This window comes from Nuphar pumila, chromosome 5, assembly GCF_984573655.1.
Source record: "Nuphar pumila chromosome 5, dmNupPumi1.hap1.1, whole genome shotgun sequence".
NCBI lineage: Eukaryota > Viridiplantae > Streptophyta > Magnoliopsida > Nymphaeales > Nymphaeaceae > Nuphar > Nuphar pumila.
The window spans coordinates 106283533-106427711 of record NC_143253.1 but is presented as its reverse complement, the minus strand read 5'-3'; the positions used below and the strand labels follow the sequence as shown (position 1 = coordinate 106427711).

At 37.0% G+C, this 144179-nt stretch overlaps 3 protein-coding genes, 1 long non-coding RNA gene and 1 pseudogene across 6 annotated transcripts; 2 read left to right on the top strand and 3 right to left on the bottom strand.

The window, feature by feature from the left end:
* Positions 1 to 16835: 16835 nt before the first annotated feature.
* On the top strand, positions 16836 to 18228 carry LOC149838020 (uncharacterized). Its single transcript, XR_016432155.1, has 2 exons — positions 16836 to 17108; positions 17895 to 18228. It is a non-coding gene; the product is annotated as an uncharacterized LOC149838020 (long non-coding RNA).
* Positions 18229 to 51947: 33719 nt separating this feature from the next.
* Positions 51948 to 106058, bottom strand: LOC149838019 (transcription factor TGA6-like). The gene is made up of 12 exons (XM_090008168.1): positions 105922 to 106058; positions 71550 to 71650; positions 71147 to 71220; positions 70805 to 71029; positions 70006 to 70062; positions 69784 to 69843; positions 68622 to 68699; positions 68484 to 68526; positions 66380 to 66651; positions 64423 to 64662; positions 55093 to 55235; positions 51948 to 52312 (listed from the first exon to the last, which is right to left on the bottom strand). Exons 1-12 carry the CDS (start codon positions 106056 to 106058, stop codon positions 52225 to 52227), a joined length of 1518 nt encoding a protein of 505 aa, XP_089864294.1. The 3' UTR covers positions 51948 to 52224.
* Positions 91518 to 110711, bottom strand: LOC149838018 (iron-sulfur assembly protein IscA-like 1, mitochondrial). 3 transcript variants are annotated; one of them, XR_016431930.1, is made up of 4 exons: positions 110461 to 110711; positions 107802 to 107919; positions 107435 to 107650; positions 91518 to 91921 (listed from the first exon to the last, which is right to left on the bottom strand). XR_016431930.1 is itself a non-coding variant. In XM_090006321.1 (3 exons), exons 1-3 carry the CDS (start codon positions 110648 to 110650, stop codon positions 107545 to 107547), a joined length of 414 nt encoding a protein of 137 aa, XP_089862447.1. In that variant the 5' UTR covers positions 110651 to 110703; the 3' UTR covers positions 107207 to 107544. The 3 variants fall into 3 exon arrangements, 1 of the variants encoding a protein (XP_089862447.1); XR_016431929.1 differs by lacking the exon at positions 91518 to 91921 and adding an exon at positions 92271 to 92420 and having other exon boundaries at positions 110461 to 110709; XM_090006321.1 differs by lacking the exon at positions 91518 to 91921 and having other exon boundaries at positions 107207 to 107650; positions 110461 to 110703.
* An 8443-nt stretch (positions 110712 to 119154) lies between these two features.
* On the top strand, positions 119155 to 139116 carry LOC149838017 (cell division protein FtsZ homolog 2-1, chloroplastic-like). Its single transcript, XM_090007562.1, has 8 exons — positions 119155 to 119284; positions 119611 to 120474; positions 121600 to 121899; positions 122902 to 122992; positions 123961 to 124085; positions 137421 to 137513; positions 138714 to 138779; positions 138870 to 139116. Exons 2-8 carry the CDS (start codon positions 119734 to 119736, stop codon positions 138999 to 139001), a joined length of 1548 nt encoding a protein of 515 aa, XP_089863688.1. The 5' UTR covers positions 119155 to 119284; positions 119611 to 119733; the 3' UTR covers positions 139002 to 139116.
* Positions 139117 to 140224: 1108 nt separating this feature from the next.
* LOC149838016 (putative pentatricopeptide repeat-containing protein At5g52630 pseudogene) lies at positions 140225 to 142323 on the bottom strand (annotated as a pseudogene).
* Between the last annotated feature and the right edge of the window lie 1856 nt (positions 142324 to 144179).

The window sequence follows — 144179 nt, the reverse complement described above, 5'->3', positions numbered from 1 at the left end:
TTAAGTACTTTGTTGATTGGACGAGAGATCCGAGACGACCTCGTATCATGAAATATGCAAAATATTGTTGAAATGAATTCAAGACTTATCTTGCCAAATTGTGTTGTGTTACTTCTTATGCAGATAATATCTGTTGGGGTTTCTTTGGTGAAACCATATCCCTTTTATCGTAGTCGTACTTTTGACAAGTACGTCCGTACTTTTTGACAAGTACGTCCTCTTACTTGCGATGATTGGATGAGTAGGTTGTGGCAACCTTGATGAGTGAAAATAACAAAATGCTGAGATCACCTAAATAAGTGATGATTTCCGCCTTCACCGGCAAGATACTCGAGTTGGGTCGAAAGACCAGAGTATGTAGAATGGGTCTTCAGTTAACTACCCCTGATGTACTCGTTCGAACCACTGACTCCTATCAGGAGAGATGACGGGAAGGTACAAAAACTTCGATGGACAAGCCATTAATGACAGTTACGAGCAAAAGACTCGGCTTCCCCAGTCATCGGAGTTAGGGGAAAGAGACTACCATAATTATCCTAGGTGGTAGCTCTCCATGTTCGGGATGCATCCATTGTTTATGCTGCTTTGGGGATTTCTCTCTTGGTCACTGACCGTCCCCTTAGGTGCAGACTCAGTCAACTATCCAGGTTATCTTAAAATACATAGCATAATAAACCCCTGGATCAGTCTAGGCTGTTTCTAGAGTCGTGCCTTGTGCGTACCCACTTGGCCAGTTAATATCGAAACATAATTTAAATCCAATCACACAATTTGTTGAGTTATGCACGTATGAAAGCTATAGCATGCAATGAGTTTCAATACTTATGGAATTGTGTGTGTGGTTGATGTAGCATCGTATTTTGCTAGTTAAATTGCTTATGCAGTGCTTTGCTTATAATAATTAGCCTACTTGTGCCAGTGAAATGCTTGTATTAGTTTTAGCATTTTGCTCATGATAGTTGCTCCATGAATCTGTTGAAATTAAATTGCTATATAATTGCCTGTCTACTTGACATATTAAATTATTTTGCTTAACTATGTTCTATATCGTCCTGTATGTGCACCTACCAGTTTTTAGTGAAACTGACCCATTTTATGGGCAGGTGATGTATAGGTGATACACTCTGTGATAGCACGATGGCGCGATGAGATCAAGATAGAGCTCTTTCCCTGACGTTTCGCTCCTGAGGACATGTTGGTAAATTTGATATAAAGTGTATTTCAAAATTTCTCTTTTTATTAAACCTTGAGTTACTAAAACTGTTTTAGTAAACTTCTTCTTGGTTTCAACAAACAAATTCTAAATCATTGAAATTGCATTTTAAAACCATTTGATTTCAATATTTGTGCGGAATTCGGCAAAGGAAAGTTTACGCTGTAATGCACTCAAGGTCCATTGACTTGTGGTTTTAAAAATATCATTTTTCCGCTGAAGTACTATTTAGACTCTGATAATTGTATGATTTCAAAGCTTTCTAAACTATTCTAAAAGTTACAAGTCCTGGATTTTTGGGGCGTTACATTAAATATTGTTTGCAGCATTAAAATGATGTAATTTTTCTGTAAACGAGTTAGCTTGAATTTGGCTCAATAGGTCCAGAGTTCAAATGCTATTACTTTCGGTTTTAAAACAAAAATAGTGGTCTCTCTTCATTTTTGGAAAAGAAAAACAGGTCGTAATGAAGCTCATATATATATATATATAAATAATTTTTTTATATTTTTGCCCTCCCGCACCCGCGCCCGCACCCATGTGACATAGGTTTGAGAGGGAGTGTTAAAATGTAAAATATAATGTGTAACATATATATAATAATAATATTACATTATATTATTATTATATATATATATTTTTTATTTTCTTTATTTTCTTTTTTGCTTTTTATATATATCTAGTTCCATTTGAACTAGATATATAATCTAGTTAAGTTCTTGTTAGAACTTGACTGGGTTATAGCCATTGGACTCTAGTCCAACGGCTACAATAAGAGCCGTTGGACTAGAGTCCAACGACTCTTTGGGAGAGCTCAAAATAAGCTTTCCCCTCTTCATTCCTCTTGTATAAATACGGGTGAACCCCTCCATTAATTGTATTCAATGCTTTTTAAGCATTTTGGTTATTAATAAAGATTTTTCATTTATTGTTGTGTTCTTCCTTTTATGCCCTTTTATGGGTTGTGCTTGTAGTGTCTTTTAGACACTCTTTTTGGTGGATTCAAGTGCTTTCGTAGAAGACCATCATTTCATTACACTTGTTACCAGGCTTTGCTAGCATTTTTGGTTCATCTTTTGAGTTGACTACCCATACTGTAGCTTTTCCCTTTTCTGCCGAGTCCCATGCAAGTTGTACATTCGTTTCTCTTAATAATGTTAAGTTATTTTTTCTTTTCTGTTAATTTCTTTTCATTATATCTTACCCATGCAAAACAGTTCTTTTGTGTAAATTGAAGTGACATATGTCACATGGATACAGCTGTGGACATGGGGATAAGGTGGTTTTTATGAAGTTTCCAATATGACTCGTGTATAAGTTGATGTGGAACGTGAGGCAAAATTGGAGTATCCATGTGACAGAATGTGTCCGAATGTGTGTGTGTTTAGGAAAAAAACTGCCTAAAAGTGTGTGTTTCCACTCACTGCTTCTGGATGTTATTTGCATTGCTGAATCTGAAAACTCACTTCTTATTCACGCTGAACTAGAACTACAATTCTGCAAAAAGTAATATGCTTGTTGACACACAAAGATATAATTTACTGCTCTTGTATCGAGATTTCTTGTAGTCTTAAGTGGAGGTATCATCATTTCATTTTTTGCTACCTAAGGAGGTAGGTGTTCCTAAATGCTCTTTTAGTTTTTAATGTTTTCAATTGTTTTATTAGATATTTGATAGTTCCCCAGGTCTGACTAACACCAACTTTTCTGTGGTAAGAGGAAGCTAAGGGTGTGTTTGGATACATGTGAATTCTCAGGAATGAGAATTCACATTTCTTAAAACTTAGGATTCTTTTGTTTGGGTGCCTCATCTTTTTTAAGAAACAATTTTAAAACATTAGAATTCCCTGATTCCCACCTCCTCAGGTGGGAACCCTAATTCTCCACGCATTAAGATATCTGGAGTTCCCTCCAGATACCGCTCCCTCCTTCTGTTAGTATATATATATATAAACTGAAATACCCATCAGGGGTATTTCAGTCATTTCAACTGTAATAGGCATCAGCCCATTAGGGCTGACCACCTTTTGATATTTTTTATTCTTTTGTGCTTTTCTTTTTTTGTGAAATGATGGGGCAGCTGTTGGAGCTGCTCCCACCGGTCACCCATTGGGAGCAGCCCAACAACTAGTTTGGGCTGCTCCCTTGTGGCCTCTTACATTATAAATAGGCCTCTAAAGCCTTTGTATTTTCAACTCTCTAGAAGAGTATTTTCTATGCAATAATAAGAATATTTTTGACCCTTGTGAGGGTGGTGTGGCTTAATCAATCATTTCTCTTGATTATGTTTGCAAGTCCATAAGTGACGTCTCTTTAGATTTGATCCATTTTATTACATGGTATCAGAGCTTTGGTGCTCTTAAAGTATTATTCATTCGGATAATAACAAGAGGAGGATCGTGAGCTTGGTGGAGCATTGTATTGTGGATCGTTGCATCAAGAAGCGCACTATCAAAGAGCTTCTCAACAAATCTTGTATTATCTTTCATTCTTTCTCTCTCTCTCCCTATTGTAAAACATGGAGAATGAAAGAAAAGTAATCGTCTCCATTCCCGTCCCACTCAATGATACAAACTATGTGATGTGGACATCGATAAAAAAAGGTCTGGGGTTTGGTTGATGGTACCAAAAGAGAGCCTAAACTCATTCTTACCAAAATTGAGAATGAAAAGGAAGCTGCTCTTCAAGGATATGAGATGTCTAAAGCCGTCTCCGATTATGAAAAGAAATGAAAAGAGTGGAGGATGAGCCATTCTAAGATAATTGGATGACTCATCAATAGTGTGGACTACAAGTGCTCTAGCTTAGTGAAATTTGATTTCGCTTGTGATGCAAGATATGTATAGCTTCAAGGACATTGCTTTCACATATGTAATGTGCAAAACAAGGTAAGGACTATGATCCAAGAAGAGATGACCATTAGGGAATATTACAATGCACTCTCTCTTTTGGGATGAATTGGTTCTTCTAGAGCCAAAATGACATTGTCCTCAAGATGTAGAACTCTGTGAAAAACAAATTAGAACAAAGCATTTCTACCAATTCGTTAATGGGCTTAGACCCGAATTTGAAGGGACCAAGTCGGCTCTCCTTCGTAGAGGAGGTGTACCATTCATAGTTGAAACTCTTGAAGAGTTAACTATGAAAGAAAATAGGTTGAAGAAACCATCCGCCTCAAACGATGAAGAATCCATGCTTGCTATGTCAAAGCTCGGTAGCCACACTAGGCGTTATAAACCTCCTCACTCTGTGAAAAATGAGAACGGAAGAAACTCCAATGACTATGAAAGAAGTCAAAGTGATAAAAGAAGTGATCATGAATACAAAAATGGTGGCAAAATCATATGCTACCATTATAATGAACTAGGACACATCAAGTCATTTTGTCCCAAAAGAAGGAAAGAAGTTCATAGAGATGATAAAAGGGTTGCCTCGGTGCAAATATCCTTTGAAAAAAATGATGTAGACGACTCCAAATGCATTGACTCATTATCTTTGGCGCAACTAATGGAGACTCTATAACCAATGTTTAAAACTCAAGCTTCTTTATTCTCGGGAGCGGTTGTATCCACAAGTGGTGACCCTGGTAAGACTTTTTGGATACTTGACTCCAGTGCCTCTTTCTGTATGACTCCAAATGAGTCTATATTATCCGAATGTCATAATAATCCAAATAACTCTTATGTTTCAACCGTCGACAAAACTTCATTAAAAATCAAAGGTTTTGAGTTTTTTCAAAAAGAACAAACCTTTAACATACCAAATATTAGAGTAGTACCAAAATTGAATTTAAATCTTTTATCTATTTCTCAAATTACGAATCATGGATGTAAAGTCTTGTTTTCATCTAATGATTGTTTAATACAAGATCTCCAGTCCGGGAAACCGATTGGGTGAGGCCATAAAAGAGGAGATCTCTATGTTATGGACAATCTTGGGTTATCAAAACATATTTTTTGTAATTTTGTGGAAAAGAAAGATATAAAAAATTGGCACAAAAGACTAAGACATCCTATTGTATCCAAATTACACTTGTTTTCGTTTCTTACAGGTTATAAAAAAAGATATTTTGTTGATGAAGATTGCATTCTTGGTAAAATGAAGTCTTTACCCTTTGGGCCAAGATATTTTATATCTAAAAATCTATTTAAGTACATTCGAATGTGTGTGGACCGACTCCAATTGTATCCAAAGGAGGTGTATCTTATTATATTGTGTTTGTGGATGACTATAGTAGATATTTTTGGATATTTTTTCTTAAACAAAAATCCAAAGTATTTGATTGTTTTAAAAAATTTCATTGCTATACAAAGACTCAATTTAAAATCAATATTCAAATCTTTAGAACCGATTCCGGGCGAGAATTTGTGTCAAAAGAGTTCAAAAATTACCTTGACTTACATGAAATCATTAATCAAAAATCTTGTTCGTACACTCCTCAACAAAATGGACTAGCCGAAAGGAAGCATAGACATATTGTTGAGACCACTAGAACACTTTTTATATCAAGAAATGTTTCAAAAATGTTTTGAGCCAAAGCCGCTCTTATGGCAGTTTATTTGATAAATAGAATGCCTTAAAAAAACATTGAAAATATCTCTCGTATTGAAAATTTATTTAAAACATCTCCCAATTATAAAAGGTTAAGAGTCTTTGGGTATAAATGTTTTGTCCTTACCAATAAGAATGACAAGTTTTCACCAAAAACAATTCCTTATGTTTTTTTAGGCTATGCCGAAAATCAAAAGGGATATAGATGTTATGACATTGAAAGAACCAAATTATATGTTTCAAAAAATGTTACTTTTCTTGAAAACGAAAATGAGTTTAGCAAAGAAAAAAATTAAGAGAGTTATGATTATTCATTTCTTTTTTAACTTGTCAATGAACATGAAAGATGTGAAAACATTCATGATGTGCAATAGAGTGACAATGAAGACACTCATGATGCAAATGGGAATGTGAATGGGGGTCTTGATAATGTAGACCTATCTCATAGTGACGTACAAACCTATACTCGACGTACTGAAGACCATTCACCATGTGCTTTAAAAAGATATTCCCAAAATTAAGATGTAGATTCTTCTAGTATTAGAAAATCTATGAGAATTTCAAAAGCTCCTAGATTTGTATCCTATAATTATTTTAAACCGAGGTATAGATCGTGTCTAATGGCCATACATTCATATATAGAACCAACATCTTACCATGAGGCTAAAAATGATCAAGAATGGATTAAGGCGATGAATGGTGAATTAGAAGCCTTAGAAAAGGCAAAAACTTGAGAAATCTAGACCTTACATAAAGGAAGGAAAATTATAGGATGAAGATGGGTCTACAAGATAAAAACTAAATGGGATGTGACATTAGAAAGATATAAAGCTAGGCTAGTAGCCAAGGGATACAGTCAAGAGTATGAGATAGACTATGACAAGACATTTGCTCCAGTCGCTCGAATGACCATTGTTAGAACCCTTATTTCTATAACATCAATTAAAAAATGATCAATCTTTCAAATGGATATAAAAAATGCCTTTTTGAATGGTAATTTCAATGAGAAAGTTTACATGGATTCTTCACTAGGTTTAAGTTTAGCACATGAAAAAATCCTTTGGTTACGAAAAGCTTTGTATAGTTTAAAACAAGCTCCCAAAGTTTGGTATGATAGGTTCGATAGTGTGATGACACAACTTTATTTTAAATCTTGCTATACTAACACTGCGTTGTTTGTTAAGTCTTCTAATGTAGGAATTATAATATTACTGTTTTACGTAGTTGATATGATTATTACAGGAGGTGACAAGCAGATAATTAATCATATCAAAGATGTGCTTAAAGACAACTTTGATACGACAGATCTTGGTTTTTTTACGATATTTTCTTGGAATAGAAGTAACTTACCTCGTGGTTATTTTTTATCTCAAACTAAGCATGCAGCAGAGATCATAGAATGATCAAGATTGTCAAATGAAAAACGAGTTGATACTCCATAAGTCATAAATGCGAAAATGAAGAAAGATGATGGGGAACCTCTGAAGGATCAAACTCCATATAGACAAATGATTGGAGTTTTGTCTTGTCTCTCTATTACTCATCTAGATATTTCTCATGCTATTAATTCTGTTAGTCAATTTCAGCATGCTCTCACTATAGTACATATGAGTGCTGTAATGAGAATTATTAGATATATTAAGAATTCTATCAGTTATGGATTATTTCTATCATCCTCTTTATCGTTAGAAGTTATTACATATTCTGTTTCTGATTGAGAGGGAGATGTGAATGATAGATGCTCAACCACTGGTTTCTGTGTTTTTGTAGGTAATTCTCTAATTTTATGGCGATATAAGAAGTAACAGAAGATGTCCTTCTCTTTCATTGAAGCAGAGTATCGTGCCATGACAACAATTATGTTTGAGTTAGTATGGTTGAGACAATTACTAGAGGATTTGGGAGTTCACATTGCAGAACCCTCAATATTATGTTGTGATAACAAGAGCGCTGTATACATTGCAAGCAATCATACCTTCCATGAGAGGACAAAATATATTAAAATGGATTGCCGCTACGTTCGTGAAGAATTCCTGAGGAAGACCATCACATTGCCTTACGTTCCATCTGAGTATCAACTGACAGACTTCTTCACTAAAGCGCTTTCGTTACCTAGATTTCACTTTCTACTTGGCAAACTCTTGGTTGTTACACCATGAATTTGAGGGGGTGTGTTAAGATATATATATATATATATATATATATATATATATATATATATATATATATATATATATATATAAACTGAAATACCCCTAATGGGTATTTCGGTTATTTCAACTGTAATAGGTGTCAGCCATTAAGGGCTGACCACCTTTTGATATTTTTTATTCTTTTGTACTTTTCTTTATTTGTGAAATGGTGGGGCAGCTCCAACTAGCTGTTGGAGACCATTGGGAGTAGCCCAACAACTAGTTTGGGCTGCTCTCTTGTGGCCTCTTACATTATAAATAGGCCTCTAAGGCCTTTGTATTTTCAACTCTCTAGAAGAGTATTTCCTATGCAATAACAAGAATATTTTTGACCCTTGTGAAGGTGGTGTGGCTTAATCAATCAAGTCTTTCTCTTGATTGACTATGTTCTTGCAAGTCCATAAGTGATGTCTCTTTGGATTTGATCCATTTCATTACACCTCTCTCTCTCTCTCTGAGGAGGAGGAAGAGGACTGCAATATGTGAGGAAAATGATTCTCAGGTGAGTGAAAACCAGAGTTACCGGAAGCGCCTAGGCATATGGGGAAGCGTGCTTCCCCGATACGCGCTTCAGAAGCGCGGAACGTCGTGCTTCTAAAATGCGTGGGGAAGCGTCCCCTTTTTTGGGAAGCGCGCTTCCCTTTTATGGGAAACACACTTCCCATTTATGGGAAGCACGCTTCCCCCACGCTTCCCCATTTTTTTTCATTTTTTTCGCTTCCCCCTCACTTCCGGTTCGCTTCCGAGACGGTTCATAATTTTCTTCTAAGTGGTCGCACGCTTCCCCGCTTCCTAAAATTTTGAAAGTGCCTCGCTTCCCGCTCCCGCTTCCAGTATCTCTTCTCGCTCCCGCTTCCTCGACTGGTAACTCTGGTGAAAACCCTAGAAACTAGTATAAGAATGGAAATTAATGCTTGGTTAACTCTGTTTCATCTATGATTTTTCCTTATTTGTTGGATTTTGTTTGAACCCTAATATCTAGAATGTGAAATACCTTCTCTCTGAACCCTAAAATCAACGTATGCATGGGGTCATGTGGTGCTATTAGAAACCCTAAGGTTCATTGTTAATATGGATGCAATTTCTTGTGTTTTTTTTTTGGCTCATTCTCTAGGGTTTGTGCTGTTCTATTGAATTTTCTGCTGAATTGATGCATTTGGTGCCATTAGAAACCCTAAGGTTTGTTGTTAATGTGGATGTGATTTGAGTAGGCTAGGATTTTGAGTGTTTTAGCTACTGATAAAATGGAGATATTATTGCCATGTTAATTGCTTGATATGTGTTTCAATGTAAAAGCATATCGTGATTATTCTATCATTCATTTTATTATGGTGGGTTCAACCAATTCTTAATTATTCAAGTTAAACCGGCTTGACTTTTCTGTTGTTAATATCGTTCATATTAAGCTGTTTGTATTACTTGTGTTCCTGTATGAAAGAGGAAGCACTGGGGTATGAATTTTAGGGATTCAACAACTCGGATTCAGGTTTGATTAGGCAGATTTGGTAAAGAAAACATCATAATCGATTTGGATTCAGTTTATGATTTCTTAACCAAATCTGACTGATCTGATTTCAATTGATAGCTGAATTTAATTACATGCATTTAAATGGATTCTTGCCTTTCCTCCATCTAAATCTGAATGTGACAACGATTGGTCAAATATCCAATTAGTTACATTTGGTATTTACCACATTCGACCTGAATCCAAACCTTTTACTTTTGCTAGTTATGATGGGTGTTTGTGCAGCATGATCTCATCATTTGAAGCTGTTGACAATTTGTCTGGTCTGCCTCTACATGTATGTTGAAACTATGTTTGTGGGGGGCGCCTGATAAAGGGATTTTGGAACTGTAAATAATACAAGATTGGGCTCTGGTAGGATCCATCTAGATATGGTGTTCAAGGCTTGTCCATAGGTGCAGTTTATACACTTCTATTGAAAACTTGCACTTGTTAGGTACTTTAGATCCAAAAAGCATATCGAGAACCACTGCTATTTGGATTGAAACTTTCATATTGTTTTGATCTATGTCACAGAGGTGCGGGTGCGGATATGGGTGTGGATGTGGCGATGCGGCACTTTAAAAAAACTTGGGTGCAGAGTGTTAAGATATGTGTATTAACATATATATAAACCTATGTAAACCAAAATACCCATAAGGGTATTTCGGTCTTTTTACTAGATAGGCATCAGCCCATTAGGGGCTGATACTTTTAGTTTTTGTCCCTTTTACCTTTTTTATTTTTTGTCCTTTTGTGATAGGGACAGCTCCATATGGTTGTTGGAGCTGCACCCAACCATTGGGTGCGACCCCAACAGCCATATGGGGCTGCCCCCATGTGACTCCTCATGTATTATAAATAGTCCTCTTTAGGTCTTGTATTCTTAACTCATTTTTGAGTGACTATGCAATAACAAATTTGTTAGACCCTTGTGCGGGTGCTTTGATGATTTAATAAAGTATTCTACTTGATTGAATGTGTGTTCAGACATATTTATTGAATTCAATCAATTTCATTACATGGTATCAAAGCTTTGGTGGTCCAAAAGCAATTTTTAGAGGAAAGTTTGTGACAATATCAAGTGGAGGATCGTGAGCTTAGCGGATACAACAAATCACAGATTGTTGCATTAGGAAGCGTGCAATCTCTCACGAAAGTTTTGTATTATATTTTATTTCTCTTTTTCTCCCCACTCTCTCTTTCTCTACTCTTTCTTTTCGCATTGTAAAGAAATGGAGAATGAGAGGGAAGTAATAGTCTCTATTCCTATACGCCTAAACGATACAAACTATGTGATGTGGGCATCCATAGTAAAACACAAAATATGGGAAAAAAGACTATGAGGTTTGGTGGATGGTACCGAAAAAACGACTAAGCTCATTCTTACGAAAATTGAGAATAAGAAAGATGTTGCTTTTCAAGGAGAGGAAATGGATAAAGCCGTTTCCGACTATGAAAAAAAATGGAAAGAGTGGAGGATGGGTCATTCTAAAATAATTGGATGACTCATAAATAGTATAGACATCCACAAGTGTTCTAGCTTGGCAAAATTTGATTTCGCTAGTGATGCATGAAAATATCTTAAAAGCATGTATAGTCTTAAAGATATTGCACACATATGCAACCTTCAAAACAAGGTGAGAACCATGACTCAAGGAGAGATGAGCATTAAGGAATACTACAATGCACTCTCTCTTCTTTGTGATGAATTGACTTTTCTTGAGCCAAAGTGACATTACCTACAAGACGTAGAACTCCGTGAAAATCAAATTAAAATGGAGCATTTCTACAAATTTATTAATAGGCTTAGACCTGAATTTGAAGGAACCAAGTCGGCTCTCCTTATTCCTTTCATAGTGGAAACTCTTAAAGAATTGACTATGGAAGAAAATAAATTAAAGAAGCCTTCTGTTTTAACAGATGAAGAATCCGTGCTTGCCATGTCAAAGCTCGGTAATCATACTAGAAGCTACAAACCTCCTCATTTTATAAAAAAATGAGAATGGAAGAAACTTCAACAACTATAAAAGGAATGAAAAGAGGGGTGATCATGAATAAAAAAAAGGTGGAAAGATAATTTGTTATCATTGTTACTAATCAGGACATATCAAGCCTTTTTGTACCAAAAGAAAGAAGAATGATCATAAAAAAAGAGTTGCTTTAGTTGAAAGGAGTGAGATAGACGACTCCAAGTGCATTGGCTCGCTCTCTTTGGCTCAACTAATAGAGGCGCTACAACCTATGCTTAAAGCTCAAGCTCTGCCTTTTTTGGAAGCGACCATATCTACAAGTGGTGACCATGGTAAGACCTCTTGGATCCTTTACTCCGGTGCTTTCTTTCATATGACACCAAATGAGTCCATATTGTCCGAATATAAATTTAATCCAAATGACTCTTATGTTTCAACTGTCGATGGAACATCCTTGAAAATCAAAAGTTTTTGGATTTTTCAAAAACATCCACATACCAAATATTAGAGTAGTTATCAGTTTCTCAGATTACAGACCATGGTTGCAAAGTACTATTTTTATCTAATGATATACAGGATCTTCAGTCCGGAAAGTTGATTGGGCGAGGTCATTGAAGAGATCTCTATGTCGTGGACAATCTTGAGTTACCAAAACAACCATTTTGTAATTTTTTGGAAAAAAAATATATAGAAATTTGACACAAAAGACTAGGACATCCTAGCGTGACCAAATTACACTTATTTCCATTTCTTTTAAATTATAAAGAAAGAGATTTTGTGTGTGAAGATTGTATTATTGGAAAAATGAAGTCTTTGCCCTTTGGATCAAGACATTTTATAACTAAGAACCCATTTGAGTTAATACATTCGGATGTACGGGGACCGACTTCGGTCGTATCCAAAGGAGGGGTATCTTATTATGTTGTGTTTGTAGATGACTAAAAGACATTCTTGAATATTTTTTCTAAAACAAAAATTGGAAGTATTTGAGTGTTTTAAAAAATTTTATTGTTATATTAAGAATTAATTTAAAACTAATATTCAAATCTTTAGAACCGATAACAGGTTAGAATTTGTGTCAAAAGAATTCGAAAATTATCTTGACCTAAATGAGATTATTTACCAAAAATCGTGTCCATACACTCAACAAAATGGATTAGCCGAGAGGAGACATTGACACATTATTAAAATCACTAGAACACTTCTTGTGTCTAGAAATGTTTTAAAAGTTTTTTGGGCCAAAGCCACCCTTACGACAGTCTATTTGATAAATAGAATGCCTTCCAAAAACATTGAAAATATCTCTCCTATTGAAAAACTTTTTAAAATATCTCTCGATTATAAAAGGCTAAGGGTCTTTGAATGCAAATGCTTTGTCCTTACCAATAAGAGTGACAAATTTTCTTAAAAAGCAATCTTTTGTGTTTTTTTAGGCTATGGTGAAAGTATGTTATGACATTGAAAGAAACAAATTGTATGTTTCTTGAAATATCACTTTTCTTGAAAATGAAATTGGTTTTTTCAAGAAAAAAATTCAAGAAAGTTGTGACTACTAGTTTCTTTTTGACCTTGTCAATGAACATGAACGACGTGAAAATATTCACGACACACATGAGAGTAGAAATGAAGGCATGCAGATTCTTCTAGTCTTAGAAAATTCATAAGAATTTCAAAAACCTCTAGTAGATTTGTATCCTATGATTCCTTTGAACCAAACTATAGATCATGTCTAATGGTCATACACTCATATTCTGAACCAAGATCTTATCATGAGGCTAAACATCATCTAGAATGGTTTAAGGCCACGAATGATGAATTAGAAGCCTTGGAAAAAGCAAAAACTTGGGAAATCCAAATATTTCCTAAAGGAAGGAAAACTATCAGATGTAGATTAGTGTACATGATAAAAACCAAATGCGATGGAACATTAAAACGATACAAAGCTAGGTTATTAGCCAAGGAATATAGTCAAGAATATAGAATTAACTACGATAAGACATTTCCCCCAGTTGCTTGAATGACAACTGTTAGGACTCTCATTGCTATAGCCTCGATTAAAAAATGACCTACATTTCAAATGGATGTAAAGAATGTGTTTTTAATGGTAATCTGGACGAGAAGGTTTACATGGATCCCTCACCAGGCTTTAACTTAGCACTTGAGAAAACTCTTCGGTTACGCAAAGCCTCGTGTGGCTTAAAACAAGCTTTTAAAGCTTGATATGATAGGTTCGGTAATGTAATGACACGACTTCATTTTAAAACTTGTTTTATTAACACTGCATTGTTTGTTAAGTCTTCCAATGTAGGGACAATGATCTTACTACTTTACGTAAATGACATAATAATCACAGGAGGTGATACACAGAGAGTTAATCATATCAAAGATGTGCTTAAAACCAATTTTGATATGTCAGATCTTGGCTTTATGCGATATTTTCTTGGAATAGAAGTTGCCTACTCACCTCGTGGTTATTTTTTGTCGCAGACTAAGTATGCGTCCGAGACCATTGAATGATCAGGACTCTCAGATGAAAAACGGGTTGATACTCCGGAGGTCATAAATGCCAAAATGAAGAAAGATGATGACGAACCTCTACAAGATCCAACTCCCTAAAGACAAATGGTTGGAGCTTTGTCTTATCTTTTCATTACTCGTCTTGATATCTCTCATGCTATTCATTTAGTTATCCAATTTCAACATGCTCCCACTACAATACATATGTAATGAGAATTGTTAGATATATTAAGAATTCCATTAATCATGGATTGTTTTTATCATCCTCTTCCTTGTTAGAAATCATTGCATATTCTGATTCTGACTAGGGAGGAGATGTAAATGATAGATGCTCAACCACTGGTTTATGTGTGCTTGTAGGTGATTCCTTAATTTCATGGCGATGTAAGAAACAACAGAAAGTGTCTCTTTCCTTCATTGAAACTGAGTACCGTGCCATGACAATGACCACATCTGAGTTAGTATGGGTGCGGTAACTTCTAGAGGACCTGGGAATTCACATTACAGAACCCTCCAGACTATGCTGTGACAACAAGAATGCGCTCTACACTGCAATCATACATTTCATGAGAGGACAAAGCATATTGAAATGGATTGTCATTATGTTCATGAAGAATTTCTTTAGAAGACTATCACATTGCCTTACGTTCCTTCAGAATACCAACTAGCGGACTTACTTCACTAAAGCGTTTCTGTCACCTAGGTTTTATTTTCTACTTGGCAAACTCTCGGTTGTCCCACCATGAGTTTGAGGGCGGGTGTTAAGATATGTGTATTCACACACACACACACACACACACATATATATATATATATATAAACCGAAATGCCCATCAAGGGTATTTCAGTTTTTTCACTAGATAGGCATCAGCCCATTAGGGGATGATACTTTTAGTTTTTTGTATTTTTATTTTTTGTCCTTTTGTGATAGGGACAGCTCCATATAGCTGTTGGAACTGCCCCAACGGTCACAAATGTGACTGTTGGGTGCAGCCCCAACAGCCATATGCAGCTGCCCCCATGTGACTCTGTATTATAAATAGACCTCTTTAGGTCTTGTATTCTTAACTCATTTTTGAGCGACTATGCAATAACAAATTTGTTAGACCCTTGTGTGGGTGGTTTGATGATTCAATCAAGTATTCTACTTGATTGAAAGTGTGTTCTTGCATGTTTATTGGATTCAATCCATTTCATTACATAGAGGTGCGAGAAGGGTGTATATATATATATATATATATATATATATATATATATATATATATATATATATAAAACTGGACTTAGTTAGGATTAACTGAATCTACTTTTGAACAGAAATGGACCTTAGTATTGTTGACTTCACCTGACACAAAGGAAGCCGTGTTCAGGTGCCGCTGGTGCGGTGCCCTCTTAGAAGAGTCCGTCTTATATAGGTTTTGATAAACGCAATCTACCTAGGTACTGTGTAGAGTTCAACCTGTTTCTAATAAGACTTCCTAGTTCTAAAATACACAAACACATAGACACACACAGGCACAATGTATATCGTAATCGGGAAATATTCTCTCAAATAAAATGGCGTGTGTTTATATATATATATATATATATATATATATATATAGATAGAGAGAGAGAGAGAGAGAGAGAGAGAGAGAGAGAGAGAGAGAGAGAGAGAGAGAGAGAGTATTGCTATTTATAATGTTAAAAGCATCCTTCTTGCTGTACAATACTTAAGCAAGGAATGACAACAAAATCAAATGCTCTTCTACAAGCAATGATGTGCAATATATGGATTCGGATGTAGAGGCAAAACCCATTTATGCTTCTTATGTTTGAGGAGCACTGCAATTTGCAATTAAACATTGTTCCTTGTTTTTATTAATGTGTGATTTACATGAAGTGCTGGACAAAACAATTCTATGATTATGCCGTCTTTATTTATTGTGGTAGTGGTGGTGGTTGTGGCAATGGTGATAGTGGTGGTGGATGGTGGTTGTGGCAATGGTGATGGTGGTAATGGTGGTGACGGCAGTGGTGAGGGCGGTGGTGTCAATGTGATGATGATAATGGTGGTATTAATGCTGATGAGGATAACGAGTGTGTTTTATGTTTCAAACTGACATTCTTGCAGTTCTCCCCATTTGTTGTTGAAGTTTTTTCATCTACCTGTATGTGCACAAATTGCATCATTTTTTCTAGTACTACTGTTGTTAATTTCCTTTTCCTAGTGGTGCATTTTGTATTGATTTGGGTGACTTGGCCATAGTAGGTCTCATATTTGTGACTTCGCTTGTGGAGACATGAAACAAGTGAAATTTTTGCAGGAATAGTGCCTCTTCTTGGGGTGATGTTTTTGAATATGCATGGACATCTTGAAAATATTAGGATGCAAGTTATTTTCAGTTGTCTTATGCTTCAGATCATGGTTGCTTCAAGCTTACCTGGGTGCCTCATTGATCGCTTTGTTAACTGCTCTTTTCTCATCTCAGGCTCTTTAGATGTTCTCATCACGTCAATAGATAAACATGAAGGGCTAGTTTCCTCTGCTGTACATTGTGTATGTGTGCACGTGCCTGCTGGTATAAATGGAGTGCGTGTTTGTGTGGGCAATGTGGGTTTGAGAGTAAGTGGACAGATGGACTCTTCGCTGCCTTTGTTTTTGTATCTTCTACTGTGGTGCAGACTTCTATTTTCCTGCACTTGTATTCACACAGGTGGCCAATTAGTACAACAGGCTCAATCTTTGCCGCTAGCTCCACGGAAGCTGGAAATCTGGTACATGGAAGCTTTCAATGATCCTCATCATGCCTGGGAATATGTACATATGGGCTCTGGCCTAGCATTTTACCTGTTCTGTGGTGGTGGGAGCTCTTTTTTTCAAGCAGCTGCAGGGTGGAGTGCCAATCTTCGTCTAATGGGTTTTCATCAGAGGAGCACCAGCTGCACCAACAAATTCATTGCATTGCTGGTTCGGTTGGTTGGGTCTGTGTGATGTAGAGGCACCGGTGGAACACATTAGCTCTGTTCTGCAATTCTCGTGTTAACAATGCGAGACAGAATCAGTTTCACCAGAATCTTTGGTCTTTGACATCAAACGACATCAAACGATGAAGCATATCCATAGCTCAAAGGCGTTGACGATCATCAAGCTGTCACGACATCCATTCTATTATTTGGTCCGTTCTTCTTCTCTATATTGCCTTCGATCTTTTCTTTTTTTCCCCTGTTTCTGTTCTACTCTGTTTACTGTTTCCTATTTGTTTTGCAAGGTGACATCTCAACACCTTGCCATACTCTGTTCAATTCTTCCTATTTTTCATTTTTTTTACATGATATCCATCAATTTATGGTGCCTGTGTGGTAGCTATGCTTAGATTGCTCATTAAAATGATTCATGTCTTATACTTTGGATGGATTTGCTGAGTGAATCTCTTGATTCATGGGTTCTGTATATGAATAGTTTGTGTAGGTGTGAAGCTCAGTTCCGCTGGATAGGCCAAGCTGGCCAGCATTTTTCAAAGAAAGTTGGCCATCCTTTTGAAAATATTGCAGAAAATGCTGTGTTTGGGCCCATTAGGTTCATATTCATAATATTTTTATCCCATAAAAGATAGTGAGAATTCTCACATTGATTTCATGGTAAAAACAAACAGGGATGAGAATTCTCAATGGAATTCTTTGAGCATACTTGGGTTATTTATCCATACAAGAGAATTCTTAAAATTGAGAATCCTCTTTCTTTACAGTTCTATGGAATGAGAATTCTCTTTCCCTGAGAATTCTTCTCAAGTGTATCCAAAGATTCCAAACACACCCTAAATGGTTTTCTGTTTCCTTTTCAGTTATATATTTTCTTGTTCCTTCCCGTTGCTATTTTCTGATAGTATTCTATACATTAGTTTTATTCCATTATGTGAACCCACGAAATACTAACAATGATGAGTGATTTATTTTGCAAGAAGATACATGGCCTATGGTGAACAAAGAAGGAAATGCCGGTTCCAAGAATATTATGGACAACCCATGATGAAGTGTTCTATATGATGCACAAAACAAAAAGGTATTGAAATGCACAAATCCAGGTGGATTAGATAAGTTGGTGTTGGATGTGTATTAAAGTCTTCAGGTTGGGTATCAACTTTTAACCATTATGTTTGACTTGTCAAGTACTCCATTGCATCCACCTATTTAGCTTTTGTACAAAAATAATAACTTTTGTCATTGAGTGGTGGTGAACTGGGCTTTCTCTAACTTTTAGTGTTTCCATATATGTTCAGGCTTTTTTGGTTGTGATTCTTCTCGAAGCCTCTATCTTCTAGCTTTTTTTTTTAATTGTGCCATAGTCATGTCACAACTTGAACCCCCTGTTTGGATCACTTTATAAACTGCTCCTTGCCATTTATGCTTATTTTAAGTAGCATGTTTTGGTGTTTTGATCATTTACTTTTATTTTTTTAATGACATTGTATAAATTTCATCCTTTTTCAAAATAAGGGGAGACCTACTTATTTCTTTTGTAAGTGCTTATTTTCTTCTATTCCATCCCCATCACCATTACTACCATCATCACCACCACCACTTCTCCACCACGACCACCACCATTATTGTCATCTCCATCGCAACCACCGCCGCCACCATCATTACCATCATCACCATTGCAACCACCATTATCACCAGCACCCTCACCACTATTACCATCATAACCATTGCCATTGCTGTCATCACTATTACCACTACTACTACTACTACCACCACCACCACTGTCACCACCTTCACCACTGCCACCATCACTATGTCACCACCACAATTACCACCAGTACTATCCACCATTACCACCGCCACCACCCTCACCACTGCCACCATCACTATGTCATCACCACCATTACCATCGCTAACTGATATTTTTTTGTTCATTAAAATTAAATAGTTAGTGATCCAAACATTCACTTAATTAAAAATAAGGGCAAGTATCTTCATTATAACATGTGCTTTGATTTATTTTTGTAAGCAATAAGCAAAAACAGACCCAAACAGGGCTGAAGTGAACTTGTTATCAACTAAAAATTTGTGTGGGCTAAGAAGCATGTTGGGAATTGGCTTTTGAGATACTGAGGAGCTTCATTTTCATAGTTCTGTTGTACTTGCTCAAGATTTAGATCATCAGCATATACCAATTCACATTTGTTTGTTGCATGTCAATAATAACATGCTTTAACGGTTTAAGTGGTCTGACTGAATGTAAATGTGATGCTAAGTAATTGTTCTAACTCAAGAGAGGAAGGTATTTCAGCCATCAAATTGTGTTTCTTCTGAAATTCACATTGCTATATTTTGTTTCCAAATGTTGAGCACCATTATGATACATGGTTCCAGATGCTCTCTGAGGGTGTTCTATGTTTATGAAGTGTATATTTCATTTATTTGTTCTTTTTTCAAAACTCATCTCACATTTAGTGGGAAGTGTGACAGGATTTAATCATGATCAATTGTTAATAATGAATTGCCACTTGCTTTAAGATTTGTGAGCACTTCAGAGATGCATGGAAAATGACCTTATTTTCTATAATGCTGTAGCTGAATGTCACCGCCAGTTACTGTTAAGTGTATGATGAATTTTTACAAGGAATTTTGCTTGTCCAATCATAATAATTTATTATATCGTATTTGATTTGTTAGAGTTTATGAGAATAGAGAGGGAAAGGAGCTAAGGTTTTCAAAGAGTTCAAAATGGAGAGAAGAAATAAGGTTCCCCTTAAACATAAAAAGGGTCGACCCCTTTCGTGTACAACAAAAGGAAAAAGTAAAAAGTCTAAGACTCCCTTTAAATAGGGTATGTACAATATGACCTAATAAAGAGACATTACGCAAATGGAAAACATTATATTACATAGACTTTCAATACTCTCCTTCAAACTTGGAAGGATGTAAAGGAATAATTCCAAGTTTGGAAAGGAAAGAACTGAAATGCAAGGGAGAAAGACTTTTTGTAAACACATCTGTAATTTGATTATTTGAGCTGACATGCTCTAAAGATATAATCCTATCTTCATAAGCCCTTCTTGTGTAATGACAGTCTATTTCAATGTGCTGGGTGCACTCATGAAATTCTGGATTCTTGATAATATGAATAACTCATTGTCACAATATAACTGAGTTTTCTTTTCACATGAAATTCTTAATTCATTTAATAGCCATCGTATTCAAATAATCTCATCCACAACTTGAGCCATAGCTCTGCATTCTGCTTCTGTAGTAGACAAAGCAACCCTTTGCTGCTTTTTTGCTTTTCCATGAAATCAAAGAGCTTCCAAGAAGAACACAACCCTATAGTGGAAAGTTTATCTCTAGTGAAACCTTAAAAATCAACATCATAAAAATCTCTCAACTCAGAGTTTGATAAAGATGAGAAAAACATATCATAATGCATAGAATCTCTGACATACCTGATGATTCTGAGTACAACTGCCAAGTGAACTGATTTGAGGGTACTCATAAATTGTCTAACTACGTGAACTGCACAAGTTATATCTAGTTTGGATATAGTCAAATATATAAGACTCCCAACTAATTGCCTGTATACTACATGATCCTCTAGCTTAACACCATTAGTAGCCCTCATCTTCAAATTTGCCTCAATGGGGGAATGTACTTTTGAGTCATTAGCTAATCTTGCTTTCAGAATCAAATCTATAACATATTTATGTTGAGACAAGTATAGTCCCCTTAGAGAATAAGCTATTTGAAGCCCGAGAAAATACTTTAAATGCCCTAAATCTTTCATCTCAAACATGTTGGTCAGTTTCTTTTTGGTCTCTTCAATTTCATTTATGTCATTTGTAGTGAGAATCATATCATCTACATAAAGAAGCAATATACATTTTTCAATAGCAGGATGATATAAACAAAGCAGGATCATGGTGATTCTGCTCAAAACCAAGTGATCTCACTACTGAATTAAACTTCTCAAACCAAGCTCGAGGTGCTTGTTTGAGTCCATATAGTGCTCTGCGAAGTCTGCAAACTGTACCTTCTTGATCTGATTATCCTTGTGGTAGTTTTATATATACTTTATCTTACAACTTCCTATTTAAGAATGCATTAATGACATCTAACTAACTCCGCCTGTGTAGTTATACACTGCCGGTCCCAAGCCCGGATAAAGGAGGAGGGTTGCGGTAGGCCTGTGACAGCCAGCATAAAAACTTTGTCATATCCTATGAAAATGAACCAATATGAGAATTTCGTTGGGGCGTTCCCTACTGAGCGACGCGCTGTACTCTCTAGGCCCGGAGGCAGTGATAAATGTGCAAGGGTTGCTAGGTCGTCGCCCAGAAGCGACGCGTCACACCGGCGCCCGAGTGTGGTGTCAAATAGGCAAGGGTTCCCTCACTTTGTTGGACGGGTGGGGGTAAAGAAGTTAGTCCAAGACCATAAAATTAGGTTAGCCACTTGGAACATAGGGTCTTTAACTGGTAAGTTGGTAGAGTTAGTAGATGTTATGTGTAGGAGAAAGTTTGATATTTTATGTCTTCAAGAGACCAAATGGGTAGGTGAGAAAGCTAAAGTGATAGAACCTTGGGGATATAAGATTTGGTATACAGGAATAAATAGGAATAGGAATGGAGTAGGGATTGTTATGAGTCGTCAGTTTATAGATAATGTAGTTGAGGTCCGTAGGAAGGGTGATAGAATTTTACTTATTAAATTAGTATTAGGTACGGATATTATTAATATTATTAGTGTTTATGCACCTCAAGTAGGTTTAGATGATTCCATTAAGCATCAATTTTGGGAAGATTTAGATGGAGTAGTACAAGAGACATCTTATGGAGAAAAGCTTTTCATCGGCGGTGACCTTAATGGACATGTAGGCATTAGTAGGGATGGATTTGAGAATATCCATGGAGGCTATGGTATAGGAAAAAGAAATGAAAGTGGAGAAAGGATTTTAGATTTTTGTTTGTCCTATGATATGATCTTAGCAAACACTTGGTTTAGGAAGAGGGAGTCTCACCTAGTAACATTTAAAAGTGGGGTTAATACGAGTCAGATAGATTTTTTCCTACTTAGAAAGAGAGATAGGGGTTGTTGCATCGATTGTAAGGTTATACCAGGAGAAAGTGTAGCTACACAACATAGAGTCTTAATTTTAGATCTTAGAATTAGACAATGCCGCAAAAGGGATAGACATAGGATAGATCCTAGAATTAAGTGGTGGGCACTGAAAGGAGCTAAACAAGGAATGTTTGTAGAGCAGGTAGTTAAGGAAGTTGATTGGTGTCTCGAGGAGGATTCAGAATCAATGTGGAATAAGATAGCGGGTGGTATGAGAAAAGTAGCTAAGGAGGTATTGGGTGAGTCTAAAGGCGGTGCACCACTAGGTAAGGATACATCATGGTGGAACGAGGATGTCAAATTAGCTATTAAGGTTAAAAGAGAGTGTTATAGAAATCTAAGAGTCGTGATAATGAGAATTTGGAGAAGTATATGATAGCAAAGAAGGAAGCTAAAAAAGTTGTTCGAAACGCGAGGGCTAAGGTATATAAGGAGGTTTATGACAAGTTGGATACCAAAGAAGGCGAGAAGGATATTTATAGGCTTGCAAAGATGAGAGATAGGAAATCGAAGGATTTGGGTATGGTTAGATGTATCAAAGATGAAACGCAAAGGGTTTTAGTCAAAGATGAGGAGATTAAGGAGAGATGGAAAGATTATTTTGATAAGCTATTTAATGATAGTCATGCTCAAGATTTTGGAGACTTCTCCATTCCTTTTCATGAGATAAATCGTGACTTCATGCGCAAGATTCAAAAGAAAGAAATTGCAGAGGCTTTGAAGAAAATGAAATCAAGAAGGGCAGTTGGCCGAGATGGTATACCTATCGAGGCTTGGAAATGCTTGGGAGAGAAAGGTTTAGAATGGTTGACAAATCTTTTTAACTTGATTTGGCGAACAAATAAGATGCCTAATGAGTGGAGGAAGAGTACTTTGGTGCCTTTATATAAGAATAAGGGTGATATACAAGATTGCACAAACTATCGTGGTATAAAACTCATGAGTCATACTATGAAACTTTGGGAGAGGGTGATTGAGTCTAGGTTGAGGAAGGTTGTCATGATATCGGAGAATCAATTTGGTTTTATGCCTGGAAGATCAACTATGGAAGCTATACATCTTCTTAGACAACTTATTGAAAGATATAGAGAGAGGAACAAAGATTTGCATATGGTTTTTATTGATTTAGAGAAGGCATACGATAGAGTACCTAGGGACGTTCTCTGGTGGACAATGATGAAGAAAGGTGTTTCTCTCAAGTACATTAGTATAATTAAAGATATGTATGAAGGAGTAGTAACCAATGTCCGCACTTGTGGAGGGGTGACAACCAATTTTCCGATAACGGTTGGGTTACATCAAGGATCTGGTTTAAGCCCTTTCCTATTTGCGATAGTGATGGATGAGCTTACGAGATCAATTCAAGAAAATGTACCGTGGTGTATGTTGTTTGCTGATGATATTGTTTTGATTGATGAGTCTAGAGCTGGGGTTAATGCTAAGTTAGAATTATGGAGACAGACATTGGAAGCTAGAGGTTTTAAGTTGAGTAAGAGTAAGACTGAATATATGGAATGTCGGTTTAGTAAGCAACGAAGTAGTGATGGGAGTGTAGTGAAACTTGGTGAGCAAGATATACCGGTGAATGATTATTTCAAATATTTGGGATCCATCATTCAAAAGTATGGAGAAATTGATGGAGATGTAAATCATAGGATAAAGGTTGGGTGGATGAAATGAAAAAGTGCTACTGGAGTGCTGTGCGATCGTAGAATGCCATTGCGGTTGAAGGGAAAGTTTTATAGGACGACTATTAGACCCGCTTTACTATATGGTACGGAATGTTGGGCTGCCAAGAGACATCATATTCAAAAGATGAGTGTAGCTGAGATGCAGATGCTTAGATGGATGTGTGGAAATACAATAAAAGATAAGATTCGGAACGAAGAGATACGTAAGAAGGTAGGTGTTGCACCCATTGAAAATAAGATGCGAGCGAATCGTTTACGGTGGTTTGGACATATTCGGCGAAGGCCTAATGATGCTCCAGTTAGAAGGTTGGAGAAATGGGAAAATATATTAGTTAAAAGAGGTCGGGGTAGGCCTAGGAAGACTTGGATGGAGATGATAGGAAAGGATATGAATGCTTTGAACCTCACCGAGGACATGGCGTTGGATAGAAATGATTGGAGGAAAAGGATTCATGTGGAAGACCCAAAATGAATTTCTTTTTTGGTTCATATCGCTGACCCCAATTGTTTTGGGATGAAGGCGTAGTTGTTGTTGTTGTATTCTTGACATCTAACTACCAAAGATCCTACTGATGTATGGCAACTATTGCTAGTAGTGTACGAATTGTGGTCATATGAGCCACATGAGCAAAAGTTTCAACAAAATGAATTTCAAAACGTTGACTATATCCCTTAGCTACTAACCTGGCTTTATACCTCTCAACCGACTCATCCGTCTTTGTTTTTACCTTGAACACCCATTTGCTACTAATAATATTTTTCTTTAGAGGAGGTTTTACTAGTTTCCATGCCTGCATTCTTTCTATAATAAAATTATGATCTTTCCACACACCTCAAACAACAAGCAAATACAAACTCAGACAAAGGGGAAAAACACATGGGATTAAAGAAATGAACACACAATATAAAAAAACAGTCTTTATTAAGGATCAAATGCATAAAAAAATGCATTGCATTACAAGGGGTCTAAGCCCCATATTTATAGGCATAATGGAGAGTGAGGGGCTCCCTAATACAACTGTTGGAGCTCCCAACAACTATATAGTTATATTTGTCAAGGGCAAAAATGCCCTTGACAATATAACATATTATAGCTTAAAATAAAAAATAAAAAATAAAAAGGGCTCCTATAGGGTGACACCTATTAAAACAATTACATAAGTCAAAAAGACAAAAATACTCCTATAGGGTAATACATATTACAAACATGTCATACAACTCATATTCTAACATCTGCCATCAAACTCATGGAATGACAACTGAGAGTTTGCCAAGAAGAAAGTGGAATCTGGGAGATGGTAGTGCCTTAGTGAAGAAGTCCACCAATTGATATTCAGGTGATACATATGGTAAAGTGATGATTTTATTCAGGAATGCTTCACAGACAATCCATTTCGATATGCTTCGTTCGCTCATAAAATGTATAAATGCTTGCAATATAGACGACGCTCTTGTTATCACAACATAATTTTGAGGGTCCATATATAAAAACCCCCAAGTCTTTGAGTAACTGTCGCAACCACTAATTCAGAATTTGTAGTGGCCATTGCACGATATTCGGCTTCTGTGGAAGGCAGGGAAACCTTTTGTTGTTTTTTGCATCTTCAAGGTATTAAGGAATCACCTACAAAAATACAAAAAACAGTGGTTGAGCGACAATCATTTATATCTCCCCAATCAGAGTTAGTATATGCAATAACATTTAATGGGGATGCAGATGATAAAAAAAAACCATGATTGATAATATTTTTAACATATCTAGCCATTCTCATTACGATACTTATATGTACTGTAGTGGGAGAATGCTGAAATTGACTAGCAGTATGAATAGCGTGAGCAATATCCAGACGAGTAATAGAAAGGTAAGTTAAGGCATCAATCATTTGGTGATATGAAGTTGGTGAAATGAAATGGGGATCTTCGAAACACGAGCTTTGATTAACAAGAGCAAGTGTCAAGAATGACACTAAAGCATAACCCTTAAAAAGGGTATAACTGGAAACAAAATAAAAATAAAAATGTATTCTTTATTGATATGAAAAACCAATTGCTTAAGAAGCATTGAAGTGAAATACAAGAGGGGCTGCACCCCTTTATATACACAGCTGAAAGAGGACTCAATAGAGCTGTTGGGCACAGTCCAACAGCTCTATTTAGAGCTGTTGGAATGTGTCAGTCCAACAGCTCTATTGCTAGTCAAGTCTGGACAGGACTTGACTAGCAACAGTCATTCTAGTTCAAACTGAACTAGATGACATAAAGACAAAAAATAAAAATAAAGGAAAAAAAATACAGAAAAGAAAGAAATTAAAAATGTATTTATATATATATATAATAATATAATATTATTATATATACATATATGTACAGTTTTACATTTTAACACTCCCCCTCAAACTTACAGTACAATGAGCGAAAGTTTGTCTAAGAGAAAGTGAAATCGGGGAGCAGCGAGAGGCTTTGTAAAGAGGTCTGCTAACTGATATTCTGAAGTGACATATGGCAGATCAATTATCCCGTGTAGATATTCCTCTCTGACGTAGTGACAATCCATTTCGATGTGTTTGGTGCGTTCGTGGAATGTTCTGTTACTGGCAATGTAGATCGCACTTTTGTTGTCACAACACATTTGTGAAGCCTTTGTTGCTTCAACTCCCATGTCAGCAAGCAGTCGTCGGAGCCAAACTACTTCCATGGTCGTGGTTGCCATGGCTCTGTATTCAGCTTCGGTGGATGAGAGAGATACCTTCTGCTGCTTTTTACACCTCCACGAGATTAATGATTCCCCTAAAAAGACACAAAAGCCAGTGGTTGAGTGTCTGTTATTGGGATCACCTCCCCAATCAGCATCAGTATATGCAATTAAATCAAGAGAAGAGGAGGAAGATAAGAAAAGTCCTCGTGAAAGAGAGGACTTGATGTATCTGATAATACGCATGACTGCTCCCATATGAACAAAAGTAGGAGCATGTTGAAATTGACTTGCTGTATGAACAACATGTGCTATATCTGGTCTGGTAATGGATAGATAGGAAAGTGCCCCGACAAGCTGTCTGTAAGGAGTAGAGTCTGCAAGAAGTTCTCCATCATCAATCTTCATTTTAACATTAACAACTTCTGGAGTGTCAACTTTCTTATCATCAGTAATACCAGACCTGAAAACAATATCAAAAGCAAATTTAGTCTGAGATAATAAATATCCTCTAGGAGAATAAGCAACTTCAATGCCTAAAAAATATCTCAACAAGCCCAAATCAGTCATTTCAAAATGAGATTTAAGAAGTGTTTTGATTGTTTCAACTCCCTGTTTATCACTTCCGGTGATGATCATATCATCCACATAGAGAAGAAGCACAATGATCCCTGCATCAGAATTCTTAATAAACAAAGCAGTGTCAGTTAAACAGAATTGAAAACCAATATCAATCATAACACGACTAAACCTATCATACCAAGCTTTTGGTGCTTGTTTAAGTCCATAAAGAGCTTTTTCTAAGCGAAGGACTTTACCCTTAGGAATACTTAGACCAGGAGGGGGTTCCATATATACTTCTTCAACTAGCTTTCCATTTAAAAAAGCATTTTTGACATCCATTTGAAAAATAGACCATTTTTTGATAGAAGCTAAGGCAATTAAGGTTCGGACAGTAGTCATACGAGCCACCGGAGCAAAGGTTTCTTCATAATCAATCCCATATTCTTGGGCATAACCTTTGGCTACTAAACGGGCTTTATATCTTTCAAGAGTACCATCACTCTTGGTTTTAATTTTATAAACCCATCTACATCCTATAGTTTTCTTCCCTGGAGGAAGATCTTGAATATTCCATGTAGAAGCCTTTTCAAGTGCATCTAATTCAACTTTCATGGCTTCTATCCATTTGATATCATTTTTTGCTTGAAAATATGTGGATGGTTCTTCATATGAGTGAATTAATGCAATAACTGCCCTATATGTGGGTGAGAAAGACTCGTATGATACAAACTTTTCTGGAGGCCTCGAGATCCGGGATGATTGTCTAGTTGGAATGTTAGAATATTTCTCAAGTGCACATGGAGTATTAGACTCTTGTCGCCTGGAATATTGAATACTAGTATCTCTATGAACTTCTTCATTTTCAACATTAAGATCAATAATTCTTGGATCATCATCAAAGTTACAATCAAGGTCATATTCATCAGATGTTGATGTTAGATCTAGCAAAAAGGAGTACTCAGTGACGTCTTTTAATTTTCTAAAATCAAAGAAGCTCTCCTTTTCAAGAAAGGAAACATTTCTAGACACATATAGTTTATTATTTTTGAAGTCAAAACATCTATAACCTTTCTGGTTTTCAGCATATCCTAAAAAGGCACAGGGAATCGCACGAGGGAAAAGTTTATCATTTTTGTCAGTAAATATGAAACATTTACACCCAAATATTCTTAATCTAGAGTAGTCTGGAGAAATGTTCATAAGTTTTTCAATGGGAGTGATATTTTGTAACGAAGAAGATGGCATCCTATTAATGAGATAGGTGGCAGTTAAGGCAGCTTTTGCCCAAAAGTCTTTAGGGACTTGATTTGCTATTAATAAAGTTCTAGTGGTTTCTATAATATGGCGATGTTTTCGTTCTGCCAGTCCATTTTGTTGAGGTGTATAAGGACAAGATCTTTGATGTGTGATGCCATGCAATTTAAGATAATTTTGAAAATTTGTGGATAAAAACTCTCCCCCTGAATCTGTGCGAAAAATAGTAATATCATTTTGAAATTTGTTTTTAACCATATTATGAAAAGTTTGAAAGTATGAAAATACTTCAGACTTATGTTTGAGAAAGTACATCCACGTATGTCGGGAGAAATCATCGACAAAAATAACATAGTAAACAAATCCTCCTTTAGAAATTACTGGTGCAGGACCCCAAACATCCGAGTGTATTAATTCAAGTGGTCTTGAAGAGAAAAAGGTTCTGTTCTGAAATGGTAATCTTTTCATTTTTCCGAGAATACAATCTTTACAATCAAATGATTCAGAGTTACAAAATTTTTCTAGATTTGGAAAATGTTGGATTTTGGCTATATGTGGGTGACCAAGTCTCTTATGCCACAGTTCCAACTCTATTTTTTGAATATTATAACAAAAAGCTTTCTTCGGCATTTCCAAAAAATCCATGTAATAGAGTCCTCCTTCTCTATGGCCTTCCCCAATCAGCTTGCCTGACTGGCGATCCTGTACCCAACAACCATGAGAAGAAAAAGAAATATTACACCCATAATCAGAAATTTGAGATACAGATAAAAGATTTAAATTTAATTTGGGAACATGTCTAATTTCTGGAATAAAAAAATTTTTTGTTTTATAAATTTTTTCAAAATCTCCTATTCCTTCTATTTCAAGAGAAGTCCCATCAGCAGTAAAGACCTTTGACACACTTGTTTTATTTTTAACACATTTGGATAGACTTTGATTATTTGGGGTCATATGAAAAGATGCACCAGAGTCAAGAAGCCAAGAAATTTTACCTAAATCAGAAAAAGATGAGGCTGCTGCGCCGGTTGAAGCTTCAGATGAGGAAGAGGCACCTTTGATGAGAGGCTGAAGGATCTCCATTAGTTGGGCCAGGGAAACTGGTGCATCCTGATCTTTAGGCTCCGATCCAGCAATTGCAGCTCTTTTTTCTCTCAGCTCCTTAAGTTTGGGACATTGTGGCCTGTAGTGTCCCGGTTCATGACAGTGATGACAAATAACTTTCTTCTTATCATAGTCACCATTTTGTCGGTTAAAGTGAGGAGGCCTATATGATCGAACATGATTCCCTGGTCTAGACACGGCTAAAACGGAATCATCTTCAATTTTTAAAGAACCTTTCCGGAGACGATTTTCTTCCATTGTTAACTCTTCAATAGTTTCAACAATAGAAGGAATTTTTCCCCGGTGAAGTAGGGCCGATTTAGTGGTTTCAAATTCCGGCCTTAATCCAGTGATAAACTGGTAAAAATGTTCAACATCGAGTTGTTTCTGACGAAGCTCGATGTCTTCGGCACAATGCCACTTTGGTTCTAAAAGGGAAAGTTCTTCCCAAAGTTCGGACAACCCATTGTAATATTCACGAATAGTTTTGTCTCCTTGTGTCATCATTCGAACTTTTTCTTGGAGGTTGCACACGTGTGCAATATCTTTAAGGGAATACATATTCTTAAGGTATTCCCATGCCTTATCGGCATGATCAAATTTGGCAAGACTTGAGCATTTTTTAATGTCAACGCTATTGATAAGCCATGACATTATCTTCGCATGAGATATTCTCCATTCTTTCCATTTCTTCTCATATGAGGCAATAACCTTGATTTTCTCTTCTTCCGATAGAGGGACGTCTTTATCTCCCTCCTTTTTAGTAAGAGATAGCTTAGGTTCCGAATCGGAACCATCCACAATCCCCCATAAGCCTTTTCCCCATATATGGTGCTTCATGATTGAAGCCCATGTTACATAGTTCGTATCGCTTAGTTTCATAGGCATGATGGTGACTTTATCATTGTCATCCATCGATTACAAGGAGAGAAAGAATAGGGATAGAAGAGAAACAAGAAGGAAAATGAGAAAGAAAGAAAAAACAAACAATACAACAAGATGTGAAATCTTCTCCAATGAAGTGATAAAACACTTCTCTTCAAGTGGCGAACACTTTTGCAAACGGGCACGGAAACCGAGGCAGCTTTTCCTCAAGATTTAGTACTTCCGCGGCTCTGATACCATGAAATGAAATGGGGATCTTCGAAACACGAGCTTTGATTAACAAGAGCAAGTGTCAAGAATGACACTAAAGCATAACCCTTAAAAAGGGTATAACTGGAAACAAAATAAAAATAAAAATGTATTCTTTATTGATATGAAAAACCAATTGCTTAAGAAGCATTGAAGTGAAATACAAGAGGGGCTGCACCCCTTTATATACACAGCTGAAAGAGGACTCAATAGAGCTGTTGGGCACAGTCCAACAGCTCTATTTAGAGCTGTTGGAATGTGTCAGTCCAACAGCTCTATTGCTAGTCAAGTCTGGACAGGACTTGACTAGCAACAGTCATTCTAGTTCAAACTGAACTAGATGACATAAAGACAAAAAATAAAAATAAAGGAAAAAAAATACAGAAAAGAAAGAAATTAAAAATGTATTTATATATATATAATAATATAATATTATTATATATACATATATGTACAGTTTTACATTTTAACAGTTGGATCTTTTAGAGGTTCTCCGTCATCTTTTTTTATTTTTGCATTGATGACCTCTGGCGTGTCCACTCTCTTTTCATGTGTAAGATCTGACCTTTTGATTATCTCGGTTTCATATTTAGTCTGAGACAAAAAATACCCTCAGGGCAACTTCTATCAAAAGAAAATATCGAAAAAAGTCAAGATTTGTCATATCAAAATGTTTTTTCTAGAACATCCTTGATATGACTAACTCCATGTTTATCACCTCCTGTGATAATCATATCGTCCAAATAGAGGAGCAAAATAACTATACCTGCATCAGAGAACTTAACAAACAAGGCAGTATCAATATAACAAGATCTAAATCCTAGTTGAACCGTTGCATCACTAAAATGATCATATCAAGCATTAGGAGTTTGTTTTAGATCATAAAAAGTTTTTTGTAATCAATTTTTTTTTCATGTGCCAAACCTAATCTGGATGTCATTTTCTAATAGATGCTATGGCGATGAGAGTTTGAACTATGGTCATCCTAGCTATTGGGGCAAAGGTTTCCTCATAATCTATTCTATATTCTTGACTATACTATTTGGCAACCAACCTAGCTTTGCACCTTTCTAGTGTACCATCACCTTTGGTTTTGATTTTATAGACCCATCTACACCCTTTGATTTTCTTTCTTATAGGTAATGATTGAATCTCCCAAGTTTTGGCCTTTTTGAAGTCTTCTAATTCATTATTCATGGCCTCAATCCATTCATGATGTTTTTTGGCTTCATTATAGAAAGAAGATTCTACGTAAGAATGTATGGCCATAAGATGCGCTTTGTAGTGGGGTTCAAAGGACTCATAGAATGCAAACCTACTAGGTTCTTGAGATATCCTTGTAGATCTAATACTAGATTGATCTATGTCTTGACTTTGGATATACCTTTGTAATGTATATGGTGGTTGGCTTTGTTTAAGACAAGAATTTGTTTGAAGTTCATTGTGAGGTTCAACAATATGCATTATCTCCTTCATGATCATCATGAGTGTTACCATTGACACTCTCATGCATAGCATGAATATCATTACTTTCATTTACATCAACATCATTAGTATTACCATTATTATGCTCATTCATTAGATCAAACAAAAACGAGTACTCACATGGTTTCATAGACTCAATTTTTTCAAAACCATTTTCATTTTCAAGAAAAGTTACATTTCTTGAAATATAAAGTTTGTCTTTCTCAATATCATAACACCTAAATCTTTTTTGGTTTTCGGCACAATCTAAGAAAACACAAGGAATGACCTTAGCAAAAAGTTTATCATTTTTGTTACAAAGACAAAACATTTTCAGCCAAAGACTCTCATTCTTGAATAATCGTGACAAATTTTAAACAAATTTTCAATAGGAGAAGTGTTTTCAAGAATGTTAGAAGGCATTCTATTGATTAAATAGACTGCCGGAAGGGCAGCTTCGGCCCAAAAGATTTTTGGATATTAGAAGAGTTCTAATGGTTTCAATAATGTGCCGATGTTTTCTTTCGACCAACCCATTTTGTTGTGGGGTGTAAGGGCAAGATTTTTTATGAGTAATCCCTTATTGATCAAGAAAGCTTTTAAAATATTTTGATAAAAATCTCCTCTGAAATCAGATCTAAATATTTTAATAGAGGTTTTGAATTGATTTTTTAAAACACTCAAATACTTGGATTTGAGTGTAAGAAAATAGATCCATGTGTGCCTATTATAATCATCTACAAATATTATATAATAAGTAACTCCTCCTTTGGACATAACCAGTGTCGGTCCCTATACATCCGAATGTATTAACTAAAAAGGTTCTTTAGATACAAATTGACTATTTCCAAAAGGTAGAGATTTTTTATTTTTCCAAGTATGCAATCTTCACAAGTAAAATCCTTTTCATTACAATTTTCAAGAAAAGGGAGAAAATACATTTTTGATATACTTGAATATCCTAATCTCCTATGCCAATGTTCAAAACTTTTCTTCTCAACAAAATTACAAAACAAATTTATTTGACAATTCCAAATTGTCCGTGTAGTAGAGGTTTCGTCTTCTATGGCCTCGCCTAATCGTCTTCTTGGACTGAAGATCTTATACCAAGCAATCATTAGGTGAGAAGGTAACCTTACATCCTTAGTTGGCAATTTGAGAGACAGATAAGAGGTTTGGGTACTACTCCAATGTTTGGGACAAAAAGATGACTATTTTTAAAATAATTTTTCAAAGTACCCAAACTTTTAATTTTTAAAGATGTTTCAACAGCAGTTGAAACATAAAAATCATTTGAGTTAATTAAACATCTAGATAGTATGGACTTATTAGGAGTCATATGAAAAGAGGCACTAAAATTAAGAATCCAAGAATTCTTACTGGGGTCCACGCATGTTGATATGGCCACATCGGAGAGGGAAGAATATTGACCTTTGATTAGTGGTTGAAAATTTTCCATGAGTTGAGCAAGAGAGACGTTCTTAGAACCTTCATCTACACCACCCTTTTCGCTTGAGGATCCCATAAAGACCACTTTCTTCTCATTTCTCCTTTTTGGGCAAAATGGCTTGATGTGACCCGGTTCTTTGCAAATATGACATATTATCTTACCACCCCTCTTGTATTCATAGTTGCTTGATCTCTTCCCATAATCATTTTGAGCGCTTTCCATAGTCACTTTGGCCTCTTCCAAAGTGGAGGTTTATATGCTTTTGTATGATTTTGGTGTCTTGACATAGTAAGCACTGATTCCTCATCTTTGGTAGATGTGAGTTTTTTTTAATCTATTATCTTCCATACCTAGCTCTTCTAAAGTCTCTGCTATGGAAGGAATACCTTCTCTATGAGGGAGAGCCGATTGAGTCTCTTCAAATTTGAGTCTAAGCCTATTAATGAATTAGTTGAAATGCTCCGTTTTGATTTGATTTTCATGGAGTTCTATGTCTTGAGGACAATGTCACTTAGGCTCTAAAAGAGCCAATTGATCTCATAGTAGAGAAAGAGCAATATAGTATTCTCTAATGCTCATTTATCTTAGGGTCATAGTTCAAAATTTATTTTATACATTACGTACATGAGCTATGTCTTTTAGACAATACATATCCTTGAGATACTTTCTTGCATCACTAGCAAAATTAAATTTTGCCAAACTTGAGCATTTCTTGATATCGATACTATTGATGAACCATCTATTGATCTTGGAAGATAGAAAGAGAGAAAGAGAGAGAGGGGAAAGAATGAAGATAGAATAGAAGCAAAGGTATTCTTTGGACACCATGAGCTCACGATCACACGATCCATGCTCTCACGTTCACATGAACAAGATCTTCAACCAATGGCTCTGATACCATGTAATGAAATCACGATCTTTTCACATACCTCAAACAAGAGGCAAATACAAACCTACACCAAGGGGCAAAAGTACAAGCACACTAGCCACTTATGGGCTTAAAAGAAATGAACACACAATATAAAAAATATTGTGTTTATTGAGGATCAAATGCACACAAAAAAATGCATTACATTACAAGGGATCTAAGCCCCATATTTATAGGCACAAAGGGGAGTGAGAGGCTCCCCAATATAGTTGTTGGAGCTCCCAACGACTAAATTTCTAGCCGTTGGGGAGCCCCAACAGCTACGTAGTTGTTATATTTGTCAAAAGCAGAAATGCCCTTGACAATATAACATATTACAACTTAAAATAAAAAATAAAAATGTGCCCCTATTAGGCGACACCTATTACAAAAATTATATAGGTCAAAAAGACAAAAATACCCATATAGGGTAATATATATTACAAACATGTCATATATATATATATTATATTATATATACAACCCACATTCTAACACTTTCAAGTACCTTCGTTTCATCAATCATGGCTCTTTGCTACTCCTTTCCTAGTGCCTCTGCATAGGACTTAGGCTTAACATAGGAGTGGACTAAGGCTAAAAATGCACGATGATGAGGAGCAAAAGACTCATAAGATGCAAAACAAGATGGAAGAACAAAAGGTCTAGAACTTTTACGTACTTAAGAAGACATAGAAGAATAAGATGACAACTCTAAGTTTTCGTTGTTGTCCTAGATCAACAAGAACAAGACCGGGATTGGCCTCTTTCACTTCCTTGCTCTTCCATTTAATTTAAAAATAGAATTTCAATCACATCTTCATGTCACCTTGAGTAGGTTTGACCAAACCTATTTTCTCTAGCTAGGACTTGCTACCCTTGACTCTCCATCCTCTCTCTCTCTCACCGTTCTTTCTTTAAAGGAAACTAAAAAGGACAAGTCAGTCTCATTTTCTATCTTTTTTCTATATTGACTAAAATATAGCACACATGAAAAACATTTCTAGATATCCACACTTTCCTTTCAACATGATCATAGAACTTGTATCCTTTTTTACTATCGATGAAACCAAGAAAACAACACTTGACAGCTTTATGAGATGACTTATCTCCTGTATCTGTCAGCTAACAAGATAAAACATACATAGCCAAACACCTTTAACACATCATAGTTTGAAGTTTTTCTATACAGTTTCTGAAAGGAGGATATGCCTTTAAGTACTCTATAAGGCATATGATTATCTGATAAATGCTTAGTTAGACTGCATTTGCTAAGATCACTTTGGGTACTTCTCCAAACAAAAGAGCTCTTGTCTCCAAAACATTTATGCTTTTCCTCTCAGCTGCACCATTTTGCTCATGACTATAGAAACAAATTTTTTGATGAACCACACCTTTCTCTTGCAGGAACCTTTCAAATACATAACTAGTATATTTATCACCAGAGTCAGTTCAAAGGGTTTTAATCTTAGTTGTAAATTGATTCTCAACCATGACAAAAACTCTTAAAAATTAAAAAAAGACTTCTATTTTTTATAAAATATATCCATGTAAATTTTGTATAATCATCTATGAAAGTTACAAAATACGATGATCCTTCTTTTGACACAATAGGAGAAGGACCCCGTACATCTGAATGTACCGGATCAAAATGACTCTGATTTCCTATCACTAGACTTGAATGGCAGGGCACGACTCCTAGCCAATCTACAACTCACGCAATCTTTAGCATGATTTGACATAACTAACTTGGATTTTTCAAAACTTTTCGAAGACACTAAACTTTGCAACGTAGAGCTGGTAATATGCCTTAGACTCTGGTGCCACAAAACAGACTCATCTAAAACTGAAGCTCCATATTCAGTTCCAACTTCTTTCAGCTTCCTTATATCAATCCAGTCCAGGTAGTATGAATCTCATTTTTTATGTCCAATCCCAATCTTTTTCTCTGACAACTGATCCTGCACAACACAACACAACCAACAGAAGAGAAGATAACATTACAGTTAAGTTTGGTAATTTAACCCATAAAAATAAGATTCATAGCAAGGGATGAAACATGATAAACTTGCGAGAGATTGAATTTACTACTAGGATAAAAATAACAAGTAATTGAACTTACTTTGAAGACAGGCATAGAAGAACTATTTGCAGTACGAAAGATACCACTGCAGGGTTGATAGTTGGCTAAGACAGACTCATGAGGTGTCATATGACATAAAACCCCAGAGTCTATTTACCAACTAGAAGAATGACCTGAGATACTTGAGAAAACAATACTAGAGGAGGAGGCAGGAGTGGCAGTGGAAGGGCCAATGGCTAATTGAGCAAGAAGCTGCAATTGCTGATGAATCTCATGCTGAACCTGCTCTAATCTCTGAAGCTGCCCACTACTTATTACTTCTCTACCAACAAATGATGGTTCAACTGACTGCCCATCCTTTGGCATTACACCCTCACTCTCAGATGAAGCTATATATGCATCACCTTTCTTTTTCTTTTGAATGAGACACTAATTTTCATATGAACAAAGCTTTTGTAATAGTGACACTGAACAGAACTAAGGTCACCTTTTCCACCAAATCTCAACTCTCCTCGTCCTCCAATCCTACCACCACCTCTTCTACCAAGTCTACCACCCATCTGCTATGATACGACCATAACATTATCCCGAGATGAATATGATCAAAGACACTTTATCTTAGTCTCTTCTACAATGACTTTAGTTATAGATGGTAGGTGAGAGCAATGCAAAATGACACTCCTCGTTCTATCAAATTCTGGTTTAAGAGCCATGAAGAACTTAATAACTCTGTCAGTCTCTCTGTGCTGATCAAGAAGCCTCAAACAAGTTTGACATGATGTACAAGACCCACACTTTGTGCATTTCTCACATTTCTTCTGGCTCTTTATAAGTGTAAGGGCATCCCAGATTTTCTGCATGAATAAAATTCTTCAATGTATTTGTTTCCTTGATGCATACTTCTCAACTCTTGAGTGAGTTGATAATGCCTTACCAAATTCTCTTGTCTATAGGCTTGCTTGAAGTACACCCAATCTTATTTTGCCTCATGGAATTTTGAAATATTTATGACAATTCTAGGTTCCACAGACCCATGAATCCATTCCTTGACTTTTGCATTATTCATGACCCATTCCTCTCTAGACTTATCAAAACCCTTATCAGAAACCTTGGGTTTTGCCCTTAACCATTCAACTAACCTCCAAAACCTTTCCCAAGAAATCAGCCTAATATGCATAATTAGTCCCATTCAACTTAACTGGGATAATTTGAATTCTTTCCTTCTCCATAATACCACAAACAGTCAATGTTACCAAAAACAGAAGGAATTAAGCTCACCAAAATCCCAATAAAAATACACAAAAAATCGAATGGAAGTCACAAGGCACTCTCTACACACAACCAACACATACCCAGCCAAACTCAGCAAATAGGGGCAGTCAACACCTTGAAATCCCCAAATATAAATGCCAAGCTATAGATATCTCAAAACTTGCTCAAATCTCCTCCAAAACCCCAAAATGGTTGACCCAATCAGTTTCTCTAACCTTCTATAGCAAAAATGAACTGATATGAGCCTCCAAAAACCAAAAACTGAAACAGATTCAATGTTTTTCTCAAATCTAGACTGAACTTTTGAAGAAACTCAGAAAATCTTGAAAAAATCACAAAAAATCCAAAACAACTCCAAATCCAATGGGGTTTGAGTTGTAAATCTTTTAAAATGAAACCCTAGCTAGTTATGGAATCAAACTAACTAAAACTGGTCTGAACAGACCAGTCGTTCCTCTCTAAATGATGTCAGCTGACATCAGCCCTGTACCGCACTTCAAACTTCTCCTTCCAGAATCAGCTCCTCCTCCTCTCCTCACCCTCTAGCTCTGATACCATGTTAGAGTTTATGAGAACAGAGAGGAAAATGAGCTGGGGTTTTCAAAGATTCAAAACGGAAAGAAGAAACAAGGTTTCCTATTCAATATCGAGTGAGGGGGTCCCCTCAAACATAAAAAGGGTCGACCCAAAAGTCTAATATACCCGCTTTAAATAGGGTGTGTACAATATGACCTAATAAAGAGACATTACACATAAATGTAAAACATTATATTACGTAGACTTTCAATACGATTCAGGTATTATGACAATGGCGATGAGATTGGATTTGTCTGGCACTATCCATGATTAAACATTATATTACGTAGACTTTCAATACGATTCAGGTATTATGACAATGGCGATGAGATTGGATTTTTATGATTCGCAGGTTTTCGTTAGGAATAGCCTCCATATCCATCTGCAAATAAAGTGCTTTATGACTTTTAGTACAAATGCATTATCTTGGTCTGTTTATGTTCTTTTTATTCAATGTTGATTGTACATATGACAGTTTTAACTTGCCCTTTTTTAAACCTATTTTCTTTGAGGTTATTCTCTAGCTTGTTTACTGCATTTTATCTATAACTCTGTTAACTTGATTATTCAGACTTTAAACCAGCAGTCAGATTTGCGTTGGAGTCCATGTGTTTATAAACTTGGTGTTCACTGTTTCCACGAATACGAGCTTAGTTTCCCAACTGAATCACTTTAAAGTTGTGAGATGCCTTCTATGATTCTGGATGTTTGTCCGGTTAGTCGGACATTCCTGGGCTGCAAGCTCATGTTGTAAATTAAGTGCAAAAAGATTTTATACTGATATTGGCACATAGCCACATATAGCTGCACTTGCATGTAGTAATTTATCATATGTTCTTGGCGTGCTTTGTCACAAGAAAAGGCCATGCTGTAAAAGGAAATGTAGAAGGATTTATAGGCAGGTTCCTTGGCATTAAAAAAGTTAAAAACACACAACTGCAACAAGTGTAATTATCATGAATTCATGATAACAAAAAATGCTAATGCTTTAATATATGAGCAGGATTTTTTATTTCCTTTCTGGTTATTGACTCATCTATGTGTCTGTAATCAATTGGGAGGAGCGTGTGTTTTGCATGCTCTGTTAGTTGCTTTAGGTGTGTCTGAGGATTGGAAAGAAGCAGAGAAGAGAAAGCAAAGGTGTTCAATTATGATTAATGCTCTTCTCTGCAGGAGTTTTGGAGGAACGGCCAAAATGTGTTATTTCTTCTGAAAAGAAGGATGACTAGCTTCCTGCTTATATCAGAGGAATCCAAGAACTGTTAATTCTTGGATGAAATCTGGTAAAAGTTTCTAGTTTCATTACTTGACACTTGCATCATCAGCTATATCTCAGTTACTATTCCTATTCTTTAAGTTGCCTGTTGCCCTGTTGGTAAATCCTTTTCATCCTGTGGCTGATAACATCTTGCTCTTGTAACTTATGTGGATGTACTTGTACTGAATTGAAAAAGAATGGATGGTAACCCTTTTCTCTGTATGTTTAGCTTGGTGGAAAGGAAAAAAGGCTTTTCGGCCACCACTTGAACTTAGGTTTCCCCTTATTAAATATCAACCAAAAAATGAAAATCCATTTTAACAGGTCGCTATGGGTGATGGCTGAGATTAGAACTAGCCAAAGAAGTTATATGAACTAAAATCTTCCGATACAAAAGTACCATGTCAGACATTCCAAGCTCGTAATTCAAGTTATATATAACCCAAAATCTGGGGTTTGGATCTTAAGAGTTTGATGGTCTTAAATAAGAGCCGATTTGTTGGTCAAGATTTCCACAAAACATGTTATTTTTCACATTTAAAAAATAAATGCATTGTGCGCTATTTATTTTTCACATTTTGAAAAAACATATTTAGATGTAAAATCTTTATGTAAAACATATTTCTTATTAAATAAATTATATGAAAAAGGGCTTCAAGCGTAAGCGGATTATCTTTCCAAGTTCTCAACAACTCCTAGCTGCTAAATAATTAATTGAAGCTTCCTTCAACCTTTGAAATGCTTCCGTCCCTTATTTAAGAACTTACAAGTGTTATGATGAGGATGAGGGTGTTTTGAAGGCCTTTCAATAAGATGACACTTCTGTCACTATTCAGACTAGTTGTTAATGTGTATAAGATATTTATTAAAATAAAATGTGTATAAGATATAACTCTTTGTTTCCCTCTCCCACTTGTCATATAGCTGTTCAAATCTCTCAAAACCTACGTTGGAGAGACACCCGAACATTGGAGAAAGAAAGAATAGTTCGATCATCATTGGTTGTAAATTGTGGACGTTTGGTCCCTTCTCCTATATATATACACACACACCATGATTTATGGTGGTACACTGTTGATGTTCCGGACTGCCATGGTTTTCACCTCTTTGGCACTCTAGAGTGCCCCACAAGGCCTTACAGCCTAAGAACCTCGTGTATTCGGACCCTCTCTTCTCCTCTTGATGTACTTTGCTTTCAAGTATCTATAAAGAAGCTTTTTGCATGTGTACTCTTGCTTCCGCTCGTGCGCGTGTGTTGTGTGCTTAAAAGGCCTGCCTTCGGTGTGTGTGATTGCCCGAAGCTACGTCACGGGGGCCTTCGCTTCCCAGCCCGTGACAAGTTGGTACCAGAGCCTTGTCGACATTGGGAGTGACAATGGCGTCGAAGAAGATTGCCATGACTCCTTCAAGCAGTGTGGTTCCTGCTGAAGAGGACTTCATGGCCGATGATTGGGTGTCAGCCATCTCGCGTGATGTGGCGGAGCTGACTGGATTAGTGACCAACATGGAGAAGTTGGTTAATGGAACTTGTATCGCTTTTAGAGATCTCAATGCAGAGATCAAGACAGCAGTAAAGGGAGTGAAAGACTCGGTGGAAAGTCTTGCCATTAAACTTAACTACTCGGTGGAGGATTTTTTCACCAGATTTGATGATTTGTTGGGTCGGTTCAACATCATGGTTGCTGAATTGGATGTTGTTCGACGAAAGAATGAACAATTAGAGCGGCAGTTGAGAATTGCCCCGGCTGGTGGTGTTGCGACATACGTGGATAGACCACGTTACAGGCTACCTGAGTCCGCAAAGTATAAAGGCACGTGGGACTCAAAGGATCTCGAGAATTTTATCTACGAGATGAACCAATTTCTAGAAGCTGCGAGGATAGAGGAGGACGCAGATAGGCTGCGCACCGCAACAATGTACTTTGCAGATGAAGCGACCCTTTGGTGGAGACGTCGCTTAGGTGATGTTCGATGGGGATTGGTTGCTATAGTCTCATGGGAAGACCTCTAGAAGGAAATGCGAGACTACTTTCTAACTAAAAATCAAGAGAAAATGGCCCGCAAAAGGTTATTGGCATTGAAACAGACAGGGTCAGTACATGACTATGTCAAGGCATTCTCTTCGATAATGTTGGAAGTGGAGAGAATGGATGATGATGATCGGTTGTTTTACTTTGGCAACGGGTTGCAAGGATGGGCAAACCAAGAACTCATTCGGCATGACCCCGCAACACTGGTTGAGGCGCTTGCGGTTGCAGAGAAACTTGCTGAGTTGGATAGGAATGACCCTGCATTTCAAGACAGACAGCAGGAAAATGATCGCAACAATCGAATGGACAATCGAAGGAACGACCAAGGACAAAATGCTGGTCGGGGAAACCAGCAGAATCATGGCCGGCAAGATGGCCAAAATAATAATCAGAATTGGAATAACTTTCAAGGTGGTAATTATTGTCACCGTGACTGTCGCATCTGCCATGGGGATCATTGGCAGGATCATTGGCGGTCAAGGGAATGAAGATAACCGTGCACCCCGAGTTGCAAATGTTGTTCAGGGTGAGGAAGAGGATCAATCTGCAGTAGCGCCAATAGTTGGCGCAATGCAGATGATGAATGCAGTAAAGGTCACAACCAGTGTGGAACCGACAGTATGCAAAGAATTGATGTATTTGGAACTTTTGCTCAACGGAAGACTCACCAAGGCATTGGTAGACACAGGTGCCACGCACAACTTCATCTCGCATGAAGAAGCAGAATGATTGAGATTACAGTGGGAGGAAAAGGAGAGCTGCATGAAAGCGGTTAACTCAGAGGCTAAAGCCATCTACGGTGTCGCTCGGGATGTACCAGTGCGGATCCACAACTGGTCAGGAAGGATCGCGTTATCAGTCGCACCCATGGATGATTTTAAAGTCATCCTCGGGATGGAATTCTTGAGAAGCAACAAGGCAGTGCCGATGCCCCACCTCAACGTTGTCAGCTTTGAGAGTGCGAGTCAGCCTTGCATGGTTACTGCGATGACAGAGAAGCCTTGTGAGCGTTTGGTGTCTGCGCTCCAGTTGAAGAGAGGCATGAAAAGTGGTGACAAGACTTTTCTTGTCACAATCCGTGCTACAGATGAGGTATAAAAAGTCGCGGATGTCCCAGAGGCCTTAGCGCCAGTATTGAAGGAGTTCAGTGATGTTATGCCTGCCGAGATGCCGAAGAAGCTACCTCCGAGGCGTGAGGTAGATCATCATATTGAATTAATACTGGGTGCACGATCACCCGCAATGGCTCCTTATCGCATGACAATTCCTGAGCTGCAGGAATTACACAGACAATTAGATGGTATGCTCGAAGCAGGAATCATCCAGCCATCCAAAGCTCCCTTTGGAGCGCCCGTGCTCTTTCAAGCAAAGCACGATGGATCGAAGCGGTTGTGCGTCGACTATAGGGCACTGAACAAAATGACGGTAAAGAACAAGTACCCGCTTCCTTTGATCGCAGACTTGTTCGATCAACTTGGAAAGGCAAAGGTCTTCTCTAAGTTGGATTTGAGATCAGGCAAATGGCAAGATCAGATAGAGTTGGCGAAGGCATATCTAAACAAGGCAACCAAGCACATGAAGAAATAGGCAGATGAGATGCGTCGCCCAGCAGAATTTCGAGTTGGAGACAAAGTGTTAGCCAAGCTCTTTCCTGACCGCACAACTATCTTTCAGGGCCACCACCGAGGCCTTATTCGCAAGTATGATGGCCCCTTCACCATTATCAAACGTGTGAGAAACTTGGCGTACCGGCTGGACTTGCCAGCAAACTTTCAAGTGCACTCGGTATTCCATATATGTAACCTGAAGCCATTCCACGAAGATGAAGGAGATCCTCAACGGAGCATGCCTCAATGTGCTCTGATCCCGCAGCGAGCTCCTTCAACAGTTAGTGTACCAGGCAGAGATCCAGATATTATCCTCAACCATTTCAACAACTATCTAGGGGAAGTCAAAAAGTACTTAGTGCAGTGGAAAGGATTGCCAGAATGTGAAGCCACCTGGGAGAAAGCCAGTAGCATGTTTCAGCATCGACAGCTTGTAGAAGGCTACCATGAACAATTGGCGTCGATGACGGCGCCAACTTAGGCGGGGGAGCGTGTTCCGGACCGACATGTTTTTCACCTTTTTGCTCTGATGTATATACCTCTTTGGCACTCTAGAGTGCCCCACAAGGCCTTACGGCCTAAGAACCCCGTGTATTCGGACCCTCTCTTCCCCTCTTGATGTACTTTGCTTTCAAATATCTATAAAGAAGCTTTTTGCATCTCTCTCTCTTTGTGCTTGTGCATACGCGTACTCTTGCTTCTGCTCGTGCGCGTGTGTTGTGCGTTGCTTGTGCGCTTAAAAGGCTTGCCTTCGGTGTGTGTGATTGCCCGAAGCTACGTCACGGGGGCCTTCGCTTCCCAGCCCGTGACAGTTGATGTACACGGATCTAATCTCTAAAAGCAAAATCTAACCTTTACATCATGTTTAGCATATTATGTGTTAAAGTTGACTCCATGATGTTTGTGTTGGGCCATTTGTAAGCCATCCTTATCTTCATGAATCGTGAGCTGTCAATTTTTTAATGTCTTAAAAAGTTGAATCTTATGGGTGACATGTCAGGACGATCAGATGTAACATTTGGTGGATAGACCAATGCAAACAAAAGTATGCACCACATATGGTATTGTGGTTCAAGACCAGAGAGAGAGAGAGCAAATGCCATCTCTTTTTTTTTATATCTTTTGTTTTGTTATTATGCTTTATTTTATTGCTTAAGAAACAAAGTTTCTTAAAATATCATTAGAGGCCTTGAATATGGTGAAGACATTTGCATAGAATCATCACTATTAAGTTATTAACTGCAATCCTTTTTATCAATAATGAACTTTTAGTGCATGCCATGCAATGATTTGATCCTATATTAAAAAAGTTCTCATGTGGATTGGATTACTCACAAAGTGCTGATGAATAAGTTAGAAAGTAAGATATAAAAAATATAGGCTATATTTAGTATTGCCAATTGATGCATGACTTGGCTGTTGGTATCAGCTAAAATAATCGCACAATACTTTTAGTAGACAACTCTTTAAAGGCATAAGTTGGGAAAACTATTACTTTTTTTTCTCTCTTCTAAATCCCCTGGACCCTTTAGTAAAATGTTTTGGTAATCTTTCTCAAAGCCTAGAAGGAAAGATTTCCTAGAGTAGTGGATAATTGTGAAATAAAAGAAGAATGAAAATATAGTCTTTGCAAAGTATTTTTTTTTTAAGTTAATAAATTTTCATCCTGCACACAAGGGTTCCACCTTTCTGGCTAGGGCCGTCGTTTATCACATGACATGCGATGACTATGGTTCAAAATCCATGGGGGCATCCTTGTTGCAAGGTTGAAGCTGGACATACTTTCCGGCGGGTGGGGAGGGGACCTCATCAACCCGAAGCCTGCTGTTGTGTCATTGAGGGTTTATCACTTGTCATGGGATGACCATAGCTCGAAGGCCATGAAAAATGTCCCTTGTAATATTGAAGCTGGGTGAACTCTCCGGTGGGAAAGAGGGACATCGAACTTTTTATAAACCTTAGACCCTTATGTGGTTGGTGATAAGAGCCCTTTTCTTCGCCTATCCAAGAAAAAAAATCTTGTCTTGTAGCTAACAAGATGCCAAGCCCTTTCCATGCTACATTCAACTACCCCAATTTCTAACATAAAGATATAAAGGGAAGGGAAAATATAGATGACAATAAAAAAGGAGAACAATATATAAAACATCAATTTCATAAAACAACAGACTTTAGGGTGATGAACAAGGCAGGATTGATTAAAGAAAATATATAAATAAATAAATAGTGTTGGTGGCGGCACAAGTGACAAGAATGACTTGAATATGTATTGGGATTTGAATATCTATTGGATCAAGCCACTACTTTTGAGGATCAAGTACAATTAATCACACGGTGCTGGTATGCTGTTAAAGCAATCCCAAGTCATCCATTTAAAAATAACATAACAGTCAGGAATTCAAGGTTGGGAAACGAAACGAGCAGCTCATGGCTTGTTTCGATCAAATCTGACTACAGAGATGGATTCAGCAGGGTCAATTTGATAGGGAATCAACCTCTGAATTGCATTTTTTTTTTCACAAAAAGGAGAATTTTGCCTTGTAGGAAACTAAAGTAAGATGCAACAAATCTCAAAAGGCAAAGGCAGTAGTGATATTTTCCTCTTTTCAGATAGAAAATTACACAATTAGACGATGAGACCATTTATTTTCCACAGTCAATATGGGGATAGGCCCTGATTTGGCTTTAACTTGAGACCCCTCGATTAGGATAATGTGTCTCTTAACTAGTCCAGCTATCTATTATACTCGAGACCATGCACTCGTTTATTTATAACCACGAATATGTAAACATAATAGATTTTCCAAAACACTACACTAGAAGAACTCATATTTATAATGGTAACCGTGTATGACCAATTTTACAAAACACCTATACTACCAAATAATCTCCTTGGCTAGATAAATATGAAAGGAGTAGCAGTAACTTATTTAAGATCACACGAGATAGCTAGATGGTTAAGTTGCACTATCATGACCATAGTTAGCAATATGTGAATCAACAAAAATCACTAAATACTGAATACATTATTGTAAACGTCTCACATTACAAAAGACGGCTAATAAAAAGGCCAACAATATGCAGGGGGTTAATTCAGATTAATTTTACAAAACAGGGTAAAAAACTGGACATATATATTAGATGTTTCTATGAGAAACAAGTTAGGATATATGAACAACGAGCTTCAGATTCAAGAATCATTATGATCCGATCCAATTAGATCTGTTATTGAGTTTTTTCATATGAATGTTTTGTTTTGAATATAAGTTTTCATGAACGTCTTTTTGCTGTTTTTTTGAAAAAGATGGAGTTTCAAACTTTTTTTTATTTTCAAAGTTTTATTGACAAGGAACTTGTTTTGAACAGAGTTTTGCTAACTATGATCATAACCGAGGGGTCTCGAGCTCAAACCCTGCGGGAGTTATTTGTTGGACATTTGGGTTTGGGTTCAACCCATAATGTGACATAGTTTGACACTAATGAGGGGTTAATGGGCAATTTGTGAGATTTAGTGGGGGTAAGGGTTACGTGAATATGAAGGGGTTCACATTCTATAACCCCCTCCCTATCCTCCATTATAAATAACAGGCTTGGCTGCATAATGAGAGTAGCTGAAGCCTATAGCCCGTGTCCCTCGTAATTCTCATTTGGGTTCAGGGTCCTGCCTGGGCTCATCGTGAGTGTCGATAGGCTGAAGAGAACATCGAGCACCCGCACATCGCATCAACCATGGCGTCTACCGGTATGTGTTGATTTTGCATTCCGGTTCCAATTCTATAATATATGCCAACATTGGATTATGGGCCCACACACGTTTCTGTTGTGCATGTGGGTGCATCGACGGTGTTCTTTCGACGCTCTCTGAATCTATTATCGGCGCTATTTCTTCCATCTGTGGTCGTTGGATGTCTACTTTCAGTAGGCACAGCCTAGTCGGGTGAGTGGCTCAGGCCAACGAACCCAATGTGCTACCTGAAGCTACGTGGCACAAGGGTCGGAGGACTCGTTGATGGCAGAGCCCTCATGGAGTGGCTTTCGCCCCTTCCAGTACCGCTGACAGAGGTTGACCGGCTACAGGGAGTCACCGTCATCAACAACATCTCATGCCAGTCGCCAGTGCCGGTGATGGCGAGTAGTAGGAACGGGGCAGGCATGCAGAAATCCCCATCTACTACCGGTGGTTGGCAGCCTTGCTAATCACGGCCGTCGGCAGTTTTCAGTGCCATTATCTCCCTACTACAACGGATGATTTCTGATTCGCAGGGGGGAGGCCCAACTTCACTAGTACCATTCGCATAAAATGGCATACACTAGGGAAGGAAGGGGGAGATAATCGTCGTTGGCCTTCGCCGGAGTCATCCTCTGCAACCGGGAGGGAAACAACTTTGTTTTTACAACATAAAAGGGATTTGTCGTAGCCATTGTCGTGGTCGTCGCCATCGTCGTCCACTGGAAAAGGGTGTGGAGGCGTTAACACACCATTCACGGGTTTTGGTTTCTGAGAAAATCGATCGATTTTCTCAGAAACCGAGAGACCATCGGGCCCCTTTTTTTTGTGTTGTGAACTGGGTCAGATCGGGTATACTGACCTGGTGATAGGCCCGATCCAAACCCGTTTTGGGTGGATTAGGTCTGCATCACATTGCGGGTCGAACCCGATCCATGTACCAGAACCATTAAGGAACCAACTCGATTGGGTCAAGACTGACAATTGGATCAGACCCGAACCCATTTGGGTTCTAGGCCTGGGTCTGATCCGAACATAGGGTCGACGATCGGATCCGACCCGGTTGGATCGAAACCGAACCCATTTGGGTTTCGTGTCTGGTCTGATCCAAACATACCGGGTCGTGAACCAAATTTAACTGGATCCAGATTTGCACTAGGTCTGATTTGATCCGGTTAAGACTAGGTCAAGATTCAGACCCAATCGGCTCTGGGTATGATTTTTGGACCCGACCCAGGTCTTGTCATGGACTGGACCTGGGTCTGGATTGGTTTTTGGATCACTGGATTCAATCTAAGACCCGATCATTATGGGTCTGGATCTGAATCAGGGGTATCTAACCCAAAATCCATTTAAATTGGATCTGTATCCAGATTGGATCAGATCAAATCTGAAACGGGGCTTGTTTACTATTTACACCTAAACTGGTTTGAGGCTGTTTCAGACTGGTTCAAGGTACTTTTATACCGGTTTCAACTTGAGAATCTCAGGTTTTACCAATAAGAGTATGTTTTTGTTATTTTTCATGCTTTATAAGTGTTTATTGTTAAGGAAGCATGATTTATGCACGTTTAATACATGTATTTTATGTTGTTTAAGTTATGCATAATGTTTTTAAGTATGAATTATGACTAAATTTATGATATTTTTAATGTGTTATCATCAAAATTAGTTTATGCATATAAGTTGAAGCATAAACTTTTATTTTAACGATATAATGCATATTTCGTCATGAATATACATGCATTAACATGTGTACATGGGCATGCTCCATAATGCGAATATGATTTTGGTAAAAGATCTTGATTGCCTGACTCATACAATCACCAAAGTGATCTGAGTTGCGTTGATTGAGGATTCTTTGGATCATGTTAAGATTCAATATTATGATTGTCTGTGACTTTATGAAACAACGATTCTACCCAAAGGTAAGTTGTTGTGTTTCAAATTCACACATGGTGTAATAGTAGATGTGTATTCTAGCCCATAAAGCATGTTCGTACCTAAAGGGACAGTGCTGAATTGCCTCTAATTACATGATATGCTAGTTTCACCAACTGAAGTCAATTGCTTATGAATTGAGGAGATGAAACAACTATGAATATTATTGTTTTCACAAAAGTGAAATGATAATTACTCAATTATGCTTGTCTCAGAAAAGATGAATAATAAAGGGTCTCATATTTATCTTTTCAATATAAATCTCGTATATTGCAATTAATCTTCCACTCATACAGAGAATAGAACAACTGCTTTGGTGGTTGTTTATGAGAAGTGAGAGCGCTTAAGAATGTCTATGAGAAGTGAGAGTGCTCGAATAATCTTAGCATATTGCTTTTGCAATCGTGAGTGACTACGAATATTCGAGGTGACATCTCTTACTGCAGGACAATGAAGAAATTTTTGAAATTCATTGAGATAAAAATTATTGATTTTATACGAGATTTTATCTCAGGATATTTGGATAAGAAACTTCATTATGAGTCTTAGAATTGTGGACTCTATTAAGAAACCACTAAAGATCTTTTGTAATAATAAAGTTGTCATGTCCTTTTTGAATAATAACAAGTGCTCAACCTTGTATCGACACATGGAGTTAAAGAAAGGACTGAGAATCATTTAGTATGTATTAATATAATTGGTACAAAGGAAATTACTATGATTTTTCTTACTAAAAGGTTAGCACCGCGATTATATTCCTAACATGTAAAGGGGATGGGTCTGTTTGATTCCTTCTTATGTATGACAATACATTATAGTTATATGTGATCACATTTGTGAAAATGAATTGATTCTTTATGGCTTCGTGTATTATTGATTTTGCATAAATGATGTCTCATTTGGTTGGAGAGAATAGTAGAATAACAAGATTAAATGACCAATAAAATGAGTTAGAGACCAACCTATTCATAAAGATAATCTTAATACGTTAAAACACTAAAAATGAATTATATTATAGTACATGAAAATATGATATTTTATAAAGAGGTGATCATCTCCATGACTCATATAATTCATTCTTGTGATACAGGATAGCATGTGAACCTACATGAAGAATTAAATCGAGATAATAGTATAAACCTCAATTTTATACTTTTTTAGTATTAATGGGTCAAGTGAGAGAATGTTGGATATTTGGGTTTGGGTCCAACTCATAGTGTAACCTGATTTGACACTAATGAAGGGTTAGTGAATAATTAGTGAGATTTAGTGGGGTAGGGGTTACGTGAATGTGAAGGGGTTCACATTCTGTAACCCCCTCCCTATCTTTCATTATAAATAATAGGCTTGACTGCATAGCTGAAGCCTACAGCTTGTGTCCTCGTAATTCTCATTTGGGTTTAGAGTTCTGCTTACCATCTACTTGAAGGCTTGGGCTCATCGTGGGCGTTGATAGGCTGAGGAGAATGCTGAGCACCCGTACGTCGCATCAACCATGGTGTTTACCGGTATGTGTTGATTTTGCATTCCGGTTCTAATTCTATAATATACACCAACATTATCCTCTAACTTGCCTATGCGTGCCCCAAAAGAGAAAAAAAACATTAATCAAATGACTTAAATTAAGAATGAAACCAGATCCTATCCTATAAGATTAAACAAAGCAACAACCAATTGAGGCTCAGCTTGTCTGGCAGGAGCATCATTTTGTGTTGGATGTTGCAAGTTCGAACCCCAAATGGTATGGTTGTATAACAGGTAGGGCCGTAGGGGGTAAAAAAAAAATTAAACAAAATATCAGTCCAAAAATGATGCGGTTTTTTTATTAATGAAGTAATGGCATATGTCATCTTTCTATTGGCAAATGAAATGGGTTCAATAATTAGATGATTGATTGATTTTTGTACTGTCTTAGACATAACATTCCACCTGCTTAGTTGATGAGACTCCTCATGTCTCCTATTGCCTGCCACTTGGCATCTAATTATTATTGATAGACAAGATTGGCATAAGCTCAACGATGGAAGGCCAGGATTGTTTTGGATGGATCTCTTTTCCCCCTGTTAAACCTAATTTTAATCTCTTGTATCTTGCGAAGGAGTCCAGGGTCCTATTTGGAAACTAGGAGCTGGGATAGGAGTTGATGCATTTTGGCAAAAACTTGGTCAAACTACCTTGTGGTGGTGGATTGAAAACTGGTAGTTGTGATGGGAAGTGAGGTCTTCTCACCTAAATAATGGAATCCACATCTACCACCTCTAAGAGGTGGCAGCTGCCAAATCCAGGATTTGTCCTTTCTCACATCATCAAATGACACTTCCTATCCCAGCTACCAGTTTTCAAACAGGGCTTATGCATCGGACATCCTTTGGTTTGAATAGAACACTTCTCAACTAACTCTCTACACCCAGGATGCTTTGCCCACATACTGAAGAATCTGAATGGTTTTATAAAAGAGGGAGGAGGGCCAGCTGAGAGGAGGGGCGGTGAATGATCTGAGGTAGATCGGGGAAAAGCTTGTAGCAGGACTGGGAGTGAATTTCCTGCAACCATGAGGGAGATACTAAGGCCCTGTTTGGAATCTAGTAGTCGGATGGAGTTTATAAATTTGAAGTGGCAGCTGCAAAATCCTGGATTTGGCAGCAACCACCTCTAGTGGCTATCAATTTAATTTGTTGTTTAAATACAAAGGAGAAAGGACCCCACTTCCCATCCCAAATGCATAAACGCCCATCCCAGCTACTAGATTCCAAACAGGGCCTAAACACCAGTCTAATTTGCAGAGTCGCAAGCTACTGTCGACTCCCTTTCTTATTGTTGGTCACTGGGGTCTATAGACATGCGGGCAAAAAGCAATCCTGAAGGCATGAAGTAAAAGAATGGGGTGTTTAATAAGGCTTTGTTTGATTAGCGGGACATCAATTTTCAATGATATATTTTGGCTCTCTCTCTCTCTCTCAGGTCCATCCACAAAAATCCATATCTCTTTTGTCAAAGTATGGATCCAAAAAACCTATAACCACTCTCTTGTCGTTTGCGCCAACTTGCATCAGTTTTTTCTCATAAAATCTCAAACAATACAGAAAAGAAAAGGGTTACCGGATCACACTTTTGTCTTCTATTCTCAATGCCAAACGACAATCCTCTCTCTACACCCTCTTTCTTTTTTATCATTATTCAAGACTCATGTAACAAATAATACATCTCATTCTCTATAGATTTTAGATAAGTGGTCGTATTTTTCTTCCATTCTTCAAGAATGGAACCCTACAAAGAAACAATACAGCTTTTCTTTCTCCTTTTCTCTCATTGCTCTAAGCAGCTAAGTCTCCATTTCCTCGAGTTAATTGATAGCTTTATGAATTTTGGACTTCTCAACAAAAACTTCATAGGATTCCAGTGAGCCATTCTGGTTCAACGTCATCATCAGAAGGTGGTGAAATGATTGTCTGTGGGCTGGACCATTTGAAGATCAGTTGCAGTCGGGATCAAATGGGCTTCTGCAACCATTGTCCTGCATGAGAATCCCCATAAATAAATGAATAAGCATGTACATGAAAGAGAAAGAATCAACACTTAATTTGCTTGTCATGCAGTCTGGGAGTTTTGAAGCCATGGTAACACAGTAAGTAGTCCATGATCTATGAGTATCGACTCTCGACCATGAGGTCACCTATGATTTAACGATTAGATTGCACAGACACAGTATATATATATAAAAGGTGGTAGCTGCTAATTACTTTTCTACCTAACTGCCATCCGATAAGGTTTTTGAAGTTTTTTTTTTATATTTTTCTTAAATCTGACCGTACAAATGTGTTCAACATGGTTAGTAAACGATACTTAGATCATGTTTTCTTGATAAAAAATATGATTTTTTAAGCTTTGAATGTTTATGAAAATCTTAAATCACCAATTTATAAACCATATAAAAACCTATCTGGGCATGAATTGGATGATCCAAGAGTCAATTATTATAAAATCAAACGTGTAATACATCTGTACCCTCAAATTTAAAGAAAACAAGGAAAAAACCTTCAAAAGTCTAGTTAGTTGGTGGTTAGTTAGAAAAGTGGTTAGCAGTTATCACCTATATATATATATATATATATATATATATATATATATAGAGAGAGAGAGAGAGAGAGGTGCACAGCTACCAGTAGAACGTTGCTGAGCGTCCATCACCGGGCGTGATCCTTGATGGACGCTTAGCCTTTTTTGCTGCAAAAAGTGCTGAAAACAGCATTTTTTACTAAAAAATGCTCAAAACAATATTTTTTACTAAAAAATGCTCAAAACAATATTTTTTACTAAAAAATGATATTTAGTGGCGGTTTTGGCTAAATATCATTTCAGAAAATGGCCGGTGCATCCCTCTTTGGGCGTTAGGGACGCTTTAAAGCACTGCTGAAACCTTAAGGGATGCTTCAAAAGCATCGCTTAAGGCTCAAAAACGTGCAAAAGCAAGTTTTTAGCATTTTTGGAGAACTGGCTGGCTGTCCATCACGCCAGCGTGATCCCACTAGTAGTTGCACACCTATGGGTTGCACAACTACCACCACACACACACACACATATATATATATATATATATATATATATATATATATATATATATATATATATATAACAGTAGACGCCCTTCCTGTTGGACGTGCACCCTATCAAAGGCTCACATTGTTTTTTTAGCAAAAAGAAACTTAAGCAGCATTCTTTACCTCTGCTAAAGCTCTTTTTTGCACTGCCGATTGCCCACCCAATCAGCGGTGCAAATGTGTTTGCTATTGTCAGACTGGGTGGGCGTTTAAGAATATATATATATATATATATATATATATATATATATATATATAGAGAGAGAGAGAGAGAGAGAGAGAGAGAGAGTAATGCACTCGTTTTGCCCCGTTAGGCTCCTTTAAAAATCATAGTTTTTAGTATTTTTCTCACATCTAACACCATAGATGTGATCTATTGGTTTTGTTTAGTGGGAACTGACTTTTGGATCACCAAAATCTGTTCAGTGATCTAAAATCAACTGCGATGAAGCCATAAATTTTTTAGGCTCATAAAAATACAGTTTTTCATCTAAAAAACATGATCCAAGAGTTACCCTTACTTTCATGCAATGACTGAAAATTTTGATATTGTTCCTTACTCTCTCGCATATGTCACCAATCATGTTTTTTTTTATAAAAAAATGAGTTTTTAAGCATTGAATACTTTTGAAAATTGTAGACAGTTGATTTTTAAATCTTACAAAAACTTAAATGTGTGTTGGAATCAGACGATCCAAGAGTTGATTCCTGTAAAATCAAGCATGTGGATCACATCTGTATCGTCAGATTTTAGAATAAATAGAAAAAATCGTTTCAAAACCCTCTAGGCTGATGGGCAGCTACCACCCTATCTATACTAAAAATACCAAAACTTGAACTTAACATAGAACACCTTGAATAACCATTGGCTGTAGAATTTTTTACATAGATACCCAAGAACAATGACTAAAAATCCACTCCAAATCAATATCATTGAGAGCATCTTTGTGATTAACGGGCATATTTATATCATATTCAAAACCCCAACATGACTAAAAGACTTAAAAGGGTCACACCGATATCGTTCCTTGGTTTGAGATATTGCAGAGGCTATTCTTAAGAGAGAGAAAGAGAGAGAGAGAGAGAGGCTGACCTAATCTTTTAACCTTTTGCAAGAAGTGACCTCTCTCAAGACCCGAACCCACCCCCACATGGTCGCACCAAGCAATAACCAATATGACTTTAGACACGTGACTTTCTAAAAACTTTAAATAGGGTGTGTGTGGTGTGGGGGGTTTGCTCATCACAAATGAGGGGAAAAAACATAAAAAAAAAAGAGGACAGTTGTTTTTTTTTATCAGCAACTCAAGCCAAAAACTAGGTCACTTAATGGGCTCACCCCTTTGAGGTAAACACCGGGTGAGGTCACGGACAACCAATTCCTTAGGGACCCCACCAGTAAAAGACAGTGAGAATTGAACTTGAGATTAAGGGATCAACACCTTCTCTCCAGACCCACTACCACTCGTGCGACCTGGACGGGTACGACCTGGACGGGTATAAGAGGACAACTTGGTCAGTTGATATTCAATTCTTGAGGGTGATCATTTGGTGGGGTCATTTTTTAATTTTAAAATTTAAGCAGCGTCTCAAGATTAATGAGGTTTAGTCATTTTCTTGTTAAGGGACTGTGACAATTTGGGCATTTTGTTGTTTCATGAGGGGCAAAAGAGGCAAGGGGTGGAAGGGGACTTACTCCCTTGGGCGAGAGGCCCAGAGAGAGCTGAGAGCTCTCAGCCGGCTGGAGTACTCTCCGAACGCCAGGAAGCACCGAGCTGCCTGCCGGATTGTCAGAATCCGGCGAAGTTGGTGCAACGTCTGCTGCCTCAAGTTGTCAGCCTGCCACCGGAAAAAGCCAAAAAAAAAGTTACTAATAAAAAACAACTGGAAAAATAAACCAACACTTCTCTCAAAAAATAAAATAAAAAATAAAAAATAATCAAACACAAACTTAACAAAATGACAAAAAAAACCCTTTCTCTTTCTCTCTCTCTAGTTAAGGATTTGAATTGTGTGAGAGCCAAACTACAACCATCAAAATTACTAAACAGGTTCAACCAACATTTTACCTGCCGAAAAGCCAAAAACAACCCAAGATATACCAAGAGCTCAAAAAAGAAAAGAAAAACAAGATACAAATACAATTAGTCGACGAGCATCACCCTGGATCACGAGGGGGCCATAGAGGCAGATTGCGCTGAAGATCAGGGATGCTGATGTGCAGAATGACATACATGTCTGCCAGAATAAGGTTCACCAATTTATTGAACACTGTTGGACTATGCCGGAAAATAGCGTTGTTGCGGGTCATTCATACGGCCCACCAGGATGAGAGAAACCAAGTTCGCCAAATAATCCGCCATTTGTTGCAATGACGATCTGGCTGGGGACCCCACAGCAAGTCGCTGGCGAAATTTTAAATTTTTTGCAATTTTATAGTGAAAAATTCGTAGTGCATAAAAATCCTGATAAAATAGCCAAAACTTAAAAATCTTGCCTATTGATCATGATAATTAATATTCAATATTTTTCATATTTTTAATTATAAATACATCAAGTGATCAAATGAGATAGTTGGATGGTTAGGTCGCTTAACCGATGGGTATCTGGGGTTCGAATCTCACAAACACTATTTTCCTACCTTGAATATATAAACTATAATACTAAATGCACCAATTTTTTTTTTGTTTATTTTTTAAAATAGTTTTTTAAGTTATTGCCAGATTTTTCTTTGCTAAGAAAATCCTTAGAAAAATATTTTGTGAGTATGGTTTGAACTAGGCTGTATTTGAAAAAATGGCTACTTAATTTCAACCAAGGAACCTGCAAACTGGGCAGGGCAATACAAATATCTTAAAATTAAAATTTTAATATTATTTTAATGGATTTAACACGTGTCACATTCTGATTGACATATATATTTTTTAATTATTTTTTGGCTGATTTAGAATGATTCCCTTGAGAATAGGTATCGGAATCGTTGACCAAATCGATACGGGTCCGATTCATTGGCAAGGATTCTATTAGGATTGATGGGTTTGGTTGGTTGTTACCCATATTTGATGGGTCATAGCATAAACTGTGCTCTTTTGGCTTGGACCATGATGGATTTGGAAGAACCAAATGGTTCAATTGAACTTCTACTAGATTCGAGTCATAGTTGGATTGGTTGATCCTGAAGGGTGGAGTGAGTCAATAGTAGACTTAGCCAGGTTCACTTAGCCTGGAAAATGCTTAGTCCAAATCTCTTGGGGTCATGAACCTTGCCCTAGCATGAGGCAAGATGTTTCATGTGGGACTAATAGATGCAGGCAAGCTAGACTCTACATTCAAACCATATATAAACGAGGGCCTTTAATTAAATGGTTCTACATCGAACCGGGTCTAGAACGACTTGGACCAGATTTGTTTTGAGCTGGGAAGAAGATGGGCTGGACATAGACATGATGAATAATTTGCCTCATACTTGTTTGGGATCCAAGTCAAACATTTTGGAGCCTATTTTGTCAAGCTGGATCTGAGTTGGTCCCAAGATAAAGATGGACCTTAATGCATCATGTTAGTGTTGAAAGCCTAAATGTCACACAAGCGATCCACTCATCCAAGTAGGGGTGACTTGAAGTTGTGTTCATTCCCCGGTAGTTAAGGAGGCCTCAAGGGTTTTACCAACTGGAGCATTAGCATCGGTGCTTATCCGCCGATACATATAGTATCAGTAGAAAATTGATACGCTTCATCCCTGAATCGGCTATTTTTTTAATAAATATAAAATACTTAGAATTATTTTTTAATATTTTTATTATTATTTTAGTGGCTTTAACAAGTGTCACGTTCTGATTGACACATAATATTTTTTAATTATTTTTTTGCTGATTCAGAACGATTCACTTGAATCATTGGTCAAACGATACAGGGCTGATACCGACAATGTGTGGTCGGTGATGGAGGGATTTTTCTTGGCTTGACAAAAAAAAGAGAGAGTAAAGCCTGAATGTCTAAAATTAAAACCTGTGAGGATTGGAAGTTTGAGTGAGTGTTAAAAGAGAACTGAGTTATTTGAGATGTAATTTACCTATATCTTTAGAATGTTCACAGCCAGTTTCACCATATTTATATGATAACCATGAATATTGCCATAAAGGCCAATATTATACCAAAATAACGTTATGTTTTCATAATATATTAATATCAGTTTAAAAACATGATATTTTGAAAATATCATTTTACCAATATTATGCGATGAACATGTTTTTTAGGTTTTTATACTATTCACACACACACACATACACACACACACACACACACATATATATATATATATATATATATATATATATATATATATATATATATATATATATATATATATATATATATATATATATATATATATACCAAGAAATTTCCAAATCTTTCTTAAGAAATACTAGATTTTTCAGAACATTGCAAGTTCCTTGCCAATATTTCCCCTTGAATGAGATTCGTATCTATGGTTTACATTTATATTTGTACTTTACATGGAAACATATTTAGATCAAGAAAATGCTAATCAAGCTCAGACATATCTGACAAAAGGATAAATATATTTGAAAATGTCTACAAGGCAGGTTGATCAGAAATCAACTTTATAAGAGAGATTATCTTAAATAGTTTAAGCATATACATTTAAACTAATAAATTGGGTTGTGACATGTTCGAGAAAAAGGAGACTAATGACATAACAATGATTAGGAAGAGGCAAGGGGGCACACTTAGGGCTGGTCTCATGACTAGGCTCAGTTTGGCTCGGTTCTTATAGTTGGCGAGCCGAACCACAAGCAGCTCGTTTAGCTTAAATAAGTCGAGCCCAAACACAAGGTCTTCAACTCAACTCAGCTTGATAGTACTTATATATATATATATATATATATATATATACTTTGTGTAATATAAAAAAGGAAGAATGTATAAAATATATATAAAAAAAGAAGGATAAATGAAAAATATATACATAAAATATAGACTATTAAGTGTAATTTATAAAAAGTTATATATTTTTTTAAGTATAATATATTAACTTCGCCTGTGTATAATTGTTTAGTTATGCACTGCCGGTCCCAAGCCCGGATAAAGGAGGAGGGTTGCGGTAGGCCTGTGATAGCCAGCATAAAAACTTAGTCATACTCTATGAATATGAATCAATATGAGAATTTCGTTGGGGTGTTCCCTACTGAGCGACGCGTTGTACTCTATAGGCCTGAAGGCAGTGATAAATGAGCAAGGGTTGCTAGGTCGTCGCCCGAAAGCGACGCGTCACACCAACGCCCGAGTGTGGTGTCAAATAGGCAAGGGTTCCCTCACTTTGTATGACGGGTGGGGGTAAAGAAGTTAGTTCAAGACCATAAAATTAGGTTAGTCACTTGGAACATAGGGTCTTTAACTGGTAAGTTGATAGAGTTTGTAGATGTTATGTGTAGGAGAAAGATTGATATTTTATGTCTACAAGAGACCAAATGGGTAGGTGAGAAAGCAAAAAAGATAGAACCTTGGTGATATAAGATTTGATATACAAAAATAAATAGGAATAGGAATGGAGTAAGGATTGTTATGAGTCGTGAGTTTATAGATAATGTAGTTGAGGTCCGTAGGAAGGGTGATAGGATTTTACTTATTAAATTAGTATTAGATACAGATATTATTAATATTATTAGTGTTTATGCACCTTAAGTAGGTTTAGATGATTCCATTAAGTGTCAATTTTTGGAAGATTTAGATGAAGTAGTACAAGGGATATCTTATGGAGAAAGACTTTTCATCGGCGGTAACCTTAATGGGCATGTAGGCATTAGTAGGGATGGATTTGAGAGTATCCATGGAGGCTATGATATAGGAGAAAGAAACGAAAGTGAAGAAAGAATTTTAGATTTTGGTTTGTCCTATGATATGATCTTAGCAAACACTTGGTTTAGGAAGAGGGAGTCTCACCTAGTAACATTTAAAAGTGGGGTTAATACGAGTCAGATAGATTTTTTCCTACTTAGAAAGAGAGATATGGGTTGTTGCATCGATTGTAAGGTTATACCGGGAGAAAGTGTAGCTACACAACATATAGTCTTAATTTTAGATCTTAAAATTAGACAATGCCGCAAAATGGATAGACATAGGATAGATCCTAGAATTAAGTGGCGGGCATTGAAAGGAGCTAAACAAGGAATGTTTGTAGAGCGGGTAGTTAAGGAAGTTGATTGGTGTCTCGAGGAGGATTCAGAATCAATGTGGAATAAGATAGCGGGTGGCATGATAAAGGTGGCTAATGAGGTATTGCGTGAGTCTAAAGGCGGTGCACCGCTAGGTAAGAATACATCGTGGTGGAACGAGGATGTCAAATTAGCTATTAAGGTTAAAAGAGAGTGTTATAGAAATCTAAGTAAGAGTTGTGATAATGAGAATTTGGAAAAGTATATGATAGCAAAGAAAGAAACTAAAAAAGTAGTTCGGAACGCGAGGGATAAGGTATATAAGGAGGTTTATGACAAAGTTGGATACCAAAGAAGGCGAGAAGGATATTTATAGGATTGCAAAGATGAGAGATAGAAATCGAGGGATCTGGGTATGGTTAGATGTATCAAAGATGAAACGCAAAGAGTTTTAGTCAAAGATAAGGAGATTAAGGAGAGATGGAAAGATTATTTTGATAAGTTATTTAATGAAAGTCATGCTCAGGATCTGGGAGACTTCTCCATTCCTTTTCATGAGATGAATCATGACTTCATGCGCAAGATTCAAAAGAAAGAAATTGCAGAGGCTTTGAAGAAAATGAAATCAAGAAAGGCAGTTGGCCCAGATGGTATTCCTATCGAGGCTTGGAAATGCTTGGGGGAAAAAGGTTTAGAATGATTGACAAATCTTTTTAACAAGATTTGGCGGACAAATAAGATGCCTAATGAGTGAAGGAAGAGTACTTTGGTGTCTCTATAAAAGAATAAGGGTGATATACAAGATTGCACAAACTATTGTGGTATAAAAGTCATGAGTCATACTATGAAACTTTGGGAGAGGGTGATTGAGTCTAGGTTGAGAAAGGTTGTCATGATATCGGAGAATCAATTTGGTTTTATGCCTGAAAGATCAACTATGGAAGCTATACATCTTCTTAGACAACTTATTGAGAGAAATAGAGAGAGGAACAAAGATTTGCATATGGTTTTTATTGATTTGGAGAAGGCACACGATAGAGTACCTATGAACGTTCTTTGGTGGACAATGATTAAGAAAGGTGTTTCTCTCAAGTACATTAGTATAATTAAAGATATGTATGAAGGAGTAGTAACCAATGTCCGCACTTGTGGAGGGGTGACAACCAATTTTCCTATAACGGTTGGGTTACATCAAGAATCTGCTTTAAGCCCTTTCCTATTTGCTATAGTGATGGATGAACTTACGAGACCAATTCAAGAAAATGTGTCGTGGTGTATGCTGTTTGCTGATGATATTGTTTTGATTGATGAGTCTAGAGCTGGGGTTAATGCTAAGTTTGAATTATGTAGACAGACATTGGAAGCAAGAGGTTTTAAGTTGAGTAAGAGTAAGACATAATACATGGAATGTCGATTTAGTAAGCAACAAAGTAGTGATGGGAGTGTAGTGAAGCTTGGTGAGCAAGAAATACCGGTGGATGATTGTTTCAAATATTTGGGATCTATCATTCAAAAGTATGGAGAAATTGATGGAGATGTAAATCATAGGATAAAGGTTGGGTGGATGAAATGGAAGAGTGCAACTGGAGTGTTGTGCGATCGTAGAATGCCATTGCGGTTGAAGGGAAAGTTTTATAGGGCGACTATTAGGCCCCCTTTACTATATGGTACAGAATGTTGGGCTGCCAAGAGACATCTTAAAGAGAGAATCATTTACGGTGGTTTGGACCAAGGTTGTTAAATGTGATAAGGCGAAGCGAGGCGTTGAGCCTGTTATAAAGCGAGGTGTACGCCTCGAGGCGTTGAAGCATACGCTTCATGATCAAAATAATAAAATAAAATATTTTGATCGTCGGTGGAACTACGACCAGTAATAAAAGGGGGCTTTACAGTTTACAAGGAACAAAAGAAAGAAAGGGGAGGAGACGGGATTGCCAGTAGCGTCGGATTGCTCCACCCATTTTGGGGGCCTCGAGAGAGAGATCGAATCCCGTGCGGCTGAATCGGGTGAGGCAATCGAAGGATTTGCAGGAGAAGCGCGACCACCGGATGGCGGCGGCGGGGAGGGAGGAGGGAAAGGGGGTGGTGGGTAGGGCGACGGGGGGTTTGGGGGACGTGAGGGAGAAGCAGCGGCGGTGGGGAAGAGGGAAGTAGCCATGGACGATGAGGCGCTCGGCGAGATCGGCGTCGTCGGGGCAGGGCTTGAAGGGGGTGTAGCTCATGAAGCGCTGGAGGAGCTCTCGCTGGCTCTGGTAGGCAGTGCCGATCGGGGAGGGAAACTTGTCCTGCTCAGTGGCGGGTGACCGACCGAGCGGGAGGCGGTGGGCGATGGTGAAGCGGATGAGCTCCGGGGGGGATGGTGGCGTTGACAGTGGTGGAGGTGGCGGAAGATCGGCGGCGGGCAAGGTGGGTGATGGTGGCGAGCTCTCTGAGGTGAGACAGTTTTTCAACTTGATTAGCAGGTGTCAACAAGGTTCAGAGACTTATTTTCAACTTGATTAGCAGGTGAGACAGTTTATTGTGGGGATTCGTTTGTTTTGAGAATTTTTAAAGCGCCGAGAAAGGGGATGTTGCGGGTGAAGGTCATCGACTGTAGAGAAAGGGGAGGAGACGAGAGTTATTTTTTTTGCTTTACATGATGCGTTAGCCTCAGAGGCGAAGCACGCCTCGATGAGAGGCGTGCGCTTCACCCATGTGAAGCGTAAGCTTCAAGGCTCAAACGCCTCGGTACAACGCCTCAGTACCTTGAGTGTGCGCTTCGCCTTTAAGGCGTACGCTTCAGGTATTGAGGCGTACGCCTCTCACAACACTGGTTTGAACATATTCAGCGAAGGCCTAATGATGCTCTAGTTAGAAGGATGGAGAAATGAAAAAATATATTAGTTAAAAGAGGTCGGGGTAAGCCTAGGAAGACATGGATGGAGGTGATAAGAAGGGATATGAATGCTTTGAACCTCACTGAGGACATGGCATTGGATAGAAATGATTGGAGGAGAAGGATTCATGTGGAAGACCCAGAATGATTTTCTTTTTTGGTTCATATCGCCGACCCCAATTGTTTTGGGATGAAGGCGTAGTTGTTGTTGTTATAATATATAAAAATATATATATTATGTATAAATAATATGAAATGTTTCTCATGTTTGGCTCATCTCATTCAAGGATGAGTCGAGCGGGCTAAAGACGAACACAAGCCTAGCCATGAGCTCAATCCACTAGTAAACGAGCCTAGCCCAAACATGGCATGTTCCCTTAGTTCGTTTGGTTTAGCAGCCCTAGGCACACTGTAAATTTAGCCCTAAAAAGAAATATAGAAAATAAATGTAGGATAGGACTCCCACAGCCAAACAACTTAACAATGATGAGGGCATGATGATGTCACATGTACAACTACAAGCTAATCAAATTCAGCATTACTAAGTTCTTAAAAAAAATCAGCATTAATAAAATAACCTATAATTTAAGTTAAAACCAAAATTCATTGTCCTCAATTTAATATCAAACTCATATGACAAAAAGGTCAGCTCTCAATGTAATGACATGCAAGCAAATCCCTTTCCGTAAGTCAACAGCAAGGTTAATTCTGTAAATACAAGTTTAGAAAGGGTTGGAGCCAAAGGAAGTTAAAGAAGACTAATAAGATTGAATTATTGAGTGTAGTTGGGGACATTGACTTCTATGAGGATGGTAGAAAAAGAATTGCTAGAAAAAACATTTCTGGTTTTTCTTTTTCATGGGAATATTTTGAGGATAGTTTGAAATTTTAAGTACTTTCTAGAGGAAAGCAACTGCCATTTGAGCCCTCTTTTTGTTTTTTTATATTCACACCGAGAAACCGCCTTCAGGACCATAGACCTAGCCGTGCTGGCTTTGCTTGTCGAGATCGCTAATCTAACAGACTAAAACTCCGTGGGATTACCCTTTGCCCCAAGAGAATCGCCACGCTTTGGCTTGCATAAAGGGTGACGACCATGGGATTTGAACTTAGACCGCCTGCCTAGAAGCCTAGGCCCCATCCCACTGCACCAAACCCCTTTGGGGGCACTCCACACTTTTGTATACTAATATATTTTTGTTTTTCCACAAATTGCAAATTTGACACACTATTCAAGCCTCCTACACTCGTACAATCAATTATTAAACTTGACCCTTAGCATTGGAATATGATAGCCTATTTGCTATAAGATTTTTTCTTGTTTCATACGAAACTTTAAAATGTGGGTCCCACCAATAAGGAAATAAGGGAACCATTTGATGCACAAGTTATGCATGATTAAAAAGGTTTGGAATTCAAAAAGACAGACAAAATAACAACACAAAAAAGAAGAGTTAGAAAAAAAAAAGGTCATTTTTTTATGCAGCAGCGCTGCATGCTTAGCTCCACAGTTATTGACTATCCATCTCAACTTTTCTCACCCATCTCGAAAAATGCCAAGATGGATGGATGTCAAGCAGGTCGCTGCATGCCCACCATACAGCGACGCTGCATATAATGCGAAGTAAAAAAAATCAGCAAATAGTATATACAGGTTTAATTCAGTTTTAATTTTGTAAATCAATGAGGTATTTCCATGAAAATCGATCAAGGTAGGGTATAGGAACTTTGCCATTCAAATTCAAGAACTCAAGTATTTTTTCTAAATGTTTTGTCAAAAGAATGTTTTCTCGCCAACATTTTGAAAAAGATGGGAGTTTTTCTTCTTCTTTTTTCAAAAATTTACTGAAAAAGATATGTTGTAAAGATGCGTTTAATTATATCATCCACCGCTTGTATCTATTCTACTTAGGCAATGATCAAATTACCCTTGACATTATATATTGAAATTGACATAGCAGCAGAAGAAGCGAACCTGACGGACGAATCCTTCATAATTGGCAAGCTTGCCAAGAGCTATGGCCATATGACCCATGTAGTTCCCCACATCGGGTCCTTGGCTAAGCGAACCGGAGGCGATGGTGTCGGCAAGAGCCTGTTGCAGCGAGTCAAGACCCTGCGATAGCGCCTCCTCTGCTTGTTGTGACGACTGCTGGAGGCTGCAAATCCCCAAGAATTGTTGTTCCGTTAATGGCTCCAATTGGGGTACCAATATCTACAAAGATCCAATATCCATTAGGAGGTCCGATATACGTTAGGAAAAATAACAAAAGAGCAGGCCGAACTTGGTCATTGAAAGAATACAAACTCAAAACCTCTAGTTAACATTGTAAGAAAAGTGCCACATCTGACCAAAATGCCATTGTCAAGGGCTAATTAATCATTTAATGAGACACAAAACTATAGATTCCTATAAAATGGAGATTAAAAACCATATTTGGCAGCATTATGAAACCCACAGTACGTAGTTCACGAACTTGGATACATTCCATGCCAAATAACTCATGTAAACTTGACTAAGTTCATGAACTTAGCTATGTTTCACGTCATACCATACATGCACATAATGGAAACTTTGGAATTCATGAACTTGGTCATGTTCCCTTTGGTATAATAACGTTTGCTGTCTCTTGCACAAACTAGGAACTTCAAAATATGCAGTTCCCTTGAAAAAATAATTTAATATTGATTATGGAGTACATGAAGTTACTAAACAGTTAACATATAAAATAGTTCAGATTTGCATGATGGATTTGCTTTATTTGGATGTAAATTTTTCATAAGTAGATTTTAGTACAATCTGCCCAATCAAATTTTTTATCCCTTTTAAAAAGAGTATGTTCTAAAATGTTTGAACCATGGAAAAACTAAATGCATAAAATATTACACTGTTGATACCGTATATGTGGTGTGAACATCTGCAACAAAGACTTGTCCTAATCAGGGGTTAATTTCATTATTTACAAATATAATCAATCGTTTGGTTTAATCAACCAGTCTTGCTGTTGTAGCCTAAGGACAATTAGGTCTATATCATGATGGCGATTAATATTTGCAATTTTCTATGAACAAAGGTTGTTTTCAAACCATTAAAACCATTGGATACACCTAACTAATGCCAAATTCCATCTCACACCTAACTTATTCCACTATTGATTATTTGTAAAAGGTACAAACTAGCGTAGGCATAACTAAAATTAATTTAGCAAATTTATTGTCCAATGAATATAACTAAAATTTCTCCAGTTTGTTGTTTAATCACTATCATATTCATTAGGACTTATTCAGCAAGCAATGCCCCTATGGTGCGTTTGCGATTGGTTTCATCCATATTCCACATATTTTTGGTGGATCTAAAGCCTGATCACCTCTTAATCCGGCTTAAATCCAAGTTTTTTTTTCTTTAAGTCCATGGATTTGAGAACCCCAAATCTATGAAATCCTATTGATATCAGATACTTAAGGGACAAATAAGCATCTATCTCATTGGCTATAACATTTTACTATTAATTGTCTGAGTAGAATATATTCCATAATAGGTTTACCATATTTATACAAGCCAACTCTTTTAGCTTATATGGACTAGCGCCAAGCTAGCCATAGGAAAGGCCAAGTAAAGTGACTGCATGAAGGACATGCTTGGAGTTGGACCTATAAAGGTCATATTTCTAACGTGAAATTATGGTATTGATGTAGTTTGGTGTATATGTTACATGAGTGTATTATCACTTCAATGTGTTAGGTTTGAGAATGAAAGCAGACTTATTGATTGGTACATGTTTGAAGTTTCCTTTAGTAATCTCCAAAATCACTTCAAACAAAAAGATACATCAATTACAACCTAGGGGCATATTAGTCATTGTGGGCACGTGGAAAAGGACAGATTAGTCCTTTTTGAATTGGTAGGGGTATAACAGGTCCATCTCTCTTACCTTGAGGAGTTCAGACGGCCGGAATCCGCCCATCCAAAGGAAGCATCGCTCAGCTGGAGTCTTCCACGTGCCGGAGAAGAGATGGAAGACATCCGACTTGGCGGCGACACTTTTGAGTTGGAAGATCTCGTCGTAGTGGGCAAGGCAGCCATCGACGATCACACGGAGCTCGCCGTCGGGCAGATGGGCATGGAGCCCAGCCCGGAGCTCGGACATGTGCCTCTGATCTTCTTCCAGCCATCTTGCATGTTCCATGTCAAAGAGTGCAGCACCTGAATCCCCCCACCACCACCAAAAAAAAAATTAATTGCCTTTAGGTCCCTCCATTTTCTAAAATGACCTATACATCCCTAATTAGCAACTTAAATGACCAATAAATCTCTGGTAGCTTCTAACATAGAGGCTTGATATCATTATAAAAAATGCCCTACAAGCCCCTGATGAAGTGAAGCCCAAGGTGAATCTCACAGTGGAAAGCATATTGCAAGTTGAAATTTCTAATTAATATTTAAAAATATATAACTAACAAACATTCCTTTCTTTCTTCCAAAATGAATCATATTGTTTAGCAATTTACAAAAAAAAAAAAAATCAATGTCAAAAAGCCACAAGCGAGTGAAAGCCCTATAAAGAGCAAGTGGTTTCCCTTCACATATATGTGTACCATGCCTTAGCGAAAAAAAAGACAGTCGAGTGCCCCTAATTACTTTAGACATATCATGAATTTTGAAACATGAACAAGCAGCCCCTTCATTATTATAGAAAATGACCTCTATAATCATGATTCCACATTTTCCACCAAGATTGAATTGAAAGGAGTCACTTGGTAGAAAAGGTGAAAAGATCAGGTGCAATATGATTGCACAAATATTTGTGTATTAAGCACCTGATCACCGTCCATCTTGGGGACAGGGCCTGTCAGTTGTGGGGCCCAAGGCCTGATAGAGGGCGATCAGGTGCTTAATGCAAAATTTTGTGCTATGTGATTGCACCCGGAGTCGAAGAGACAGTTGTCAAGGGCTTATTGTGAATCAAAACAAGACACAAAGTCCATATATGCTAATCTTGACCCAGGCATGTCGAGAGTTGCAGAAATTTGTAGTCGACTTGCCACTGTCAAGACTACTGTTTGTTGACACTTTTATTTTGTCCTTGATGTGAACTATTTTCTCACAAATGTTATGAAGGCAAAGTTTTTTATTTTTTGCCAACTATCTGGACTTAGGTTTGCAGCAACCCCAAGTTAAAGTAATGGGCCTGTTCCAAGAGGAGAAAAAGTTGATCACATTTTGATATTCAAAGGTTAGCTGGATGTGTTTTTTGGGGAAAGCCAAAGAACAGGTGTTTCTCCAAGAATTTTTCTTTATATAAGCAGTAGAAAATGCAACCACCTTTTGGAAAAATCATCCTGACTTGAAAATTATAAAAAGCAATCCGGATAATTAATTAGGCTTCAGGTTTTAGCCTAATGCTTCTCCAGTATTGCTGGTCTCAACTCATGATCCACTTTGTACTCGCTTTTGTTTGCCCTTCTCATTTTGCTTTCTCTTTTTTTGCCTTTTGCTTTTTTTACCTTTTTCTGAAAAAATTACAGAAAGAAATTGACAGCCAATTCTAGATGATATAGGCATGGATTGAAAAGTACTACAGATTTGTTCTCTAGTCAATTTCTTCAAGTATTGAGTCGCTACAAATTTTCTCTTCTCCATTTATATCCAGTAACTTTTAATAACTCTACATATTGAAGATTTCACTAAAAAAATTAGCATAAAGTGGAATAATTCTTATCAACATCATTATTTTTTATTGATGAATGATGATGACAATAACTATTATGATTATTATATAGAAGGATTGACCTAAGTGAGATCCACGGTCTTTTTCATAAATTATAACATAGTAATCCCATGACAATAAAAAAATAATAAGGTTGAAGTTTGTTGGACACGTTACATGTTTGTCAAAGGGAAGGAGACCTTGGCAACAATTTCAAAAGGAGAGTGGTATCTCAAAATTGAGGAAGTTTTGGTATATAGTATATACTGCTATGCGTCTTATCAATAAAAAAAAAATACTGCTATGCAAGGTATAAAGAAAATTGCACCTGAGCTAAGGTTGGCGCCACCACCTCCTGCTATGAGAAGACCCTAGAAACATTTCATTATCATAATCTATGAGAGAAATTAAACCAAGAAGAAAGAAATAACAAAAAGGTAAAAAAATGCAATGTTTAGCTTGAAACCTGTGATCTTGTTCTCTGGAGGTCTTGCTCTAGCTGGTTGAGCTTGACCCTGCTGTTCTCTAATTGTTGTACATAAGCCTTCAATACAAAAAAGGAACCCAAAATATTAAAAAAGAAAAACATACTGTGTCCATGATCAGATCACATATGATCTCAGTGAAACCCATTTGTTAAATTTATTACTTAACATGCTAGTGGGTATTAAATATTTCAATGAACAGATTAAATTATTTCAATCCCATTGACATAATAAAACCAACAAGGCTAACTTTCCATTTAGCAACATCTCTCTCTCTCTCTCTCTCTCTATATATATATATATATATATATATATATATATATATATATAAGGTAATACAAACATGCTAAATGAAATATATTAATTAGTTTTTTCAGGTTTTTTCATTTTATTTTAAAATTCTGACCGTACAGATGTGATCTATATATGTACTTGATTTTATATAAATCATCTCTTGAAGTGTTCGATTGTAACACGTCCAAAATACGTGTAAAATTGTTAAGCTTCAAATATCATTTTTTCATCCAAAACACATGATCCAAGTGTGGATTTAAATCAACCATGACATATTTACGGGGTCGGAACTGCAAAAAAAAAACAATGGCAAAACCGAAAAACCCATTTAACATGTTCCATTTAGCATAGGTCCGGCTGTGTATATATATATATGCCCTTTTTCGTTAGGTCTCGTTAGCCTCCTTTAAAAATCATAGTTTGAAGTATTTTTTCTCACATCTAACACCATAGATGTAATTTATAGGTTTTGTTTAATAGAAACCAACTTTTGGATTGCCAGAATCTGACTTGTATATAGGTTTTTTTTGTGATCCAAAATCAATGGCTATGAAAGTATCTGTTTTTTTTTTTGCTAAAAAACATATTTTTTTATCGAAAAAACATGATTCAAGAGTCGATTCTCACTAAATCGAGCATGCTAAATACATCTAACGGTTCAGATCTATCATAAACCACTTAAAGCCTATGAGGCAGAACGGATTTCATGAAGAAATAGGGCCTAATATGTTCAGTTCTCTCTTTATATATATATATATATATATATTTTGAAGAGTTTAAAAAAAATTGTTAGGGTGTTTGGCCTTTTCTACACTAATCAATCCATGCCTGAAAAACATAAAAGCCCACCTTCTTTCTCAGTCGGCTCTTTCTTGCCGCCTCCCTATTTTGAGCCAACCGTCTCAAAGTCTGAAGACAAACCAGTCAAAAGTTGCAGTTCGTATTGGAACCCGAGATCACGAGTTTCAAGAAATAATAATCATAGAAACCAACAAACAGACGGATAAAAACTTAAATAATAAGCAAATGAGGAAAAAGAAAAGAAAAACGTTTGCATATCATTATGACCACCTTGGCATCCAAAGTTTTGGATCCATCTTTCACTGAACTTGAGGCGGCAACCTTCTTCTGTAAAATAAAATAAACAATAAGAGAAACAAATTTATCCAGATAAGTACAAAGATAAAAGTTAATGCTTTGAAGAATACGTTACTGGATATGAGTTTCAGGTTATTGAGTTTTGAGATTTTGGTAATAAACTAAGATTTTGGTAATAAACTAATAATAGAACTACCAAAAGCCAAAGGCAGATTATGCTGAGGGTTTTACTTTTACCATTATCTAGTGAAGAAGGCTTAGGGGTAGTGGAGAATAGGTAAGGCAGCATTGAGGGCTAAAAAAGGTAATATCATAGTTTTATAATGGTGGTGATGGTGATGATGATTCACCACCTTCATATAATATTATTAAAAATATGAAAAAAATATTAATAATAAGACAATATTATTGAGAAAATGGTGCTATCTTATATTTTCTTTAAAACCTTTAGGCCTTGTGATTTGGGTGATCAAGATAACAAAAGAAACAACAAGAATATAATAGTAACATTTTTTTCTCAAAAAAAAAACAAGAATATAATAGTAACAAAAGCCAAAGGATGTTGATTTGTAAAATTATTTTATCAAATAAGAAAACAAAAAGGTTTGGTGAAACTTGGATGGATGATGGTGTATTGGTTATGCTGTCTACAACAGTAACCATAATAGTAATAAAAACAGGAGTAAAAGGGAGAGTGGATTTGTTAAGAATGCATGTTTTTTAGCTGAAACAGAAAAGAAACAAATCTTCAAAAGGAAGAAAGCAAAAGAACCTTGTCTAGAGAGTTGAATTGATTGTTGGGAGCTGTTGGTGTGGATGATGGGGTCCTTGAAGAATCAGGAGCCATCTCTCCTTGGGGGTTCTGCTGGTGCTCAGAGTGGTCCGACGCTTTTGTACTGATTGGAGACTGTTGTTCAAGCTGTGCATCTGTTGCTTTGCAGGAAGCCGTATTCTGAGCAGAACCAGAATCAGTACTCTCTGCTGACTGGGAATTGGTCTGCCAAATATTCCAAACTCCCTTTGATCACAATATTCACACTCTCAAAATGGAATCTCCCATACATGTTGCTAAGAAAATCAAGATAAGAAAGAAATTTAGGGAACTACTACTAACCTTCGGTAGTGGTTGAAATCTCATAGGCCATGAGGGAAAGATCTCCAAAGTTGGAGGTCTAACACCTAAAAATACTGCAAAAAAGAAATGACCCAGTTCTCCAATAAAAAATAATGAGAATTGATTAAAAAAGGGAATGAAACAAGTGAAAAACAAGGTGGGTATTAGATAATTTGTGAGAGCCTCAAAAGAGAGTGAGAGAGGCTGGTATTTCTTTCCATGTTTGTTGTATCATGCCATTCAAGTTCTCTGACTTGGAATGATTACCATGACCAAACAGGAATGATGCCCTTTGCGCCATTTTCAAACTTGTTACAGGTCTCTCTCTCTCTCAGCAGGCAGTTACAGGAAACGTCATCAGAGGATGAAAAAGGAGAAAAGAGGAGAAGGATTAAACACCCACGCTTTCTGTCTACATCATCTCCTGTCCCTGCTCCATGAAAAATCTTGGGCATGAGAGCCTGCTCCAGCTCCCCAAAATCATAAGCGGATCCATGTTGATCACTATCACAAGCAACCAGAGCAACAATAGAAAAGAAGCATGAGCAAAATATTATGCAAAAGAAAAATACAAAGGAAAAACCCAAACCCATATTAGTATCAAAGAAGAGAGAGAGAGAGAGAGAGAGAGAGAGAGAGAGAGAGAGAGAGAGAGAGAGAGAGAGAGAGAGAGAGAGAGAGAGAGAACTATGCATGCCAAAAGAGGAGAAAATTTAAAATTGGATTCTTTAAGCAAATTTTTTTGGCTAAAGAAATACCATGCAGAATTCATAGGTTGAATTGGCAATCTACATAATCCCATAAAAATCCATGAAAAGGAATAACGATAGAGGATAGCTTTTAACAAGAAGGAAGAAGAAGAAAAAATTGCTGAACAAGCAGTACATGAAGTTTGGTTGGGGAGGAGTGATCCCATGAAGGACTTCATACACCATATGCTGATTTGAAGGCTCTGCCTCTGAAAAAACAGGCTGGGCAACTCTGTTACTCGCCATGCAATGACTACAATCTCTTCATCTCTTATCTTTGGGATCTCTCTCTCTCTTTCAAATCCTTAAATCCTCAAGTGATATCACCCCAATGAAACTTCTCTGTTTCTTGACCTCATCAAACTGTTCAAAGAAGAAAAAACTAGACCACCTTACGATGATGATGGTGACGATGGTGTCTCCTTTTCTCCTATTGATTTTTGTGCCTTGGCTTCTCTCCTATGCCAGGGATGGGACTCTTCTGCAAAAAACTGATTATTCTGTTGGGCTTTTAACCTCATGCCATAATGTCACCCCCTGACATTCACCTTTTGTCAAACAGAAACGGATCATATCCGTAGGTTCCAGCAGACTTTGTCTCAATCCTCAAGAGAGAGAGAGAGAGGGAGAGGAGAGGAGGGAGGGGGGTTAAGGTGGGGCCCACACCAGAACTAATAATAAAGGGGTGGGACCCTTCTCAGTCAGCCACTAACATAACTGACTCCTACTCCACTCCTTAACCGTTTGTATCCTCCCATTGGTGATTTCTTCGGAGGCTCACACAGGCAGAGGTATACAATACAAAAGCCATCAATCAATGTAAGATAAGCTGATTTTGCAGAGTAAATTAAGTATTGAGGGGTTCTTTGTCACGTTGGTCCAATCCCTTGTTGTGCCTTTGGATGAGTTTTACCAGACAACTCATGGGCTTCATTTAACAAATGCACACATCTTTCAACCAAAACTTTAGAAAATGCCCCACAAACAAACCCACTTAATATTTTTAATCTCCTCCTGAAATGGATATGTTTGGTATTATCTCATGGTTGATAAGTCTCCATCTATGTGCTTGCCAATACCTAAAACTAAAACAAGAGGGCAGAACAAGATTCCCTTCTGTTAATGGAAAATTTTCATCTAGGGTTTGAAACTCTTGCAGATCCCCATGGGATGTTCCTCTTGGGCTTTTTAAAGGTTTTTTTTTTTTCCTTTGTATGTTGGTGTGAGCTATATGTCATAGGGACACTCCAATTATTAGCGTGTCCATGGTGACATAATCTGACACGATGACAATATTCCAACATGCATGAACACTGTTTTAATATTTTAATAGTTTTAAATAATTTAAAATTATATTTAATAAGAATTCTTTGTTATGTAATAAAATATCAAAAATAGTTTTTATTGATTAAAATTTTAAAACCATGTCTTCACATACTACACAGCAAAGAGGTTTGCTGTAGTGGGATGGGGCCTAGGCCGCTAGGCATGGGGTCTAGGTTCAAATCTCATGGGTGTCACCCTTTACGCAAGCCGAAGCTTAGCGACTTCCTGGGGACAAGCTCACAGAGTTTTAAGTTGTTAGGACAGTGATTGTAAGTACAGCGCAGCTAGGTCTCTGATCCTGGGGGTGGTTTCTCAGTGTAAATATAAAAAAAAAATTGTCTTCACATCCTACATTTGAATAAAAAAATGGCTAATTCGATTGTGAGCTCGTGTTACGCGGCATTGTACCTGTGTCTTTGTGACATAGGGTGTGGCAATAAAAAATCTCAAAGATTGAAATGCTACAACATTTTCTTACCTAAGACCTTTTAGCTTTAGGCCTACTTATACCAACTTTTAGGCTCAACTGTACCATTGTTATATTCTTCATCCACTGTGTAAGTTTCATGCCAATATTTTAATGTCAACCAATAACTTATTTAGGTAGCACGCCCCTCTTACCCAGTTGAATGATAGCAGTTTTCTTGCAATAAACAAATGCATTTGAAAATACAACATGTATGTTCAGTGTACCTAAGATTCATTACAAAGGGAAGAAAATTTGAGGTTTTAAAAGTTTGGTGATGGTAACGATGAATATCTCTTTTGTCTGTAAACCGTGCTCACAGATTGGCCTGCATAAGATCTTGTGTTGTCTATTAACAACAATGTCCTTAGACTCTCTTTTGCCATTAAATTTATGCTTAGGCATGTCCCCATGACAATTGGCCATGATGCAATGCCACATGATCTCTAGGGACATGACCTTTCATGAAGATTTCTGCAAAGAACCAGACACCCACTCGCAGAGGGGCCCCCACTTTGCTGGTTTTTATTTTTTCACCCTTTCTAAAAATTGAAAAAAAAACAAAATTCAATGCTCTTTTGGATGAATTTCACAACAACAAAAAAAGTTTGCTTTTGAATCACAAAATCCAAAAAATACGCAATTTTTTTTTTTAGTCTTTGTTTGAGAGCCATCAGTAGGGGGGGGGGGGGGGGGGGGGGCTGTGATTCATGGAATCCCCAATGTCCACCACCATTTGAAAGCTTGGATATGGAAAATCCCAGGAGACGAGATGGCCTTCGGTTGATAAAACCCTTGAGGTGCCCCCTTCCCACAGGAGAGAACACTCAGTTTCTACCTTGTGGCATGGGACGCCACCCGTGGGTTTCGAACTTGTGACTTCCTGTAAACTTGGTGACATTCACAAGTCGGCCCTACCAGCAGCACCAAAATCTCTCGTCTCCTGAATCCAGCTACAACCACATACAGGTAGTAGTTTGCCAACTCCAATGTTAGACTCCTTTCTCAATGCATTTCCCAACACCCTCGCACTCTGCTAGTAGCCATTTGGGGGAGCCCATAGTTGGCAAGGAGATGCCAACTCCAGTCGGTCACCAAATACGAACTCCTAAAAAAAGATGGGATTTGTCAATTCCCAAGTCTTACCGGCTCTCAAACAGAGCCCTAATTCTTTTCTACTGAACCACTTACATTTGTAGCGATGTGCCCTTTTTTCCATTAAAACCTTTCAACATGGTATAGTTTCTTAGGCTTTTGAGTATCTCGATTAGGTATATTAGTTGGCCTACTTTCCTTTGTGAAGGGTTCCTATACTCCCTTTATAACCTTTGTGGTTTTGACTTTGATAATAAACATGAAAAAAGTATGGAACTGCTTTAAAAGTATATGAAACACAGAATTGTGGCTAAAATGTAAAAGACAACCAAGGGTACAAGAAAAAAAGCAAAGGCACGTATATAAAAGGATGATTTCTCGCTCTCACGTATATATATATATATATATATATATATATATATATATATATATATATATATATATATATATATATAGTGGTAGACATTGTGCTATAGGTCCCAATTCCGTTATCATTTCAGAAATAACCCGTGTGTCCCTCTTGTGGCCTTAGTGATGATTTAAAGCACCGCTAAATGTCCCAGTGAAACTGGGTCCTTTAGTGGCACTTAAAAAACGTAGCTAAAGGCTCAAAGCACATTTTTAGCATTTTTTTTACAGTTTTGCACGCTTGTCGTCCATCACGCACCACGATGGATGGCGAGTGTGACTCCACTGGTAGTTGTGCACCTATGGGTTGCACAACTACCATTTTATATATATATATATATATATATATATATATATATATATATATCAAAAAATGACCGTAGTGTGAGACAAAAATGACATGTTTTAAAAAATGCATGGCTAAATTGGGTAGGTGTGGTTTGAGTCTGGTAAGTATTTTTGGTGTAGTTTCAGTCCAAAAATGAGAGAATCTGATTCAGAGGTTCTAGGAACACATAGGGATGTGTGTGAAAGTCTAGGATAAGTCCTAAACTCAAGAAAAGGTTGTTGGTGATCATGATTTATCGGTTAAATGAATTTGAGTGTTTTAGGACCTAGAAAGCTAACACAAACTAATCTAAGGCTAAGAAAGGTTGGTAGAGGTACTTGTGAGGTCTGGAGCATGTTGGGATGAGGTTCCCCACGTTCGAGAACACATACACATGATCTGTAATGTAAAGATGCTACTCGGCTCGTTGAAAGAGCAAAATGCACAGTATGAGCATTAGGGAAGCTCGCGCTTCAAAAAAGTCCAACCCTCGTAGATCTGATATGCAGAGAGGTCCAAGGAGGATCGGAGGTCATAATAGAGGAGAGATAGTAGAGAGAAAAGATAGAGATAAACGTTAGATAGAGAAAGAGAGAGGGGATGACTAAAGAAAGACGTGAGAACTTTTAATCTTATTCAATATTGAAAATATCTCGTCAAAACTTTCTTATATAGCGAGAGTTGGGGTTGAGTCTTAATTAACCCACACTTTATCTAATTAAGAAAAATCAATAACTCATCTAAGTTAAGACTTTGAACTCTACACTAATTAAGGGCTCTTAATTAAAAGCAACTAATGAACTTCTAGAAGGGGGAGACGTCCCCTAGGACTCTCTGAATTCATGCCCCCCTCATGTGTGGCCCCTCTTCTGATTAGCTTGCCTCTAGATGATGCCATGTGTCCTGCTTCTCCTCTTCTTGTCTGAAAATATGAACAATTAACCATTTTCTTAATTGGAGAAGGCATATCAATTGTCACTTCATCAACCTGGGACCTACACACTACTGGTTGACCCTTCTAGGGTTCTAGAGGTGGTGTTTGGATCCCGAGCACTGGATATGGATCTATGATCATTTTTTGGACATACTTGTAATATTCATATATTAAGTAAACAAACATGTACAAAATGAGTTAACATACATGTATAAAAATAATTACCAGTTTGATTGCTTAAGAATTTCTTGCACAACAGTGACCTACAATTTTGCATAAATATCATAACTAACCAATCAATATTGAAAAAAAAATAAACATGCAACCCAACATTAAATCTAATGAGTACTTGAACAAAAAAAGTATAATATTGAAAAATATTATGTAAACTACAAATAGGCATATCATAGACTACTTTATAAATGCATCAAATACTCACAATTACTTTCTAATTGTGTTTTCTTCTGTTGTGATCAAGCCCAAGATATACATTGCACTTGTATGACACCACCTCTTTATGTTTCATTATTTGTCTCTTCGCTTTAGGTCATCCTGCTTTCTTAATTGGTGTTGGTGGTAAAACGAGAATAAGAGTCGGAGGAGGGACGTGTGAAATATTATCAGCCATCGAATGCAATATATAAGTATCATATGCAGCTCGATACAATTCAACTATATAAAACTTATCGCAGTAATCACCTAGATTATTATCCTCATACACAATGCATGTGATGACATACGCACAAGTAATCATGCTAACTTGCCACTCTTCACAAGAGTATTTCATACTTTTAAGATTAACATAATAGTCATATTTTCGCTCACGAGTTTCGTAACAATGGTGGAGGCAATGCACTTCTAGTGCGCGTAGCTTTTATGCTTCTATTTGATGTTCTTCAATCTTTATAATTACCTCAGGAACCACAATGCTAATCATTTTCTCCAGTTTAGTCATTCTATTATTGTAAAGTTTTATCAACATTAGATGAAGCTTCTCAATAAGTGAGATTAAGGACTTGTCACGTATGGAGAGAATTCATGAATTAAAGCACTCCGCTATATTAGAGGTTAAACGCCCATACATTATTTTATTCGTATACATCACTTTCGACTATGTCGTGTACACTGCTTCAGACTGCCACTTGATGTTTAACTATACATCCTTTAACTTTTTGTTTAACTTCGCAAACATTGTCAATTCATGTAGTTTTGCTAACAACTATATAAATGTTGCATCTATATAACATTGATTGTACATCATCATCGTCTAAAAGATGTATCCATTTATCTTTATCATATAATTTTGGAGTGTACTTATACTAAAGGACCATTAACTCTTCTATATATCCAGTTTTATGAGACATTAATACTATAAATTCTTTATAGCGACTATTTTTAGAGGCTATTATAGATCTCCAAAGGAGTTGCTCAATGCTACAGTAATTTACAAATACTATTTTAGCATTCATAATAACTATCTACACCAACCACACATTATATCACTCAATTAACAACTCTAACCAAAAACCTACAATAAACCACAATACCTCCACAACCAACAACCACATCTAATTAATTGGATATACCTTAGCTTTAATCAAACAAAGATAAATATTGACAAAACCATTGAATATTGACAAACCTTAAATAATAAATGAGAAAAAAAAGATACTGCAACCTTAATAGTTAATCTGAGAAGTAGAAGAGAAGGATACCACAAACTTGCACGAGGTGGAGCAAACAACTTTCTTGCGAATCACCAAAGGGTTGGGATTCTAGAGGGAGGAGGAGTAGGATTGGGGTTACCGCTCTTTTTAGATACAAATGAGAAAAAGAAAAAAAAAACGTAAACGCATATTTATATGTGACAAAATTTTGCAAGAAAAAAATTACAATATAGGTGCGATGCAAATAAGAAATTTTGCCATATCGAATTTTTTAATTTTTTTTAAATTTCACAATACTTCATGTGATACTCGTCCGTAATTTCGCAATTATTGAACTTCTGTAAATTTTATGATTTTCGCAAGTGATCACGCAAAACTCGTTAGAAATTTCGCAAATTGTTTAGAATTTCACAATGTTTTTTGGAAAATCGCAACCTCATATGTGATTTTGTTGATGAGTTCCATGGGTATATTATTTTAGTGTCATGACGTTCGAAAATAAAAAATTCACACTTGCGAGGGGTAAAAGCATCCAAAAAAATTTGAGAACCTGCCGAATTGTCTATTCGACGAATTTGGTACATCGTGGGGCATGTTTTTAAAAACACATCATTTTTTTATCATACAATATGATCATTTCCTTCCCCTACCCTAAATTTGAATCCTTATGTGGACATCCCCTTCGGCAAGGTAAAGCAAGAGGCTCTCTGGGGTCAAGGTAAGGCACTCATGGAGTTTTAACATCACTGAGATAGCATCCGATGGTACAACAGGCTAAGATCAATATGACAAGTCTTTGATATAAAAAACACTCAACAAAAAAATTTCTCGGTGAGCAAGGGGAACTTAAAGGGTTTTACCAACATGAGGCCAGCCAATGTGTGATTGGTGATTGGGTTGGGTTTTTTTCCTTGTAAAAAAAGCTCAACAAAATGTGTCCCAACACATCACATCTCTCTCTCTCTCTCTCTCTCTCTCTCTCTCTGCTAGTGTATTTTTTCTGATAACCAAGCTATGGGAAAGTTCCTGGTAGGATATGAAACTTGAGACCCTTCAGTATGATAGTGCCACTCCGATTTTCTTGATTAAGCCTAAACCAACTCATCTTAATATAGTACCTTTTTTTATCTGCAATACACATCATAGCCACAGGTGTGTATGTATCTCAAACATATCAATAGATTCGGGTTTTAGGATAGTGAAAAATCAATGACCCACAATTCATGAAGATGTGCATGTGTTAAAGATGTGCCAAAACATTATGTTAGAGTAGACTTTAATGAAGAAAATAGCAAATAGAAAACGTCAATCATAATCCAAAGGTTAGTCTTTGTTCTTGCTTTCAGACATATATATGTAAATCATGTACCAACAGGGGCGATCTGCTCATCTAGCAGGAGCAGTTAGTGCACGTTACCTTGTGTTGGGACGTTGCAAGTTCGAATCCCTATGGTATATAACTGGTAGGGGTCTGTAACCCCAGCCTTCTCTATCAAAAAAAAAAAGATATGCAAATCATGTAGTTCAACACCACAAATCAAATTAAAATTATCAAAGTACCGACTTTTTGCTTTTTGGGTAAAGAAACCTAGTTACCCTAAAAACCAACTAGATGCTTTAAAAATACCATTATTTAGAGGATGTTTTGGTCATATCACATTGATACACGGTTTAAAGTTAGATAAACCCTACTATTCCCTTGGTAAACACCGTATAGCTATCTACTGCCTTGATGAACATAAATCCTATTACTAAACCCTTGAACTAACCGCTGTGGGATGTTTGCCATGGGCTGTTTACTACGCTTGTGTGAAAAACTTGTGTTGAATACGATATATAGTTGGTCAGGGTTGTCTCAGTGTAGTGTAAACCATTCTTTTTCCTTTACTGGTTCCACAACTTTTTTGGTCATATATGTTGCCTCTCTCTCTCTCTCTCTCTCTCTCTCTCTTGTTAGCTAAGTCGATCCACATCTTTTTCTTTTTTCTTTTTTTTGAACTGCTTTCTTCAAGCATCACTTCTATCTGAAGTTGCAACCTGACGCAATTGGAAAGGTGATCGGATTTCAACTACATGCATTAAAATAACCGAAAATGAAGATGATGCATTTTAAAAAAATGCTCCAAAATTTATCAAATCCACCAAATGTACAATTTCACAGTTTGCCACTTTTTTTTAAAGCTTTTATCCCTTGTAGCTGTAAATTTTTTATTTTCATGGGTCACTACGCTAAAAGTAGATAGAATCACGAAACTCGTCAACAACATTGCATCTGAGTTTGCAATATTCCAAAAAAAAAAAGTGAAATTTCAAAACACTTGTGAAAATTGTGATGAGTATCGCAAGGCATGTTGTGAAAATCTTTTTTCTTGCGAAATTCTATTATATATAAATGACGCTTTGTTTCTTAACCCCTTATTTGCAGTCAGATGCCCTATTTTTGCAATATAAGTTTTTTTTTTGTTTCTAATCCTTTCAGCGATCTTTCAATGATATTCAGACTTTGCCAAAATCCCTCATCAATAGTTTTTCATCGGCAGTGGTTCATTAGCAGTGGTAAACCCCAAAAATATGAGCGCTACTTCATCGACAATGAGTTTTTTTGGTAAAAACATGGGCAACACTTTATTGATAGTGAATTTTTTTTATAAATGCATGGGAGACACTTCATTGACAGTGATTTTTTTTTGGTAAAAACATTGACAATGAAAAGATCGATGGTGAGTTTTTTTGATAAAAGCATCCGTGGTGAAAAGATCGGCGACACTTCATCAACGGTGATTTTTTTTTATAAAAGCATCGATGATGAGATTTTATGGTATATATGGGTGGGATAAGAAACCAAAAGTCCATGAGTTGTTCATAAGTGCGGCATTCTCATAATAGAGAACATGATGAATGATGATGCAGAAGGCATCCGTTCTAACGAACTGTGATAGCCGAAAATATGTGTTGGATGATGATGATGATCTAGAGTCAATGTACTTTACAGTCAGTGTTCATTCGATCACATGGTATAAGCACCAGTGTTGTGAGAGCCGTACGCCTCAGAGGCGAAGCGCAGGCTCAACGCCTCGCTTCGCTTGCATTTACAACCTTGCTTGAGAGTCTCACGTTGTAAGAGTTGTACGCCTCAGTACCTGAGGCGTATGCCTCAGAGGCGAAGCGCAGGCTCAATGCCTCACTTCGCCTCATCGAATTTAACAACCTTGATAAGCACTACAAGAAAATGCTAATTAGCGTTGGACATTTGCGATGAAAATAATCCGTCGCAAAGTTGGGACAAATTAGCTAGAGAAAACTAGTCGTTCGTAAAATTGAATTTAGTTACAGAATTCATGATAAAAAAATTTTGTCGCACGATCCGTCGCTATTTAGTGACGAAAATAGCGACGAAAAAATTCTTTCACTAATCTGTCACAAATTAGCGACGGATTTCGCGACAAAATTTTTTTGTCTCTAATCCGTCGCTAATTTACGATATAAAAAAGCCCATTTAGGGCATGATCTCTCTCTCCCGCCCCTGCTTCTCCCTCCACTCGGTGAGTGAGAGGTGACGTCGCCATCGCCATCACCATCGCGGAAGGTGGCCGATCGGATCGTGAAGATCTTCGCAATCGATCCAGAGTCGCACGGTCACGAGGAGCTCAGCGCCTGCTCCACCGAGTGCGAGGTGCACGTCACCCATGAGTGGTTCGTCTCTCGCTCCCTGTCCCTCACTCTCTTGCTCCCCATCCCACTCGATCGTACATCCTCTCTCGCTCCCTCTCCCTCACTGTCTTGCGTCCTCTCTCTCTCTCTCTCTCTCTTGCGGTCTGTGCAGGAAGCATCATCTCAGGTATGTTCTTATGTTCATCTATTGTTACATATAGTTAGACCGTTTCTTGATTGTATTCCATAGAAAATAGTTTTGTTGTAATTTTGAACATTTTTTATGCAGAAATCAAGTGAATGATATCATATGTGCTGCATTTTTTGAGAGCCCACACAAAATTAACACCATTTGAGCGTATGTGGAGGCTTCAATGGGTGCAAAAATGTATACAAAAGTTTTTCCTCATAGTTGTTGATTGATAATGAATAGGGTTTGATGTTTGTATCCCGATGTGCTACATTTTTTTTAATAGAAAGCTGGGGTTAAGCAAACCCCTACCAGTTATAGAATCTTATACAACATTTGAAAAAATGGTTATGTCGTTTCACCAAATTTTTTTTTTTTTGTATTTACCTTTTTTCTCTGTTTCTTACTTTTTGGAATAGCCCTACATTGACTGATAATGTTGGCAACCGACTGAGCTTCATGGTAATTTCTCCACCTGTATGCAGCATATATCTTCTCGAGGTTCTGTGCTTTGCTTTTTCCTTGTGTGTGTGTGTGTGTATTTTTATAGTGGTTCACTATTTCATGGCTTTAGTAAACTCATATGGGTGTTTCACTACTAAGGGTGGGCCACTAGTCAAAACTCCTTTTAGATACTCAGGCTTGACTCAATAACAACTCAACTGGAGTCTTCTTATTTAGTAATTGAGCCGAGTTTTAACCCCTTTAGTTTTGACTTGCAAGCTCATGCCTGGCCTAGGTTTGTTAAGGACCCAGTAATGTATACTTGTTGAGCAGCCATTAGAAAAAGTAAAATCTATGTAGGGTTGTCTTTTGGTTGGGTCTCACACAATGATACCTGATAATTCCTCTGGAAAAAAAATTTAACCCAATAGCATTGGCAACCCACCAAGTGGGCCTAAATAGCTGATTGGGTTGGACTCTTGGTAATTGGTATTTGAGTGTTAAGCCGACTCATATCTGGTTTGGGGTTTATAAACCAGTCTGTGACCAGAGATCCCTCAAAGAGCTGGAAATTTTACAAGTAAATTATTAAAAACCTACTGAGCTGGATCAAGCTCGAGCATGGTGCAACCTACTGAGCCTGGAAATTTTAAATGCAACTCATGTACTGGGCCCACTGGCAACTGAAAGTGCAAATCCATTTACATACAACAATGCTTTTTAGGTCCATGTTCCTTCTCAATCTTCTTCTTGTGAGCAATTCTATAAAACATGAAAAATTTATATCTTTTTCAGGTGCTTTCATATGCATTTTTAGTTCATCAGTTGTTGATCATGTAAATGATCCTATGCTAAATATGATTGAGACAATTCTGTTTCCAGTCACAGCTTTTTCAGTGTTCATTTTTTAGGTTTAACTTATGTTTGGATTTTTCTAGTGACTCCTTATAGATTCACATGAATTCTTGAGAAGAAAATTTTAACTTCACATGAATTCTTCCATAGTCATCCGTAGAGAGCTCCAAAAAGTGCAGAATTTCATAGTCATTTGTTCTTTCGATGGTGTATAATGTTTTTTTTTGTAGGTAGAAGGTTTAGATTTGGTGCAATTGGAGATAAGGTCATTGTGGTCATGACAGGATTGAGCATGGTAATGTATTTTTCTGCAATTTGTATTTGAAAGGAAATATAAAATTCTACTGCTATGATACAAAATATGATACCATAGCTTTTCTTTTACAATTTAATGCAAGCATAACTACCCAACTGTTACTGAGTTTATTTAGAGTTGAAGGGTTTGTGCATTTTGGGATAGCAGGCAATGCAAATCCAAGCCTTCAAATAGGAGATGTAACCATTCCCGAGTCTTGGGCTCATACCGGTCTTTGGAATTGGTAGGTATGACTTTTTCCACTGAAAAATAATATATTCAGGGCAATATATATTTGTGTGAAAGAAAATTTATCATAAAGCTGATATTTTAACAATTTCCTAGAAGAAAAGTTTGATTTTCGCATCTAGCACAAAGCCACCCTGTTTTAATTTTGTGAATAGATGAAATTACTCTTTTTTTTTTCTTCAATTAGATTCAAAATATTTCAAACCTTAACGTGATTCATATCTTATTCAACAAGGCCTAAAGCGAGTTAAAAAAATTTAACCAACCAAATTTTCATTAACATGAATTCTTCCAATTACATGTTTATTATTATTTCAACAACATAAAGATTGAAATTATGTTGCAACTGAGCTTGTTACAAATCAAGCACTCTTTCCAGAAGACTCTGAACTTCAATAGCTATTGCACATGTTTAGTTTCTACTAGCTCACCCTTAACTTTATTAGTTTTTCCTTCTATAAGGACTGCATTGTTTCAAATGGTCAACTAGAAATTATTTCCTTTGGCTGTAGGTTGCTGGGAACTCCAAATGAAGAAGTGTGGCTTTGGTGTAAGTTCACTAAAAAACTGGCATGACTACCCACAATGGAAGCCAAAGAGTTTATTAACAACAGTTCTTGATCTTGACCCTGTTGGCTTGGATCTTCCTTGGGTATTATATGCCCCATTCCATTTTTGTTCTTTTAGATTGATAAGTTCATGTTAACTCCTTGACTTACATATGTGCTCTAACATCTAGAGAACATGTTGCAATATGATCCATCAAAAAGAATCTCTGTAAAGAAGGCAATGGATCACACTTACTTTGATGATTTGAACAAAACTCACCTTTGAGAAGTGGTTTTCTCATTGGCAGTGTGCAATGTTTTAATATTTGTGAATAGCAAACAGATCATGTTGGATACAGTTATGTAATTAACACGTTTGTCGGTTCTCTTTTCTAGTTATGTAATTAACATGTTTGTGAGATCAATTTTTATTTCAAACATTTTTTTTAAATTTTTTTTAAAATTTTGCGATGGATTAGCAACGGATATTATCCGTTGCTAATATTTGGTTTTGCGACGAAATGTAATCCATCGCTAAAATAGCGATGGACATGTATCTTCCACAAAACCAAATCCGTGCTTATTTAGCGACGAACTCGCGACGGATCATGGTCATCGCTAATCCATCGCAAAGTAGCAACAAATCAGTTCTATCGCTATTTAGCGACCAAGATTTTTTGATGGACGATATTCATCGCTAAACAGTTCAGCGATGGATGTCGTCTGTAGCTAATCCGCATTTTTCTTGTAGTGAAGTGGAATAGAAAAAATCATGAGAACAACACAGAATTTAGAATCAACGATGGTATATTTTGTTTTCTCTTTATCAAAGATGCGGTATAATTTGACATTACCTCTGCACATACTTTGTTTTATCTCCATCAAATAGACAATGAAAATTCTTGTGAAAGAATTGAATGAATGCAATGTATGAGCGGTTTTATTTTTTGAAAGAATGTAATGAATGAAAAATGTATGAGCGACTTCATTTTGTGAAAGAATGAAATAAATGCAATGTATGAGCGACTTCATTTTGTAAAAAAATAGAATGAATAAAATGTATGAGTAACTTCATTTTGTGAATTTGAATGAATGCAATGTATAAACGACTTTATTTTTTGAAAAAATGAAATGAATGCAATGTGTGCGGCTTTAATTTGTAAAATAATGGAATGAATGCAATGTATGAACGACTTTATTTTTTGAAAGAATAGAATGAATACAATGTATGAGCGACTTCATTTTGTTAAAGAATGAAACGAATGAAATGTATGATCAACTTCATTTTATGAAAGAATGAAATGTATGAACAATTTTATTTTGTAAAAGAATGAAATGAATGCAATGTATGAGTGACTTTATTTTGTGAAAGAATAAAATGAATGCAATATATTAGTGACTTCATTTTGTAAATTTTCTATTTATGCGATATTTTTGCTTTAAATTTTATTGTTGTAGAATGTATCTACATGTTTAACAATTTAGCAATACATACAAACAAAACTAAAATTTATAACTAAAATTTATTTACAAATATAATGGCAAAATTACAACAAAGTTTTTAAATACAACCATAAATAAACTTTATATATAAATGATATTCATGTTTTTATTCATTATGTCAAAATTACATCCACATAGGGCATCTGGATGCAAATAAGGAGTTGAGAAGCAAAAAACTTTAGGGTGACAAAAATAGGGCATTCGGATGCAAAAAAGGGGTTCAGAAACGAATCATTTATGTAGAACAAAAATTTGCAAGAAAAAATTGTAATACTCATACGATCCTTGTCACAATTTCGCAATATCGGGCTTTCACAAGTTTTTCATAATTTCGCAATACCGCATGCAATACTTTTTTAGAATTTTGCAAGATACAAACTTCCGCAATACTTAAAGGATTTTCGCAACATACCTTGTGATACTCATCACGAGTTTTGCAAGTATTTTAAAATTCCATAAATTTTTTTAGAATATCGCTACTTCAGGTATGATTTTGTTGACGAATTTCATGGGTCCATCTACTTTTAGCATTATGACCTGAGAAAATAAAAAATTTGCAGCGACCAGAGGTAAAAGCATGCAAAAAAAGTAAGAACTTGTGGAATTGTCTATTTGGTGGATTTGATAAACTGTGGAGCATTTTTGAAAAAGTTATTTTTTCTATGATCTTTTTCATTAAAATAATAGCAACCCAAAAAAGTTGAGACTTTGCAAGGTAAGCGCTTCAAATCCACTTATTAGAGATGCTCTATGACCTCATATTTCTGTATGACACAAGTGGCAATCAAGCAAATCACCACATTTCATACAATTTCTTTTGGTGCCACTAAATGTGTTTTGCATTCTTTTCCTCGGAATATAAGTTCATTCACATATCATGCTTGCTTCATCATTTCTAGAGTCAAAAGTTGGGCAAATATGATGGATTTGTTAGGATTAATTTTTATACGAGCCCAGTTGTCAACTCCCGCGGCAAAAACCTGACATCATACCAAAACTACAAACCCACATATTTGTACAGCACAAGTACCGTTGATGTCATGTGAAAGAAAATTCTACAAGCCAGTTATCAATTGGCTTTGTTCATCAAGTATTTGAACAGTTTGGGGGTAAACCATACGATAAGGACGCTCCGAACCTAATCACCTGAACCATGGTTTCCCCTTGATAAATATAACACCCCCCCCCCCAAAAAAAAAAAAAAAAAAATCATACCAAGTCTTCACTGGCATAATGATGGTACTTTTTCTTTCAACAGAGAAAGCTGGGGTTAGGCAGACCCCTACAAGTTATACAACCATACCATTTGGGGTTCGAACTTGCAACGTCCCAACACAATTGGTAGGATAGTGATGGTACCTTTAATAACTCAAATTCTGCAACAGCTAAACTTCCATATGATAGTGAACTTTTGCACACACACACACACACTATTTCAAATGAGATCCACCTTTTCAGAGATGACAGTTCAAGACCCATACATTTCGCTCAAATGAGATAGATGGATGCTTAGGTCAGACTATCATAACCGACGGGTCTTGAGTTTGAATCCCACAGGGGTTATCACCTAGCTTGGCCATAAAAACAGGCCCGTGCATTTTGAAAGAGTTAAAATAGCAGCATAACAGTTCTAAACTACAATTACCGAAGGCCTTTAAAAGTATATGTTTGTGGTCTGCTTCATTGTAATAAATAATTTCCCTAACGTTTACTCTCTTCCTCCACCTCCATTGCCTCTTTTTACCTTTCTTTCTTCCTTACCCACTGAAATAGGGTTGGACAATGGGCTTGACAGGGACATTTCACAATATTTCTCATTCACTTCCTTAAATGCATAGTTTTTATAAAAAAAATAATCTATAAACACAAAAGAGTAGATAAGATCCTAGATGGATCCATTTTTAGAATCACATAGTTCACCTGATTTCAATATATATATGAATAAAAACCTACCCAATGGAAAACCCTCCCAAACCTATCCAATGGACATTTTATTGGATTTTTTATATATTTTTCAAAATTCCAACCCTATAGATGTGTTATACGAATCAGTTCTTGGAGCATTTGATTTCGATGCATATATAGGTTTTTATAAGTTTTAAGAATCAACGGCATACAATTTTCATAAATTTTTGAGGCTTCAAATACCATTTTTTCTATCCAAAAATCTAAGTATCGATCTCTAGTAAATCAATCATGATAAACCCATCTGTAGGGTCAAAATTTTGAAAAAACACCAAAAAAAATTCCATTAGGTAGGTTTTAAACCATTATATATATATATGTATATATATATATATATGATCTATTCATTCAATATTTCCTTTTTTAAACGACATTATTACATTTATATCGTGTCAGAAATACCTCTAGAAATCATGCTTCAATCTCTTGGCACCTTGATACAAGATGATCCTTTGAATTCATTGAGATGCTTATTACACGAGCATCATAATTGGAATAACCGTAGTACTCCAAGAAATCTATTTTATTTTTTCAAAGGAAAATCAAAGATTATTCTTGTTCTTGTACCATTCTAATGCATATGAATGTGAACATATTAGTTTTACTTCATAAACAACTCTTATATATATATATATATATATATATATATATATATATATATATATATATATATATATATATATATATATATATATAAATTTTTTTTTAATTTACCCAAGACCCGTTGATTCAAGACGATGCCAGTCCAGGTAACACAGTTGACCCAAGATGGGATCTGAGTGATTACATGAGCAGGGGGCTCGTGTGGCTTTGATTTAACACATCACCTGGAACGTCATACTTGGCAAATTTACAACCATAACTGTAATGATCCGAATACCTCTGAACAATACACTAATTTTGAATTTTCATGATAGCTTACATCAGCGGCTTAGATAAGCTAGTTGCACCATTGACTCATAAACCATGGAAGATAAGCAGTCATTGTCAAAGAGAAAATGGAGGCCTAAAAGAACTTGAAAATCAAACATAAATGCTAACATTACTTGCTGTCCCCAAATAAACATCCAATATAGAAGAGGGGAATACATAAAGGTATGTGCTTGAAAGAAGATAAGCTGAAACATGCCAGGAACTATGTAACCCAGTCTAAATCTATTATGAAAATCACAAAGCAAATGTGCATCAAATAAACCCCAATAAGGAAACAAGAGTTCACTTTCCATCTTTCTTCCATTTATTGTCCGTTAGACGGCAGGAGACCAACTCTCAGACATAACAAAACCACTTCTTCCCAAAGCTAGGCAAAGTGCAAGTTTGGAATCACATATATATGTCACTCACCCTATCACCATGCTGTCATCTAGACAAGCTCAACTCAAGGCTCTGATGAATCCGACTCTGGTACTAGCACTAAGATACACTGATTTTGAGCTATAACACTCCCCTTGTTATGAAATTTGTCGTTTTTTCTGATAATAAAAATTCTGTCTATTGGCTAATAAATCAATGAATCACCCACTAGAAGATGCTCTAAGGTTGAAAGATTGAAAATGAAATAAAAACTCTGACCCAAGGCCAAACAATAAAATAATCAAGTCTTACACTTCTAAACATTGCACACCATTGATGCACAGTCTATTCTCCGGAAAAAAAACAGAACAATTAAATAAACCCCCACAAAAGCCTTCTTGTCCAAAGATATCACTCCCTCTCCCCTCCCCTCCTCCACAAGCCCATCTGAAGCCTTTTTCCTTCATTCAATAGGGTTAGTGGACTTGGACTCCTACGTATAGACTAACCAACAAAATGGTGCATGAATCATGTAGACTAATCGACAAAATCGTGTATGAATCCGATCAATATGGTAAACCAAAGAACTGGAGAAAAATCATCTGCTAGGTTTATCCTTGAGCATTCACAAACTGCACCCACAATTTTATATTAACCAGTAAACCACGAACAGTAACTACATATTTGGTCAATAATCAATATGCTGTTTTCAGCAGACCATGGTATTACAACATGCATTTCACACCTAGAACTCCACACAATTAAAATGTGAGGTCATATATTCTCTTTATAGAAAACAAGCAATCATTTTCGTATGATGCTTCAATCATTATTAACCTTTTTTTTGGGGGTTCTGGCTTCCATGTTTTAGCACCTTTTTATATGGCCATTTTTGTCATAGGACAATCACGAGCACGTTGAATATGCATATGCATTTAAAAAGAAGAATTCTCAGTGCTGTGATTACATGAATGTCTAGGTAAGCTATTAGTGACCGAATATCACCAATATGGTAAGACTAGCAGCAAAAACTATGGAGACCCAATGCTACAGATGGCACTAAATTAAAACTAAACCAGACATGAAAAACATGATTCAATACTTGGGTTGGAACCTTTACTGACTGGGGCTTGACATGCGGGTACATGGTGTTGATCAAATGTGGTGTTTGGGATGGAGTTGCCAAAAACACTTTCTTGTGAATGGCATTGAAATGTAGTGTTGAGGTTATCAATGTCATCCTCAATGCGATGTTTTAACAAAACCACTTATCCCAAACAATAGATGATGTTAGCGAACAAGGTTGGGGAAAACACAACGCATCTCCAATTCAAGGGTTTCAAACTAAGACTAAAATGTAGTTACGGTAATGACAAAACTTCTATGGGAAAAAGTAGATGCCCTTTCCCGTAGGAATTAGGGAAATTTCATTATCATGGCTTGCACAGTGAAGGAATTTTATAAAATAGAAAAAAAAGGTGTGGATGATAATGCAAGATGGCAAAATAAAGGCGAGTGGTCTAATGGAGAAAAATTCAAGTGAATTGGCTGAAGCTTATTGGGAAATTAATGACCTTTTGAAAAGGATGCACTAACTTGTGATGATCGAGTTATTTGACATGGTACTTAAAAATATGAGAGAGAGAGAGAGGTCCTTTTTACTTTTTATCATAATGCACTGCATGCACAAAAAGTGTATAAAAATCAGAACCCGTTTGGAACATGACTAGATCCTTTCCAAGCATTATTCTCTCTATTATTTGCACTATAACAAAACCTCACTTGGTTCATATCATGTAAAGAAGATGCTCCCAATCAAGCAAGCAAATGGACAAAAAAATATTCAGAGATACAAGATTCCCATGCCATTTTTTATCTTTCCTTGCATTTTTATGGATTTTAAGGCCGGGCAAATAATGTAGGATTTTATGCTCTTTCACTTTAATCTTTAGTGGACGTGTCACGAGAGCGTCCAGCCATTCATTCCACCTGTTTGGTAATACCTTTTTTGGATGAAGGGAAAATTTTGGGGTAGTTTGCACAATGAAAAATGATTGAACTGTCCTTGTAAAATGACGTATTTTTTGGAAATGACTCACAATTTGCCAAAATCCTACCCATGTCCAAAAATCTGATTCCTGACTTTTTTAGAACATTTTTGCCTTTTGTGAACCTTCTCTATCGTTCACACGTGAACCTCCTGACATTTTCATATATATATATATATATATATATATATATATATATATATATATATATATATATATATATATATATATATATATATTAACTCTTATCTTCAAACGGGTAAAGTGTCCGAACATTAAAATTATGATACAGATTTGAATACAACACTAACCGAAGAACTCAAACCAGAACTCCATAAAATCAGAATAAGATATCCCTTTGTATCCAAATTTATCAGGTAACTGAATTGTTGTACAGCTCTCTTACATCTTTGGCATAAGAAAACCATGAATAAATAAAACTTACATCTACACCAGTGATATATAAATGTATCACATAACATGAATATCTATTCAAAAGTTATCAAAATTTCAATGACCTGGTCAAGAATACGGTAGTCCAATATGACTAGATGAGACTTAAGTCAATGTAGATGTGGATAAAAAATGATCTGGTAGAACCAAATTGGCATAACGACCCAACCCCAATCTTAGACCTGATAAGGATCATAATCGATAGGAGCACCTGATGGGATTTGAACCTGAGAAGCTCGGTTACTCAAAAACTTACTTAAAAACTGACTCTATTCGGGGACCGGCTTGTAGTTCAACTCCAATATGAACTGCACCAACATTGTATCAAATATAATCATAAGAATTTGTGACTAGAACAGACTTCCACAACGTTATTTAGGAACTCAAGTTGGCACTCGTACTACCACAACTTAAGCAGTCATAGTTTTGAGGGAGAACCAGATTGATTGTCTTTGTTCTACACCTTTCATCATTAGGCCCAAACCCATGAACTTGAGAGGCAACATGTACCGTGTCCCAATTACTAGTCCCTTATGTCAAACATTTCACACATTAATGAACATGTGAGCGCACAGGTGTATGGAAGCAACGACAAACAGAACAGAAAATCACTAATAGAATTGGCCTTAGCATAATTTAATCTAACGTTTAGCATAGTGAGTCCAAACATGACTGTTGGCTGTATTCTGTAAGACCTGTTAGAGGCTTAATTTCATGAACATACATCTCACTGATGAACAGAAGAGGATCCATTTAACAAATAAATCATGCTCATTTCTTTATAAGTTTGCAACTCCGGCACAATGCCTATATACAGAATAAACAAGTTACCACTTCCAAACTGATCAATTTTCACTTTTCTGCTAAAAAAATAAAAAATGCATATTCATCTCATGAAGATTTTCCAGATATTTAAAACAAGAGGAAATAAAAACAAATATTACATCTAATGATTATATGAGAACATCAAGAATTCAAGAATACCACATTGACAAACTAAAAAAAAAAGTACAACAATATGTTGCTTATAAGCTATCACGACATAAATTTTTCTTATCCCTTTTATTCAGAAGAAAAGAACAACTTTTAAGATGGCCATGCAATTACAAATACAAGTAAAAGCCAATATTGCATCTGCTATCAACTGTTACGACAATGAAGTCGTACATGATACTTCAAGTACAAGGTTTTGATGATGAACAAGTGAATCAACTGCATTTCAGCTAAGACAATGAAAAAAGATGACAAGAATTGAAGAATTCTATGAAGAATCTTTGAAGACTAGCATGCAAATGTAAAATTCATTAAAAGTCTTAGATTCTTGTAAGAGTCTTACTTAAAGTGCATATTTCGGTTGCATTTCACCTAAAAAGTCTTTAGAAAAACTTTCTAAAAGAACCCTTCATGAAAATCTTTTTAGAAAACTCTTTATTCAATTTTTCGTGTTTGTTAGTCGACCAATAGACTCACCAGTCGACTAATCCTTTCGCGCCAAATTTTCTAAGCAAAATGTCATTTTTGTCAAATTAGTCGACCGAAGGTTTTATCAGTCGATCGAACAGAATGTTTGTTTTCTGAAAACTTTAGCAGCAGTCGACTAATGATTTTATAAGTCGACCGGACAGAACATGTATTTTTAGAAAAAATTAGCAGCAGTCGACTGAAAGATTTTTTAGTCTACTGATGATATTATCAGTCGACTAATTTTTTCTCTAGTCGACTAAGTTTCAAAACTTCAGATTTTCAAACGGCTTGATAAACACATTAGTCGACCGACGATAACTGTCAGTCTACTAATAGTTAATTATCAGTTCGACTAACTACTGTTCCGGTCAACTAATTTTGTCGTTTTTCTTGAAACTTTTAAAAGGCGTGTTTTTTCATTTTTCAAACGTTTTGATCGTTCAAAATGGACTGTTTTGACACCCTTTTATACCCTCAACGTATGGAATCTTTCAACTTTAGATATGAGTGCATTCCACACTCAAAATAAAAGAGCAATCAAATCGAATTACATTGAATTACTCTTTGCTTTTCACTCATATTCAGTTTCTTACTCACTTGATATTTTTCACTTCAGTTTTTTACTCAAATTCCTTTGAGAGATAGTGAATTCGTGAGTTGAGTATTTCAACAACCTCAAAAGCCAATTGCATCTCATTTGCATTTATAAGAAGGGCTCGTAGGTTGTTTGTAAGTTGTTACTTATTTTTTTCATTAAAAAGAAAAGACTCCTTGGTTTAAAGGAGTTGTTTGCTTTCAGTGGATGTGTTATTGAAAGTGAGACCGGATTTGGTCTGTATGATCTTGTAGTTACACAAGGTTGATAGTGGAAATCTCAAGCGGGTTTTGCTTGGGGACTGGATGTAGGTCGGGAAAGACCGAACCAGGATAAATTCTTATGTTCTTTGTGTGATTGCTGTGTGAATTTCAAAATCCGTCAAAATTTCAAAGACGATATTTAAAAGCACTATTCACCCTCCCTCTAGTGTCCATCAACTGATTTCAGTCGATGGACCGATGAAGAAAAGAAAATTGCTTCACTTAATGTCAAAGCTATGAATACATTGTATTGTGTCGTTGACAAGGTAGAGTTCAATCGCATCTCTCAATGCTCTACAGCAAATGAAATCTGACATACTCTTCTCGTTACTCACGAAGGTACGTCAAAGGTAAAAGAATCTAAAATCGCTTCTCTAGTTCATAAATTTGAATTGTTTAAAATGAAGCAAAATGAATCTATATCGGACATGATAACAAGAATGACCGATATCACTAACACTCTAAAATCCCTTGAAAAAGCATATTCACAAGAAGATTTAGTCAGAAAAATCCTAAGGTGTTTAACTCCTGAATGAGAGAGAAAAACCACAACTATTGAGGAAGCAAATGATTTAAACACTCTCATTCTTGAAGATTTGGTTGGTAACTTAATGGCTTATGAAGTCCAACTTTAAGACAAACAAGAAGAAGAACCCAAGAAGAAATCTCTTGCTTTTAAGGCTACTTCTGACTCTGAAAATTCAGAAGAAGATAAAGATGAAGATATTGCTCTCATCACAAGGCAATTCAAAATATTCATCAAAAAGGGAAGATTTCAAAGAAAGGTAAAGAAAACAGATTCTTCCAATCCTAATAAAATCAAGTGCTTTAACTGCAAAAAGGCAGGACACATCAAGAAAGATTGTTCTCTTCTCAAAATCAAAACCAAGGACTAATTCAAGAAGAAAAAGGCATTTCAAGCATGTTGGGATGATAGTGACTCCTCTTTCGATGAAGAATCAAATGAAGAAGTCGCCAACATTTGCTTTGTAGCACAAGAAGACTTGGTAAGTCAATTTGAGTATGATGATTTATTAGAAGCATTCAATGATTTATATGCTAAATTTAAGAGTCTTAGTTCTAAAAACAAAGAGTTAAAAACTGAAAATTCAACTCTTGACTCTCAAAACAAAGTGTTACTTCAAGAGATAGAAGATCTCAAGAAGAAAAACTCGTGTCAAGCATTTGAGATAAAAGAAATTGAAATTAGAACCAATCTCTTACAAAAAGAAATAACTAGTTTAAAAGAAAAATCAAATGATCTTCTTTCTATAGTAACCAAATTCACAAATGGACAAGAGAATCTAGAAAGACTTTTTGGTTCTCAAAGATGCTCGGTTAATAAAACCGGATTGGGATATAGCTTCTTTGATACTCAAAATAGACCAAACTATGTGGTGAAGAATCAAAGACAATATTCTCAACCATTTGTTCAAAGAACTAAATTTTCTAGTTATACTAGAAATGCATCTAATCATGGAACTTATAATGCTTATAAGTCTAGACATGATTACTCTAGAAATGCTAAATCTTTTTATAGAAAGAATATTTATTATCAAAGGAAACCAAAATCTAAATGGATATAGGTTCCTAAGACTAACTCTCATGAACCCAAAAATAGAAAGTGATCAAATGCTTTGTCTTCTAATTTTGTTGTAGGTACATAAAATAAAGAGCAAATGGATATTGGACAGCGGTTGTTCCAAACATTTGACTAGAAGGCCAGAGTTATTTTTCACCCTTCAAAGTAAGGATGGAAGAACCGTCACCTTTGGTGACAATAACAAGGGAAAAGTAATCGGTATCGGTAACATTGGTAATCCAAAATTTCCCTTGATAGAAAATATTCTTTTAGTAGATAGTTTAATGCATAATTTATTATCCATTAGTCAATTATGTGATAAAGGTTTTCTTGTTTCTTTTGAATATGATTTATGCTTAATTTCTGATTTTCAATCTAAAAAAATCATTTTTAAAGGTAAAAGAAAGAACAATGTGTATGAACTTTATCTAGATGAGTTACCCACTTTTAATGAAAAATGTCTTATTGTTTCAAATGAAATTCAATGGTTATGGCACAAGAGACTTGGACATGTTAACTTTAAAATTATTTCCAAGTTATCCAAGAATAATCTTGTTAGAGGCCAACCTAGAATACCATATAAGAAGGATCATTTATGTGATGTTTGCCAAATGGGTAAACAAATCAAGAGTTCTTTTAAAGCAAAATATATAGTTTCAACAAAACGTCATCTTGAACTTTTACATTTAGATCTATTTGGACCATCTAGAATTCAAAGTTTGAATGGTAGCAAGTATGCTTTTGTTACAGTAGATGATTATTCTAGATTTACATGGGTGATTTTTCTAAAAAGCAAAAATGATGCTTTTTCTGAATTTTCCAAACTTTGTAGAAGAATTACAAATGAAAAATCTACATTTATTATTAAAATTCGTAGTGATCATGGTCGTGAATTTGAAAATGAATTTTTTCTAAAGTATTGTGATTTACATGGTATATCTCACAACTTTACTTTTCCTAGAGCGGCTCAACAAAATGGAGTTGTTGAAAGAAAGAATAGAACTTTGCAAGAATGTGCTAGAACCATGCTTCAAGATAAAAATTTACCAAAATACTTTTGGGTTGAAGCAATAAATACAGCATGTTATGTTTTAAACAGTTTCTTATTCGACCAATCTTACATAAAACATGTTTTGAATTATATTATGATCGTACACCAAAGATCTCATATTTCAAAATTTTTTGTAGTAAATGTTTTTTGTTAAATACCAAAGATAATCTTGATGAGTTTGATTCAAAATCAAATGAATTCTAGAAGTAAAGCTTATCATGTTTTTAATAAAAGAACATCTTGCATTGAAGAATATTTACATGTTGCATTTGATGAGAATTGTGAGCAGGTTATACCTCTAAGCGAAGGACAAGAAGTCATACTTCAAGAAGAACCTTTAATAGAGAGTACTTCTCAAGAAAATGTTCCTCTTCAACCAGTTTGGAAAGAAGTTTCCAATCATCCACATGAACAAGTTATTGGAGAAATAAAAAGTGGTGTCCAAACTAGAAGGCAATTGCAATATATTGCAAATATTGCTTTCATATCTAAAATAGAACCAAAGAATATCAATGAGGCTTGTGATAATGAATTTTGGCTTTTGGCTATATCTGAAGAACTTAACCAATTTACCAGGAATGATGTATGGGATCTAGTTGATAGACCAAAGGATCATCCGGTAATTGGAACAAGATGGGTCTTCCAAAATAAGCTGGACGAAAATGGTGAAGTCATTCGAAACAAAGCAAGACTAGTAGCACAAGGCTATAATCAAGAAGAAGGCATAGATTTTGATGAAACTTATGCATCAGTGGCTCGATTGGAGTCAATTCGAATGATGCTTGCTTTTGCTAGTTACATGAATTTTAAGTTATATCAAATTGATGTTAAGAGTGCAATCTTAAATGGACACATCAATGAAGAAGTTTATGTAGAGCAACCTTCAGGCTTTGAAAATGAGAAATATCTAAAAAAAGTCTACAAATTAAAACGAGCTTTGTACGGACTCAAACAAGCACCAAGAGCGTAGTATGAAAGACTACGAAATTTTCTAGAACAATCTGGTTTTTCCATTGGTCGGGTAGACTCCACTTTATTTATTAAAAAACTTAATTCAAATATTCTTATTGTGCAAAATTATGTTGATGACATAATATTTGGTTCTACTAATGATTCTCTTTGTAAAGAATTTGCTAAAGTTATGCAGGAAGAATTTGAAATGAGCTTGATGGGCGAACTAAACTACTTCCTTGAACTTTAAATAAAGCAAACTGAAGAAAGAATCTTCGTCAACCAGGCTAAGTATACAAAAGAACTTCTTAAGAGATTTAGGATGGGCTTATCAAAATCAAGAAGAAATCCTATGAGCACAATTATTTGTCTTCACAAAGATGAAAATGGTAAAAATGTAGATACTACGCTCTATAGAAGTATGATCGAATCTCTATTATACTTAACTGGTAGTTGACCTGATATAATGTTAAGTGTTTGTATGTGTGCTAGATTTTAAGCTAATCTGAAAGAATCTCACTTAACTGCAGTAAAACAAATTCTTCGATACTTGAAAGATACTTCAAATTTTGGTTTGTTTTACCCGAAATCATCTTCCTTTGATTTAGTTTCATATAGTGATGCAGATTTTGCAGGAAGCAAATTTGATGGCAAGAGTACTAGCGGAACTTGCCATTTCTTAGTCTCTTGGTTTAGTAAAAAGCAAAATTCAGTGTCACTCTCAACAATTGAAGCGGAATATATAGCAGCTAGTTTAGCATGTTCACAAGTACTATGGATGAAACAAACCTTAAAATATTTTGGTTTGAATTACTCCACAACAACTATTTATTGTGATAACACTAGTGCTATAAATCTTTCAAAAAATCTTGTTCAGCACTCAAGAACTAAGCATATTGAAGTTAGACATAATTTCTTACAAGATCATGTGTTAAAATGAGACATTTAGTTAAATTTTATATCCACTAATGAACAACATGTCAATATCTTCACTAAACCACTTAAAAATGAAGATTTTATGAGAATTAGGAGAGAACTAGGTATTTGCATATTTTTATATTTATAAATTTGTTTTTAAAAATACTATTTTTGAAAAAAATCTCAAAATCGCACCTTATTAGTCGATCGATAAACTTCTAGTCGACTGATGTTTAAAAAAAATTTTACTGAAGGAATCGCACCTTATTAGTCAACCGATAAAATTCTAGACGACTGATGTTTTTTTTAAATTTCAACTGAAGGGACCCGATACCCCTTGGATTTTTTTTTTGCAATCGTTTTTTAACACCCGTTTTTTTACGCAACGTTTCATTTTTATGCCTGTATGTTTTTCCCCTTTTCATAAACGAAACCCTCTCTCTCTCTCTCCTCTGTCTCTTCCGAAAACCCCTCGGAGTGCCAGACGAACTCCTTCTCGCCGGAATCCTCTTGCCGTGACAGGGTGCCTCTTCAGCCAACGACGTTTGCGTCAACCTCTTCTCACCTGCCGTCATTCACCGCATTATCTCCTGTTTCTGTAGCAGACGAACTCCTCCTCACCAAAACCCTCCTGTCGCAACTAAGGAGTTTCTACTGCAACGCCTAACGACATCCATGGCAGCGTTGAAAAGCCAAATGACATCTATTGTGTCTCAGTCTGCTCTTCTCTGAAAGTCGTTTTCCGTGTCCTCCAACTACAACGCCTCCACTTGTTCCTCTCAAAGATTTTGTTGATCAATCACTCCCACCAGACGTCAGAACACTGCATCCGCACAAGGTTCTCCTCCAACTACACCAAAAGCACGTCATGGATTTTCTCTCAGACTAGACTACTCAGAAATCCTCTTTTATATGATACTTTAGGATCGATTTCTACACTTCCTATTTTACCTGGCCGCAATGTCCTGTTTCATCTATTTTCTCGTTACAAAATCATAGAATTATTCTCAGACATTTTCCCACCTTTTTGATGTTGGTGTAAACCCCCTTCATTATCCTTTACTGATCCACTTGTTTTACACAAATTTACAAATTGATCATGAAATTGGATTTCTTTCCTCTCTTGTTCGTGATGTCGAAATTGAGTTTGATTCTAAACTGCTTGGACAAATCCTAGATATTTCACCTTTAGAAACTCTTTTCAATACTATTGAACTTAATGATTAAAGAATTTTTGAACAAATTCTTCTTCCCGGTGCACCTCATTGTCCTCCTTTCAAAAATACCAATCTTCAAACTCGCGCACGCATTGTTGGACGAATTCTTGTCCACAATGTTCTACCTAAAACTGGATCTTTTGATTACTATTCCACAGATCTCTCTATGGCTCTTTATGTCTTATTTGAAAATATTTCGGTAAATTGGGCCAACGTGTATTTTACTAATTTGTGGAAACAAAAACCTTTTCTTCCGTATGGATGTCTTCTTACTCGTATTTTCAGATATTTCAAAATACCCTTAAACAATGAAAAATATATTAAACAAAAGGAGTTCTTTGATCAAACTATTTTTAACTGTATGAAAATCAAATATCTACCTCCTTTAAACTTTAATCAAACTGAATCATCTGAACCATCACTCTTTGAACTCTCACCATCTTCTGTGACACCTTCATCTCAAGCAAAAAGAAAGAAATTCTCTATTAGTCAAGACAATGATGAAATTTTGCAGTGAATGGAAGCTTTGGAACTGCATCAACACACTTTTCGTGATGTGACTCAACAACTTTCTTCAATTTAGAAAGATATTGTTGAACTCAAGGAGATGATCAAGCAACACTTCTTGATCTTTGTTTACTGTCCTTACTGAACTTTGATACTTTATGGGTTGTAATATTTTGAACTTGAATTTGCATTTTGCAGTTTGCTTATGTTATGTCTCCTCGTACTTCTTTTTATTATGACAAATGGGGAGAAAAAGATAGAACTTGCATGAGAAATTATGAGAAAAAGACACATGGATGGAAATTATTGAGAGAAAAAGATAGAACTTGCATGAGAAATTATGAGAAAAAGACACATGGATGGAAATTATTGAAAAAAAAAAAACATGACACATGGAAATTGCATATTGCATCATGACATGAAAATTGCATCATGTGAAAGCATTGAAAATTGCATTCTTGAAAAAGTTTTAGAAATGCATGAACTAATGATGAAAATGCAAAACAATCAATATGTGATATATGTGCTTTGATTGTACTAACTTTTAATGTTTTGCAGCATATTGATAGGGGGAGTAAAATCTCCATCTATGCATCTAAATGCTCCATCTTTGATTAGTTTGTCATCATAAAAAAGGGGAGATTGTTACGACAATGAAGTCGTACATGATACTTCAAGTAAAAGGTTTTGATGATGAACAAGCGAATCAACTGCATTTCAACTAAGGCAATGAAGAAAGATGACAAGAATTGAAGAATTCGATGAAGAATCTTTGAAGACTAGTGTGCAAATGTAAAATTCATTAAAAGTCTTAGATTCTTGTAAAGGCCTTACTTAAAGTGCACATTTTGGTTGCATTTCACCTAAAAAAGTCTTTAGAAAAACTTTTCTAAAAGAACCCTTCATGAAAATCTTTTTAGAAAACTCTTTATTCAATTTTTCATATTTGTTAGTCGACCAATAGACTCACCAGTCGACTAATCATTTCGCGCCAAATTTTCTAAGCAAAATATCATTTTTGTCAAATTAGTCGACCGAAGGTTTTATCAGTCGACCGGACAGAATGTTTGTTTTCTGAAAACTTTAGCAGCAGTCGACTAATGATTTTATAAGTCGATCGGACAGAACATGTATTTTTAGAAAAAATTAACAGCAGTCGACTGAAAGATTTTTTAGTCTACTGATGATATTATCAGTCGACTAATTTTTTCTCTAGTCGACTAAGTTTCAAAACTTCAGATTTTCAAACGACTTGATAAACACATTAGTCGACCGACGATAACTGTCAGTCTACTAATAGTTAATTATCAGTTCGACTAACTACTGTTTCGGTCAACTAATTTTGTCGTTTTTCTTGAAACTTAAAAGGCGTGTTTTTTCATTTTTCAAACGCTTTGATCGTTCAAAATGGATTGTTTTGACACCCTTTTATACCCTCAACGTATGGAATCTTTCAACTTTAAATATGAGTGCATTCCACACTCAAAATAAAAGAGCAATCAAATCAAATTACATTGAATTACTCTTTGCTTTTCACTCATATTCAGTTTCTTACTCACTTGATATTTTTCACTTCAGTTTTTCACTCAAATTCCTTTGAGAGGTAGTGAATTCGTGAGTTGAATATTTCAACAACCTCAAAAGCCAATTGCATCTCATTTGCATTTATAAGAAGGGCTCGTAGATTGTTTGTAAGTTATTACTTTTTTTTCTGTAAAAGGAAAGGACTCTTTGGTTTAAAGGAGTTGTTTTTACATCATGAGATGGAAATTGCATATTGCATCATGACATGAAAATTGCATCATGTGAAAGCATTGAAAATTGCATTCTTGAAAAAGTTTTAGAAATGCATGAACTAATGATGAAAATGCAAAACAATCAATATGTGATATATGTGCTTTGATTGTACTAACTTTTAATGTTTTGCAGCATATTGATAGGGGGAGTAAAATCTCCATCTATGCATCTAAATGCTCCATCTTTGATTAGTTTGTCATCATAAAAAAGGGGAGATTGTTACGACAATGAAGTCGTACATGATACTTCAAGTAAAAGGTTTTGATGATGAACAAGCGAATCAACTGCATTTCAACTAAGGCAATGAAGAAAGATGACAAGAATTGAAGAATTCGATGAAGAATCTTTGAAGACTAGTGTGCAAATGTAAAATTCATTAAAAGTCTTAGATTCTTGTAAAGGCCTTACTTAAAGTGCACATTTTGGTTGCATTTCACCTAAAAAAGTCTTTAGAAAAACTTTTCTAAAAGAACCCTTCATGAAAATCTTTTTAGAAAACTCTTTATTCAATTTTTCATATTTGTTAGTCGACCAATAGACTCACCAGTCGACTAATCATTTCGCGCCAAATTTTCTAAGCAAAATATCATTTTTGTCAAATTAGTCGACCGAAGGTTTTATCAGTCGACCGGACAGAATGTTTGTTTTCTGAAAACTTTAGCAGCAGTCGACTAATGATTTTATAAGTCGATCGGACAGAACATGTATTTTTAGAAAAAATTAACAGCAGTCGACTGAAAGATTTTTTAGTCTACTGATGATATTATCAGTCGACTAATTTTTTCTCTAGTCGACTAAGTTTCAAAACTTCAGATTTTCAAACGACTTGATAAACACATTAGTCGACCGACGATAACTGTCAGTCTACTAATAGTTAATTATCAGTTCGACTAACTACTGTTTCGGTCAACTAATTTTGTCGTTTTTCTTGAAACTTAAAAGGCGTGTTTTTTCATTTTTCAAACGCTTTGATCGTTCAAAATGGATTGTTTTGACACCCTTTTATACCCTCAACGTATGGAATCTTTCAACTTTAAATATGAGTGCATTCCACACTCAAAATAAAAGAGCAATCAAATCAAATTACATTGAATTACTCTTTGCTTTTCACTCATATTCAGTTTCTTACTCACTTGATATTTTTCACTTCAGTTTTTCACTCAAATTCCTTTGAGAGGTAGTGAATTCGTGAGTTGAATATTTCAACAACCTCAAAAGCCAATTGCATCTCATTTGCATTTATAAGAAGGGCTCGTAGATTGTTTGTAAGTTATTACTTTTTTTTCTGTAAAAGGAAAGGACTCTTTGGTTTAAAGGAGTTGTTTGCTTTCAGTAGGTGTGTTACTGAAAGTGAGACCGAATTTGATCTGTATGATCTTATAGTTACACAAAGTTGATAGTGAAAATCTCAAACGGGTTTTGCTTGGGGACTGAATGTAGGTCGAGAAAGACCGAACCAGGATAAATTCTTGTGTTCTTTGTGTGATTGCTTTGTGAATTTCAAAATCCGTCAAAATTCCAAAGAAGATATTTAAAAACACTATTCACCCCCTGTCTAGTGTTTGTTGCCTCGATCCTACTGCACTTTCATCAACTTCAAACATAAGGGCCATCGGGGTGTGAAAAGGTAAGAAACTAAATCACTCTTTACTGAAAACCTTTATGCAAAAATGCTATCACATTGACACAATTTTGTTGCAAAATTCTAACTTGAGTCTAGAGACTAAATCCATTTATCTACAAACATACTAGAAAGGATAATGTGGTTTCACCCAAAGAGGCACAAAATTAATGTCACTCATACTGCCATACAACATGAACCTTTTTAATGAGAATTTGCTCCATCGTTGCTGGTTCAATTTGAATTTAATCAGGTTTACCATATATAAGGGTATGCTGATGGATCTACCTCAGTATCAAGTGCAGAAGCATAAGCTCCCATGAAAATATACAGCAGCTTCAAGCCGCTAATATGATACAGTGTGTAGCTTCCCAGCAGTTATGTAACCACAAAATGAGCTCAGCAACTCATTATAGAGAAATCCACGACCTACCTCTGCAGGCAATTGTTCCAGACTAGCATCTACAGTTACACAGTACTACCAGCTTTGAGAACATACCGCCAACTCAATCACTTCTGGCAATCCTATAAGAGATAAGTCCTTAATGACTTGTAATAATTTCACAATTATCTCAACTATGATCTCATCACTGATAACCTACATCTGCCGGCTTCAGTTCTGATATCATCTGCAGTTCATGCTGCTATGGGCTCTGAGCTTGTATTAGCTATTTCAGCCACTACCCACACTTACAGTATTGTTGCAGTTCATGATGATTAAACAGACCTGAATAAACTAATCATCACTCTGCAATTACATGTCAAGTTGTGGTTGTAAAGAATGGTCTCTCGTATTGCCGAAATCAGTGCATATCATTTCATATCCAACTAAACCAAACCCAAGATCATTGCTTGGTGCATCAATATGGTGATCAGCCTGTTAATTTTGAAACATGGACCAAGTCCTAAGAGTGTACCCTTCATACATCAGGCAAAAGGTTCGGACATAACATCGGTGCTTCTGTACTCCAAAAGCACCAGGGTAGACACTGCTGGGTGCGGGTCAACAAGTGTCGGGTGCGGTCAACCCCACACCCAACCATTTTTGTCCAATTTTGGACTTGGTCAACTTTGGTGAAGTCCAAAATTGTTCAAATTTGAAAAACAAACTTAAAAATCTGAAGAAACTTATAGTTGTTTGTGTGTGTGTATAGAATATAAATTTGCTAGTCATTTGTACATGCAATCTAATAGAAACACCACTTTTTTCACAAATTTTCCTTTTTATTGTAAATGTAACCTTACAAATGTGATCTATATAGTTTCTTTACAATGCACCAAAATTTCATGACTCATAAAATCTTATTTTTAAATCGAAAAAATGATCCATAGTGTGATGCCTAGCAAACAAACCATGATAAGCACATCTATGAGGTCAAATTGAGTGGATATAACCATAGTTGGCAAACTCATGACTCGGGCTCAGATCGGACCCATACTAGGTCACCGAGTCAGCGGGTTGACTCAGTGACCCGGACTGGTCAGGACTCTATATTTTATAGTGTAAGCACATGAATAAGGCATGAAAATAACTAAACTTCAAGCTATTATGTCAATAGCTAAGTTACAAAAACAAATAATTATACATGATTATTAACTTTTTTCATTGAACAATATTTGAATCTTCATAACAAGTGACTTTATATAAGAATTGTGCATTAAAATAATAAAATACATGATAAAAAAATTTATATCATGGGTTGGATCGGCAGTCCTAAATCATGACCCAGTTGGGGTCTGATCCGGGTCGACTCCGGTGATTCGCCGGGTTTGCCAACTAGGGATATAACTTGTACCTATGATTTTCCAACTAGATTGTACAATCAGTAGTAGTAGTTGTATATATATATATATATATATATATATATATATATATATATATATATATATATATATATATATATATATATATATATATATATATATATATATACCCAAGGTTTTTGAAATTGTTGTGTCGCACCCTTCGCACCCGCACCTGGGACTCAGCAAAAGGGCCCTCGCACACGCGTCGACACGACGCGACGCGACGTGACGTGGGTGCTAGCGGGTGCGGGTGCCGCACTAGGTGCAGCAAACACATTAAAGAGAAAGAGAGAGGGTTCCAACTGAAACCCAACTCGAACACCAACTCTCTCTCGCTCTTGCTATTTTTTCCTGTCTCCACCCTCAGCAGGAGAACAGGAAGAACGATGGGAGGAGAAGACGAAGAAACAACAAGATAGAGAGATAGAGAGAGTGGGTACCTCCTCGTTCTTCTTCTTTACATGGAGAGAGAGATGCAGCAGCATCAGCGGCTCCTTTTCCTCCTCATCAGGGAGATGACGCAGAAGGGGACGAACCCCGCGATCTTGTGACGGAGGCATTTGGAGGGGATGATGGCCACCTCCTCCAGGATCTTGTTGGTGTGGAAGTCGAGGGTCATCCTCGAATAGTACCGCTCGATCACTTGACTCGACGGATTCTTCACCGTATTCATTCTCACTCACCCCATCCCTCTTGTGGAAGAGAAGATCGGAGAGGAACCCTAGATCTCAGGGAAAGATAGGAGGGAGGTTTAGGGTTTCTCTGTTCTTCCTCTTCGCAGAGTGGAAACAGCTAGAGATTAGGGATTTTAATGCCCCCATTAACATGGTCAGGCATTGGCTGGATTGGGGTTGTCAACGGATCATGTATGACCCGACCCATACCGGATCCTATAGGGTCAGGGTTTGGTTGCAAAGAAGGGGGTCCGATGAGTCGAGTGTGGTTTATGAAAATTTATATTAAACCTGGGTTCAATCTTAGTTTCAATTAAGATCCACAAATTTTCTATGTAAAAAGCTTTAAAAAATATTATTTTATCGGGTATGGACCCACTGGGACTGGTTTATGTTATTCTTATTGGATATGGGTATGGTTTTTCCTATGAAAAATCATCCAATGAAGCAAGGTTGATATGTGTATGGTAATGTTGGATCCAATAATAGGAGACTAAAAAAATCAGGCTTTTTCACAGGGTAGGGTTTTCAAGTTGATCGGGTTTGGAACAATATCGGATCCAAATTTATCTATGGGTTAATGTTTGGTGCTTTTGACAAAAACCTGGTTTACGTGTCACAATCATGTGATTCAAAACCCGTTTTCTATTAAATAAACCTTTCTGATCACATCCATAAGGGAAAAAAGATCGATTGCGCACTTTTAGTGTTATAACTGAATCATTCTTAGATCTGACCCAGACCAAATTTGAATTAGGCTTAGATCTGACCCAGGTCTGAATCAGGCCTGGGTCTGATCTGATAAAAAAGAAAAGACCCCACCCACACCTAGGTGACATAGGTCCGAGTCAAACTTGGGTATATATATATATATATACCCTCCTGCACCCCCGCACCCAAGTTTTTTTAAAGTGCCCTATCGCCGCACCCGCACCTATGTGACATAGACCAGCACTTATGTGACATAATCACATAGGTTACGACCTTCTTATCTTTGCCATTTCCCATCACCCTGAAATACATTACATTGGATGGCCCTTTATCCAACTATATCAATCCAAATATTCATATAGCCAGCAAGGGTTAGTATCTATCAAGCAAGAAACCACAGAGAGAGAGAGAGAGATGCTGCTGCAAGTTTCTTTAAGCCCAATTATCTTCTTCCGTGATAGGAGAATGCAAGTTGATTGCAGCATAATTACAATGTTTACATACACAACTTCATGTCCGAAGCTGATATGCTCAAAACAGAGATCAATTTGAAAAAAATACTAAATAATCTTCTCCAAGAATAATATATTTCAGCCTTGGAACATAAATCATGTTACAGAAAATCAAAACGTACAATAGGAAGTGCAGCATGTTGTGCACCCACCTGACTGTTGTTAGCATCTGATCAAGAGTCTATGCTTTAACTGAATTTCATGAAATTATCACCTCTTACTGCAGATGACCATTTGAGCAATCCATAATTGAGACAATTTTTTAACTGGTTCCAGGCTTGGAGACTCCTGGGCTGCTTGTTGTAATGAAAGATTCCCCACAACCACACTCCCCTTTGGAGTTTGGGTTGATAAAGATAAACTCCGATCTGTACAGAAAGAACCAGAAATGAGATAAAATCACCAAAACCAACATATAATATTGCAGAGTTTAAGAATATTCATGGGCAGTTTCCATACAACTAGAAAAAAGATAAAACCAACATTTCATATTGCAGAATTAAGAATCAGTTTCCATACTTGAGGTTGTCATCCACATAGTCCATCTTGGTTCCAATAACATGCATCAATGCCTTGGGATCAATCAATATTTTAACACCCTTATCCTCCACCAGTTCATCAAACTTCCCTTTTTCATCTACAAAGAACAATAGAAAAGGTGAACACATAATAGAAACATACAGAAATCCTTAATTGACTACAAACCAAAAGGATACAAAAGAATAACAATGACAACCAATTCTTCACACATTGGCTGCTGTCAAATGGGCTCTTATTTGATGTGGAAAACAGAATCTTCCAAAGAATTGAAGCCAACTCTTGAGAATAGACCTCTGTTTTTGCCATGCAAAGAGGCATCAGGGCATGATTTCAATATGCACCATAGCTTCTTCAAGGAATCTAGCTTTCTGGTTGAACATATTAAAAGTCTAGGCACGTCCAATTCACATCTTTCCAGTTTCATTGAGATCCCCAAGCAACCAAATTAAAGCATTTTTGGATTCACTAATTCTAATCAGGATTAAATTGTTTTACTATAACAAGTTGTTTTCCTGATTTACTCTTAATTTGTTTTTATTATATTAATCAAATGTGCACAAAAGTTGATGAGCCTACCTGAACTAGATCCACGTAGACCTAGTACAAGCGATTGAGTGTTGGATCTAGTCCAAAGTAAGATCAATGTATGATCCACTGGCAGCTTATTCTTAAGAATAAAATGGAGATCCAACCCATATATAAACTCCTCCTGGTTTGAAAATTCTTGCCTCCACCACCGTTTGAACCAATGGCTAAAAAGGGTAGGTGGTAGATACTTTGATATGCTATCTCAATATACAAGCTTACTGCACTTTTTGGATGAGGATGAATGCAAATGGCTCCTTAAACAATATATAAGTGTAATTGTGTCCATGAGGATACAAGGATGTAAGATTCACCTCCTTGTGGGATATGATGATATGCGAGTCTTTATAATCAAGCAAACATGAACCGCTCGGTTTCATGATAATCCTGATCCTTTCAAATGACACTTCTGGGCAAGTGAAAATGAGCTTCAAGTGTATCAAAAGAAAACATTGGTATTTCAACAAACACAAGTAAGTTTTCCATTCACATTACCTTGAAACGAAGAACTAACGCATGACATGGAGCAAAGTATGATTTCTTTGAAAACAATGTCACACTAAAATCTTTTTTTACTCCCTCAACCGTAACCCTTTATATGCGATTTGAAAACAGAATTTTTCACCAAAATAGCCATATCCTCTTGCCTAATATCTACAGCTGTATCCATGTGACATGAAATTTTCGCAATAACTTCATCCAACACATAGAAAATGCACTATTCATACCAAAGCAAGCATATTGACAATCACAACAAGATTCTTAATTAAGAAAAAAATCTTCATTATTATAAGGTACTAAAGGATAAATTTATTCTCCAAGAGCCACATATTTGAATATCATCTTTACTTTCATCCAACCTTATTCTCATAAAAAATAATGATTGACCATAAAATAGAAATGTGGAAAAAAAGTCATAACCTATCATGGAGCACCAAAACCCTTTAACAAAGATTTACTAGAAAAACTACAATTTCTCAACAGGCATAATCCAAAAAAATGGATATTTCAATATGCTCCCACAAAACCAGCAAGAAAAGAAACCATAGAGCACGATAATTTCCTTTGTATTTCGAACAAATAAAATATTGTAATTCAGAAAACGAAATCCTCCATAAGAACGAAAAATCACCAAATCCAAAAACAATGAACTCCCACAAATCCCTACCCTAAGACAAGAAAATTCTCGATCATGGTTCTACAAAGAGCGAAAAAGCATCCAAAGTAAGAAATAAAAAATCACCAAAAATTTCCATAATATTTCAATCAAATTAGAAATCATAATTCGGAAATTGACAACTAGAAAGCTTTGTGTGCCTAACCAATACACCACAAGGCCCTAGGGTGATTAAGGTATGTAAAGTCAAGTCCTTAAATCACCAGGATCCTAACATGCGCCGCAGCCACTGTTCTTGGCAGCCCACTCTAGAAAGGCTTTTACTTTGGTCTAACTACATGTAGACATTTCCATCTTTTGCGGCCCACTCTTGTCTAGGTAACCCTCTTGCTACGTTACCCCTTCCAGCAATCGAACTCAAGACATGGTGGTTGCTCTCATACCAAATGTTAGGTGCGTAACCAATATACAAAAAGGCCTTAAGATGATTAAGGTGGGTAAAGCCAGGATCCTAACAGAGAGAGATCCCGTAAGAAGGAAAATTTCACTAAATTCGAAAGCAATGAACACCCACAAATCCCTTCCACTCTACAAACAAATTCACAGATCACGGTATTCATTAAAAAGGGAAAACGCATCAAGAACCACAAATGACCATAATTTTCTTCATGTTCAAACCAAATTACACATCGTCGATCCAAAAACGAAAAAGGAAAAAGAGAAGGCGCCAAACAAATACGAGGCAATTATCGATATCTCGAACTGAAATCATGAAATTAACCCTCACTTCACAAAAAAAAACTTCAAGGTCTCTATTCCAGAAACAACAAAAGGAAGGTAAAAAACGAAATCCGCACTTCCGCAGAAACAAATTCCGCAACTAAAAATTGATGACAAAACATAATAATAATAATAACACGAACATGAAAATGCTACCTGCATAGTTGAGGGCGTAGGAGAGACCGTTGCAGCCGCGGGCTTTGACACCGAGCCGGAGGAACGCCTTGCCGCGCAGCCCGAGGAGGTGGCGGACGCGCTCCGCCGCTGCCGCCGTCAGGGTGAGGGCCTGCCGCCTCACCGCGGGGCCTGTGCGCTCCGCCGCCGCTGCCAGGAAGAACGACGCCATCTCTCTCTCTCTCTCCTTCTTCCTTTTCGTCCCACCACGTCGCCGGCGTTAAAAGGGCCCAGCCGGCTTGGCGGAGAGCGCTTGGTTGCCTTTCTTCTCCGAGAATCTGGAACCTCCTGTGGGACCCACTTAACAGAAGAGCTGGTAGGTGGCATCCAACAGCCATGGTTTCCCGGATGGGCCCTAACAAAATGCTTTTGGGGGAACTGCGTCGTACGCGTATGAAATGGACGACTGAAAATAAAAGGCAAAGAAGAATTGCGGAGGCTAGATGTGGTTCATGATCATGAGATGAACGGCGTCGGGCTTCCAAGAGATACCGGAAAGGGGCATCGTGACTTGATCCGTCGAGTCTATTTGGGATAGTCTCGTGTTTTTTTTAAAGAGTTAATATATATAGTCATGTCGATTGTAAATGCTACGTATTACCCAGCCATTTAATGAAAGTCTGTACGTATGATATGAGCTTTTTCTATTTGGCCCTTAAATTTGCAAACGAGTCGAATCTAGATAAGATAGTCAATCCGATATCACCTCTTATATTTTAAGCGTCCAAAGGAACCGCGCGTCCGTCTGAGAAGCCTTTACCGCCGCTAAATGACTTTTTTGAGCGTCCACCCTAAAACGCATCAACCAATGCCTATAGAGAGAGAGAGAGGAGAAGAGAGAAAATATAAGGTGGTTTTGTACCATGCTTTATGCTTTATGCTGGCACACACTCTTGTTAACCATCAATTGGTAAATCTAACCATTGGGATGTATTTAGTATGATTTATTTGGTATATTATAAGGTTTTATCATGATTAATATACTATGTGGTTCTATTTTTGGGGCAGTGAAAATCAATGGTTCACATTTCATGAAAAATAATAGTAGTTTAAAAATAGCTTAAACATCGTATTTAAGTCAATTTTAACACATGAAAATGAAAATGATAGACAGATTATGTTAATCATGATTCAACAGCTAGATTTTGATTTTGGAGCTTAGAACTATGTAAATTATACTCATATATATATATAGAGAGAGAGAGAGAAAGAGAAAGGATTGGAACACACACATTCTTTTTTTTTTCCTACTTTTTTTTTACTTTTAGTGGTGGTCCCGCTGCTAAAAGTACTAAAAAGCTAAAAAAAATGAAGATGATACTTTTTTTACTTTTGTCTCCGTTAATTGATAGGTAATAGCACAAACATAAATATCTCACCATTATTGCTCTATTGTGGTCATGAATCTCACCATTATTAGCTTATCAATAGCGATGAGCTATATATCTTTTGAAATGTCTTGCCCCTGCACATGTCTCATCGTTATAAGTTTTATTCTATAATAGCGACAATTATATCATCATTATAGGGTTTTGGCAACCGTTATGTCACCGTTATAGAGTTTTATAAATAATTGTGAGATTACATGGCTACTAGATATTGTCGTTAAAATACTTTACGGTTATATTTAATGGCAAAAAGATCTCGCTATTACAAATCAATAACGGTGACAGTTATGTCATTGTTATACGCTTTTAATCTATATTGGTGACAGTTATGTCGCCATTATATAGTTTATAAAAAGGGTTCGACGAGCACTTTTCATATTTTTCTATCAGCGGTCTCTCTTTAATCTCTCTTTCTCAAACCCTCCACCCGCTAGACCACCGCCTGCCTCCACATGATGCTGAATTTCGACAACCCTCCACAGAGCTGCCACCGATCATCTCCTCCCTCCAGTCTGGTCTCTCACTCTCTCTTTCTCTCTCCACCCATCGTACCATTGTCGGCCATCCCCTCCCTCTAGTCTGCTCTCTCACTTGAATCTCTCTCTCTAACCCATTGGATTTCCTTTATAGTTATTTTTTGTATTTCTTTCTCAATCAACATTAAACATGATTTAATGGTTTCAAGTTTGATTTTAGTTAAAATTTTAAGGTTTTGTTATTTTTAATTAGTATATTTATGAGTGATGTTTGTTAGGATTTAATAATTTGATTTGTTTTCCTTAATGACATAAATGTTGAGCTATGGTTTTATTTATTTTTTAATTACTATTAAACATGAATTCATGAATAATGAATGATTGGTTTTACTTAGAATATTAATATTTAGGTGAATAAACCCAATGTTTTCAATGTCGTATCCGACTTCCAATTGTTTTTTAAAACTATTCAGGTGAATCAACCAATTTTAATTTGAAGTTGTTGTTTTTTTATAGTAAAGTTGGGGTTTGGCAAACTACTACCCATTCATGTATGTTTTTTAATTAGCATTAGGCATGTAATGAGTATTTGATTTTAGTTTGAATATTAATATTTTTTAAATGAATATAAAATCTGTGATTTTTGAGAGATTAGGGTATTGGTTTGTATTTTTCCAAATGATGTAAATGTTTAATTATAATTTTTGGGTTTTTTGTGTTGTTTTTTCTTTTTATATACCATTAAGCAAGATTTGATTAATGAATGCATGATTTTGGTTATTACTTATCAACCCCCTAAACTTTGGTTTTTGTTAGAATTTAAGTTTTTTATTTGGTTTCTTAAATGCCATGAATATATAATTATGTATTTTTGTATTTTTTTTAATCAATATTAAATATGATTCCATGAATGCATGTTTGATGTTGGTTAAAATTTTAGAGGTTTTATATTTTTTTTTCAAAGTATTTAGATATATGCTCATTTACCATATGCAATTGAGGAAGGACATATAAATTAAGAAAATCTAGTTGAATAATAGAAGTTGGTTGCCAAAACTGGGAAGGTGGATAAGCAACCTATTTAAAAATTAAGGTTGGAGAGTGTGGATCTTTTTTGGCCTGGACTCTCTCTCTCTCTCTCTCTCTCTCTCTCTCTCTCTCTCTATATATATATATATATATATATATATATATATATATATATATAGCCATTAGAATATGTTAACTGAAAATATGTGAATCGGACTGTGAACTAGGCATTCTGACACCTTTTCTCAAAATCCAACCCTGTAGATGTATTTGCCATGGTCCATTTGCATATATATAAATCTATAATTTAGGATTTATTTTATTTTTTGTATATGTATAAATATTTTTTTTTCAAATTTAGATTATTTATTTTGATTTTTCAAATGACATAAATAATTAATTAGGGTTTAGTGTTTTAATGTGTTCAACATACCAATGATATGGATGATGTTTGTGTTGTGATAGATGACTATGTGTGCTCATGAGTATTGATATTGTGTGTGCATCATAATGAAGTGTTGCCTTGTGTATTGGATTGATTATTTCACTAACACTCTCATTAGTCACAACATTAGGTATAATCAAGGTAAGCATCTCATTTCTGGCACAATAGATTCCTAATGAAAAATTTTATGCACATACTCTATGGTGGGCTAGTTATTAGATTTATTTAAACAAACATTCACATGGCACATGTGGATCTAGTTTATGTTTTATTTTAGATTTTTCGATGTTGCCTTCACGAGATGATTTTGCATTGCAATATTGCACAAGGGTTGATAATATACCACTATTAGGGTTAGGATTGAGATGTGTTTTATATAGTCATATTCTTGGAGGTGTATTGCATAGATTTAAGGAACATATTGCAAGTCTTCATCAAGATGTATGTCCATGTCCTTCATTCATTCCTGCCACTTTTCATGATCACGTTATTGCTGAATTACAAGAAAAATATTGCAACAATGCAAAGAATAAAGACTTCCAACAATTGTTCTATATTCTGAAGATGATGATGACTCATTTGCCAAGAGAGTGACCCAAGATAAAGAGATGATAACACGGTGGTTGGATGTAACACTAAAAAAATATGTTTCTAATATTTGGCAAATAGACTTTAAAATATAGTTTAGTTTTAGATTTTTTATAATTTAGAGATGAAAATTGGCATGTAAGACGTTAGTTAAATATAATTTTTTAGTTATCATGAGCTCTTAGTAGTTTAGTTATAACTTATGACATTTTAGTATGACTTAAATGCAAATTTAATATTGTTAAGGCTTTAATTGTGTTTAAATTATATAGTTTCCTAATTGCCTTTTATTTGCATTGTGATCCAAGCTTAAGTTAAAACTAAAAAAATAAAACCCCAAGCAGAGGTAGTTGAGAATAGTAAACTAATATAAGTTTTCATCTAGATTTGTTGTATTTTCAAAATAGTTTTTTATCTTTATTTTTTTATCTTGGTCTTTCTTATGCATGCATGTGTGTATCCATATCTAAACTCTATTTATTTGTTTATGTTCTAATCATTTTGATTCTCCTGTTATAGGCATATACAATTTCTAAAAACTTTTTGTTTACTTGTTTATGTGAATATTAGAAGTGTATATGTTTGTTGCAAGTTTGGAAAAGATGTAAAGAGTTTGTATTTGAAGTGTGTTTGTTTTTAGAATTTCTAAACTCTCGTTATTTACTTGTTTATGTAAATATTAATAGTATATATGTTTGTTGTAGGCTTGAAGAGAATGTAAGGGGTGTATGGAATTTATATTTGAAGTATGTTTGTTTTTAGAATTTTTAAACTTTGTTTGTTTACTTGTTTATATAAATATTAGAATGTAAAAAAAAAATTGAAAGCTAATTTTTAGTTTTTCGTTTGCAAGTTTATAACCTATAATGATGAGATCCATGTCTCCCCGTTATAGCCTATAACAATGAGGTACTCTCACCATTATAGCCTATAATGACGAGATAGGGATCTTACCGCTATAACCTATAACAGTGAGAGTATCTCATTATTATAACTTACAAGTAGCCTATAACGGATCTCGCCATTATATCCTATCTCATCGTTAAAATAACCTCATCATTAAAGATTGTCACACCATTATTGGTGTTTCCAGTTTTGGCCAGATTCTTCACTGGTATTGGTTCACCCTTTAACGACAAGTTATAAATGTTGTTGTTATTACTCAACAAAGGTCAATTTTTTTTGACGACTTATCAATGAGAATTTTTGCCGTTATAGGCCTATAGCAATGAGAAATGGGGCAATAGAAGCGAGATATATCGCCGCTATTGACATGCATCCTTGTAGTGTGATCTGCAAAAAAATAAAAAAAAATTGAAAAAAAAAGTGATTTGTTCTCATTAGTTCCTCACATTATTATGAGCCTATATATATAATGGGAGAATATTTGCTATTAATGAATTAAGAAACTAATGAGCTAGAAACTATAGGTGCAAGTTGTATAGACATAATCTAACCACATAGATGTGTTCAACATAGTTTGTAAGGATTAAGCCTTGGATCATGCGTTTTTGACATAAAAATGTGATCCTTTGAATTATGAAATTTTGGCACATTGTGGGCCGTTTATTATTTGACCCCTTTAAAAACCTAACTACTTGTCATAATCACATGATTCAAAACAAATTTCCTAATAAACAAACCATGTAGATCACATCTGTAACACAATCTACAAAAAGTTAGATTTTTTTCAAGAAAGGAGTGATTTCTACTCATTGGTTCCTTAGTAGCCAATATTTACCCTATATATATTTATTTATTGCTATAATCATTTGTAGGTACAAATGCTTTTAAATTTTTAAATTTTTTGTTGTTTTCATAATAGTAACCTTATAGATACAAGTTTTTTTATTGATAATCAGCTCTTAGATTATTTAATTACATGTAAGTATAGAGCTAGTAAACAAACCAAAACAAACGAGCTTGGTGTGTTCAGGCTTGGCTTGTTAGCTCATCATGAGCTAAGCCGAGCCTGAGTTTGTTACGACCTGATCATGAGCTGGCTCGTTAAAAAAACTTTTTAAGGTTTTTTTAACTTGATAATATACAAAATTATATATAATATATAATACATGTATAAAACATATATAGTATGCATTTTATGTATAATATATATAAATATAAAATATAAAATATAAAATATAAAATCTATAAATATATAATGTGTAAAACAAGCCTACACCAGTCGAGCTTGCCATGTTCATGCTCGACTCATTTACCTAAAATAGCATGCTGCTCATCTCTTTCCCAACCCTACATAGGCAGGTTATTATAATGCTTTAGACATTAATGATTTACAATGTGCAATACTTTCTTCAATTATAAATTCATGTTTTTTTTGTTAAAAAGACAATCCAAAAGTCGCACCCCAATTACTTTGGGCATGTTGAATCCATTTATGAGGTCCAATTGTATATATAGAGATCTAGAGGCATTTGTACTTACAAACAATTGTAATAAAACATTATATATATACATATATATATATATATATATATATATATATATATATATATATATATATATATATATATATATATATATATATATATATATATATATATATATATAGAGAGAGAGAGAGAGAGAGAGAGAGAGAGAGAGAGAGAGAGAGAGAGAGAGAAACATGTATTGTTGAATGCCTCTAGTGTTGAACGAGCTAAAACACATGTAAAAAAAAATTAAAAAAAAAGTTTATAGTTGTGGTTAAGAATGCTGCTAAAAACTGCAAAACACACAAAAAAAATGTGCCACTGGTCGTGCTCACAATCAGCGGCGCAAAAAATGTTTAATTTGATGATTTAACTATTTGACGAAACATATTACTCTCTCTCTCTCTCTATCTATCTCTCTCTCTCTCTCTCTCTCTATATATATATATATATATATATATAGAGAGAGAGAGAGAGAGAGAGAGGATCATCCCAACTCACTTTTCTTTAAGTCATTATTAGGACTCTTTATATTCGTTTTTTTTATAGGCAAGTAGGGGTCATAGTGACAAATATATCGAGATTTATGAAAATCTCACGATAATATCGCGAGAAATTGCCTGAAAGTTTAAAACGGCAATTTCTCGTGAGATTTTTAAAATATCACAAGATTTATGAAAAATACACAAATACCATGATTTAAAGGCGATATTTACGTTTTAAATGGCTATTTATAGTGAAAAAAACATGTACTTTTATTTTAAAATAATTTTATTAATATTTTCTTATAAAAAATAAATTATATATTTTTTAATTAATTTTTTTATTGCCAAGATTTTGCCCAAAAATGTGAGATTTATGAAATTTTTTTAATTTCTCGCAAGTTTTTGAAAAACGAGAAATTGCCGTTTAAAACGTTTGTCACTATGACTGGGGTTAGACAGACCCTCATCAGTTACCATTGGGTTTTGAACTTGCAACGTCGGTGCACTAGCTGCTCCTACCAACAAGCTGAAGCCCTCGTTGGTGTATTTTTTTTCTTTATCTGAATCGATAGATGTGTTTATCACAGTTCATTTAGTAGGAAACATAGTAAATTAAGCATGTTTCAGATGGGTTATCTTTAAAAAAATATTAATGGTGATTGTTATACTAAAATTTGATCATAAAATGTTCAATTTTCTATTAAATCTATTCAATACAAAGCATTTGGTAATAAACAATGATAAACATTTATACCGATTCAGATCAGGCAAAAACTACATGCAACTATAGTTTTTGAAGGGTCTTAACTATGATCTAATGAAAAAGAGGATGTGCTAATTGATGAACTCACATAAACACATACACTCTACACTCTAGCTGGCATGGATCTAACCATATAAATGTGATTAACATGACTTGTTTATTATGGTAAGAGGTTTTATGATATTCCACAAAGTTTGATTTTTGAGATGATTGCAATTGATGGCTCACTACTCGTGAAGATGAAGATCATCCAAAAGTGATCTAAAATATCATTTACTTCAGCACACAAAATTGCAAATAGAACATGATAAACATACCTCAAAAGTTAGCTTTTTTGCTTTGGATATTAAATCTACAGTACATACATTATAAGTGGTTGCGTGTGTGTGTGGGTGGGGGGATGGGGCCCCGCCCGTCTTGCCCGGTTTGGACCGAGAATGAAGATGGAAGTGGTGATAGAGGTTAAAATCAAAACCCGTGCAAGGATGGACTTGCACTTTCTCCCATCTCGATCCCGGCCTTGCTCACATCCACATTCCTTCTTTAGGGATGACAATAGATCGAGGGGAAACGGGACCCTGCCCCACTTCATCCCGTTTGAACCGGGGATGAAAGACATGAAATGGAGATAGAGGTTAAAATCAAAACCCGTACAAAGATAGAGGGTAGGATTTTGAGACGAGGGCGGGGATGGAGACCTTGTCCCCCACCCCCGCCCCAGTCCACTGCAGATCTGCAAGTTTATAATAAAAGCACCACTAAAAACGTATTCCAGAGCAAACAAACCATGTTGAACGAATCTATGCAGTCAAATTGAGTTATAACTTGCACCTATATTTTTTAGTTCAACAGTTTTATGCCTTCGTTAGTATCAAATACTGAGAGAGATGGTTGGCGTGGGGTGGGTGCGTTGGGGTCAGGGTCAGGGTCATCCAAAGGCACGCCTAAACGCCTGATATTAACCCCCACTACTCTTGTCGCTGTCCACTAGCGAGCCCAGGGAGCCCACCTGACGGGCTGCAACTTCCTTTTCCAAACATCTATGTTGAAGAAAACCTCTCTTTCCTCTCACATCGACCGAATGAAGACAGACCCTGTTATCAACCTAGCAGCCAAAATCCATATCCATTCTTCTCACACCTTCCTAAACCCCTCTCAACGCTGCCGAAATCACTCACCCATTTCAGGTTTTCTTAGAAGGTAGGCCTTCTTTTTGTTTCTCCAATACCCATTTCCTCTTTTTTTTGTCTCTTTTTTCTCCCTCAGTTGGTAGTCTTCAGAGTAAAGAATGAGTTGTTTTTTTTATCTTGGATTGTTTTGTGAAAACAATGCTTTACATTCTGTCTTCTTATCTGTGAATTTTCGTTTTAATTGCGTGTTGGAAACAGATTTAGTAGACTAATTTGGACTATGATCAGTTTTTTTTAATCTTTTCTTTCTATTGGTGCTTGTTCATTTGAAGTATTGATTCTGTTTTTCATGGTTTTTGCTGCTGCTGTTGATGTTGGTTGGACGGTTTCTTGCAGTTGTTGAGAGAATGGTCGATGACGTGTTTGAAGAAATTGGAGATTTAGGGTACAAGCAATAGTTCCAAGGTTTTTCCTTTGTTGGGGTAGTCACATTTTTGTTCCTGGTTTTGCCCATCAACAATGGCATCCCAAATTTCGTGTTTTACAGCTTCAACAGCCGGTCTTTCACTGCCGGATTCTTCCTTGTACTCGAGAGCTTTTTACAAGCATCCAAAGGGTTCGAATCTTCATGGAGGAATTCAATTTGCTGCCACAGACAGTCGGAATCCAGCTGGGTTGGTAGTTTCCAGTCGCTTGAGTAGCTTGAGAAGAGATGATGTGTTGATGATGGCTGTTGAGGGAAGGAATGTGGTTAGGGGAACTCGGCGGAAGTCCGCTCGGAGTTTGAATTCCCATGGATCAGGTGTCGTCTCCGCTACACATACTCCTTACAACAGCAAGGGCCCTTTTCTGAAACTGCATCCTGAAGTTTCAATGCTGAGAGGTGAGGGGAAAAATACTGTTAGCAGCCCGAAGAAGGATAATTCTAGTGTTCTTGATGACACATTGAGAGATGACACTCTTTCAATTGATTATAATGATGCGAAGATCAAAGTTATTGGTGTTGGAGGTGGCGGTTCAAATGCTGTGAATAGAATGATAGAGAGTTCCATGAAGGGTGTCGAGTTTTGGATCGTAAACACAGATGTGCAGGCAATGAGGATGTCTCCTGTGTATCCGGAGAATCGGCTCCAAATTGGGCAGGAGCTAACTAGGGGACTTGGTGCTGGGGGTAATCCAGATATTGGCACGAATGCTGCTAAGGAAAGTAAGGAGTCAATTGAGGAGGCACTGTACGGTGCCGACATGGTTTTTGTAACGGTAAGGTTCTCTACTCTTTATAGTGTTTTCTACCATCACTTTATGCTAATGACATTCTCATGTAGTTAAGCAATTGTTTTATCGCACATGCATCTGTTCTAATACCCTGAACCGTAAGAAGATAAGGACTGTATTTTGATTCTAATTACATTATCATTTTTTCTTTTTGGAAATTCTAACTATCCTTTCACTTGTTGATTGTCATTGCTGGTTCTGTGGAACCGTGTGTGCTATGACTGAGAAACAATTCTGTCCATATGTCATTGTTATGCAGTACTGGCGCTGGTTTTCTAGGGCATAGAACTCTGTCCATATGTCAATTTACGTTGAATGACCATTAGACTGTGTTGTCTTACTAGGGGCCTGATATGAATAAAAAATAACTTTCCTTACATATGTTTGGTTGAAATATCTAGGGATATCTACCTGTCGAATTTTCTGATGTATAGGGAACATAGAACCTTGGACTTCTTCAGTTTGGTGATGTCGTGTTGATGTGAAGAGACCGCAGACTACTTGATTTAACAAAAAATTTTGGAACTTCTAATAGGAAATTCCTTGGGTAAGATTGAGAATATTACTGGGAGTTGGTTTGTTGTTTGAGGCCTGAATTATGTTATTGAACAATGTCTTTTAGAACATAACAGCTGATTTGTTCTATTTTCAATCCCATGCAACCATCTTGTGGTGATTCTTCCTGGTGGGTCATGTCTTTTGTTAATCTAGTAAAATATTTACAATTTAGTGGCACAATTTCACCACATTTTTAAAATTATATTCTCTGGAGTGTTGGGCCTTTTAAATTTCTTTGCTGAACTTCCTTCTGCAGCTTGTTTTGAAACCTCTGCATCCTGATATTCAACAACCATTACAAACTTTAGGCACACCAGTGGATACATTTGTTAATTGCTTCTGTTTTTGTCTTATGTTCTCATGCTCTGTTCATTATGTCTTTTTTAACAAGTCTTGTAATTCATAACAGTTCTCTTGTACAAAATTCCCCATGTTAAATTCTGGGCACAATTTCACATGCTTCTTTGATAATAATAATGATAAAAAACATGTGACAGGAATTTTCATGAATGCATTTGTTGTAATTCTTTCTCACCTGCCCACAATATGCAGGCTGGAATGGGTGGTGGGACTGGGACTGGTGGTGCACCTGTAATTGCCGGAATTGCAAAATCAATGGGTATCCTGACTCTGGGGATTGTTACTACCCCATTCTCTTTTGAGGGTCGAAGACGCGCTGTTCAAGCACAGGAAGGAATTGCAGCTTTGAGGGATAATGTTGACACACTAATTGTCATACCAAATGATAAGTTGCTGACAGCTGTTTCCCCATCTACTCCTGTGACAGAAGCATTTAACTTAGCTGATGACATTCTTCGGCAAGGTGTCCGTGGTATCTCTGATATAATCACGGTATGCACTTTATGAAAATTGTGTATACCCATTTAATGCACTAGCATTGTTGACTATTGGCTTAGCTTCACCCATAAAGTATTGCAGGGATGGGTGTTGTGATTCATGCTAGTGATTATGTGAATGCCTGCTGATAATGGGTATTACCAAGTTGTTCATGTTCCTGTTTAACTATTTGTTATGATGAGTTTCCTTTGCAATGTTGCCTAGACCAGAACCAAAATGTGGGTGCCAATTTGATAACTTTTACATCTGTATCCAAATCCGATTATATGGAGTTCAGTAATGCCTATGTCCTGCCTGAATCTGACCCACTTGTATCCCTATTTTGTGGTTTTATTCCATTCAGCTTGTTGTTACCCCTTTGTCCCAGGTTCGACTCCCACCGGGTGTGCAGGTGCCTTTAACTGGTTGGCTCAATAAGGGTTTGCATGTCGGTGAACCCACCCGGGGGTTTACTTCGCAGAGAGGCGGGCCCGTAAGTGACCCGTTCTTGGCGAGGAAAAAATATGTTCAGCATGTTGCATTTTTTCTGGAACTTACAATTGGCTAACCAAATCATCTAACCAAATCGCAAAGTCTGATCCCTTATTCAAATAAATGTGGAAGTATTTGGAAATAAAAGAGAGTTTTGATATTAACCCATTATACATGGAGTGAAAGACAATCCCAGGCATGGCATCTGAATTTATCCAACCAGGTTCAGATTGGAGTCTAGAGATTTTTTCTACTTAATATGATAGTGATGTGATGACTGCTACGTGAAGGACAAAGGAATCATATATTTAGAAGTAGTTAATTTCTTTGGGGAAATTTACCAGAAAATGATGGTTTGCTTGTGTTAAACCAAAAAAAGAAAAAAAAAATGATGGTTTGCTTCTATAGTTGCACTATAAACATGGATTTATTCTGTATGCCAGAGACAAATTATTTATTTTTTTGCTATGTACATAACGGGAAAATAAATGCGGTTTGTATTTACTGAGTTTGTTGGCTCTCTAGATTCCTGGTCTGGTTAATGTTGATTTTGCTGATGTGAGGGCTATCATGGCAAATGCTGGTTCCTCTTTGATGGGGATAGGAACTGCAACAGGTGAGTGGACTACCTTCTTATTTTTTCTCTTTAAATGTTAAAAAGTGTGCATTCAACCTGTGGCTCTTCTTGACGTTTTCCTCTCAATGTACCTTAGGCCATCAGCTTTTGTTTTTGTAGTGGCCTTTTGAAAGGAGTAAGGACAGAAATTCATTGATACTCATGAAAATTTCTCATGATTGTGCTTCTCTTCTGGTAAAGAGAGGTGCTTCATATCCAGTGAATAGATCTGCTTTAAGATGTGAAAGGTCAATAACATGCTAATAGTATCATCTATGCGAAAGGTTCAGTTTGTACTGGGTACCCGACCCGAACCCGAATTCTCGGGTATGGGTATGGAAAGTGCCGACCTGAATATTATTTGGGTCGACCCAAACCTGACGTGAGCAATACATGGGCCAGGTTCGGGTCATGATTTTTGCCAGGTACCCAACCCGACCCAGTTTTTTTGCCATGTACCCACTCCGACCCGAGTATTTTATATGTATTTTTAATAAAATTAAATTTCTAAAATATACGGGTCTGAGTTTCGGATTCTATTTTCGTGACCCAACAAAACCTAAACCCAAACTCGAACCTGGTTATTAGTTATATGGGTAGATCCGGGTCAACCCTGACCCGACCTGTTGACAGCCCTACCTGAAACCGCCTCTGGTAATAATTAGACTTCCAGGCAGTTCAATATTTGCTAGAAAAAGTTATGATACATTAACACGTGAACACACTGTGAACAGGCAGCAACTGACAAGTAACAACTAAACATGAAGAGTTCTTGCCATACACTCACAGCTGTATGGACATGCATTATTCTTATACATTGAGCATTTAACAACACGCTAGAAAATATTGTATGCATGCAACATTTCCTATAAATCCTTTGATTTGGAAATATGTATTATATTGTTTCCATGAGGTTTGGTTTTTAGTAATCTTGATGCACTTGCTGGTATATCTGTTGCTCTCCTTAGGCAAGACACGGGCACGAGATGCTGCACTGAATGCCATTCAATCACCTTTGCTGGACATTGGCATTGAACGAGCCACTGGGATTGTTTGGAACATAACTGGGGGAAGTGATCTAACATTGTATGAGGTCTTTCTCTCTCTCTCTCTCTCTCTGACATTCAATATAACTGGGGTTGTTTGGAATATGGAGCCTACCATCTCTAGTTCTTTTCAGATTGTCAAGGCTATTATGTTTTAATTAGCATTTCTTTAGCAGTACTGATGGTTTTGGTGTATGTCCTGGCTGGTGTTGTGGAGGACTGCTATTTAATTTCATTATCCCGGTGGACGTGACTGATTATGGGGCACAATACTCCATTCCAGCAGTCATAAGTGTTAAAATGTAAACATGTAATATATATAATAATAATAATAATAATAAAACAATAATATAATATTTATTTATTTTATTCATCTTTTTTACTTTTTTATTATTTTCCTTTTTGTAGTTCAAATTGAACTACATAGTCAAGATCTCTTTAGATCTTGACTAAACCCATAGTCGTTGGACACGGCTAGAAATAGAGCCGTTGGACTAGGTCCAACGACTCTATTGGAAGAGTCCAAACCCTCTTGCTTCTTGTATAAATAAGGGTGAACCCCTCCTTTATAAAACATCCTTTTGAATGCTTCTTAAGCATTTTTATTATCAATAAATATTTATTTATTTCTTGTTGTGTTCTTCCTTTTATACCCTTTTATGGGTTTGCTTGAAGTGTCTTTATAGACATTCTTTTGATGGATTCAAGTGCATTTGTAGAAGACCACCATTTCATTACATGGTATCAGAGCCACGAAGACCGTAGATTTTGGAGTGTCTCTGCCTCAATTTTCGTGCCTTGTTGTTGTTGTTGTTGGTTGCAAAAGGTGTTTCGTCACCTTGTTTTTGGCTCAAGAAGATTTGTTTGAAGAAAGGACTTGTGCTATAAAGATTTGTTTCTTTCCTCTCTCTTACTCTCTCATCTACCTCTTTCTTAACCTTGTAAAAGATGGATGACAATGATAAGATGATGTAGCGGTAGGGGAAGAACAACTAACCTCGTGGGTGCCGACGCTGAAGGTTGAACTGCAACGACAAGATCAACACTGTGCTGCTATTGGTCACGTCTTCAATGTGCAGTCGGGCAGCAAACAATAACACAGAGTCGATGTGAAACCATGAGAGGCTCGGAACAATGGGTCCGAGCAATACTTTATTTGATGAAAGACAATACTTACAATAAAGAAACGAAAGAAGACAAAACTCAAACAGAAAAGTTGTTGAACTGTAAGGAATAAATGAATTAAAAAAAAAACAAGAACGTCTGAGAAAACAACTGGGTAAAACAAAAGGAAGAAACCCCAAAAGTTGCGGTAGAGTCAATAATCTCTGTGTAGCAACACGCAACCCTAGGATGACCTTTTAAGAGGCATCGGTTGGATTCGGGTCTCGGGGACCGAACCTGAGACCACTTCTGTGCGCTGCTGGATCTGGGGCGTCCTGGCCTGTACTCTCGGTACTCGTTTGGTGTAGGTACGCAGCGGGACCTCTCCTCCGCGTCTCGGTACGGGAACCTGGATCGGGTCCACGACTTGGGTCCGATCCCCAATCCCATGGTGTGAGTCTGGTCCACTCCTTGGGTCAGGCTGTATGGATCTGGTTCCTCTATCCTGCTCTGCATCATTCTCCCCTGGTTGGGAAGAAGTCGGCTCTGACGACTTGTTGTCTCCATAGTAAGCATATAAATCAGACACATTGAATATCGATGAAATGTGCCAATCTTGGGGCAGCTCAAGGAGGTAGGCATTCAGACCCAAGCGCCGAAGAATCTTAAAAGGACCATACTTCTTAGGGCTCAACTTGCCATAGGTACCTACAGGGAAACGCTCAGGACGCAAGTAAACCCAAACTAACTGACCAACTTGAAACTGGACATCACGACGACTTTGATCTACGAAAGCTTTATGGACCTCGTAGCTTTCAACAAGTTTGGCTCAGACCTGTCTGTGGATATCATGCATATATTCGACGACATCAAATGCGTCTAAGGCTGGGTCTGGGATATCGGACACAGGGGCTAGGTCAACGACATGGGTGGGTGACTGACCATAAACCACTTGGAACGGGGATTTGCTGGTAGACCGGTTGATGGAACTGTTATATGCAAACTCGGCTTGAGACAAAACTAGATCCCAAGTTTTGATGTTCTCCCCTACTAGACTCCGCAACAGGTTTCCTAAGGTGCGGTTGACAACTTCAGTTTGGCCATCTATTTGAGGGTGGTAAGCACTATTGAATTGAAGCTTTGTCCTCAACAGGGCCCATAACGATTTTCAAAAATGGCTCATGAAACACGTGTCACGATCTGAAGTGATCGTGTGGGGTAATCCATGAAAGCGGGCCACGTCCTTGAAGTAGTATGAGGCGACTAACGAGGCATCAGTGGTTCACTTGCACGGGACAAAAATAGCCATTTTGGAGAATCGGTCAACGACGACTAAAATGGAATCAAAACGACGTGGGGTTTTGGGCAAGCCTACAACAAAATCCATGGACACATGCTCCTAGGGACGCTCAGGGATGGGTAACGGAGTATATAGACCACTGTTTTGACGATGACGCTTAGATACTTGACACACTCGACAACTTTGAATAAATTTGACAACATCTTTGCGCATTTTGGGCCAAAAGTAGCGTTCATCTAATAGAGCGAACGTCTTATCATGTCAAAAATGCCCGACTAGTCTCCCTTCATGTAACTCGGAGATCAACTGAAGCTTAAGAGAGAAATCAGGTACACATAACTTGTTTTCACGAAAAAGGTAACCGTTGTGAATACTAAAACGGTGGTCGAGGGTGTGATTCGAGGAGAGGCACCCTTTCCAGGCTTGCTGGAAATCAGGGTCCGTCGGGTATAACTCCTTGCAATGCTCAAACCCGATGACCTGCACTGACATAGTCATCAGAAAGCTGTTCTTCCTACTAAGAGCATCAACCACCTTGTTTAGAGTACCAGATTGATGGCGGATTGTAAAGGTGTACTCTTGCAAGAAGCTGACCCACTTGGCATGACGAACGCTCAGCTTCTTTTGACTATTCAGATACTTCAATGCCTCATGATCCGTGTACTTCTTATAAATGAGATAATGCCTCCAATAACGGAGGGCTTGTACAATGGCATAAAACTCAACGTCATAAGTGGAATATTGGCACCTGGCCTGAGTCAATTTCTCACTAAAGAAAGCAACAGGTCGGCGGTTCTGACTCAAGACAGCGCCAATCCCCACTTTAGAGGCATCACACTCCACCTCAAAGACTACACTGAAATTAGTAAGGGCTAAGATAGGGGCACTAGTCACTTTATCTTTGATGATCGTAAAGGCCTTTCCCGCGGCAGGCGTCCAATGGAAACTAGTACCCTTTAGGCATTCCGTGATAGGGTCCATGAGGGTGCTGAAATTTCGCACAAAAGGACGGTAGAACGTAGCCAACCCGTGGAAACTACGGATCTCTCCTATAGTCCTTGGGGTAGGCCAATCTACGATCGCCGGAGTTTCGCAGGATCTGCCTTAACTCCATCGGATGACACAATAAAACCTAAAAACACGACACTGGACGTCATAAATTCACACTTTTTAGCATTGACGTACAACTTCTCATTCCTTAAAATCTCTAGGACATGACGCAGGTGACTTAAATGGTCCGACAAGGATGAGCTATAAATTAAGATATCATCAAAATACACGATGACAAACTTTCTTATACAGAGACGCAACACTTGGGTCATCATATTCATGAAAGTACTTGGGGCATTAGATAACCCAAATGGCATGACTAACCACTCATACAACCCATCACGAGTCTTGAATGTCGTCTTTCACTCATCCCCCTCTCGGATACCAATCTAGTGATACCCACTTTTTAAATCGATTTTGGAGAAAATGGAAGCACCAACCAACATATCAAACATATCATCCAAGCGAGGGATGGGAAAACATTATTTGACAGTGATGTGATTTATCGCTCGGCTATCTACACACATGCGCATGGACCCATCTTTCTTAGGGGTGAGCAGGGCGGGTACTGCACAAGGGCTCACACTCTCACGAATAAAGCTCTTTTGCAGTAACTCCTGGACCTGTCTCAACAACTCGACATGCTCGGATGGGTTCATGCGATACGCGGGGAGATTGGGGAGACTCGACCTTGGCACAAAATCAATAGCGTGCTGCACAACGTGTGTGGACGGAAGGCCATCTGGAAGGTCATCTGGCATAATGTCGCTAAACTCCTTAATAAGGGGTGCGACGTCCGTAGGAACTGGTAATAATGTACTCGTTGACGGCTTAGCTACTAGGGTATAAGAATAACCATCTTCCTGACAATGGCTCAAGAAAGACCGGTAGGATAGGCCAGCAAGCCGGGGAACTCTCTCAGGCCTATCGATCGTGGGGAACCCTGTCTCCTTGATGGGGAGGACTATCTTATGACCCTTAAATATGAACGAGTACGTGTTCTTATGGCCATCATGGATGGTCTTGCGATCAAACTGCCAAGGACGGCTCAAAAGGATGTGACACACACTCATAGGGGCTACATCACACCACACCTCATTGTGGTAATGCTCCCTCATGGAGAACCGAACTAAACAACGTTGGGTGATGGGAACCTCGTTTCCTTTCTTGAACCACGCCATCTTGTATGGTTGAGACAATTTCTCTGTTGTCAGGTTCAAGGTAGACACAACGCTCTTGGACACCATATTCTCACAAGCACCAATATCGATAATAACATCACACACGTGACCCTCACAGTTGCACTGGGTTTTAAAAATGTTGTTCCGCAACCATTTTGCAGGGGTCGACTCACGGGGTGCGGTCAAAACATGACGGATGAACAATAAATTTTCGACGTTGCCGTCGAACTCTACGACTTCCCTCTCATCATCATCCTCGACCAACGACTCACTCTCACTCTCGGATGCTGACTCCGCAATACCCTCGACGAGATGGGTATTCTTGCCCACGGTGGGGCACTTAAACGCGACATGCCCCAATTCCTGACACCTAAAGCAACGTATGGTAGGCTCACTAGGTTTGGCTTTGGATCGAGTGTTGTATGCGGGTCCGGACGGATCAGGTTTGCTAGGGTCTGCTCTAGGATTAAACTTTGAGTCCTCCTTTCTAGGGGAGTTTGCTCCCCTGGTTGGGAAACTCGACTTAGGTCGACTGGACTGTTCACCACGAGTGGTCCAATATTCCTGCCTCCACTTCAATTTTTCTTTGACATTCATGGCATAACTGTTTGCCTGATCTAACGTCTCGACTGTGACACAACTGAAGTCATCAGAAATAGCAGGACAGAGACCAGAAATATACCTCGTGACCTGCTGGCGAGCGGTCTCCTCAATCTGCACTCGTAGGGAAAGGCGATGGAACTCAGCAGTGTACTCTGCCACTGTTCGGGTGCCTTGACGCAGGGTCAGGTACTCCTTGTAGGCTCGCTCAGCGTGGTCTGAAGGCACGAACTTTGACTGCATCAGCTTCTGCATCTCCTCTCATGTATGTATGCGCTCTAGTCCCTGCCGCTCTCTCGACTTCTGTAACTCGATCCACCATGTCTGTGCCAGGCCCCTGAGCCGAGTAGAGGCTAGGGAGACACGACGGTGCTCGGCGACATCGTGGTAGTTGAAGAAAAATTGGACGACGTAAGACGAGTCGAAGAACTGCTCCGCATCGAACCTGCCGGCGAACTCGGAAAGCTCCAGCTTTACCCCGTACGTGGAGGGGCACTCTGGTGCTCTCTGTTGATGGGCCTCCACCATGTCTGCGGGGTACTCGTCCAGTCCCTAATGAATCTGCCTCGGTCTGGCTGGCTCGTGGGCGGGAGCCATCTGTGGCTGGCGCTGTTGCACCAGTATGTAAGGAGGTCCTACTAAAGGTGGACGGGTTTGTTGGGTCTCGGTCTCTAAGTGGGTAGGAATGGGGTGATATGGGTTTGGGTTATGAGAGGGGTGTTAGATCGGGTGAGGTATTGGGTTTTGTATCAGGAAAGGGTTAATGGGTTGGTTCGGGTTTGGGTATCGGGTTGGGTTGGTATAAGGACTGGGGTGATTCGCTCGACTGGATATGGATCAGTCCTAATCTTAAACTACTCATCGGACCCAGATTTGGATAGGTTGGATCGGGGATCGAGTTGTGGAGATAAAAGGCTTAGTTTGAACTCGATCCACGATCCATATGATTATGGGTCTGGTTTTGACCCGACTCAAAGTCAAGCTGGAGCTCCGTCCGAGTGCGATACAAGTTTGGGTCGGTATAGGATCCATTTTGGGGTTCAAAGATAACGGGTTGCGTTGAATTCGGAGCGAACTGCGAACCGAACCCAACTGGGTAGACTAGGTATGGGGCTGCTAGACCCGGACCTGCTCTTGGGAACCCAAAGGGTGGTCCTCGGTAACCTGGTCCGGACCCGATTAATATTGGTTCTTGACCGGACCCTGAGGGGTCAGGTCTGATCCACAGGGGGTCAATCCCCTTAGCTCGCGAATGGGTTGCGATCAAGCTCGCGTGCGCGAGTGTTGGGAGGGTCGACAGGCCCAGTCTGGTTCGAGCTGAGGTTGGCGTGCCTGCTGGCTGATCCAGCGTCACGCTCGGGCCACGCAGGCCTTGTCGGGCATGCAACCCTTGTTGCGTGGATCGGTGCCAGGCCTGTGTACTCAGGCCGATGATGGGAGGATCTCCAATAAGCTCCAAGGTCGACTGCACTGCAGTCGTGCCAGGGTTTGGCATTGGCGTCTCTCGGCTGATAGTCCGGCGCAGATCTTCCCCAACACCCTCTGGCAACATGGCAGGCTGATGGTTCAGTTGGGCCGGATCGACTGTTGCAGCCGTGATGATGCTGACTGCACCGTCGCCCACGGTGGTACCCACTAGTTGGGTTGACGTCGGGTGCGACCCCGCTGACGAATCTATGGCGACGATCCGACCGTCCATCGCATCCAACCTCTTTGATATCCCTGCCACATCTTTGTTCATGTGCAACATATTTTCTTGCATTTTCGCCATCATTTCCATCATACGCATCATTGGATCTTCGGTACCGATCTCTTCCCGTTCCTTGCCGTGTGCCGAATCGTTCCTCGCCTCTTGAGCCATGCTGCTGTCGAAGGAAGACACCTAGGCTCTGATACCAATTTGATGCAGCGGTAGGGGAAGAACAACTAACCTCGTGGGTGCCGACGCTGAAGGTTGAACTGCAACGACGGGATCAACACTGTGCTGCTTACGGGCTGCTGTTGGTCACGTCTTCAATGTGCAGTCGGGCAACAAACAATAACACATAGTCGGTGTGAAACCAGGAAAGGCTCAGAACAATGGGTCCGAGCAATACTTTATTTGATGAATGACAATGCTTACAATAAAGAAATGAAAGAAGACAAAACTCAAACAGAAAAGTTGCTGGATTGTAAGGAATAAACGAATTAAAAAAAGCAAGAACGTCAGAGAAAACAACTGGGTAAAATAGAAGGAAGAAACCCCAAAAGCTGCGGTAGAGTCAATAATCTTTGTGTAGCCGTACGCAACCCTAAGATAACCTTTTAAGAGGCATCAGTTGGATCTGGGTCTCGGGTCCGGTCCGGACCCAAGACCACTTCTGTGCGCTGCTGGATCTAGGGCATCCCGGCCTGTACTCTCGGTACTTGTCTGGTGTAGGTACGCAGCGGGACCTCTCCTCCGCATCTCGGTATGGGAACCTGGATCGAGTCCACGACTTGGGTCTGATCCCCAATCCCATAGTGTGAGTCTGGTCCACTGCCTGGGTCAGGCTGTATGGATCTGGTTCCTCTATCCTGCTCTGCATCATAAGATCACCATCATACCCATGAAACTAAATGACACCAATTATGTAATGTGGGCTTCGATTATGAAGCACCACATTTGGGAAAAATGATTATGGGGTATAGTGGATGGTTTCGATTCAAAACCTAAACTATCTTTTACCAAGAAAGAGGATGATAAAAAAGTTCCTCTAACGGAAGAGATGAAGAGCAAGGCATTAGCCACTTACGAAAAGAAATTGAAAGAGTGGAGGATAGGGCATGCAAAAATTATGTCATGTCTAATTAATAATGTAGACATTAAAAAATGCTCTAGTCTTACTAAGTTTGAGCATGCCAATAAGGCTTGAAAATACCTTAAAAACATGTATTCCCTTAAAGATATTGCACATGTATGCAATTTGCATGATAAAGTTCGGACAATGACTCAAAAAGATAAAACTATTCAAGAATATTACAATGAGTTGTCCAAACTTTGAGAAGAGTTGGTTCTACTTGAGCCCAAATGGCATTGTGCCTAAGATATTGAGCTTCTCCAAAAGCAACTCGATATGGAGCATTTCTATCAGTTTGTGAATGGTCTAAGGCCGGAGTTTGAGTTCACCAAATCGGCCCTTTTACATCGTGAAAAAATTCTTTTTATTGTTGATACTATAGAAGAGCTCACTATGGAGGAAAATAGACTTAGAAAAAGTACTTCAAAAGTTGATGATGACTCAGTTTTAGCTGTGTCCGTATCGGGAAATTATATTCGTACTTACAAGCTGCCTCATTTTGGAAGGCAAAATAGTGACTTTGACAAAAGAAAAGTCATTTGTCACCATTGTCATGAACCACTATAGGCCCTAATGTCCAAAGTTAAAAAGAAGAGAACAAAAGAGAAAAGGGTTGTATCTGTTCAAAAGATCATGATGCACCTGTATCTATGTCTCAATTGATGGAAATTCTTCAACCTTTTCTCAAAGGGGTATCCTCCTCAACTGAAGCCTCAACTGAAGCGGTTGTTGCATCTTTCTCCGGTCTAGGTAACTTTCCTTGACTTTTAGATTCTGGTACTTCTTTTCACATGATCCCAAATGTCAATAGTCTATCCGAATGCCTTAAGAATAACTCTAGTGTGTCAAAAGTTTTTACAGCCCATAGCACATCTCTTGAAATAAAATGAATGGATGTTTTGAAAATTTTCAAAATTTTTAAAAAAAATTTATTCCTAAAGTTAAATATATCCCTAAACTAAATTTGAATCGCTTATCTATTTCACAAATATCTGACTATGGATGTAATATCTCTTTCTCTTCTCATGGTTGTTGGGTACAGGATCGCCAGTCAGGGAAGCTGATTGGGGAGGGCCATTAGAGAAGGAGGACTCTATTACATAGATTTTTTGGAATTACCCAAGAATGCATTTTGTTATAATGTTCAAAAATTAGAATTAGATTTATGGTACAAAAGACTTGGTTCATCCTTACATGTCTAAAATTCAATATTTTTCAAGTTTGAAAAAATTTTGTAATTCTGAAAGTTTTTCTTGTAAAGACTGCATTCTTGGCAAAATGAAAAGATTACCATTTCTTAGTAGAACTTTTGTTTCTTCAGGACCACTTGAGTTAATACATTCGGATGTTTGGGGCTCTGCACCAGTTATTTCCAAAGGTTATGCATACTATGTCATCTTTTTTTATTTTTCTAGACATATTTGGATTTATTTTCTTAAACATAAATATGAAGTTTTTGCTAACTTTTAAATATTTTATAAAATGGCTAAAAATAGGTTTTAAATGATATTTATATTTTTCGCACTGATTCAGGAGAAGAGTTTATATCTAAAGAATTCAAAGACTATCTTAATTTACATGACATTACACATCAAAGATCATGTCCATACACTCCACAACAGAATGACCTAGCTGAACGTAAACATACGCACATTATGAAAACTACTAAGACCTTGCTAATTGCAAATCAAGTACTAAGAGTTTTTGAGTTGAAGCGGTCCTAACTGCCACCTACCTCATCAATAAGATGTCATCTTCCTCATTAAAGAATATAACTTCAATAAAAAAACTTGTCAATTTAACTCCAGGTTATTCTAGATTAAGAGTCTTTTGATGCAAATGTTTTGTTTTTACCAACAAAAATGACATGCTCTCTCCTCATGCAATCTCATATGCCTTTTTAGGATGTGCTGATAATAAAAAAGGCTACAGGTGTTTTGACTTTCAAAATGAAAAATTATGTGTCAAGAAATGTATCTTTTTTTGAAAAGAAAAGCTTCTTTGAATTCGAAAAATCCAAGGATGTCACTGAATATTCTTTTTTAATTGATCTTACTTCAAAATCCAATGAATATGATTTTGAATGTTACTTTGACAATGATCAAAGTCCTATTACAGTTGAAAATAATGATAACAGAGAGCAAATTCATAGGGATGTTAGTCTACAATGTTCAAGACATAGAGAGCCAAATCTTTCATGTGCATTAGAAAAATACACCGAAGTTCCACCCAGAAGGATGTTTAGAATTTCTAGACCTTCTGAAAAATTTGTGTCTTACGAATCTTTTTCACCCACATGTAGGGCAACCATTGCATTAATGCAATCATATGTTGAACCATCATCCTATTCTCAAGCCAAAAATCATATAGAATGGATAGAAGTCATGAAAATAGACTTGGATGCATTAGAAAAGGCAAACACCTGAACTATCCAAGATATTCCTCTGGGTAAGAAACCTATAGGTTGTAGGTGGGTATACAAAGTTAAAACCAAAAGTGATGGAATCTTGGAAAGGTATAAGGCCCGCCTAGTGGCAAAAGGATATGCTCAAGAGTATGCCATCGATTATGAAGAAACATTCGCTCATGTGGCCCGTATGACTATTGTCAGAACCTCAATAGCCTTGGCCTCCATTAAAAAATAGCCTATCTTTCAATTGGATGTCAAAAATGTGTTTCTATATGAGAATCTTACTGAAGAAGTATACATGAAAGGCCCACCTTGTATTAGTATCCCTAAGAATAATGCTCTTCGTCTAGAAAAAGCTCTTTATAGTCTTAAACAGGCTCCAAAAGACTCGTATGACAGATTTAGTCATGTTATGATTGATATTGGTTTTTGACCTTGTTTAACTGACACTGCTTTGTTTATTAAGAAATCTGATGCAAGCACCATTATTCTCCTTTTTTATGTGGATGATATGATCATCACCATAGGCGACAAACAGGAAGTTACAAATATCAAATCTCTTCTTAAAACTCACTTTGAAATGACTGACTTAGGGTTGTTAAGATATTTTTTAGGCATTGAAGTTTCTTATTCCCCTCGTGGGTATTTGATATCTCAATCTAAATTTTATCTTCGATATTATTTTCAGGTCTGGAATTACAGGTGATAAGAAAGTACATTCCAAAAGTTGTCAACGTTAAAATGAAAATTGATGATAGAGAACTTCTTGACGATCCTACTCTTTACAGACAACTTATTAGAGCTTTCTTATCTTTTCATCACTAGGCCAGATATAGCATATGTTGTTCACACTGCTAGTCAGTTTCAACATGCTCCCACCTCTGTGCATATGGGAGTAGTTTTGCGAATTATTAGATACTTACAGTTATCTCTCTCACAAGGACTCTTCTTGTCTGCTTCATCGTCTTTAAACTTAATTGCATAAACTGATGTTGACTGGGGAGGTGATTCCTATAATAGGCACTCAACCACAGGTTTTTGTCTGTTCTTAGGTGAATCCTTGATTTCGTGGAGGTGCAAGAAGCAGCAAAATGTCTCACTTTCCTCCACCGAAGCTGAATACAGAGTCATGACAACTACCACTATAAAAGTTGTTTGGCTCAGATGATTGCTAGCAGATATGAGAGCTGAAGTAACGCAAACATAAAAAATGTGTTGTGACAACAAAAGTGCCATCTACATTGCAAGCAACCGGACGTTTCATGAGCGCACCAAACACATTGAGATGGACTGTCACTTTGTCAGAGATGAGTACTTACATGGAACCATTGATCTGCCATATGTTATATCAGAGGATCAATTAGCAGACTTCTTCACAAAGCCTCTCGCTGCTCCCAGATTTCACTTTATCTTAGACAAACTTTCGCTCATTGTACCGTAAGTTTGAAGGAGAGTGTTAAAATGTAAACATGTAATATATATATATTATATATATAATAATAAAACAATAATATAATATATATCTATTTTATTAATCTTTTTTACTTTTTTATTGTTTTCCTTTTTGTAGTGCAAATTGAACTACATAGTCAAGTTCTCTTTAGATCTTGACTAAACCCATAGTCGTTGGACCTAGTCCAACGGTTAGAATTAGGGTCCAACAACTCTATTGGAAGAGCTCTTCCAAACCCTCTTCCTTCCCCTATAAATAGGGGTGAACCTCTATTTTGTAAATCTTCCTTTTGAATGCTTCTTAAGCATTTTTATTATCAATAAATATTTATTTATTTCTTGTTGTGTTCTTCCTTTTATACCTTTTTATGGGTTTGCTTGAAGTGTCTTTATAGACATTCTTTTGGTGGATTCAAATGCATTTGTGGACGACCACCATTTCATTACAATAGGCAGGTGTGCCTAGGGGAGTGTTCCTGCAGATATGTAGCTTTAGATATTGTAGTTGAGCTTCATGTAGAATCCACTAAAAGGCCTTTGATGTTCCTAGTGTAGATGCAGGCGTGTTACATAGTTGATCATTTATATGGTTTTGGGGCAGCCTGCAGCATCTTTCTTGAGGAGATTTGCTATGTTCTGTGGTGTCCATTCCCAGTTTACATATTTGGAACTTCATTAGTTGGTCTAGGCACATATTATGATCTATTTATTCAGTTGTTTTGATTGCACAGGGAGCAGCAACCTTAGGATTTGTGGGACTCGGTGGAACCTGAACATTTGGAAAATGGCTCCATTGAGTCCCGCATCGGTTATAGAATTAATTCCTATTATTATGAAACCCATATGAGATACGGAAGAATGAACTATTCTCTTTTTTAAATTGCATGACAGAGAAGTTGAAGCTGCATAGATTGTTTGAATAGTTTGTGCTATCATCAACCAAGGAGAAAATATGAAATGGGCATGGGGTAATAATTTCATATTGATCTGAACCAGATGTTTATAGTGCTCCTATGTTCCCTCAAGGGTATGCTACATCCCGACATGAGGTCATGTTCAGTGTTTCTTTCAAAGCTTTTAGGTGGTTCAGAACAACATTTCGTTCATTCACTAACTCAGTCTTCTTGTTCTTTTGACATCACACAGCCACCTTCAGCCAGTCTTAGGTGGTAGGTTTGGGGCATGTGTATAAGCAACCAGATCATATGGGATGCTCTCTGCAAGATGACTTTCTTTTAATTTCTTTCTAGTGGTCCTCTTTCTGTTCCACGATGCCTCCTTGGCAGCTATACTCTTCTGCCTTCATCTGTTTTACTTTTTCTTTTGGCAGTTTTTTTGTTTATCTCGCTTTTTGTGAATTTTCAATCTTGCAGCTAATTAAGTGCTTAATTTTCATGAAGTCTTAGCTTTCCCTCAATCTCCAACGAGTAGATTATGTTATACTTTATGTTTCTGTGAAAATGCAGGTAAATGCTGCTGCAGAAGTGATATATGACCTTGTTGATCCCACTGCAAACCTAATCTTTGGTGCGGTTATAGACCAATCACTCAGTGGACAAGTAAGTTGGTGAATAACTATTTGCTGTTTTACCCCTTTCTTTCTGGAATTTCTGCTTGCTGCTTCCAATGTAGAGAAATGCTTAGAAGTTAGAATCTAATAGTATCAATGATTAATGAGTCATGCATTCTCAAATGAGTGCTATAGTTCTTCTAAAGACCAACAATTCTGTCTGGATTTGTGTCAATACTCAATAGACATTCTTTCATTGTTCCTAATCAAAATTAGTTGCTCTCTTTGTTTTTTTAATAATCATGTCCTGTTTTAGTTGGTTTGAATGCCTTTTCAAAGTTCAGATTCTTTAATCAATCCTATCACTAGGTTATTGGCGACGGATTTGTCAAGGCATCTTACCCATGTATGTTGATGTGCCTGAGTTTGACTGGTAACTTAGTAATTTCTTAGTAGTGAATCATACATAGGTGTTTGAGATTGATATAATTTCTTCGAGGATACTCGTCATGACTTAGGGCACGTTTGATAGTGGGGGGAAACTTCTCTGCCGGAGAAGTTTCCCCGCTCTTCGGGTGGGACCCACACACTAATCCAACACAAGATAAGTTCTCCCCAATTTTTGTGGAGAACTTATCTCAAAAAGTGGGTGGGTGGGGGGTAGTCGCGTCTCCCCCCATGCAACTTTTTCGAGTTCGGATCGGGTGCAAATCACATGGCACAAAATTCGTGCATTAGGCACCTCATTGCCCTGCATCAGGCCTTGGGCCCCACAACTGACAGGCCCTATCCCCTGAGGGTGATCAGGTGCTTAATGCACAAATATTTGTGCAATCATATTGCACCTTATCTTATTTGGACTTTTCCCACCTCAAAAGTACCCCCCCCCCCCCCCCCACACACACACACAAAAAAAAAAAAAAAACTGTTGGGCATGGTGGCTAGGGCGGGGCATACGGTCGGTGAGTCTCTCTCTCTCTTTGTTTCCCCATTTTTTTGTTTAACAATCAAACAGGAAAATATTTTTTCCAGGGAATTTTTATCATGAAAAGGCTCATCCAGGGAAAGTTCCCTTGGATATTTTTCAGGGATAACTTCTCCAGGTTGTCAAACGTACCCTGAGGTTGAGGTTGGGTAATATAAGTAAATTCTATGATGCTTGGAGCCAGATCACCTGTTACTTTAAAGTAACTACTGTTTTTGGTAATACATTTCAAGTTGATGCCACAATACAAGTTATTGTTTTCAGGTGAGCATAACTCTCATTGCTACTGGATTCAAACGCCAAGAAGAAACTGAAGGCCGGCCTGCATTGGTACAGTTTTGTGATCTCTCTCTCTCTCTCTCTCTCTCTCTCTCTCTCTCTCTCTCTTTCTCTCTCTCTTATTTTACCTATAAAATGCAGGGAACCCATGCTCATGGGGATGGCAGCCTTGGAATAAATCGCAGATCTTCCTCAGCCTTTGTGGAAAGCGGTTCAGTTGAGATTCCTGAGTTTCTCAAAAAGAAAGGAAGATCACGCTATCCACGAATTTGAACCTGTTAATTTGTGTATATCTTTTTTTTTTAATTTCTGCCATTAACAAGAAAACAAGATCCGAACTTATAGTTCATCATAATAAAATCATGACAGCATAAAAGCCTTCTGTTAATGCTGGTTTTGTTTATTTTGAGGCACGACATGCTTAAATATATGGAAAATGAATGTACAGCGACAAAAATGAGTTGTATACCAAAAAACACTACAATTTTCGAAAATCTGTCGGATGTCTAAAACCACAACTTTATGGTTTTAAAGACTTTTTTTTTACCCTTCATACAAGCAAAATTTTTCAGATATGTGAATTTTCTCTCAAATATTCAAATATATGAATTTCCTCATGCATTTGCGAATTTCGTCCTGCATGTGTCCCTTATGCCATTTTAATAAAAAGCTAAAGGTTCCCAAAATGTGCATACTTTTTTTAACTAAATACTTTCACATTTGTGAATGTCCTAACCTTCACATGTAAATGTACTCAAACATTTGTGAATGTCCTCCTGCCTGTGCCGTTTATGCAATTTTAGTAAAAGGAGTTTGTTGAAAAAAATGACTCAACACACTATTGATACATTGAAGAAATAAAAAATAGAAAGAAGAAATCAACCACACAAAAAAAAACAAGGATTTTATGTGGTTCGGTAAGAGATTTTTACATCTACATCCGCGATTGCCTACCCTCCAAAAATTTTTGCATCGAAAGCTCACGCTCTTGAATCCCCACAAAGATGGGATTTATTGCAAAATTGGGTACATAGAAATTAGGGATATATATCAAGGTAAAAATCAGGCTTCACACTCCAATAGAAAAAAACTTTAGCGACACTTCAAAAATGCTGCTAAATCCTTTAGTGATACTTCAAAAACACTGTTAAAGCCTTTAACGACATATTTAAGAAAATTTTTGCATATTATCTTATTTTGAGAGAAAATTCACATATTTAGGAAAAAAATATATATTTTAAGAGAAATTCGCATATTCTCATATTTTGAGAAGAAATTCTCGTGTGAAGGGTAAAAATATCCTTTTACAGCCAGAAAGTTAGGATTTTGGACATCTGACATATTTTAAAAAATTGTAGGGTTTTTCAAGAAACACGTCATTTTTGTTGGTATGATCATTTTCCGTTGAATATACATATGTCAAGGTTAACATGCAATAGAAAACTTTGGGTCTATATTAATTACACATGAATAAGAAGTTTGACTTGCTTGCAGTACTGGAAATAATAAATTGTATCCTAAATCACCAGTAATCTCTACAAGAACATGACCCATCTGTGAAATGATGATATCTACTGTTATCCCTAACAATTATATGTCTTCCAACAATTTTAGATACGAACTTTATTGCTGAATGACAATCGATACAGATCCTTATATTCTTCTTTATAATGATTGGTTTGTCATTTGGCATGCTGATGAGAGCAAATGCTAGAGCAATTCTCTCACTGTGATACTGAAGAAGCCTCTCTTTCAAACACTCTTCCACGTTACTTGAAATAGATCCTGTGTAGGGAACATAACCTGCTACCTTCATTTGATGGGAAAGGCTCTCAAGCTTCTCATAAATTTCTTTCTTCTGAGGATGAGAGAAATCCTCTGCACCAAAGATATGAGTTTTGTTATTCATATCTACCCAACTATAGCCAGGTAATTTCTTCATCTTAATTCCCCTTATCATTTTTCTAACACTCTTCACATCCTCCCACTGTCCTACTGCTGCATATAAATTGGAAAGCAAGACATGGGTTCCATTGTTCTCCGGTTCAAGCTTCATCAGTTTTTCTGCAGCGAGCTTACCTCTTTCAATATCACCGTGGATCCTGCATGCCCCCAGAAGTGAACACCATGCAAACGCATTAGGCTCTGAAGGCATCATGTTAATGAATTCATCTGCTTCCCTAAGTTTGCCTGCTCGACTGAGCAGGTCAATGACACATGCATAATGCTCATCTCTAGGCATCAAACTGAACTTAGACATTGAATTGAAATAACTGAGGCCCTCATCCACTAATCCAGCATGGCTGCATGCAGTGAGCAGATTTACAAGAGTAATCTCATTAGGTTCCATTCCTCTTGAGACCATTTTGTCAAACTGTTCTATAGCTTCCTTGCCATAACCATGCTGTGCAAACACTCCTATGATTGCATTATATGCAATGTCTGTTGGATCCTGGATCTCATCAAACACTTGCAGAGATGAATCAAGAAGCCCAGATTTTCCATACATGTCAAGAAGAACTGTGGAAACAAATGGGTCAGCTCCAAACTGCGCCTTGATCACTTGGGCATGAAGCTGTTTTCCCTGTTCAAGTGCAGCTTGGCTAGCACAAGCTTTTAGCAAGCTAGCGAAGGTAAATTCATTAGGAGCAATACCGCGCCTCCGCAAGTCAAGGTAAATATCCACAGCTTTCTCAATTTCATCATTTTCAGCAAACCCATCGATCAGTGAACTGCAGGAAATAACATTAACCATCTGAGAGTCCATTGAAAACAGAAGAGATGCACTTTGCATATCACCAGACTTTGAGTACATATCAATCAGAGAATTACCAACAACAATATCTGATTCAAACCCATATTTGATCACACTACCATGTATTGATTTTCCTGTCTGCAAACCGTTTAGCCCTCCACATGCACTCAAAACACTACAAAGAACATGCTGATCAGCGCTCATTCCATCAATGTTCATCGTTTTGAAAGCTTCAAGGGCTTCAGTGTACTCACCATTCTTACTAAAAGCATCAATCATAGCGGTCCAAGCCACCTCATCTCTGACAGGCATCTCATCAAACATACTTCGGGCATCGACCAACAACCCACATTTTGCATACATATCGGTGAGATTACTTCCAACAAACAATTCCGAGCCAAATCCAGATTTCAGTATCAGAGAATGAAGCTGCCTTCCATGTTCAACCCAGCCTAAAGCAGCGCATGCCTGAACAACACTCGAAAGCGCAAATTGGGTTGGTCGTTCCCCTGAAATCCTCATCTGCGAAAAGAAGCGAAGAGCTTCCTGGAACTCCCCATTCTGTGAAAGACCAGAAATAATGGCTGTCCATGAGATGAGGTTTCTTTGAGGCATTTCCTCAAACACTTGCAACGCATAGGCCATGTCCCCACATTTGGCGTACATGTTTAAGAGATGGTTGGAGACAAAGATGGAGGGCTGGATTCCTGACAGTAAGATTTGAGCATGGAGCTCTTTTCCCTTGTTCAATTGCCTGGTTTTGGCACAGGCTTGAACCATGAGGCCATAGGTGGGGTCCTTCAAGAGATGTATGTAGGACCCCCATCTTTGAACCTTCATAGCACCACAAACATAACAATGGTGATATTTATACCCTCATCACCAAACTACTCAAATGGTCAATTTTGGGGCCAATGATAGGAATGCTTTCTTGGTTATAGAGGAAGAAATTGGGTTTGGGTCTGGAGAGGACCAGGGCAGTGGGACGAGGGGTCATGAACTAAATGGACATGAGCTTGGCTCTAAAGGTGCCTATGGATCAGATCCGGTTGGACACTCAATCCTTATCTGACATTTTTATCAGATGCGGATCTTAAAGGAGAACTGAACCTGTAATCTGATCGGATTTGGACTTTGTGGTTGGTATTTTGGATTCAGAAGGTATTGGGATCAATATTTTCTGTCGGTCTGCATTCTTACGCGGATTAAACGTGGAACATTTTTTGTTTTTTTACACATGCCAAATGTTTGTTTTCAATTTTTTTTTTCTCTTTTTACTGCATCTAGTATCACCACAATGTTTCAGATCTGGATTCAACTCTACCTCATTGGATTACATTCAGATCCAGAGTCAGATTCAGTCACATTGCCTAAAATTTGGGTTCAGATCAGCCGTGCTCATGATGTCTCATATCTAATTTCTTTGCAACGGTACCTAATTTAGTAACTTTTACATCTGTATCCAGATCCGATTATGTGGGGTTGAGTAATGCCTACGTCCAGCCTGAATCCAACCTGCTTGTATCCCCATTTTGTAGTTTTATTCTGGTCAGTGTTCGCGTTTAATTTTCGGTTCTAAAGTTGGTACATGCAAGAAGGATAATGTTAAGGTGCAGCAGATTCGGTAGGATCCAGATTTGGCAATTACGGAAAAGGTCCAACTAATTATGCTTATATAAAAAAAAGAAAGAGGTCCAAATAAATATTCAGATTTTTTATCCCCACATGGAGCTAGATCTGGGCCAGATCAGTGTTCCATTGGCAATCACAAATTTTTAGCGTAAAAATCATAAAAGGGATTATTATTTAATGGGCCTGGTCTAGGTCTGGTTTATGTTATCCTTAGAGACAGACCTGCATATGTTTTTGCCTATGGTAGGACCGGTGTGACATGGACCCAGACTCGGTACAGGTACCACAGAATTGGATCCAGGTCCGGTGAAAGTCTGACCCGTTGACACCCCCAGGTGCATACTCACTAAAATAAAATTTAAAAGCTGATTGTGGGCACCAAGTCAGGCAGGCCCGGTCCTTGGGCTGGATTTCGCCAGTCCTTTCAACCAAGTCTGATAAAACGGGTTCTAAACCTGTGCTTATTTATGGATTCAAGTTTGGACGAATCGGAAGGCAAACACGTTTCCCATGTAGAGTAAACAGGCTTCCATGTGAGGGGAAGTGTATTTTCCATTCGATGAGAAATGTGTTTCCATGCATTTCTCACGTTTTTTTTTTTTTTTTTACATTTCAAAGACAGCTTCTTAGGAAAAATGTTTCCCACATGTAGGTGGAGCTTTTGATTAAAAAAACAACTTTTTTAGCAAAATTTTTGATGAGATATTCCCATGCATTTCTCACATGTTTTCTGCACATTTCAAAAGCAGCTTCCTAGAAAACATGTTTCTCACGTACCGGTGGAGTTTCCAACAAACTTTAGAAAAAAATCAAGAGTTTTCAAAAATTATTTTTAGAAAACACAAAAAATTATTAAAAAACAATTCCATGGCTACTTTGGAGGAGAGGAACTGTTTGCCCACGGTTGGATATGAATTTGCATACATATTTATTTGGGGAGATAATATTTGCTAACCTCATGGGTAAAATCCCCAGTGAAAAACTCTTTTTTCTTTCTTCTTTTTTTGTACAACTTAACCTCCAGATGTGATCTATATGTTGATTTAGTAGAATCCAATCTTTGG

What these genes read in the sequence shown, in the direction of transcription:
- LOC149838019 (XM_090008168.1), bottom strand. Translation starts at nt 106,058, where the DNA reads ATGAATACGGTGAAGAATCCGTCGAGTCAAGTGATCGAGCGGTACTAT. An exon ending in TGGCGCCAACCTTAGCTCAG is followed by an intron (nt 66,652 to 68,483) that starts GTGCAATTTTCT and finishes GGGGGGATTCAG; the next exon opens with GTGCTGCACTCTTTGACATG. An exon ending in ATGAAGGATTCGTCCGTCAG is followed by an intron (nt 55,236 to 64,422) that starts GTTCGCTTCTTC and finishes TTCCGGTGGCAG; the next exon opens with GCTGACAACTTGAGGCAGCA.
- LOC149838018 (XM_090006321.1), bottom strand. Translation starts at nt 110,650, where the DNA reads ATGGCGTCGTTCTTCCTGGCAGCGGCGGCGGAGCGCACAGGCCCCGCG. An exon ending in CTACGCCCTCAACTATGCAG is followed by an intron (nt 107,920 to 110,460) that starts GTAGCATTTTCA and finishes TGTTCTTTGTAG; the next exon opens with ATGAAAAAGGGAAGTTTGAT. An exon ending in TATGTGGATGACAACCTCAA is followed by an intron (nt 107,651 to 107,801) that starts GTATGGAAACTG and finishes CTTTCTGTACAG; the next exon opens with ATCGGAGTTTATCTTTATCA.
- LOC149838017 (XM_090007562.1), top strand. Translation starts at nt 119,734, where the DNA reads ATGGCATCCCAAATTTCGTGTTTTACAGCTTCAACAGCCGGTCTTTCA. An exon ending in GTATCTCTGATATAATCACG is followed by an intron (nt 121,900 to 122,901) that starts GTATGCACTTTA and finishes TTGGCTCTCTAG; the next exon opens with ATTCCTGGTCTGGTTAATGT. An exon ending in CTGAAGGCCGGCCTGCATTG is followed by an intron (nt 138,780 to 138,869) that starts GTACAGTTTTGT and finishes TATAAAATGCAG; the next exon opens with GGAACCCATGCTCATGGGGA.